At 40.0% G+C, this 117,130-nt stretch overlaps 1 protein-coding gene and 1 non-coding gene across 5 annotated transcripts; both read right to left on the bottom strand.

Annotated features, from left to right (window-relative positions):
• Nucleotides 1-5,278: 5,278 nt before the first annotated feature.
• On the bottom strand, nt 5,279-105,614 carry Pds5a (PDS5 cohesin associated factor A). Of its 4 annotated transcripts, none has more exons than XM_090343695.1 (33): nt 105,524-105,614; nt 104,396-104,573; nt 87,589-87,792; nt 84,962-85,048; nt 84,124-84,221; nt 77,546-77,672; nt 71,054-71,134; nt 67,967-68,107; nt 63,766-63,881; nt 60,927-61,021; nt 59,253-59,398; nt 54,506-54,657; nt 52,764-52,877; nt 48,499-48,580; nt 44,107-44,155; nt 42,381-42,520; nt 35,531-35,646; nt 34,442-34,547; nt 33,155-33,315; nt 31,370-31,493; nt 30,787-30,945; nt 26,606-26,674; nt 23,014-23,150; nt 20,664-20,787; nt 19,823-20,027; nt 19,497-19,611; nt 16,087-16,219; nt 15,413-15,532; nt 13,533-13,595; nt 12,182-12,327; nt 11,236-11,344; nt 9,482-9,828; nt 5,279-7,833 (listed from the first exon to the last, which is right to left on the bottom strand). In XM_090343695.1, exons 2-33 carry the CDS (start codon nt 104,531-104,533, stop codon nt 7,830-7,832), a joined length of 4,008 nt encoding a protein of 1,335 aa, XP_090199821.1. In that variant the 5' UTR covers nt 104,534-104,573; nt 105,524-105,614; the 3' UTR covers nt 5,279-7,829. The 4 variants fall into 4 exon arrangements, with proteins under 4 accessions (XP_090199821.1, XP_090199820.1, XP_090199818.1 ...); XM_090343694.1 differs by lacking the exon at nt 105,524-105,614 and adding an exon at nt 105,247-105,401; XM_090343692.1 differs by lacking the exon at nt 105,524-105,614 and having other exon boundaries at nt 104,396-104,718.
• On the bottom strand, nt 94,934-95,142 carry LOC150055844 (small nucleolar RNA U3). The gene has a single exon (XR_016537532.1). It is a non-coding gene; the product is annotated as a small nucleolar RNA U3 (small nucleolar RNA).
• Nucleotides 105,615-117,130: the final 11,516 nt, after the last annotated feature.

The raw sequence follows: 117,130 nt of genomic DNA, 5'->3' as shown, positions 1-117,130 counted from the left end.
TTTTACAGGCATCATAATAAAAGCTATTTCTTTGGGGGAAAAGAGACTTATTTAATGTAATTTAAAGACTTTTCCAATAGAAAATGAAAACTATTAAATAATATCTATTTTTTAGCTTTCAGCAATTGTGATGGTGCTTTGTAGTGGTGTCTGCTGAAAGTATACTGCCATTGTAGGGAGTCTCGTTTTAACCTCACCAAGAAAGAACCTTGCTTGTCAGCTGCTCTAGATCTCTAAACAATGTTAGCAGTGGTAAATTCTATAGGAGGGTTTATTCTGAGCCATTCACTTCCTGTAAGGGGAAAATGGGTGGGTTACCAAATTACCATTTAAGTAGGGTGGGCAGTGGGTGGATGGTTGGAAATTTGTCTTGAGAAATAAAAACTACGAAACACTTTTGTACACAACTGATTTTTTAAAAAATAAACACATTTTTAAAGATGTTGAATTTTTCCCCCTTATTGGGAATTACTAAAAAATAAATGCATGCATGTTTTCCCCTGAAAATGATTCATCTTCTTTGTGGCTATTCTTTTCTAGACAACAAATTTTACATTAAACAGGAAGTTCAAGTTAGATACCAAATTGGTGGCACATAGAAGTTTGATAACTTGTATCAGGTGTATGCTTTTCTAAGTAATCCAAACTTGACTGAGTTTCACAAAAGGCCCAGTTTTTGTTCCACTTGAGAATGCAGAGCCAGAACTATAAGGACACTCGATGCCACTAGTAAATACTTGCTCAGTACATACGTTGCAGCACACTGGGGGTCAAATGAAGTGGGAGCCAGGCATTCATTAGCCTTCCACTAGTGTCTCATGCTTCAATGCTATTTAGGAGCTTCAGACCTGCAAGATCATGTTTCAAGGCCAGGCTCTATAGGGAAGTCTGAGAGACTCCACTTGAATGGGGTAGTGCCAACCTGTGATCCTGAGCCCATCTCTGGCTAAAGTGCCACCTAGCTCAATCAAGACATGGTTGTGATGTGCTTAGTACCCCAGCTACAGGGTGGGTGCAGTGCTGGTGGTGTGTGCTTGCTGTTAAGAGCGACGTGAGCAGCAGCTGTGGTGCCACAGCAGACCAGCCTGAGGAAAACCCTACCCCTCAAGGGGAAGAATGGGATTGGAAGCAAACAGTTCCCCTATCCCCATTATTCTCCAAATGTTTAAGGCAATGGGAGAACTGCAGGCAACACTATCCATCTTTCAACTGGCTAGGTTTTTTTTTTGTGATCATGATTATCCAGCTATCGTTGACTTGGATCTCACTCTAAGGTCTCACAACCTAAAAACCCATTATCACGTAGTAATGGGTTTTTAGGTTGTGAGACTTAGATATGACAATCCAAGTTCAACGTTAGCCCTGGCAAATAATGATCACCAAAAACAAATGCCAGTGAAAGTGCTGAGCTAGAGAAGTTCTTCAGCAAATGGAAAATAAAATTATTTTAATTCTCCAACAGAAGAGCAAATGTGGATACTGAGCAGAGTGATGTATTTTGCCTGTGTGTGAAAACTGCAGCAAAAAAATCTACAAAATAAACAGATTTTTGCTGAGCACCACGGCTCACACCTGTAATCCTACCTACTTGGGAGGCTAAGATATGAGGATCACAGTTCAAAGCCATCTTGGGCACTAAAGATCATGAGACTTATTTACAATTAATCACTAGAAAACAGGAAGTAGGACTGTGGCTCTAGGGGTAGGGCAGTAGCTTTGAGCTGAGGAGCACAGGGACAGTGTCCAGGCCCAGAGCTCAAGCCATGACTCACCCCAATATTTTTTTCAATGCTGCATCTAGGTTTTACTGATGAAGCTATAAGATACTACAGTACAAAATAGCCATTAATCTACAGGCACAGACTGGATCTCATTTTCATCTAGGAAGGCAAGCAGGATTAGGCCTAGTTAGTACTTAGAAGGGGAGATACCTAGTGCCTGTGAAGACTGGATGCAAAAAATGGAAATGTCTTTAAAAAGCTTTAGGAAAATATCCAGGTCCTGAGTTCAAGCCCTAGGAACAGGAAAATACCTGATATCCACCTAAGATCGGAAAGAAAGGCTTTTGAGAAATATAGTCAGTTGGCTGGCTAGTCAAGTATAATTACCTTCAGCCACCAGAAGAACAGAAAAATACATGTAAAAATGTTCCCTTTCCAAAGAGGTCCTCAGATCTCATGAATTCAAGGACATGTCCAAAGAAGCTTCACAAAGTCTAATGGGACTTGCACATGCAAGCTGACTGCATCTTTTTGCACAACTTCCTTTTTTTTTTTTTCTATGTATGTGGTACCGAGGAATTGAACCTGGGTCTTTGTGTATGGAGCCAAACACTCTACCACTAGGACAAACTCCTGGCCCCCTACTTGAGTCTTTTTGTCACACATACTTTTGAACCTCAATTGAGGTGCTGAATTAATCATGCCTGAAGCAACTGCACCAAATCGACTGGAACAATGTATAGAGCTGCAGTGCTGAGGTACTGCAGCGTGGAGCACGGAGAAAGTTGCTCAGGTACTGCTGCTAGATGCACACACTGCACATACACTGGATCATCAATACATGCAGCAGATTTCACTTAAGACAGGATTTGTCATAGTCATCTCTGAGGTGGTAAGTTTGAACTCCCTAAAGCTCCTCCAAAGTGCTGAAATGCCAAATTTATTTAAAAGTGTTGGATATATATTTTTAGTAACAGCCATCTGGCTTTAAGAAGAGGAATGTATACATCGTGGGTGGAAAAAAATTCATTAGAATACCTTTTCTGCATATTTCAAGAATACTTTTAGCAAAAATGATGGTAGTGGATTAGCAATTTTAGTCCCAAATATAGATGGCACTTGGAATTTACTGTGTTTATTTCTTGGGTCATGGGACTTGAACTCTGGGCTTTGGGTGCTGTCCCTGACCTCTTTGGCTCAACCTACTGCTCTAACCACTTTAACCATAGTCCCACTTCGGGTTTCCTGATAGTTAATTGGAGATATGGGTCTCACGGACTTCTGTGCCTTGGCCGGCTTTGAACTTTCATCCTTCTGAGTAGCTGGGATTACAGGTGTGAGCCATCCAGCATCCTGCAGCAACCTGTAAAGCATGGTTCATATATTTTTTCTTTAAATCAATTTCATGCCCCTTTTTATTTGGCCAGTCTTGGGGCTTAAATCAGGGCCTGAGCACTTTTCTTGAGTTTTCTCAAGGCTAGCACTCTTAACACTTTAACCACAGCACCACTAATGACCTCTTTTGTGTATGTGGTACCGAGAAATCAAACCCAGGGTTTTCATGCACGCTAGGCAAGCATTCTACCACTAGGCCATACTCCTGGCTTGTTTATATAATTACCAGCTCAATGAAATCCATTAGAAAAGGCTCTCATATCTTTGGACAACTGGGTGGAAAATAGAACGATCAACAAAATCTGACTTATCACACATACTGGTCTGAGCACACTGAGAATTATTCTCAGCACTGCAAAAGAAAATGGGGAAATAAAGGCAGTGTCTTCTGAAAGGCAATGGAACTATTTTTTTTTTTTTTTGGCCAGTCCTGGGCTTGAGCTCAGGGCCTGAGCACTGTCCTTTGACTTTCTCAAGGCTAGAGCTCTACCACTTGAGCCTCAGCACCATTTCCGGCTTTTTGTCTATGTATGTGGTACCAAGGAATCGAACCCGGGTCTTCGTGCATGCTAGGCAAGCACTTTAACCACTAGACCAAACTCCTGGCCCGGCAATGGAACTATTAAAAAAAAAAAAAAACTTGATCTAAATTTTATTGTCATTTCATCAGTATGGAATAATATTCGCCCTGCCCCGATTATTTTGCATTCAAAAATTGAGAAATTGCAGGCACCTTAATCGTAGCTACTCATTAGACTGAGACCTGAGATTGATGTTTGAAGCTAGCCTGAGGCAGCAAGTTCATGAGAATCTTGGTCTTCAATTACCCAGCAAAAAGATGAAGTGCTAGCTTTGGGGGGGGGGGAGGGGAAAGGCAAGCAAATAAAAAAGCACCACAAAGACAAGAAAGTCCCCTAAAACATTCATGCCCAAGGAACTGGCATGACATTTTCACATGCGGAAAAGTAACATTCAGCCCAGCGGGGTGGCTCATACCTGTAATCCTAACTACTTAGGAGCCTGAGATCTAGGTTGAAAACCAGCCTGGACACTATAGTCCTTGAGACTCTGACCTCCAATTAACCACCAGAAATCCAGAAGTAGCTCTGTGACACCAGGGGTAGACCGGTAGCCCTGAGGTGAAGTGCTCAGGGACAGCGCCCAGGGCCCAGAGTTCAAGACCCCATGACGACAAAAATGGAAAAAAGAAAAGTACCTACCATTTAACCCAGGATTCCGTGCCCAGTGAGAAAAACTATCAAACATATTAGTAAAATAAGACATTTTCAGAGGGAACAATCTCAGAAGCCCTAGTACTGAAAATAGTTCTGAAGTGGCATGATGGCTCATGTGACGTACACAGGACTTCCTCTCTTACACCTAACATCGGCTCTAGTTTCTAGACATAGTACATCAGTTTCACTATTACAAAATAATGGACAGAAAACCAACTTTGTGGCCAGGCATGGTGGCTCACACCTGCAATCCTAGCTACTCTCAGGAGGCTGAGATCTGAGGATTGCAGTTCAGAGCCAACCCAGGCACTAAAGAACCTGAGACTCTTATCTCCAATTAATCACTGAAAAGTCAAGGAAGTCACAGGAAGTGGGGTTGTAGTTCAAGGAGTAGGACAACAGCCTTGAGTGTGAAGAGTTCAGGCACAATTCCCAGGCCCACGACTGAGAAAAAGAAAAATAGTTTCTTTAAAAAAAGAAACAACTTGTACATCTTCAGTAAAGGCACCCCTCCCCCCATGCAGTCAGTCTAATAGTTGGTGGAGCCCACGTTTCTGGATAAGCCTACTTACAGAACTGAGCATGGGGCACCTGTCACCTCTTGTTCCGGTACCTAGAATTCTGGATATGTTTAGGTGATCTCTCAAGGTTGTGAACTAATACACGAATGTCCACCGTGTGTGATAAAGTATGAATGCTTTTATGTTCACAGGTTAAGGAACAAGTTTTCCTAATATGTATCAGAATTAAGTGTCCATTATTTCATTCTATCACTATAAGCCAGATCAGAGTACGTAGACAGAAGTTTAAAATTCACATGTGATTTGTTCTTAGGATATGCGACTCCAGAAACCAAACAGACAATATACAAAGAAATCTCACCGGCTTTTGATGTAGGTGGTATGTGAAATATTGAGGGCTCCACACTTCTATACAATGCTGCATTTCTTGGTTTTATTTGAAACAGTGCATAATTTTTTTTTATCATCTTATGGTAGAATTTTACACTTGTCATTTACACAAATTACAAGGTTCTGCTTCAAGTCTTTAAAAAATTCTAAAAATTCAGCCCATATGCAGCACAAGAATATGCAAAACTACTTTACATTATACACACTTTTTATCAAAGGAGATACAAAATTCTGGCTTGTAGTTTTAGACAAATACAAGAAGCTTTAAACTAGACACAAAGGGTTAACATTATTCTCAAATATAAGTCTGCACTTTTGTGTGGTTTTCTCTGAGATGTGAATACCAGATTTCTGAGATTTTATACTTTCCCTTTCAAAGGCAAACAGACAAGCTCCCTGCCAATCCCTGTGAATTAACTTCACAATTCATTTTACTTTCCTTGACCATAATACAAGTTACTTGTGTCATTTTACAAGGACCACCATCATCCTTCCCCTGCCAAAAATCTGAAAAGCCATAGACAGACAGGAATGGCTGTTAGACGTCGTTTGGAGGGACGGTTGCCTTGGAAGCCTTTTTCTCTTAACTACTTACCTAGCATCATAGAACACAAGGTCATGAGTGCCAACACATTTTTGGTTGGCCTAAGAATCAAGCTGGGGATTGCTGCCAGGACTTCATATCTATGCATAGATTATATTCTTCATCAGTATTTTTAAAGGGTGATGAAAAGACAGTAAGAACAGGAGGCTTTACTTTGCCCTTTTGAAATGTACTGTTTTCAGTCATTGGTATTGATTGTTCCTAAAAGATCTTAGTTCAGTATGGATATATGTGTGTACTTAAAATGACCCACCTCAGTCAGTTCTCACCCAGCCCTCTATTATCTATGAGCATGGCAGTGAGTGACACTGAGAAGAAGCATCTTTATTTCCTTGGCTCCACAAGAGGCAGGGAAACAGTAAACCTCGCAGAGATTTGGAAGGGAATAGGAGAGTGGGGAGTGGCGGGAGACATAACTGAACACGAGAAAGGATGAATTTCAACTTCCCTCTGAATCAACTCTGTACGTACCATGATGATTTTGTAAGTTAACAAATCTCAGCGGGGCTGTGGCGCGTCATGACTCTGCAAATCTGCAGCAGTCTGTGACACACTTATCTCCAATTCACCACCAGAAAAACAGACGTGGCTTAAAAAGCATTAACTTGGAGTAAAAAAGCCTATGGACAGTGCCCAGGGCCTGAGTTCAAGCTCACAAGTGACCCAAAAAGAACAACCAAGAAGTCAAGTTCAGTCACTATTTGATACATAGCTAATGTAAGAGTTGGCTATAATCGTTTTTTATGCTTATTTCAGCCCTTTCACATTAAAAACTGACAAGGATAATATGACAGAAAGACTGCCACGTAACATCTAGAAGCATTTATTTTATGCCAACAAAAACTTTAAATATGATTGTGTGTACACAAAAGGTGCACACGTTATCTATGCTGGACAATGGCAAGGAACACAGTATATGGATTCGATAGCTCTGTATAAGGTAGGTAAATTGAGCCCAGACCAGACAGAAATGGACACTTACTTCCCAACAACGCATGCCGAAGGCTGACAGCAATCCTAACTCCTCCCACTTCCTTACAAAGCTGCCAACATCCAACTATGTGGAAAAAAAAAAAAACAAAAAAACAACTTTTTTTTTAACATCAGTAATAAAAATATGGTGACAAACATTATAAAATCAAATTCTGAGCAGTCTTTACTCCTTTAAACATCCAAATAGTCCAAGAAAGGAGTAAAAACCACTTTAAAGTGATAGGATTTATGAAACAATATGTACATTTATTGCAAATTATATTAAACTAAAATGGAGGGGAAAAATACGAACTGTTTGCTATTTGCAAATCAATAATAATTTTAATTTCTCACTCTGATAAAAATCAGAAAGCAACATTTATAAAATTGCCATAATATCACTTTTCATATCAGGGAACTGAAATCTGTACATCTCATTTTTGCAGAAAAGTAGACAGGCAGAAAGAATCATACATAAAATTTTCCCAAAAGGAAAACAAAAAAAATGTCATGTAATCTTTTTTCTTCTAAAAAAAAATTCAGTAGACTTCAATTTTTCTCTTGGGTAACATGGGAAATCCTGGCTCTAGAATGAATATTCAGTGTCAGTGTAAAGATACCTTGTTATTATACTTTTAAAAAAAATGCAGCATGGAAATGAATGGTATATTATGCATTTAAACTCCAGATATGCAGGAACTGGAACTGAGTGTTAAGCAATTTGCTTAATTATTGACTTTTCATAGGAAAAGTCTGGGGAAGGGAAACAGTTGCTTTAGCTTCTCTCTTTCAAGTTTCTGCTGTACACTTCCATCAAAGGACTCTGGTCATTTAAAAAGGAAGTCATAGTTTCAGTTTTCAAGGCAGAAAGTGTGTTTTGAAGTGAACTTCGTTTTCTGCTCAGGGACATTTTTGAATCCATGATTTTGCAGAAGCTGGAACCTGCTTCTGTTTGGCCTTCATTCCCACCCTCTGCAATTGAGTTTTCTTTTTACCTTGAGAACAGAAAAACACAAGAATTAGAAAAGATAAAAATGACAAGTAGCCCGTAGCTCAAGCCTACAATTTTAGCTACTCAAGAGGCTGAGATCTAAGGATCACAGTTTGGAGTCAGCAGGAAAGTCTGTGAGACACTTATGAAACAGTATGTGAGAGGGTATGTGAGAAAATGCTGGGAGCAGTGCTATGGATCAAGTAGTAAAACACTAGCCTTGAGCACAAAAAATGTCAGAGACAGCACCCAAGCCCTAGGTTCAAACCCCAGGACCAGGAAAACAACAGCAGCAATAAATAGGCACAAGCCAAATTAAATGCTTCACTACCTATACAGGCTTAAGCATTTCTCCTTCCCCTGACCAGGGACTTATTTTTTAAGAAATCATTCCCCAAGCTATATATGGACAAAACATAAATGAAGTTTTATTTTCGACTCCAATGTTCTTATATTGATAAGTTATTTATTTGAAATCATTGTGATTTATTAATATGAAAAATTATAATTCTAAACAGTACACAAAATGAATGTATAATTAACAAAATGAGCTCTTTCCTTCAAAGCTAACATCCAACCACTTCATCTTCAGTGCAACTTCTAGCCTTTTCTGTGTATGTGGTACCAAGGAATCGAAAATGGGTCTTCGTACATATTAGGCAAGCACTCTGACACTAGGCCAAACTCCCAGTCCCAACTTAAGACCTTATTTCCAATTAATCACTAGCAAATGGGAAGTGGGACTGTGGCTCAAAGATAGAGTAGTAGCCTTGAGCTGAAGCTCTCAGGGACAGTGTCCAGGGCCAGATTTCAAGCCCCATGCCCTGTAGGGGGAAAAAAAAAAAGAAAAGAAGGGGGAAAAAAAGAAAGAAAGAAAGAAAGAAAGAAAGAAAGAAAGAAAGAAAGAAAGAAAGAAAGGAAGGAAGGAAGGAAGGAAGGAAGGAAGGAAGGAAGGAAGGAAGGAAGGAAGGAAGGAAGGAAAGAAAGAAAGAAAGAAAAGTGAGAAGCAATGCTGTGGCTCAAGTGGCAAAGCCCTGGGAAAGTGTCCAAGGACAGTATCCAGGACATGCATTCAAGCCGCAAGACTGGCAAAAGAAAAGAACAAAACCAAACAAAACCAACAAACTGTGTCATAATAAAAATTAAATGAAGGGACTGGGAGTTTTGCCTAGTGCTAGAGTGCTTGCCTAGCATGCATGAAGACCCAAGTTCGATTCCTCAGTCTCACATACATAGAAAAAAGCCAGAAGTGGTGCTGTGGCTCAAATGGTAGAGCTCTGACTTTGAGAAAGTCCAAGGACAGTGCTCATGCCCTGAGCTGAAGCCCAGGACTGGCAAAAGAAAAAAAAATTAAATGAAGGGGCCAGGAACATGGCCTAATGGTCCTACCATACAAAGAAAAAAGCCAGAAGTGGTGCTGTGTCTCAGATGGTAGAACTCTAGCCTTGAGGAAAGCTCAAAGACAGGGCTCAGGCCCTGAGCTCAAGCCCAAAAAATGAAAGAAAAGAGAAAAGAAAAGAAAAGAGAAATTCAAATCCATGTCTTAAAAGTGGAGGTTATGAATGAGAACTAAAAGCTGGTTTTACTCTGATGAGGTGTTTTGGGGGAATGACAATTTAAATTCTAAGTTCAGAAAGGATGGTGTGCATTACCGCTGTAAGTCAATTTGTCTCTCTGTTGGTGTTGCCTTTTTGGCCACATCTTGCAGCTTGGGCACTTTGGCATTTCCTGCTTCCCCAGGGCTATCATGAGTTATAATAATTCTTTTTCTTCCTTTGCTAATGGGTTTGCTTATGTCATCATTTTTGGTTACAGTGCCCTGAGATTCAGACTTGGGTCGACGTCCTCTCCTGGGTTTGGAAGGGGCAGGAGGTCCTGAGTCGTCTACTTTTTCATCTGATTTTTGTTGGACATTTTCTGTACCAGCTGCTGTTACTGTTTTTTTCTTTCCTCGATCACCACTGATATTGCCTGGGGTGGCTGGATCAGAATTCATTTCCTGGAAGAGCATAAAAACAACTTTAAATACAAATTCCTTAATATCAGTAATCTGCTTTTTTTTTTTTAAAGAGCATTATGAAAGTTTAAAAAGAGTTACAGTTCCTGAATTTCTAATTAATTGCATATATTGTTAGAATGGGATTTTTTTTTAATTGTCAGGGTAATATATAAATGGGGTTACAGTTATATTCGTCAGGTGAGAAAAGGATAATTTTATCAGGAGGCTGAAATTGGGGGATTGAGGTTCAAAGCCAGCCCTTACCTCCAATTTTATAAAAAAAAAGCCCGGGGACTGGTACTTGTGCTGGTACACACACACACACACACACACGCATGCACACGCACATACATACAGTCTGAACTGCACTCCTCAGATCTCAGATTCCTGAGTAGCTGGGATTATAGGCATGACTCACTGTGCCCAGCCTAACCATTTGTTGCTGTTGGTGGTGGTGGTGGTCATGGGGCCTGAACTCTGGACCTGGTTGCTGTCACCACTTTTATCCACATAACGATTTTAAAAATAGGAATAAAGCCAAACTTTATGTAGCTCACACTTGTAATTCTAGCTCTTTAGGAGGCTGAGATCTCAGGATCTCTGTGAAGCCAGTGTGGGCAGGAAAGGCCTTGAGACTCCTATTTCTAAATACCAGCAAAAACGCTGGAAGTGGAACTCTGTATCTCAAACTTGCAGAACACTAGTTTGAGAGCAAAAAAAAAAAAAGGCTCAGGGATGGAACCTGGCCCTCAATTCAATCCCCAGACCCAGCACAGTTAAAAAAAAAAAAAAGCAACAAAGTAAACAAACAAAAAACATGTAAATAAACAAAGAACAGCAGAGGTAAACAATGCTGCAATCCTAGCTATTGCAGAGTCTTAGATCTGTGGACTGCAGTTCAAAGACAGGTGACACAGGGAAGTGAGTCAGATAGCTATCTCCAATTGCCCATCAAAATGTCTGCAGTGGAGGTGCGCCTCAAATGGCAGAGTGCTAGTCTTGAGCAAAAAAGCTGAAGAACAGCACCTAGACCCTAAACTGAAGCCCCAATAGTGGACGCATATATAAATAAGCCCAGTGCTACGTACAAAAGCTTAAAGTCAAAGAAGTATATGTTCCAGGAAGGAAAATGAAATTTGGGGAAACCATAAAATTTCTAACTGGTTCTTTTTTTTTCTTTTTGCCAGTCCTGGGCTTGAGCTCAGGGCCTGAGCACTGTCTTTGGATTTTCTCAAGACTAGAGCTCTAACACTTGAACCACAGCATCACTTCTGGCTTCCCCCCGCATGAATGTGGTACCCAGGAATCGAACCCGGGTCTTGTTAAATTTTAAAAGGCTCTGCATAGGATCTGAGTATGCAAGGATCTGGATTTGAATAGGAGCACTTCAATTGAATAGATATTTACCTTACTTTTAACAGGGTCAATATTCTTTACAGGAGCAACAGATATAATTCTCACAGGATTTTCCTCATTCTCACTAACTCCAGTTTCTGCTGCCTCTGAATTCTGTTCCCTGATGAGTGATAGAAAACAAACAAAACAAATTTCTTCATCTCATGACACCAACAGAATGTTCACTCTTTAATGTGACAGTGCGTAAAATTACCAGAGGAAAGAACTATCAAAAAACAAAGTAAGCCAGGCACAGTGGCTCACACCTGTAATCCTAGCTATTCAGGAGGCTGAGATCTGAGGATCTCAGTTCAAAGCCAGGTAGGGCTTATCTCATCTCCAGTTAACCACTAGAAAACAGAAGTGGTGCTGTGGCTCCAAGGGTAAGGCAGTAGTCTTGAGCTGAACAGCTCAGGGAAAGCAATCAGGCCCAGAGTTCAAGCCCCAAAATCGACTCCCCCCACCCCCCTGCAAAAAAAAAAAAATCCTTTTAAACATTACTGCTTAGTCTGTCCTTAAAACTGGATGGTTAAGAATTAAATCTTGGTGCCACAAACATAGAAAAAGCTGGAGATGGTGATGTGGCTCAAGTGGTAGAGCTCTAGCCTTGAGAAAACCGAAAGACACTGCCCAGTCCCTGAGCAAGACCCAGGACTGGCAAAAAATTTAAATAAACAAAAGAAAAATAAAAATCTTTCTGGGTGGAGTGGCTCACGCCTGTAATCCTAGCTAGTCAGGAGGCTAAGACCTAAGGATCCCAGTTCAAAGCCAGCCTGGGCACTAAAGAATGTGAGACTCTATCTCCAACTAATCACTAGAAAACTTGAAGTGGGGCTGTGGCTCAAAGGGTAGGGCAGAAGTCTTGAGCTGAAAAGCTCAGGGACAGCGCCAAGGCCCAGAGTTCAAGCCCCAAGACCAACAAGACAAAAGAAACAGAAACAAACAGAAAACAACTTGCCTTGAACGATTTCCAGGTGAAGCATTCATTTCTGAGTTGACATTAATATTGCTTCCAGTCTCAGTACCACTGCTTCTCACATAAGGCTTCCTTCCCGTTGCAGACAACGGTTTGTTCACAGTACCCAGTACTCCAGTTGGCTTTGGCTGAAAATCACACACATGCACACATGAAAGAACAACATGAAAACTTATGAGAATAAATAGGAGATCTTTATTAGTATATACTAAAAGACTGTTATTAATTATGTAGAAAAGTGTTTGGCGGCCTAAAAAAGGGTAAAATTATAAGCATTGTCATGTCTAATAATGAGTACGGTTATTTTATTTCTTAAAAACATAGCCTTCAAACATACTGATATACATAATGTGTTTGTACAGAACCACTAATTGTAATATAATACTCCTTTAAAAACTATATTCCTGGGCTGGGAGTCTGGTCTAGTGGTAGAATGCTTGCCTAGCAAGCACAAAGACCTGGGTTCAATTCCTCAGTACCACATACATAGAAGAAATGCCAAAAGTGGTACCAGAAGTGGTACTATGGTTCAAGTGATAGAGCTCTACCCTTGAGAAAACTCAAGGACAAAGCTCAGGTCCTGAGCCCAAGCCCAGGACTGGTTTAAAAAAAAAAAAATATACACACACACACACACACACACACACACACACACACACACATTGTGTCAGGTTTCAATCACATTCAATTAAAAAAATATTACTTCCATTAAAAAAATTTTATTGCTGTATTTCACACACCTTCATTCTTTTATTTCTTCTGCCTGTCTTGGAGCTTGGACTCGAGTCCTGAACACCTTGTTTGGGCTTTCCTCAAGGCTAGCTCTACCACTTAAGCCACAGGCACAGCTTTCTCTGTGTATGTGGTACTGAGGAATCAGACACAGGGCTTCATGCATGCTAGGTAAGCACTCTTCCACTAGGTCACACTCCTGGCCCCTTTAGTCTTTTTCTTAAGTAATTTGTGAACTGTAAATAAATTTTTAGCTATCAACTCTTTTTTTCCTGGCCAGTCCCAGGGCTTAAACTCAGGGCCTGGGAACTGTCTGTGGGCTTTTTCAAGCTAGTGCTCTACCATTTGAGCCACAGCACCACTTTTGGCTTTTTCTGTGTATGTGGTACTGAGGAATCAAACACAGGGCTTCATACATGCTAGGTGAGTATTTTCCCAGGCCTCTAGATAACAACTTTGAAGAGAACAAACATTCTGTAGAATAGCTCATGAAAGATAAATGCATTAACATAAATGCAATTCAAATTCAGAATGCAATCAATAATAGCTACTTATTAAAAAAAAGTACATGAAAATCCCCAGAATGCCCAATATATAATACCTTTCCGGTTAACAGAAGTACTCTTGTCTCTTCTGAAATATAACTCTTGTCATTACAGAAGTCCTATTAGAAAAAACAAAGTGAATACATATTTTTATTTTTTCAACATGGCCTTTTAGTCATTGCATCTTGCAACCACTATATTCGTAAATAGTGTGTATACATATACATATCAGTAAATATCTATGCAATGTAAAAAGCAAATTTCTCCAACTGTGTATATGTATTAAGAAGGATTGATCCCATGGTCTTACCCTTCACTAGACAAAGGCCCTACCACTGAGTTGAATTTTAAATAAAACACACTATTTTTATTTGTTTTAATATATATAGACAGAACACCAATATGGTCATTAAGTTATTTTTAATTCTATTTTTGGAGATGGAGGGGTGGTGGCTCAAATGATCAAGTGCCAGTCAATGAGAAAAAACAAATAACATTACATGCAGTCTTCATCTTGGAAAAAAACAGAATAATTCTGGGACTTAAAGAGTTGCCAAAATGGCACCATGCATGTACTAGGCATTTAGTATTCATTAAGGAAAATCACACTGGATTTCAAAAGAATTATTGTTAAAAAAAGGATCTGAGCACAGTGGCTCATACCTATAATCCTAGCTACTTGGGATACTGAGATCTGAGGATCTCCGGTCAAAGTCAGCCAGGGCACTAAAGAACATGGGAAGTGGGGCTGTTGCTCAAGGGGTAGGGCGGTAGCCTTAAGCTGAAGAGCTCAGGGACACACAGACCAGGCCCACGATTCAAGCCCCATGACCGCACCCCCTACCCAAAAAAAAAAAAAAAAAACCCACAAAAAAAAAACAACAGATATGTCAAGGGTACGGTGGCTCACGCCTATAATCCTAGCTACTCAAGAGGCTGAACTGAGGACAGGGAGTTTGGCCTAGTGGTTAAAGTGCTTGCCTAGCATGCATGAAGACCCGGGTTCGATTCCTCGGTACCACATACATAGAAAAAAGCTGGAAGTGGTGCTGAGGCTAAAGTGGTAGAGCTCTAGCCTTGAGAAAGTCCAAGGACAGTGCTCAGGCCCTGAGCTCAAGCCCAGGACTGGCAAAAAAAAAAAAAAGAGGCTGAACTGAGATCTGAGGATCCCGGTTCAAGGCTAGTCTGGGCACTAAAGACTGAGACAGAGCCTAGGCCCAGAGATCAAGTTCCATGACCCACATTAAAAAAAAAAAAAAGAACATCTGTCAACTTAAGCAAAAATACTTTGAACCAAGTGCATGCAGTGGCTCACACCTGTAATCCTAGCTACTCAGGAGGATGAGATCTGAGGATCATGTTCCTAAGCCAACCCAGGTACAAAAGTCCCTAAGACTCCTCTCTTCAAAGAACCACCAGATAACAGGATGTAGAACTGTGGCTGCAGGGGTTGGGGGAATCCTTGAGCTGAAGAGCTCAGGAACAGCACCCAGAGTTCAAGCCCAAGACCTACCACCCCCCCCCAAAATCACTTTCATAGATGGGGGAGGGGAAAACAGAAAAAGTGAAGGCAGGGGTAACACTGTCCAAAAGACAAATGTACACATTACTTGAAATGTGAAATAGTAATCCTCTGTACAACATCTTAATAATAGTAAAATCACATTTTTGGGGGGGGCGGGGGGTGTCACGGGGGTTGAACTTGGCCTGGGTGTTGTCCCTGAGCTCTTCAGCTCAAGGCTACCACCCTACCCTGAGAACCAAGCCCCACTGCCCGCTTTTCTAGAGGTTGACTGGAGGTAAGAGTCTCAGGTCCTTTTGTGTCCAGGGCTGGCTTTGAACCTTGATCCTCAGATCTCAGCCTCGTGAGTAGCTAGGATTACAGATGTGAGCCACCTGGTCTGGATTAAAATTACATATTTAAAAAAAAAATTACCTTTTCAGGTTGTGTGAAAAATTTCATTGGAAGGACTGGTTCTTTTGGTGAATCTGCATTGCACAAAGCACTTTTACTATTTATAACACAGAGAGCCACATCACATACTGTATAAAGTTTCTAGAAAGAAAAAAAAAAGATTACATACATCTATAAAACTTTCATGACTGAAATACTCACAATGACCAATTCCATAAAATGTATAGAGAAGCTATGTGGTCATGTACTCCTTCCACATCCCCCATTCCCCATTTGTGTTCAGCATTGCTTCTTCTTAGGAACTGAACACAAATTTCCAGATTGCATGAGAAAGAACAAGCAATCCAACAAAGTCCCTATTAGTACTCTCAGTAGATAGAGTATCTAAGACAGAATTGGAACATTTTGTCAGTTCTTATTCTCCGGCATTGCAAAAGAGTTCATGGTTTTGCTTTCCATTGTACTGCTGGGGACTCAAACCCAGGGCCTTGATTATGGTAGGAAAATTCTTTACAATATTTTCCCAGCCATGCCTTTTGCAGTCTCTGAAAACAATAAAATTCATGTGACGAAATGAAATAAACACAGAATATATTTATTTTTAGAAACATTCTGCAGTTTATCTTATACCTCAGGGGAAAAATAATGGTTAGTACGTTTTTCTATATTAATGATTTAATATCTTTTTTCCTTACTTCATTTGTTTTGGATTCATCTGGAGACTGAGCATCTCTGGTTAACTTGATATTTTCTGCCATTTTCTTCATAAATGCATGGCTATTGTTTTCATTCTTTGTCATTAAAACTTCAAGCATGAACCATAGGCACCTAAATAGTAAAACATATTACATAGAATAAAGTAAAATGGTTTGCTTAATGAAATAAATGCCTTATTAGGCAATTCTGTTATCTGAATATATGAAATGCTAAATTCAATGCTATAGAAGAATGCTATAATGAAAACTAGAAAAACTTAAAGAAAGAAACTAAACAATATAGCCAAAAATGGAAAGACCTCTTTCCAAGCTCATGGATTAGCAGAACTGACATCATGAAAACAGCCCTACTGCTCACCTGGTTCCAACAACAACAAATTGTCAGTCGTGGGGCTGGAACTCAGGGCCTCACTGCTGTCCCTGAGCTTTTCTGCTCAAGGCTAACATTTAAGAGACACAACTCCACTTCTGATTTTCTGGTAGTTAATTGGAGCTAAGTGTTACTTTCCTCCCTGGGCTGGCTTTGAACCTTGACCCTCCTGAGTAGTAAGGATTAGAGGTATGAGCCATCAATGACCAGCTACACCAAGTGATTTTTGACAAAGGATTAATTTTTTTGACTTTTTTTTGGGGGGGGGGGGTGTCTGTTGGTTAGAAGGCTTAAACTCAGGGCCTGGGCACTGTCTCTGAGCTTTTTTTTTTGGCCAGTCCTGGGCTAAAGCTCAGGGCCTGAGCACTGTCCTTGGCTTTTTCTCAAGGCTAGAGCTCTATCACTTGAGTCTCAGCACCACTTCTGGCTTTTTCTAAGTATGTAGTACCAAGGAATCGAACTCGGGTCTTCGTGCATGCTAGGCAAGCTACTCTACCACTAGGCCAAACTCCCGGCCCCTCTCTGAGCTTTTTTACTCAAGGACAGTACCCAGAAATTGACTTCAATCCCTAAAACTTATACACAAAACAAGTAGACTCTGGACTGGGAATGTGGCTTCATGGTAGAATACTTGCCTAACATGTATGAAGCCCTGGGTTCTATTACTCAGTAGTACATCAATAGAATAAGCTGGAAGTGAACTGTGGCTAGCATGAGCAAAAGAAGCTCAGGGCCAGTGCCCAGGCCTTGAGTTCAAGCAGAGAATTGGCAAAGGAAAGGGAAAGGGAAACGGAAAGGGAAAGGGAAAGGGAAAGGGAAAGAGGGAAAGGGAAAGGGGGAAAGGAAAAGGGAAAGGGAAAGGGAGAAAGGGAAAGGGAAAGGGAAAAAGGGAAAGGGAAAAAGGGAAAGGAAGGGAAGAAGGCAGGCAGGCAGGCAAGCAAGGAAGGAAGGAAGGAAGGGAGGAAGGGAGGAAGGAAGGAAGGAAGGAAGGAAGGAAGGAAGGAAGGAAGGAAGGAAGGAAGGAAGGAAGGAAGGAAGGCAGGCAGGCAGGCAGGCAGGCAGGCAGGCAGGCAGGCAGGCAGGCAGGCAGGCAGGCAGGCAGGGAGTTTGGCCTAGTGGTAGAGTGCTTGCCTACCATGCACGAAGACCCAGGTTTAATTCCTCAGTACCACATACACAGAAAAAAGCCGGAAGTGGTGCTGAGGCTCATGTGGTAGAGTGTTAGCCTTGAGAAAGTACAAGGACAGTGCGCAGGCCCTCAGCCCAAGCCCAGGACTGGCAATCCCTCTGTACCCCGCCCTATCGATAAAATAAAATAAATTTAAAAAAAAAAGGAGATGTCATGTATTTAAAGGGTAATATCATGGGGGTGGGGGTGGGGGGGTAATGGGTACCAAGACATGTGAAAGGGTATCAATGTATGTGAATTAATGCACCTTCTATCTGGCAAATATCATGTAACCCTTTTAATAATTTTAATAAAAAATTAAAAAAAAATAAAGGGTAATATCATTGGGATGACATGTTGAGCCATGGAAAAATGAGAAGTCCTCAAAATGGAAGGATCTCATGGTTGCATGCTTATAAGTAATGCAGGAATATGTACAACATTGTTTACATTAAGATTTTGACAAGTTTATCTGCTAAATCCATAGGACATTAATGAATGTTGAGTTTTAAAATGTCTCGGATTGGAAAAAAGTATAATATTTTCAATATAATCTGACAATACCAATTTGAGAGCAAAATATCAATGAAGATAATAAATACCATTTTACCATGTAATATATAATCAGCCTTTTAATCTTTCATTCTGTATCACATACAAAGCTGTAGCTTAATAAATGAGATACTTGTTTGATATCTGTAGACTAGTCATAGAATACTTTACTATGGGTTCATATTTTTTTTAATGTTTATTTTTTGCTAGCACTGGGGAATGAACAAAAGGTTCTCATGGTAGGCAATTACTATTTGAGCCATGTACTTAAAACTTTTACTTAAGTTGATTTGGGATAGGGTCTCATATTTACTCTAGGGCTGCCTGAACTATAATGCTCCTATTTCTGCTTCCTGTACAGCTGGGATGACAGGAATGTACTATCATGCATATTAATTGGCATGGACTTACAAACTCTTTATGCAGGCTGGATTCAAACTGCATTCCTCCTATTTTTGCCACATGAGTGCTAAGATCATAGAATTGGTATACCTGGCACTGGGATTATCTTTTGGGGATGAATGTAAAGATTAGTTTAAAAGAGATTGTTTTTGCTGTGGTGTTGGGGATAGAACCAACACGTTAACTACAACACTAGGCAAATATATCACTACTAAACTCTATCACCAACTTAAGTAGAGACATTTGTTTTCTTTTTTCTTCTTTCTGCCAGTGATGGTGTTTGAACTCTGGGACTCATTACTGTCCTTGAGCATTCTCAAGGCTAGAACTCTACCACGTAAGCCACAGCACCATTTCTGGCTTTTTCTATGTATGTAGCACCGAGGAATTGAACCAGGGCCTTTGTGAACATTAGGCAAGCACTTTACCACTAGGCCAAACTCCCAGAAAGTAAAACATTTCTAAATTACAGAATTGAAGCTCATCTCAATAAAAAGACTAAAAATAAACAAATAAAAACTATTACTATATATAAACACTAAGTCAAGCCTAACACATTTCAATAGCATAAAAGCTAAGTAACTAAGATACTAGAAAACAAATAGAAAGAGATGATCAAATGGAAACAAATAAAACCAAAAAAGGCAATAAAAACTCCAACAAAAGTAGTACAAACCCTCAGCCTAATTTTAATTATGTTCTAAAATCTAAGTGCCAATAATTGTATGTAGAGAGTCCCTTCTTGAATACTTGTTTGTTAAGCATGTCATTTGAAATAAGATGTAAAAATCAATGCTAATAAATTTTTAAATAAAAAACCAACAAAAACTGTAACAAGAAAACTTAACATCTTCTAAAAAATAACTCATGGAATTCCTGAAAAGCAACATTACTTACTCTTTGATATCACGAAGTTGATCGACATCTTGTGATCTTGTAAAGTCTGGATCATGTGCGAGCAGGTGAATCATGTATGGAACTACATATTCAGGCAACAGTGATAATAATTTCTCTAAAGTGAAAACATCGATATCACTATTAACTTTAATAGCTTATATCTATATATATCTATATACCTTGTTTGAGTTTTAGTCATTTTAGTTTCCATTTTCTCCTTGCCTGTATAAATTTTATAGTTAATATGAACTGATAATTAGAAGCTCTCCCTCATATCAATAAATTGACAAGATGTAAGTGTACACTGCCAAGTGTAAGTTACTTACCAGTAGCCATAGGGTTTTGTTTAATATATTCCCTGCGTATACTAATGTTTTTCAGTAAACACTGTCGTGCATGTGCTCGTCTCTCCTTCACAGGATCTTTGGCACACAAGGCAAAGATGGCCATGTACTCCAATGGGAGCAGTAACTTTACAAGTGCCTTGTGTAACTTCTGGGCAAATATCTGCCTTACTTGGTAACATTCGTCCTATAACAGCACAAAAACAACATAGGGAAAATTGGGTAATCTTTACTAAAAAGAGGGTACTTTAAGAAATTTTAATACATATATTGCCTTTACATGTTACTATAATTATACTGATGGAACTGGAGATATTTAAATAGGTAGACGCAACCTCTTTAGTATATACACATCCATACATGAATCTGTTCTCAGGGGGCAGGTGGGATGCTGCACAGCTACAATTCAAGCTATTTACTAGGGAAGTGAGGAAAGTCACTGCCCAACACAAGCCCAGGCAGATGCCTAAGAACCAGAGAAACCAAGCAAAGAAGGAAACCGGGTACTGGTTGCTCACACCTGTAATCCTAGCTACCCAGGAGGCTAAGAGCTGAAAATTGTGGTTCAAAGCCAGCGTGGGCAGAAAATACTTATACCTATATCCAACTAACCACTAAAAAGCCAAAAGTACAGATATGGATCAAGTGGTAGCGTGTATGCATGTCAATTCATGCTCACATTCACAAAGAGAAAGTAGGGCTGGGAATGTTCAAGGGTAGAGGGCCTGAGTTTAACATCTCAGTTTAAAAATCTATATCCATAAAAAGTAAATAATTTTATCTTTGAAGATAAGAATTTTATTAAAATAAGATTATTACTTACATTAATGACCAGTGCACATAGCTGAAATTGTTCTGGGGTAATAATTTCATGGTAACAAGGCTCTTGGGCAAGCTTCATTATGGCACTACCAGCAGCTAATCGCAAGCGAGACATATCAGATTTACTATAAATAAACAAAAAAGAAATAAACATCTCCTATAACCATAATTACTCATAAAAAGCGTTGTTTTCAGTATAAGATCCTTACGGGATGATTTATGATGAATATACTAACTTGGGAACCCTACCTGGGTTCATAATCTCAAGGAAAGAGGCTCAAATCAGTCTGCCCCATTGCTAACAAGTTTGTCTGCATTTATCCTACTCATGCTCTACGTTAGTTCCTTTTTTTCCACAAAATACGTTAGTGTACTCTAACAACTACCTTCATGAAAACCTATGGGGAAAAAAATTATATCAAGGTTTGTTGGGAGCCAGAGTGGAATCAAACTGTACCTTGATTTGCATCAGACAATGGCTTTATTGTCTTATTGTTTTCTGGCCTTATTCTGTTTAAATGACCTGAGATTTACCATATGAATGTAACACCTGGAAGTTCCCTGGGTCTCAAGAAGGGAAGAAGCTGGAGTGGAAAATAAACGGGGCAGTCTTTACCTGGACTGCAGACATCCCGGACCCGGTGTGTCTGTCTCTCTTCTATTTCTTCCTAGTCCTTACCCCCTATTTCAGGAACCCCAATCTGTGAACCCTGGTTTGCTGCCGGCTGGCCCCGGGAAAGGTTTATTGCCTTGGCCTGATGATCATATATTCCTTGTAGAAATCTTGATTTAAAAAACCCACAGGACTGGGGAGTGTGGCCTAGTGGCAGAGTGCTTGCCTAGCATGCATGAAGCCCTAGGTTCTATTCCTTGGTACTACATACATAGAAAAAGCCAGAAGTGGTGCTGTGGCCCAAGTTGTAGCCTTGAGAAAGCCCAAGGTCAGTACCCAGGCCCTGAGCCCAAGTCACAGGACTGGCAAAACATAAAATAACTCACAGAATTAGAATCATAAATAGCTTCAAGTGTTTCCTGCTTTAAAAATGTATATGCATTTATCCTAATGCAATAAGAATCTAGCTTAATTCTATATAGATCTGATAAAATGGCAGGGAGGCATGTAGGAGGGAAGAAATATCAGGCAAACACTTGAAAGGCTTAGGTTGTATAAAGTGCATATACTGATTCTGAACTTGTTTTTCAAGTAAACTGATAACATCTAGTGTTCAGTGTATTATGGAATGGATTAATGTGTTACTGATTAGTAAGAGCTAATGGCTAGGCTTTTTCAATATATTACATATTTATACCATATATAAACTTGTTACCTCTAACTCTAATGATCACTCTTCATAAAAGGCTATCTTTACTTTATTCTTCACACAAGCAATTTTATTTGTAAAATTTTTGTAAGAACATTAAAGAAAGATCAATCTATTGTAACTGCTCATTATTCAACTCAATTATATATTCTTTTAAGGAATTTCTGTATACTGAACTCTTTAGCTCAAAGCTAACACCTTACTCTGTGAGCCAAGGCCCATTTCCCATTTTCTAGAGGTTAATTGGAGATAAGAGTCTCAGGTCCTTTTGTGCCTAGGCTGGTTTTGAACTTTGATCCTCAGATTACAAGTGTTAACCACTGAGCCTGGCTATTTTTCCCATCTTAAAAGCAACAGAAAGATAGCAATGTCACAGATTTGAAGAGTAGTCATGTATAGATCTAGAAAATAATTTCCTTTCTCCCTGCTATAAACTATCAGAAATGTTCGATTATTTCTAATGCACTTGTAAAATTACCACTCTGGTAGATTTTTGCTGAAATACGATTCTCAGCACTTTATAAAGACTAGCAATTATTTCTTCACTTAAGCCAAATGTTGAAAACTGTACCATCAGATTATACATATGACTAAACATTAGTCTAAGTTTTTAGAAGTGAAGAAAAACATATATATAGCCGCAAGTGGTGGCTTATGCCTGTAATTCTAGCTACTCAGGAGATAGATCTGAGGATCAAGGTTCAAAGCCAAGTCCATGAGACTCTTGTCTCCAATTAATCACCAGAAAACAGAAAGTGGCGCTGTGGCTTAAGGAACAGGGCAGTAGCCTTGAGCTGAAGAGCTCAGAAACAATACTCAGGACCAGAGTGCAAGTCCCCTGACTTACAAAAAAGAAAGAGAGAAAAACTACAAAAGAATGAGACATAAACCATCCCCGAACTATCTAAGATTTCACCCCAAGGTACATAATGTAATTCCCAAAATTCAGTGTTAACCAATAAAATGTTGCTAGATAAATGCTTACAAAGTTTTTGAGCTAAGGAAATGGTACAAAAAGAAAATTCTTACCTGATCCTCTTTTGCTCTGTTAGGTCACCTTCACTAACCAACATTGCTGATAATAGCCGAAGAGTTGAGTTGGCAGATTTTGACTGGTTGTTTTTCATACCCAAGAGCCATCTTACCAAAAGTTTAATTGCTTGTACCTATAAAATATTAACATGCTAAAAAAGAAAGGAACTTAAAATTCTCAATTAAAGAGAACATAGTTATGTAAGTTGATAAGCTTACTTATCCTTACCAGTAGATACCTCTTACTTGCCATTGGATTGCTCCCAAAAAGCTTTATGCCAACAGAGAAAACAGGTGAGGCATATTATTATGATTGATAACTTTCATGTAGTTGGATTCCAGAACTTGGGCTTGACACTCAAAGACTTGTCCACTTTTGTTTATTTCTTTTTTTGTTGTTGTTGATTGTAGGACTTGAACTCTGGGCCTGGGTTCTGTTCCTGAGCTCTATAGCTCAAGGCTAGCACTCTACTACTTGAGCCAGCACCACTTCTGGTGTTCTGATGGTTAATTGGAGATATGAGGCCTATGGACTTTTGTGTCCCAACTAGCTTTAAACCACCATCATCATATCTCAGCCTCCTGAGCAGCTAGAATTACAGGCATGAGCTATCGCCGCCCAGCTTATTGTTTAGTATTTGTTTTTAATTAAAAAAAAATTTTGGGGGGCCGGGAGTTTGGCCTAGTGGTAGAGTGCTTGCCTAGCATGCACAAAGACCCTGGTTCAACTCCTCAGTACCACATACATAGAAAAAAGCTGGAAGTGATGCTGAGGCTTATGTGGTAGAGCTCTAGCCTTGAGAAAGTCCAAGGACAGTGCTCAGGCCCTGAGCTAAAGCCCAGGACTGGGGGGGAAAAAATTTTTTTTTGCCAGTCTTGGGACTTGAACTCAGGGCCTGGGCATTGTCCTTGAGTTTTTGCATGGCTAGTGTCCTATCATTTGATCCACAGTACCACTTCTGGCTTTTTCTGTGTATTTGGCATCAAGGAATCCAACCCAGGGTTTCATGCATTCTAGGCAAGCACTCTACTGGTAGGCCAAACTGCGGGCTTGTTCAGTATTTTTAAATAATTTGAAAAAATATTCACATTAATAATACTTAGTATACTGATAATGAAAGACTGGAATTGAGAAAGGATCATTAACTAATACAGAAATGAACTTGGACAGGAAAATGCTTTTAATGTTCCATAGTAAAGCTGGATAATTATGATTAATTAATGGTATGAATATTTCAGTGTGGAGGGTTAGGAGTATGTGTGATGTGGTAGAGAGCTAGCTCACCAAATACGAGGGTCTAAGTTCAAACTGAGTAACAAGAAAAGAAGCTTGGCCAAGTGGTAGAGAGCTTGCCATCATTCATGAGATCTGGGTCCCATTCGTTGGTACCACATACATAGCAAAAGCTGGAAGTGGTGCTTGGCTCAAATGGTAGAGCTCTAGCCTTGAGAAAGCCCAAGGACAGTGCTTAGCCCTCAGTTCAAAACCATGAACCCTGGACTGATTTAAAAAAAAAAAAATCATTAGTACGTGGTTGCTGGTGGCTCACACCTGTAACCCTAGCTATTCTTTTTTTTTTTTTTTTTGGCCAGTCCTGGCCTTGAGCTCAGGGCATGAGCACTGTCCTTGGACTTTCTCAAGGCTAGAGCTCTACCACTTGAGCCTCAGCACCACTTCTGGCTTTTTTCTATGTATGTGGTACCCAGGAATCGAACCCGGGTCTTCATGCCTGCTAAGCAAGCACTCTACCACTAGGCCAAACTCCCAGCCCAACCCTAGCTATTCTTAAAGCTGAAATCAGAGAACTGCAGTTCAAAGCCAGGCTTAGCAGCCCAAAACAAACTTGTGATACTTTTTTTTTTTTGGTTGGTTGTGGGGCTTGAACTCTGGGCTGGGGTGCTTTCCCAGAACTCTTCAGCTCAAGCCCTAGCCCTGGAGCCTCGACACATCTTCTGGTTTTCTAGTTGTTAACTGGAGATAAGACATAGTCTTTGGTCTTGTGGCTGGCTTTGAACCCAGATCCTCAGATCCCACCCTCCGAAATAGCTAAGATTACAGGCATGAACCAACATGCCTGTTTGAGACTCTATCTCTACTTAACCGCCAGAAACCCAAAAGTGGAGCTGTGGCTCAATGTGGCTTTCGGCAGGAAAACTCTAGAATAGTTCCCACATCCTTAGTTCAAGCCCCACGATAGACATGTGGGTGGGGGGGGAGAGGGATCATAGTGCCATGGCTACCCTGGAGTGCACCCAGGTCCCTGCCCTTGTTATTAGTCTTGGGCTGCCAACCAGCTCACTTGACATAATCCAATATAACAATTTCCTGCCGTTAAGTTCTCAGCTGGGTTTGTGTGGGCCCTGTCCAAGTTCTATGACTGAGAAATTATAAGAGAAAGGATACCCTGCTGATCTATCAGTGTGCATGAAAGAGGTTTCCCCTTTATAATAAGATTTTCAAGTTCACATATTTCAAATTGGTATTTTCACAACTGTCTGTAAACTGAGATCTGAGGATCGCAGTTCAAAACCAGCCGGGTCACAAGGGCACTAAAGTCTGTGAGACTCTTATCTTCAATTAACCACCAGAAAACCGGAAGTGGCAATGTAGCTCAAGGGATAGGTAGTAGCCTTGAGCTGGAGAGCTCAGGGATAGCGCCCACGCCCAGGAGTAGGGTGATAGCCTTGAGCTGAAGAGTTCAGGGACAGCATTCAGGCCCAGAGTTTAAACCTCAAGATCTGCCCCCCCCAAAAAAACTATTTAATCAGGCATCATTGGCTAAGGCCTATAATCATAGCTGCTCAAGAAGTTGTGTCCAGAAGAACTCAAGTTTGAAGCTAGCCTGAACAGGAAAGTCTTATGACACATATGTCCAATTAACCAGTGAAATCCAGCCTGGAAGCATGGTTCATGTGATAGTTACCATTGAACAGCAAGAAAACAGAGCAAACACCTATTTTAATAGCTTTTCAATTTTTCAGGGAGGGGGCAGTGGGAGAATGGAGGTAGAAAGAGGGAGTCAGAGACAAAGAGAAAGAGGAAGAGTGAGAAAGTGGGGGGGGGATTTAATGTGACTTGAAACTCTATAACCTTTTCTGCTCAAAGCTGTTGCTATACCTCTTGAGCCATAGTTCTTCTTGTTAGTTAACTGGAGATAAGAATCTTACAGACATCTTTTTCTGGGCGGACTTCCATCAGAAATACTCAGATCTCAGCCACCAGAGTAGCTAGGATTATAAGTGTGAACCACTAGCACCCAGCTAAGCAGTATTTCTTTTTCTTTTCTTTTTTGCCAGTCCTGGGGACTGAGCTCAGGGCCTGAGCACTATCCTTGGGCTTTTATTCCTCTACCACTTGAGCAACACCACCACTTCTGGCTTTTCTATGTTTGTGGTATCGATGAATTGAACTCAGGTCTCTGTGCATGGTAGGCAAGCCCTCTAACCACTAGGTCAATCTCCCAGCCCTAAGTAGTATTTCTTCTATGAACAAAATAACCTCAATGAAAACATGCACACGGGGTGAGGGGAGAATACTACCAAAAATTCCTTTTGTGGACACAAATGTTATAGACTTTTATAAACATACCTTTGCTAGCACTTCAGGGGAAACCTCTTCATCTGGAGACCACAGTTTTCCATTCTTCTCACCTGTTGACTATTGACAAAGGAAGAAATTAACTTTTATTAAAGAACAATTTTTAAGTTTTACAATGATGAAGTCTTTGATCTGAGAAATGCATGTTTTCAGGAAACCTATAAGAGAGCTACACAGCAAAAGCATACTTTACACTCTAAAAATGTAATACGAAAGTATGGTCCATACTAAAAACAAGATTAAACATAGTTAGCAATGAGAATAAAAAAGAACATCCCAAAACTTATTGCATTTACATGGTCAATTCATTTCTAACTAGGCTCTCTTGGAACTTTGATTTTGAGGCCTCAGCTTCCTGAGTAGCTAGAATTATAGCCACTGGAGCCCAGTTTGAGAAGGCTTTATTTTTTTAATTGGTCGTGGGGCTTGAACCACTTCCAGTTTTAGTGCTTGTGCTGGCTTTCAAATGCAATTCTCAGATCTCAAGTCTAGGTATCTAGGATTACAGGCATGAAGCACCAGCACCCAGCTTTGAGAAGGCTTTAATAAGGAATCTTCAACTCAACTAAAAGTGGTTATATACTTATATAGATAGCTATCCAAAGACACACAGGTGGCAATCAACCACATGACAACGCTCCTCAACATTATTATATAGGTAATGCAAATAAAATAATATTGAGATCATACACATGCTTTATGGACTGATAGCTACTCAGTAAGGTGAGATCTGAGGAACACAGTTTGAAGATAGCCCATGAGGCCTTGAGAAGTTCAATTATCAGTCAAAAAAGCCAAAAGTGGGGCCGGGAGTTTGGCCTAGTGGTTAAAGTGCTTGCCTAGCATGGACTTTGGTACCACATACATAGAAAAAAGTCGGAAGTGGTGCTGAGGCTCACGTGGTAGAGCTCTAGCCTTCAGAAAGTCCAAGGACAGTGCTCAGGCCCTGAGCTCAAGCCCAGGACTGGCAATAAATAAACAAACAAACAAACAAACAAATAAATAAAGCCAAAAGTGGAGTGGGGCTCAACGGGTAGAGCACTAGCCTTGAATTTAGCAACCATGGCTGAGTTCAAGCCTCAATACCAGTACAAGACAAAAGGAAAAAACAAAACTAACGTATAGAATTACCATTTCATACCCACTAGCCTGAGTATTGTTATGTTGAAAAATAAGTAAAAGCAAATATGAAGACAACTTGAACCTCAAGGCACTGTTGGTGAAGATTAAATGGTACACTCACTGTGGAAAACAATCCACTGGAGCCTCAAAAAGCTTAACATACAGGCAAGGCAGATGCTGGTGGCTCGCACAGGGAATGCAAGGTACTCAGGAGGCTAAGATCTGAGTATCACTGTTCGAACCCAGAACTATCCTGGAAAATCTATGAGACTCTGATCTCCACTTAACCACCAAAAAGGTAGAAGAAGGGTTGTGACTCAAGTGTTAGAACATGAACCTTAAGCTAAGGGTCAATACCCAGGCCTTGAGTTGAAGCCTTAGTACCAGGACAACAAGTTCAACATAAAATGAGCATGTGATTCACCAATTTTACTCCGAGATACACAATCCAAACATCAGAAAGCAGGTAATAAAATGTGTCTATCAGCAGTTGGAAAAAAGTATCTATCAACAAAGGAATAAACAAAATATGGGCTATAAATAGAAAGGAACATGTTTCAGCCATGGAGGGAAGGGGGGAGATAAAACCTTGGTGAACCTGCTAAATGAAATGAAATAAAACAGATACCAAACAAGTATTACATTATGAGGTATCTAGAATCAGCCAATTAAAAACCAAACTACAAATAGGTACAATGATGGGTTATGGTAAAGAACAATGAAGGTAAGATGTTAATGAGTACAGAATCATCTATTTGAGATAATGAGAACAGGAGATGGATGGTGTTGGTGATTAGTGAACTATATAGCTAAAATGGCACAATTTATTTTATGCAATCTAAGCACAATTACAAAACATTTGCTTAATGAATATAAAGAAGCATGCAGACAGAACTACTTATATCCTATAACAGTAAAGGATAACTAGAGTAAAACAATCATGGATTTCAAAATTATTTTTAAAAAGGGGATTTAGAATGTTCTGAGCATTACACATCATATACATCTATTAAAATTTTATACTATGTATTGTTATATATTATGTACAAGTATGTGTATATCAAAAATAAAATTAGCATAAATCTTCTAAATACAAAAGATGCATTATTTAAGTATCTACCTAAAAGTCCTTAATATTAAGAGTGCAAGACAACTTAACTATATGATTAGGGAAGATTTGGAATTCTAGTAAGTTAACATAAAGTCATCTACACTGATAGACTTTCCTATTTATACATTGTTGGGTTCCAATCTAAAAAGTAAAAAGAACACGTCCACATATGCTTTGTATCTTTTGGGTCAGTTGTAGTGCTTGAACTCTGGACCTGGGGCACTGTTCCCGAGCTCTTCAACTCAAAGCTAGAGCCCTACTACTTGAGCAACAGAGCCATTGCTGGTTTTCTGCTGGTGGTTAACTAGACATAAGTCTCATAAACTTTTGTGCCTGGAGCTGACTTTGAACTGTGATCCTTAAATCTCAGCATCTTGAGTGGTTAGGAATACAGGCATGAGCCACTGGCACCTGGCACACACATATTTCAATATCTGGAACAATACATAAGACCCATGACTGACAAAAACAAAACAAATCAAACCAACAAATAAAAACCCCAAATACACAGTTAACAGTTTTCGTAACACTCATCTCTCATTTTCTTCCTTCTTCCACTGAAACAAGGCTTCAATGACTGGGTGGGCTGGCTCATATGTGAAAATGTAGCTACTTAGGAGGCTGAGATCAGAGGATGATGATTTGAAGCCAGACTGGGTAGAAAGGTCTACAAGACTTGTCTCCAATTAACCACCAAAGAAAATGCCAAAAGTGGACCTATGGCTCAAGTGGTAGAATGCTAATCTTAAGCAAAAAAGCTCAAGCATATATTCAGCCCTAAGTTCAAGCCCCAGGACTAGAACATCCATAAAACCCTTCCCCTGCCAAAACAAGGCTTCCCTATGTAGTTCTGACTGGATCCAAACTCTACATCTTATTGCTTCTATTTTCTGATAATTACAATTACAATTGTACATACTCATTTTGTTTTTGTGGAGGGGTGGTGGTGGTGGTAGTGGTGAGACTTGAACTCCAGGCCTGGGTACTGTCTCTGAACTCTAGAGCTCAAGACTAGTACTCTACCACTTTGAGTCAACCATGTCATTTTCACTGGGCACGGTGACTCATGCCTGTGATCCTAGCTACTCAGGAGGCTGAGATTTGAGAATTGCGGTTCAAAGCCAGCCTGGGCACTAAAGTTCATGAGACTTTTAACTCCAATTAACCAGCAGAAAACCGAAGTGCCACTGTGGCTCAAAGGGGTAGGGTGGTAGCCTTGAGTTGAAGAGCTCAGAGACAACCCTCAGGCCCCAATTCAAGTCCCAGGAACAACCAGAAACCAACCAAACAAACAAAGTAATTTCTAGTTTTCTAGTGGTTAACTAAAGATAATCTTATAGGGGACTTTTCTGCCAGGGCTGGCTTTAAACCATGACCCTCAAATATGAGTTTCCTAAGTAGCTAGGATTACAAGTGTGAGTCACTGGTTCCCACCTTTAAAAATCTTTCTTAAAAGGTTAGCTCTAGCAACAGATAACCCAAACCCAGAAATTCATCTGGCAATGTATTAACAAGGAGATCCAATATAGCGTAATTTAATGGAAAGGAGTAGAGGTGAAGTTACAAATAAGTGGAAAACCAATGGTTACTAAGATCAATTCCTAAAATACATCAGAATACACAGAGACTGAGAGGGGAATGCAAAAAAGTGAAGAGACTTGGCTGGGAGTTTGGCCATGGTTAAAGTGCTTGCCTACAATGCATGAAGACCTGGGTTTGATTCCTCGGTACCACATACATAGAAAAAAGCTGGAAGTGGTGCTGAGGCTCAAGTGGTAGAGCTCTAGCCTTGAGAAAGTCCAAGGACAGTGCTCAGGCCCTGAGCTCAAGCCCAGGACTGGCAAAAAAGAAAAAAAAAGTGAAGAGACTATAGGAAAAATAGAATGTTTCTGTGAAAAGGTAACTCTAAATTAGAAACTTAATTAAATAAGAAACTTACCCTGTCATTCATTAGTAGATCTTTCACAATAAAATTTGCTACTACAGATTTCATTGGAGAAGCAAACTGATCAGGTGCCAACATAGAAATGTGGCCTAGTGAAACTAATGGAGTAATTAGCTGTTCTGGTACATCAGCATTCAAACTCCTACTGAGTGGCTACAAAAGTGAAAGAAACAATTACCAATTTATTTTGTAAACATTTAGGCATTCTAAAGTAAAAATTTTTCTTAGTCCTCAAAAATGTATCGATTTATTTTAATAATCTGATAATAACTGACAAACTATATTTGGTTTTTAATTTACCTGCATATGATAAAAATAAATTAAGCAGCAATGAAAACAAGAACATTTAGTCATATCAAATGGGCATTATTTTCTGCCCATATTAAATTTGCTAAATTGGTAGATTTCTAATTCTGTGAGAACATCTTCAATGTACTAAAAAGAAACCACACATCCAAGAAATCTATATTATAGAATATGGTAACCGTTTTCAGAGATTCATCTAGATTCCATAAAACTTACATAAAGAGCTTACAAAGTAAAACCCATACAAATATATTCGATGTATTATATATACCTCGAAAATCTGTGCCAGCTGGACTTCCTTATTTGTGAATATGGCATGTATACAGTGCACAGCTTGTTTTGCTTGGTGTGGTGTACCCCTTTTTGCTTTCTGATGTAAAATGGGAATTAATGTCCTGCAAAACAAAACAAAAAGTAGTATCACAGTTGTCATTTTGTTCAGCCCATACAGTCACAACTACTATTATTCTTGTCTCCCACTTTGCATAACTGAGCATTTGTTGGTAAGAGAACTAAGTCTCCCTTATTCTATAATTTAAAGCTTGTCCGTGATATACTTTGACATTTATCTTCTAAGTAGATATTTCTATTTTCTAGCTCCTTATAGTTTCCTTTACTTCAACTTAAGTATTGGCAAAAATAAGCACACAAAGACAAATCTATGAAATTGGTGAATTGATACTAAAAGTAGCTTCAGTGTTACAGTGAGAGCAAAGACGCTTTCACCTCGACATTGACCTATTAAACTCATAGAAACAGACACATACATCTAATAGACAGACACTCATAAACACACGTGTGTAACGATAAATAACAACTTTTTAGTGACTAGTTTCTTGGCTTTTGCTATTTTTGAAATACTAGGGATTGAACTCAAGGTGCTTTGTTTTGGTAGCCCTACAGATTGAATCCAGGGCTTCAAGCATAATAAGCAAGCACTCCTACCACTATGCCAACATGTCCAGTCTTGCTTTCCGTTTTTCATAATGTATATATATAATTATTTTTATAGAATACACTTAAGTAGCACAAAAAATTTAAATGATTTTTTTTCAACAATCAACAGCAACATACAAGGCTCCAAGCTGTACATTTCAATTAAAAAATTAATGTAAGTCTGACTTGACATTTATGAAAATGCTGTAAGTTGTTTAAGTTGGAATTACAAACACATATTGTCATGCTCAAATACCCATCCTTGACCCAGGACAATCGACAGTCTCTATATACTCAGGAGAATAACACTGCTTACTAGCAATGTGCGTAACTAAACATTAAACTCTTTGTTAAATGTACATTAATCCATCCTGGCAAACCTGAAATGTTAATAACTGAGCAAACTCTATCCTTTATATCTAGAGTACTAAAATCCAAATGTGTCACCAGGACTGACACTGAGGCCTTTGGTGGTGTGTTTTTCTGTTTTCCATTAATTCCTTCTTACTCCATTCATTCCGTCCTCCCTTTTTTCTTTCTTTCTTGAATTTAGGGGCTTGAATTTAGGCCTGGGCACTATCCCTGAGTTTTTTTTTTTTCTTCTTTTCTTAAGGCTAGTGGTCTAAGTGGGTCCAGTGGTACACACCTATAATTCTAGCTACTCTGGAGGCTGAGATCTGAGTACTCCCTTAGCATGCACAAAGACCCAGTTTCAATTCCTCGGTATCACTTACACAGAAAAAAGGCAGAAGTGGTGCTGTAGCTCAAGTGGTAGAGCTCTAGCTTTGATAAAAGTTTAGGCACCATGCTGAAGCCCAGGACTGGCAAAAAAAAAAAAAAAAAAAAGTCTCAAAGACTTTAGTGCCTGGGATGGCTTTGAACCCGGATCTTCAGTTCTCAGCCCCTTGAGTATCTAGGATTACAGGCATGAGCCACCAGTGTCCGGCTTGCTTAATCTTTTAAGTTTATAACCAAGTTATGAAGAAAAAGGTACAAAAAAGTAAATGACTATTATACACAAAGTTCCTTTATATACAATCTAATGGTAATGGACTAAAGCAGGGGACAGGCAAAACAAATGAGAACATTAAAAATACATCTTCTGGGCTTCTATACTCACGATCGTATCTGGGGAAGGTCTGTTTCTATTTTGTGGCCTGTATTTCTAAAGATTTGTATTGCAGCTTCTGCTACCTTGTCATCCTCCATTCTTAGGCACTGTAACAAGGACTCATATGTCTCTGCAGAGTGGAACGAGGTAGGATGTGTGAAAGACAGAACCTGGAGAAATAGATGTAGCTTTAGGAGTATAGACAATAGTTTTAATCCATTATAAAAGAAAAACTAGGCATATTTTGATATGCAAATGTTTATTTGAAATAAAACTTTCATACTTAATGAATCTTGTGAAATATAAATAAAAAAGCTTTCATTTATTTTAATATCAAAAACAGATCTCAAGAGAAAGTTAAGCAAATTCTACCACCTGAAGGTCACTCACAGTTAACATTAACACATTAACGTTAAGTCATTATTACAAAGAGTTTTGTTTTGTTTTGCCATTCTTGGGACTGGAACTTAGGGCCTGTGCACTGTCCTTGGACACGATATGCTTAGGGCTAGTGATCTGCAACTTGAGCCACAACACCACTTCCAGTTTTTTCTGTGTATGGTGGTACCAAGGAATCGATCCCAGGAATTCAGGAATGCTAGGTGAGCACTCTACCACTGGGCTACACTCCCAGCCCTTTTTCAGTCTTTTTTCCATCTGTTCCAGGTCTGCAACTCAGCCTGGGCACTATTCCTGAGCTTCTTTGTGCTCAATAACACATCTGACCCACCACTTGTACCAATGTGCCATTTTTAGCTTTTTTCTGATACCACATACATAGAAAAGGCCAAAAGTGGTGCTGAGGCTACAGTAGTAGAGCTCTAGCGTTGAGAAAGCCCAATTACAATGCTCAGGCTCTGAGCTCAAGACAAGGACTGGGGGTGTGGGGGAGACCCCCATAAGAGACTGGAGTAGTAGTGAATGCTACATACCTCTCTAATCTGAGACACAGGAGGCTTATGCAAGAGGATAAAAAGTTCTAAGTTACTCTGGGTCATGTAGTGAGACATAATGTTTTATTACATAAATTAATATGTATCTATGATATACAAGCCCTTAGCCTAATTTTGATTATGTTCTAAAAACTAAGTGCCAGTGATTGTATATAGATTCCCTTGTCGAATATTCGTTTGTTAAACATGTCATTTGAAATACGATGTGAAAATCAATGTTAATAAATTCTTAAAAAAAAATCTTTTACCAAAACAGTTTTAAACTTTGATTCTTTTATATCCTAAAGAGAACATAAGTCAAGACTCTATGGAAATAAGCAGAGATAAAATCATTTCTAAATACCTTAAGAAGTTCAAGTCCTGAACGAATCGCAGTATCTGGACTTACACCCTCCTCTTCATCATCTGCAGTCCCCTCAATTGATTTATTCATCAATTTCACTAGTGCACTATTTTAAAAAAAGTGTAAGTTAGTAAAAGACTATGAAATTAAAAAAATAATTATAATAATCTTTTCCCCCTCTCACATGTGCCAGTACCGGGGCATTAACTCAGGGCCATGTGCTATCCCTGGATAGTGTTCTACTATCCATGAGCCACAGTTACACTTTTTACTGGTTGACTGAAATCTCAAACTTTCCTGTCTGGGCTGACTTTGAACCACAATCCTCAAATCTCAGCTTCTTCAGTAGATAGGATTATAGAAGAACTCACTGCCCCTGGGTTAAATTTTCTTTAATGAGCATATGTAGACTAGAAATACACACGATTTTTTTTTAAGGTGCTTTAAAGTCTTATACTTGATAGGTAGGCACTTGCCGTTGAGCTACTTCTCTCACTCAAGGGGCTTTAAGCTTGCTCACTCAAGGCTGGCACTATCACTTGAGCCATATTTCCTGGCTAATTGGAGGATAAGAGTCTCTTGGGCTGTCATAAAACTTCAGTCCTCAGTTTTGTCTTAGCCTCGTGAGTACTTATGATGAGCAGAATGAACCTTTGGTGTCTAGCTGTTCCAAAACGAAAATACCACAAAAGATCACAAAAAGCCATATATGGGGCCAAGAGTTTGGCCTAATGGTAGAGTGCTTGCCTAGCATGCATGAAGACTGGGTTCAATTCCTCGGTATCGCATAAATTGAAAAAAGCCAGAAGTAGTACTGTGGCTCAAGTGGCAGAGCGCAAGGCTTGAGAAAGCCCAAGGGCAGTGCTCACGCCTTGAGTACAAGCCCCAGGACTGGCAAAAAAAAAAAAAAAGCCAAATATGGTAAGATGAAAACTCTTTCAATTTCAAGACATCATGTACACTGTTACCATTATGAGAGCTTTACAGGGAATTTTTTTTAAGTTTTTTTGCAGCGTTTCAGAATTGAAATTTATAATAATGTAGGTTAAGACTAAAATCACTTTTGAGTATATTTATTTGCTCGCTTACCTTATGGCTTCTGAGTCAATGTGTACAGGTGCAATTCGTTCCAACAGAAATTTGACCATCTCTAGAAAAGGATTAGTGGGCTGCTTAGGATTTGCAAGTTTCCGAGCTATTTCTCTCTATTGAAAAAAAAAGTGTTACCATGAATATAAATTACTTTCATATTTCTCCAAATAAAATTATTGTAGGTGTAAAAATTATGAACTTAGGGCCAGGAGTGGAGCTTAGTGGTAGAGTGCTTACCTCGCATGCACAAAGCCCTAGGTCGACTCCTCAGTACCACAAACACAGAAAAAGCTGAAGAGGCTCAAGTGGCATAGCGCTAGCCTTGAGCAAAAAGTGTCCAGGGACAGTGTCCAGGCCCTGAGTTCAAGCCCCAGGACTGGTGTAAATAAATAAATAAAAGCATAAAACCTGCAGAAAATAATGCATTTTTATCTTTAGACCCACATTAGAATTTATACTTTCAGTAACTGATGACAAATCTGGACGGTAGAAAATGGAAAGAATGTGATTTAGGAGTGATTTTTGCTTTGTGTGGGGGGAGGGGTGGTAGTCCAGGGGCACAGTCTCTGAGCTCTTCAGCTCAAGGCTACCTCTCTACCCCTGGGGCTGGGAGTTGTTCCTGATCTTTTCAGTCCAAAGCCACCACCCTACCCTTGAGCCAAATCACACTTCTCAGTTTTCTATAGGTTATTTGGAGATAGAGTCTCAGGCCCTTTTGTGCCTGGGCTGACTTTGAACCTTTATTCTCAGATCTCAGACTCCTAAGAAGCTAGGATTACAGGCATGAGCCACCACACCTGGCTGATTTTTGCTCTTAACTCTTATTTCTCTTATGAAATTGCTTAGAGACCAGGAGCATTGCCTAGTGGTACAGTGCTTGCTTAGCATGCATGAAGCCCTGGGTTCAATTCTTTGGTATCACACACAAAGAGAAAGCCGGGAAGTGGTCCTGTGGTTCGAGTAGTAGAGTGCTAGCTTTCAGAAATGCCCAAGGACAGTGTCTATGCACCAAGTTCAAGGCCCAGGACTGTCCCTCCACAAAAGAAATTGCTAAGAATAACCTTTTTAGTGCACTATTTTTTAAACCAATTTTATCTTCGATGATATGTTTTCTTATTTTAAAATCTGATGAAATATTGTATTTTCTTTTAGACAACCACAATGTCACATATTTTTGGTCCTAGCTACTTAGGAGGCTAAAACAGATTTGCCTCAGTTTATGAAAAACTAACTGAGACTAACCTGGACAACAAACAAAAGGATAGGATGTTGAAAAGTTTTACATTGATACCCTTTACAGTTCTAGAGGAAATCATACAGGAATAATTGAGGTCTGCAAGCTTCTTCCTCCACAGTTTTAATTATTATTATTATTATTTTTTTTTTTTGGCCAGTCCTGGGCCATGAACTCAGGGCCTGAGCAGCGTCCTTGAACTTTCTCAAGGCTAGAGCTCTACCACTTGAGCCTCAACAAAACTTCTGGCTTTTTTTCTATGTATGCGGTACCAAGGAATTGAACCCGGGTCCTCGTGCATGCTAGGCAAGCACTCTATCACTAGGCTAAGCTCCAGGCTCCTACAGTTTTAATTATTAATAATCTGACCATTAAATTATTCCAGGATACTCAATTCATAACTGTCTCTATTCTCTAAACACTTTTTTTGCTACACTCCCAGCCCTAGTTAAGCTTTTAATATGGTTAAAAAGTAAACCATTCTTTTTATTTCTTTATATTTTTTTGCCAGTCCTGGGCTTGTATTTAGGACCTGGGCACTGTACTTGACCTTTTTTGCTCAAGGCTACCTCTCTACCTTTTGAGCCACAACACCATTTCCAACTTTTACTGTGTGTATGGTATCAAGGAATCCAACCCAGGGCTTCGTGTATGGTAGGCAAGCTCTACCACAAGGCCACATTCCCACTAAGCCATTCTTATGTCAAAATTTCAATCTTTTTAAAAGAAAGAGGGGCCAGGAACGCGGCCTAGTGGTAGAGTGCTTGTCTAGAATGCATAAAACCCTGGGTTTGATTTCTTGGTTACCACACACTCAGAAAAAGCCAGATGTAGTGTTCTGGCCCAAGGCTAGTGGTGCCTTCAGAAAGCTCAAGAACAATGCCTATTCCCTTAATTCAAGTCCCAAGACTGGCAAAAAATGAATAACTTAGTTACATAAAATAAAATAAAAAATAATCATGTCCTGTACATATTAATCCCTATCACACATTTCTTCCCTTAACCAATCAAAATAATTCCTAAGAGGAGTCAATATTAACAAGTATAACTTGTAGCTAGAATCAGTAGGTTAAGAGCACACTAATTTCTCATGAGGAATTCCCAAAGGCTTAACTTTTAGACTGAAGTATCATGTACATCATTCTCACTGAAATACAGAGCAGGGGAGACAAGTGGACGAGGGGGACGGCTGTGATCCAGTGGATCACACCTATAGTCCTAGCTGTTAAGGAGCCCGAGACCAGAGGATTGCAGTTCAACATCATCCCAGGCAAGAAACCGGGTGAGACTCCAGCTCCAATTATCTACCAAAAAACTGAAAGTTGAGCTGTAGCTCATGTGGTAGGGTGCATAATTTTTTGTGTACAAAAAAATCCTCAGGGAGGGCTGGGAGTCTGGCCTAGTAAGAGTGCTTGCCTAGCAAGGGGAGGGGAAGGTTACCCTCTCCCTTCCTCACCAGTTCACATTTGGTCTGAAAAATGAGCTGTGGTCCGGGAGTTTGGCCTAGTGGTGGAGTGCTTGCCTAGTATGCACAAAGACTTGGGTTTGATTCCTTGGTACCACATACATAAAAAATTCCAGAATAGGGGTGGGGGTGGGGGAAAGGAAATGGGGACCAAGACATGAGAAAGGGTATCAATGTATGTGAAGTAATGCACCTTCTATCTGGTGAATATAATGTAACCCTTCTATTTATTACAATAAAAAATATATGAAAAAAAAATTCCAGAAGTGGTGCTGTGGCTCAAGTGATAGAGGACTAGCCTATAGAAAGTCCAAGGACAGTGCTCAGGCCCTGAGCCCAAGCCCAGGACTGGCAAAAAAAAAAAAAAAAAAATCTAAGGAACATAGCCTAGACCCTGAGTTCAAAATCCAGAAATCGCACACAAAATCCTAGCAAGTATTCCTTCTAATCTTCTCAAGAATATTTAACTGCCCAAATCCTGAATCCCGACATCTTAACACAAATCAGAGGAATGTTACACCTGCTTATCATGTACACTTATACCATTGCTTCTGATACCAGTCATACATGCTAGAAATTCAAGTCATTCTCTATACCTGGCCTAATTCCAACTTACCCCATTAGACTCAAGTCCTGAGTTACTTATTATATAATAAGCCATTCCCTGATTAATTTTCAATCCTAACTGGAATGAATAATGTATTTTTCCATTATCAAAGCATATGCTTTTACAAGAATACTTACCACATTGTTTTTACCATCTTAACGTTTGAGCTGAGTGAGAAGCTTTATAGTAATACTGTCATCTGAAGCATAAGTTATGTAGTAAATTGTAAGCGTATTGAACATGTTGGAGAACATGTGCTCAAGCAACAAAAAGAGAATTTCAACTTCCTAAGAATTATCCCATAGGGCAGGTGTTTCTCCTGCCCCAGACAAAATGTAGTTACTGTATCCTTGGCCAGCCTCAAAATCATGTGAAGCCTCAAAAAGAATGTGAAGACCAGAAATACTGACTTACTCACTGACTGACTGGGAGTAACTAGTACAGATGAAATTCAGATTTAGGAGTACCTTCCTAAATGTTAAAGAAACATTTTAGAAAGCCTTAAAATATGGAAGGAGCCATCATAGAAAAATGAAGCAAGCACAGCTGAATCTGGCTAATATGCTGTCCTTTTTAAGAATCTGTACATGAATACATAAAACCTAAAGTCAAGAAATACAGTATTACAGACTTCTTTTGTAGTCATCATTACATACATGCACACATACCTATTGGCCTATGTCTCTATTAATACACAACAGACCTTCCTAAAAATAGCTTCCTAAAATTTTTTTAAAAACTTGTGAGGGCCAGCGAACTAGGCACAAGCCTGTTAGCCTGTCCGCCTCTGGCCCCTTGCTGGGCCTTTCTCCCCTGAACCCATATTGGGTCTTTCCCTTCACCCATTAGCCAATCAGTTCAAAGCACGACAGCTCGCTAAACCGACCAATGATTAGTCATGACCCTCTTCCTGGTTTGTATTGCTCCAATGCTTGCTGGGACCTGCCCCCTACCAAAGAATGTATTAAAGGTGCTGTAATTTTGTGCTTGTGGCCTCTGGTCTGCACTCGACTATCAGTGCGCAGAGACCCGTGCTCTTTTGTACTGATACAAAAAAACAAAGAACAGAACCTGGATTAAGAAAGGAAACCATTAGAGTCAGATTCTATAAACTCTATTACTAAGTAATGCCTATATTTTGTGAAGTGAATGGATCCATGCACTCATGTTTTTATCCTTACTCTCTTCTCTCTACTTATTAACTGTGCTGGTCCCAGGGTTTGAACTCAAGAGCTTGGGCACATGTCCTTGAGCTTTGTTGCTCAAGACTAGCAACCTGCCACTTGAGCCTCAACTCCACTTCCAACTTTTTTGGTTAACTGGAGTTAAGAATTTTATAGACTTTCCTACCCACATTGCCTTTGAACCATGATCCTCATATATTCTGGACTAGCTATGATTATAGGCATGACTCACTGGTTCTTGGCTTATATTTAGTTTTGGTGCTGGGGCTTCAACTCAGAGTCTGGGTGCTGCCCACTGAGTTTTGTGCTCAAGGCTAGCACCCTACCACTGAAGCCACACTTCTACTTCTGGCTTCTTGGTAGTTAACTGCAGATAACTGTCTCACAAACTTGCCAGAAGGCTGGCTTTGAATCACAATCCTCAGATCTTGGCCTCCTAAGTAGCTAGGTGTCGTGAGCCAAGCTTGTACATCAGAATAAAGGTATAAGAGAAAATATGTAAGTAGCCCACACGGAAAAGGAAAAACTGATGAGAGGTATTCTGGACAAAGGCATGAGGCCTTTTATCTTGCTTTATCAGACAGAGTCACACTATATAGCTTTGCTGGCCTCCAACTACTTATCTTCCTGCCTTGGGTTACAGGTATGCAACATGGCTATATTCCCCTGATTTCTAAAACCAGAAACCACTTCTTGGCACTTGTGCGATTTATACAGCAATTTCAGGGTTATTTTGGTCATAATCATCTGCTTTATATATGTAGTTTGCATTTTTTGGTCTAACAAATATCTCTTGAGTATTTTCAAGCTGTATTACTCTAGGATTCCAGCAGTAGGCAGACAAATGGAGAGGAATTGTGGGCAGTCATAATCTACAATGTACATATGTGACAATGGCACAAGGAGAATTTACAAGTAGGGATGTGGATGATGAAAGAAGTGAGTTATAAGATGCACTACACATAAAACAGACATGTTAAATTGAAATCCTTAGTATTTGAAGTATATACATGCGTTAGGAATGTGGCTTAGTGGTACGGTGCTTGACTAGCGTGCATGAAATCCTGGGTTTCATTCTTCAGTACTACATACCCAGATAAAGTAGGAAGTGGCATTGTGGCTCAAGTGGTAAAGTGCTAACCTTGAGGAAAAGAACGTCAGGGATAGTGCTCAGAGGTCCTGAGTGCAAGCCTCAGGATTGGCAAAAAAAAAAAAAGTGTATGTATACATTTATGGAAGATTTTTCTGCAGGACAACAGTCTGGAATTCAATTCAAAATTGAAGAAAGTAAAATCTTTAAGTGCTATCAGCAAAGCCTGAAGTTCAGAAATACAAGAGTACAGTCAGATGCAGTATACCTGTAATCCAAGCTCCTTGAAAGCCAAAGAAAAATTTTTGCTCCAAGGCCCACCTGGATAAAAAAGTGGCAAGGACCCTACCCTAAGAAACTAGCCAACCAGGTAGGTGGCTCACACCTGCAAGACTACTCAGGAGGCTGAGATCTTAAGATCATGGTTCAAAGCCAGCCTAAGCAGAAAAGTCTGTAGGACTCTCATTTCCAGGGGGGAGGGGGAGAGTCAAGGCATGCTATACAGCAGGCAGAGGTAGGCTAGAAATACCTTTCTTTTACTCATCTCTGTAATCCTGGTGCCAAAACAATAATATATGAATAGTATAAAGTATATACTGTATATCAATCCAAGAACAAATATTAAGAAATATAGTAGTATACATAAAACCCTAAGAGATTGTTAGCATACATAGGTGAGAAAAATAAGCTCAGAAAAAAAAATTGAGTAACTTACTAAAAGGTCACACTGGTAGTAAATGGTATAGGTGAATTCAAACCTAGGACCCTGTCTCTTAAAATGCTGAATAAATGAACAGATGAAGTTTTCTTTCTTGATAGTTTCATGGTTTTCTACAAAATAAGGAGTCCAAGAACAAAATGAGGACAAAAGTTTATATAGGAATTGGCCTTATTTGTCAGTGAAACCACATACACAAACATTTAGATAGGCAATCTGCTGACAGGGGATTATTTCATGTCATGGCAATACATAGGAGAATAAATGCATGCACAAACAGCATTTAAATAATTCTTACCATTCATTGAGTGTCCACTAAATACGAATTACTTTATCTTGTTTAATTGCTAACAATTTCTTATGATTAGGAAGTTCTCAGATCTCAAATTAGAAAGTACATAGTCAACAGTGTATACGTCAAAAGAACTAAGTTGAACATAGATATACACTAAGTAACCAATCTGAACAATTTTGTTTACACAAGCAGTGAGTGTAAAAAAGGTTTTAATGAAATATTTTATAACTGAAAGTAAAAATATCATTACTAACCACACAAACATCTGCCTGTTTGCATGAACAGGTTGGGCTGATTAGTAACTCCAATTGAGAACGCAGTTTCTCATCATCACCAAGAACCTGGTTAAATTTCTTCACAAAATCTTGTGCTTTCCCAGGGTCAGGCAAATTCTCTACAAAAATGAAGAGCAAATAAATTATTAATGGGCTAGGAGCATGACTGAGTAGTGGAGGTCTTGCTTAATATTCATGAAGCCCTAGGTTCAATTCTTCAGTATTCCAGAAAAGTCTGTAAGTGGCGCTGTGGCTCAAGTGCTCAGGCACTGAGTTTGAGCCCCAAGACTGGCTAATAAATAAATAAATAGTCATGAAAAACTACTCAATTAGCTGGGCACAGTGGCTCACGCCGGTAATCCTAGCTACTCAGGAGGCTGAGATCTGAAGATCACAGTTCAAAGCCAGCCTGGACACTATAAAGTCTATGAGACTCTTATCTCCAATTAATCAAAAGAAAACCAGAAATGGCACTGTGACTCAAGGGGTAGCTCAGGGACAATGCCCAGGCCCAGAGGTCCAAGGTCCATGACTAAAACAAACTACTCAATTAAAAGTAAGTTCCTTCAAAAGTAAAGGGGTAGACTAGTCAGTGGTCCACACCTGTAATCATAGCTTCTCAGAGGCTGAGATCTGAGGATCATTATTAGAAGCCACCCTAGACAGGAAAGGTTGTGAGGCTTTTTTTTTTTTCCTTTTTGCCAGTTCTGGGGTTTGAACTTAGGGCCTAAGCACTCTACTACTAGGCTAAAGTCCTAGCCCTTGTAAGATTTTTATCTGCAATAAAACTTTCAGAAAAAGGCAGGAGTGGAACAATAGTTCTACTGGTAGAGCACTAGCCTTGAACAAAAATAAGCTCAGGGATAGTGCCTAGAGTTTGGCTGGCAAGTCAAACGGTCCCATTATTCAAGAAATAATTGTACTTGCTAAGCACTGATGGCTCACACCTGCAATACTAGCTACTCAGGAGGCTGAAATCTAAAGACTATGGTTCAAAGCTATCCAGGGCAGAAAAATCTGTGAGAATCTTATCTCCACTAAACTACCGGAAAAACTGGAAATAAGAGTTGTAGCTCAAAGTAGTAGTGTTAGCCTTGAGCAAAAAACTCAGGAACATTGCACAGGCTGAGTACCAGCCTGCCAACTGACAGGAATAAAAAAAGGTATTCATAGCCGGGCACTGTAGCTCACGCCTATAATCCTAGCTACTCAGGAGGGCTGAGATCTGAGGATCAAGGTTCAAGGCCAGCCTGGGCACAAAAGAACCTGAGACTCATCTCCAATTAACCTCAAGAAAATGGGAAGTGGGTCTTGGCTCAAGGGTAGGGCAGTAGCCTTGAGCTGAAGAGCTCAGGGACAGTGCCCAGTCAGAGTTCAAGCCCTATGACCCACAAAAAAGGAAAAAAAAAAAAAGAACTATTCATTACTGACTTAATAGCTGGAACAAAATTACACTTTAGAAAAACAAAACTAAGCAGTTAAGAGAAAATCATACAAACTGGCGAGATTGTACTTCTTTTTTATTATCTTTCAGTAGTTGTTAAAAGGGGTCTCAATTCAACACATCAGTTTACAAGTGCAATCCTTCATCGGTGTTACTCCTTTCATCATACAGAATTTTTTTTAAATTTCAATTTCATTCACATTGGGTAAATTAGTGGGTCTAATATTCATTATATATTTAGTGGTGATCAAATATACTCACTTGCTATGGTCATCAGTTTCCCAAACATGGCAGAACAGTTAGCCTCTGACTGAAATTTAAAACAGAAACAAAATAACAGGGAGTCATATATAGTAATAATAAAAAAAAATCAATCCTCTTTACTGTGCAATGGGTCATACTTAACAATCACAATGTACCCACTAGAAAAAATGCTTGAGATATCTATACCTTAAGTTGAAAGCAAAGAACTATAGTATTGAGAAATAACAACCATTAAGACAAAATAGAGGTAAAAGAGTTGATAGTAGTAAAGCATTAAAATATAAATAAAATACCCAAATAGCTGAGTGACCATTGTCTTAGCTACTCAGATGGATAAAGGAATAGTATCATGTAAGTTCCTAAGTGTGGTATCAGCCTGGGCAGTATACGAAGAACCTTTGCCAAAAGAACTCAGAATAAGGGACCAGGCACAAGCTCCTTTTAATGAGGAGGGAGAGATTGGGATGACTGCGTCCTGAATCTACATCAGACATGATGTTAGTAAGACACCCAACTCAAATAACAAACTTGGCATGGTGGCACATAGCTGTAATCTAAGCAACATGGGAAGCATAGGTAGGAGGACCACAGCACCAAGCAGAAAGCAAATAACAGAAAACAAAAGAAAAAAAGGCAGGTGCCATTAGTTACACCTGTAATCACAGCTACTTAGAAGGCTGAGAGACTAGGATCATAGTTTGAAGCCAGTATGACAGGAAAGTAAGATAGTGAGCCTTTTATCTGCAATTAACCACCAAACAGGTAGATGTGGAGGTCTGGCTCAAGTAGTTAAAGCTCTACCCTTGGCAAAAAGGCTTAGGGATAGTGCTCAGGCCCTGAGTTCAGGCCCCCTGGAACAACATAAAAACAAAACCAAGACATTATTGAAAAAAATAGCCTCCTGGAAGCCAAAGACAAAAACTACACTATCATCTGAACAGATGCAGAAGGCCATATATAACAGACAAACAGCCAACATTATACTGAATGTTAAACCATTTCCCCTAAAAACAGGAACAAGGCAAGGGGGTCCATTCTCCACTCCACTTCAGAATAGTTCTGGAATTCCTACCTAGAGCAATAAGGCAGGGAAAAGGACATAAAAGGGTTTCATAACTTAATCCTAGCTACTCAGGAGGCTGAGATCTGAGATTCAAAGCTAGTCCGGGCACAAAAGAACACAAAGGAAGTGAGATTCTTATCTCCAATTAATCACTAGAAAAATGGAAAGTGGGGCTGTGGCTACAGAGGTAGGGTGGTAGCCTTGAGCTGAAAAGCTCAGGGACAGGGCACAGGCGCAGAGTTCAAGCCCCACAACCCACCAAAAAAACAAAACAGAAACAAAAACAAGGATTCATACAGGGAAAGAAGTCAAACCATCCTTATCTGCAGATGATGAGATCTTATCTCTAAGGACCCAAAAGATTCCACTCACAAGCTATTAGAACTGATCAACCATGTTGGCAAAGTAGCAATATATAAAATTAACCCACAAAAGTCACTAGGGTTTTCGTATGACAACAATGTACAAGCAGAAAGGGAAATCAGGAAAACAATTCCATTTGCAATAGACTCAAAACAAAAACAAAAACCTACCAACTTAGAACTAAACCTAACCAAAAATGTAAGATTTTTATAGTGAAAACTATAAAAATTTGGAGAAAGAAATCAAAGAGGACACGAGAAATTAGAAAGACTTTTTTGTTCCTTTATAGCTAGAACATTGTGAAATGGCCATATTGCCAAAAATGATGTAAAATCCATGCAATCACCATAAAACTTCCAATGACATTCTTTACCAAGATAGAGAAAGCAATTGAAAAATTCATATGGAACAAAAGATCTAGAATAGCCAAAGCAATTCTTGGTTTAAAATAAAGAATATATTTGTATTTGGTTATTTGAAATTGGATAGGGAACAGGGGAAAACAAGATGGAGGGGGTGTGGGGGGGGGGGAATGGGGACCAAGACATGTGAAAGGGTATCAATGTATGGGAATTAATGCACCATCTATCTGACAAATATCATGTAACCCTTCTATTAATTACAATAAAAAATATATGAAAAAAATAAAGAAAAAAGGTAATACCTCCCATCTGTTGATCCCCTGGCACGTGCTCGCTCTCCCCACCCCTCCCATATATACATATATATATAAAACCTTTATAATAGCAATATATTATAACAACAAAATGTAAAAACAAAGCAACAAAAACAAACAAAAAACCAACACAGGATATGGTGGTTTGAACTTGTAATCCTAGTTATTTAGTAGGCTCAGATCTGAAGATCAAGGTTCAAAGACAATCTGAGAAAGAAAGTCCAAGAGATTCTTAGCTCCAATTAAGCATTAAAAAGGCAGAAGTAGAGCCAAGAGTGTGGCCTAGTGGAAGAGTGCTTGCCTAATATGCACAAAGCCTTAGGTTGAATTCCTTGGTGTCACATATACATCAAAGGCCAGAAGTGTTGCTGTGGCTCAAGTGGTAGAGAGCTGTCATTGAGCAAAAAGCTCAGGGACAGTGCCCAAGCCTTAAGTTAAAGCCCTAAGACTGCCCCCTGCCAAAAGGGGGGGGGGGGAAACGGGTGCAGTAGCTCATGCCTATAATTCTAGCTTCTTAGGAGGCAGAGATCTGAGAATTGCAGTTCAAGGCTAGCCCAGGCACTGAAGACCATGAGGCTCTTATCTCCAATTAACCACTAGAAAACCGGAAGTGGCACTGTGACTCAAGGGGGAGGCTAGCAGCCTACAAACAAAAAAATAGAAACAGCAGAAAAGGGGCCGGGATTTTGGCCTAGTGGTAGAGTGCTTGCCTAGCATGCATGAAGACCAAGGTTCGATACCTCAATATCACATACATAGAAAAGCTTAAGGAAAGCTCAATGCGCGAGTTCAGTCCCCGGAACCAGCAAAAAAAAAAAAAAAAATAGGATAGAGGATAGTTCAAGTGGTAGAGTGAAAGAAAAAGCCAACTAAGAAAGGGAAGGTATTAGTTCAAGCCTTAGTATTAACACTTGTATGTACACACACACACACACACACACACACACACACACACACAATCTAGAGCAAAAACAAATGCAGTGGCACAGAAAAAAGATCGGAGTCCAAACACCAATTCCACAAAACAAAACGAAACAATCCCTTAGACTATTTTGCCCTTGTCAGGTACCAGTAACTAACATTTATAATCCTACCTACTCAGGAGGCTGAGACTGAGGATCACAGTTCAAAGTCAACCTGGGAAGAAAAATCTGTGGCTCAAATGATAAGAGTATCAGACTCCTTAACAAAAAAATTCAGGGATAGCAAATAGGCTCTGACTAAGCCCCAGGAATGGCATGCATGCGCACACGCACACGAAAGAGTAACTTCCCCTCCAAAAATTATTTTCCTGGTCTGGAGTGGCCTAGTGTAAGAGTGCTTGCCTAGCATGCACGAAGACCTGGGTTCGATTCCTCGGTACCACATGCATAGAAAAAAGCCAAAAGTGGTGCTGAGGCTCAAGTGGTAGCGCTCTAGTCTTGAGAAAGTCCAAGGACAGTGCTCAGGCCCTGAGCTCAAGCCCAGGATTAGCAAAAAAAAAAACTTCCTAACAATCTACACTTTGCTATGAGTTAATATTAAATTTTAGTATTTTTGATAAAAAGGTGACAATAACTCCAAAGCTGATGCCCTAAGAGTAACTTAATAAATGAGCTTTTACAGGAACACTTTAATTTCCTATCAGATCATTTACAGATAGACTTGCTCTAATATACATGGGTCATGAGAGAATTCGGTAGCATTTGTTGGCTAATAGCTACCATTCTAGCAAACTAACTCAAACTCACACTAAGGCGGCTGGGTGATGGTGACTCACACTGATAATCCTGGCTACTCAGGAGGCTAAGATCTTAAGTTAGCCTGGGCAAGAAAGACAGCAACCAAATTTGGCAAAGCACTTCTTTGTCCATTCCAGAAAATAAGCATTCTATTCATTTACAATGACAATTTAGCCTGAGCAACCACAGAAATTATGTTTAAATGACATTTGGAAAATGGGATACCCAAGGTACTTTTAACCTGTTCATTATATGGTACTATTTAAAAAAATAATATCAACACCCAAGACCCTCCAAAAAAGAAAAAACAAAAAACAAAAAAGGAGCTGGGAGTGCAGTCTAGTGGTAGAGTGCACCCAAGCATATATAAAGCCCTAAGTTTAGCTTCTTCAGTACCACATTCTCAGAAAAAGCTGGAAATGGTGTTGTGGCTCAAGTGGCCAAGCACTAGCCTTGAGCAAAAAGTGTCCAAAGACAGTAACCAGGCCTTGAGTTTGAACCCCAGGATTGGCCAAAAAGAAAAGTAAATACTATAAATAATGACTTTAAACAAACTATGAACCTACGGTAGGCTGCTTGTGCAAATCCAATAGTTCGCGTACATGACTCCGAAGCATGTTCTGACACTTCCACATTTCATTGAGAGCTCTGTAAAGTTAAAAATACATTAGTTACTCTTCTTAATGTACATATAACTTTTACATCTTTTTTTGCCAGTCCTGGCACTTGAACTCAGGGCCTGGACATTGTTCTTGAACTTTCTCAAGATTTGTCCTCTATCACTTGAGCTACAGAATCTCTACACTACAGCACCCTACATGAATACATTAAAAAAAAAAAAAAAACGGGGGAGGGGGTAGGTAATGGGGCTTGAACTCTGGGCATGGGCACTGTCCCTGAGCTCTTCTGCTCAAGGTTATCGTCCTACCCCTGGGCCTGGGAGTTGTCCCTAAGCTCTTCTGCTCAAGGCTACCAGCCTACAACTTGAGTCACAGTACCACTTGAGTTTTCTAGTGCTTAATTGGAGATAAAGAGTCTCATGGTCTTTAGTGCCAAGGCTGGCCTTGAACTACGATGCTCAGATGTCAGCCACCTGAGTAGGTAGAATTACCTGCATGAACCACAGCACCTGGCTCTAACATATAATTTTCTTTATTAAAGAACTTAACATTGATTTTTACATTATACTTCAAATACTGTATTTAACAAACAAGTATTCAAGAAGGGAATCTCCATATACAATCACTGGCACTTAGATTTTAGAACATAATTAAAATTAGACTGCAGGTTTGTATGTCATGGATACATATTAATCTATGTAATAAAACATTATGTCTATAGAGTCATAAATTTTTATGTCTATGTAGTTGTGTTTATATTTCCAATACCATGTCCATAGCATTGGGTACACAAATATTGAATCCTTGCTCTTGTACTGTTTGGATCTACTAGCCACATATTAAGGATACCATGTGCCTTTTGTTCCTTTGGTCTTGACTTGTCTCACTCAACATGATTCACTCTAGATTAATCCACTTCCCTGCAAATGCCATTATTTTATCTTGTCTGTTGGCTATGTAGAATTCCGTTGTATATACCACATTTTTTTATCTACTCATCTGCAGTAGGGCATCTGGATTGTTTCCATCACTTGGCTATTGTGAATAGTACAGAGATGAGCAGGTGTCCTTATCATATCCTGGGTTATGATGTGCAGGATAGATGCCCAGGAGTGGTATGGCAGGATGTTCAGGATAGATGCCCAGGAGAGGTATGGCGGGATTGTAGGGAAGGTCAATTTTCAGTTCATTAAGAAATCTCTACATTGCTTTCCAGAGTGGCTGAACTAGTTTACAATCCCACCAGCAGTGCAGTAGGGTTCCTTTTTCTCTACAACCCCGCCAGCATCTGTCATTGTCTGAGGTCAAAATCTTGGCCATTCTTGTAAGTTGTTTTTATTTGCATTTCCTTTATGGCATGGATGATAAGCATTTTCTTATATGCTTTTCTGCCGTTTTAACCTCTTCTTTTCGTAAGATTCTCTTTAGTTCCCTTGCCCATGTAGTGATTGGTTTATTGGGTTTGGGGGGGATTAGTTTCTTGAGTTCCCTGTAGATACTGGATATTAAGCATTTATCTGATGTATTATTGGTAAATATCTTTTCCCAGTTGGTTGGCTGTCTTTCTACTCTTGTAGCTATGCTTTTATCTATGCAGAAACTTTTTTTTTTTTTTTTTTTTTGCCAGTCCTGGGCTTGAGCTCAGGGCCTGAGCACTGTCCTTGGACTTTCTCAAGGCTAGAGCTCTACCACTTGAGCCTCAGCACCACTTCCAGCTTTTTTCTATGTATGTGGTACCGAGGAATCGAACCCGGGTCTTCATGCATGCTAGGCAAGCACTTTAACGACTAGGCCAAACTCCCGGCCCTATGCAGAAACTTTTTATTTTTAGGTAATCCCATTTATCGAGTCTCTCTCCAACCTGTTGTGACCCTGGGATTCTGTTCAAAAAGTTTTTGCCTGTGCCTATGCGTTCCAGTGTCTCTCCAACTATAACCTGTAGGAGTTTCAAGGTTTCTGGACTGACATTGAAGTCTTTGATCCATTTTGAGTTAATACTTGTGCATGGCGAAAGGCTAGGGTCAATTTTTAGTTTTCTGCATGTGGCTGCCCAGTTTTGCCAGCACCAATAACTGAACAGGCTGTGTTTGTTCCTTTGGCTTCTTTGTCAAATACAAGTTGACTATAGGTATGTGGTTTTACCTATATATAATTTTTTAAGAAACAAATTCTTAGGATTTACGACAGTTAGAAACAAATGGTAAATGCAGGGTTTTTCATAAAAAGAATTTCTTACTTTTCAGTAAATGCTGTGCTTGGAATCAAATCTCAAAGCCTCATGAATGTTAGACAAAAAGTCTACTACTGACAGTTTGCAAGGGTCAGCAAGATCTTGCCACATATATAAAAAAGGTGCTTTTGTTTTTGTTTTGTTTTTGTCGGTTGTGGGACTTGAACTCTGGGCCTGAGTGTTGTCCTTGGGCTCTTCAGCTCAAGGCTACCCTACCCCTTGAGCCACAGCACCACTTCCAGATTTCTGGTTGTTAACTGGAGATGAATCTCACTGGACTTTAGTGCAGGGGCTGGCTTGGAACTGTGATCCTCAGATCAGCCTCCTGAGTAGCTAGGATTATAGGTGTGAGCTACCACACGAGGCCCCAATTAAGGGTTTTTGTAAGTTGCTCTAAACTAAGGCAGCTACATAGTTCTAGACCAGGAAAGATAAAATGTCTAAATGTGTAGCATATATATGCCTCAAGTACAGAAAATATAGAAACCTTTGGAAGGTATAGTATATCACAGGAAAAAAAAAAGGCAAAAGGACAGACATTTGATATCAAAGGTTTAAAGCACACAAAAATAAATTATATTGGGGCCGGGAGTTTGGCCTAGTGGTTGAGTGCTTGCCTAGCATGCACGAAGACCCGGGTTTGATTCCTCGGTACCACATACGTTGAAAAAAAAAAAAAAAAAAAGGCCGGGAACTGAGGCTCAAGTGGTAGAGCTCTAGCCTTGAGAAAAGTTCAAGGACAGTGCTCAGGCCCTGAGTTCAAGCTCAGGACTGGCAAAAATAAATAAATAAATAAATTATTATTTCCATTAAGTCAAGTAATGAGTATATTTTTAAAACTGACTTTAAACAGATTTTATTTTACTCTCTTTTCTCTATAAACATAAACTTTCTTAACTTAGAGATCCCCTCCATACTTCATAGGTACAAAGAGCACTTATTTTACCTGAATAGTTAGAACAATGACCAATATTTCTTTTTGCCACAAGAGTTGGCATTATTGCTCACTTGTAAAGCTTTAAAAGAATGAAAGTTAACATCTGCTGATATGGCACATCAGGGATATAAAATTAGCTTCACAGAATTTCTGCTGAAAAGATATGATCTTAGTCAAAGATTGGGGGAGGAGGGCACATGCGTGCTACCCATTCCATAGGCTATATAAAGCCCTCAAAATTATTTGGTATATAATGGGAAAGAAAAATATGCTTGTCAGCTTATAGAGACCATTAGCCTGTACTGACAATTTGTATTATATTTATCTATATTTGCCAGTCCTGGGGCTTAAACTTAGGGCCCAGGTACTGTCTGTGAGCTTCTTTGCTCAAGGATAGCACTCTACCACTTGAACCTTGGCACCACTTCCAGCCTTTTCTATTTATGTCGTACTAAGGCAATAAATCCATGTATGCTAGGCAAAACAATCTACGACTAAGCCACATTCCCAGTACTGAAGTGTACAGCAGTCCTCTTCTGCTGTTATAAATGGCACATGGTTTTAAAAAAAAAAAAAAGTTCCTCACCATGCTCTAAGAAAAGGGAAACAATGAGAAATTCCAAATGGACAGCATATAATATGAATTAATTGCCTGTCTGCAAATTCTTCCAAAGCATGGGGAAAAAAAAAAAAAAGGATTAAACATGGCTCTAAGACTAGAGGCGATTATCAAGTATGTAACTACAGAAAAGGAAAACATAAAGAACATTGTATTTGTATTTATAGTTGCAGTATTTCTTGGGTTTTTTTTTTGCTAAGGTGTGTCAGTACATGGATAGAATTTCAGTGCTTGGCAGGCTGTTTTAACAGTATCACCAAGCCTGAGGCCAGTCTGGTTTAGCTAGAGTTTAAGGTTAGACAGGGCCATATAGCAAGACAGTATTTACATATGTAAGTAAGAAAGCAAGTAAGATTTTCTAACTTAAATACTAAAAAGCAAAATCCACTTAGGAAAATAAGTCGGCCATTTGAAGAGTAACTTACTTTACAGCATTTGGATCCAAAGAAGCATATAAATAATATAAGCATTTCATTCTTTCTTCTGTTTCCAGGTTGTGGGGAACAAGATACTGGGCAAAAATTTTCTCTACTAACAGTCTACAAAACAACAACAAAATCCCCCCGCCCCAAATATAATTATTGAAAGGCAATAGTCATTTTAACCATTTTAAGTATACCAGTACTCGTTATAAGCACATATACAATGATCAGATTCTTTAATTAGAACATTATTTTTCCTTTTTTTTTTTTTTGGGGGGGTGGTGGTCAGTCATGGGGCTTAAACTCTGGGCCTGGGTACTGTCCCTCAGCTCTTCAGCTCAAGGCTTCCACCCTACCCCCGGAGCCACAGCACCACTTCTAGTTTTCTAGTGGTTAACTGGAGATAAGAGTCTCATGGTCTCTACTGCCCGGGCTGGCCTTGAACCACTATCCTCAAATCCCAGCGTTCTGAGTAGTTAGGATTACAGGTGTGAGCTACAGTGCCTGGCTTTAATTAGAAGATGTTCAGTAGTTATTTCCAAATTAGACAATAAGTACAGTGGCTTTATTACGTTATAATCTATCATTATGGAACATTTGTTCTAGAATGGTTAAGTATTATTTTGTGTGCATTCACGCATGCATGTGTGTATGTGCTGCTCTGACAGCTTAGGAGCTGTCCTGAGCTTTTGTGTTCAAGACTACCATTCTGCCACTTTGAGTCACAGGCTCATTTCAGGCTTTTTTTGGAAGTTTATTGGAGATAAAGACTTTCCCATAGACTTTCCTGCCTGGGCTTTACTCCATGCATGATCCTCAGATCTCAGCCTCCCAAAGATTACAGGAACAATTTACCGGTGCCCAGCTCAAAAATGGTTAAGTAAACCAGGTGCTGGCGGCTCATCTCTATAATCTTACCTACTCAGGAGGCTGGGATCTGAGAATGATGGTTAGTTTATGAAAAATGTACACAATGAATTTTTCTTCTTTCCACTCAATTTCTTATCAACAGTGGAATATTTTTCTGCTTGCTTTATATCTACTATTCATTATCAAGGGAATAAGAGAACAAGAGCTTTTCATTTAACCAATGATGTGTGTGTGTGTGTGTGTGTGTGTGTGTGTGTGTGTGTATGTATGTATGTGGATATATATCCAGTGACAACTAACTTGCCTCAATTCAATGAAACACTGCAAAGTACTTTATAACCAACGGCTATTAGTATAATATAAAATAGATTCACAAAATGAAATCAGCATTCCTTCGACTGGTAGAGACTCCATTGCAAAAACAACAACTTGTCATAAATTATCAGTGTTTATTATAATATAGTGCATCATGCTTATTAATACATATGAAAATCCAGTAAGGAATATTATGTCTCTCTCCCTCTCTCACCAATCCTGGGACTTGAACTCAGAGGCTGAGACCTGTCCTTGGGACTTCTGGCTTTTTCTATGTATGTGGTACTAAGGAAACGAACCTGGATCTTCATGCATGCTAAGCAAGCACTCAATTACCACACCACAATCCGGGCCTATATTTCTCTAATATGCCTCCAAGGTCTATTTTTATTTCACTATTAGGTTACCATACAATTATGGACAGTCTTATTTAAATACAGAACATATAAATATGCAGAAATAACTTCAAATTTAGAAATAAATTATTTAAACATGGAATAGACATACTTAAAAGTAAAAAGCAGATTAGATTCCAACTTTAACCAATACATTTGACTCACTTGTCATCAATGCTGTTTTGATAATAAATATGTAAAAGTTTATCCTTGATCCAGCTGACTTTCTCTGCAGCATCCTTTCCTGCTTCACCATGAAGGCAGTATTTTTTATAAAGTTGAGCCAGACCCATCATAGCTTCTTTTCTTACTCGCCACTAGAAAACATAGCATGTATTAGACTATAACAAATCTTTGCACTAGCCTGCAAACAATGCTAAGGTTTCACCAGCTGGTACAGTTTTATGTACAAATAAATTGTAGCACAGTATTTTTGTGAGCATTTTTTTTTAATTTTTTGCCAGTTGTGGGGCTTGAACTCAGGGACTGAACACTGTCGTTGGACTTTTCTCAAGGCTAAAGCTCTACCACTTGAGCCATAGCACCACTTTCATCTTTTTTCTATGCATGTGGTAACGAGGAATTGAACCCAGGTCTTCATGCATGCTAGGCAAGCACTCTACCACTAGGCCAAACTCCGGGACTGTTATTTTACCAGTCACACTGAATCTGTTATTACTTAGAAATTCGCTTTTGTAAATACTGCTCAACTAACATATACTACCAAAATTTTACTTCTCTCAAAGCAACAGTAAATGTTACCAATTATTTTACTTGACCCACTCTAGAAATATATTGGCCAAGTTTTAGAGGTGATTAAAAAATGGTAATAACGGGGCTGGGAGTTTAACCTAGTAGTAGAGTGCTTGTCTATCATGCACAAAGATCTGGGTTTGATTCCTCAGTATCACATACATAGGAAAAAAAAAAAAAAAGCTGAGGCTCAAGTGGTAGACCTCTAGCCTTAAGAAAATCCAAGGATAGTGCTCATGCTCTGAGCTCAAGCTCAGGATTTGCAAAAAAGAGGGGGGAGGGAGAAAAGGAGGGAGGTAAAGGAAAATAACATAAAATTCACTCTGTAAACCAGGGCTAGAACATCTAGAATGGATACAGAAAATGTGGTATATATACACAATGGAATTCTACATAGCCAACAGACAAGATAAAATAATGGCATTCACAAGGAAATGGATGAATCTAGAGCGAATCACGTTGAGTGAGACAAGTCAAGACCTAAGGAACAAAAGGCACATAGTATCCTTAATATGTGGCTATTAAATCCAAAGAGTACAAGAGCAAGGACTCAATAACTGTATACCCAAAGCTATGGACATGGTAATGGAAATATAAACATACCTATACAGACATAAAAACCTACGACTCTCTAGACACGATGTTTCATTTCTTAAATTAATATGTTTCTATGACATACAAACCCTTAGCCTAATTTTGATTAAGTTCTAAATACTAAGTCCCAGTGATTGTAAATAGAGATTCCCTCCTTGAACATTTGTTTGTTAAACTTGTCATTTAAAATATGATGTAAAGGGGCCGGGAGTTTGGCCTAGTGGTAGAGTGCTTGCCTAGCACATGGTTCGATTCCTCGGTACCACATGCATAGAAAAAAAGCTGGAAGTGGTGCTGAGGCTCAAGTGGTAGAGTGCTAAGCCTTGAGAAAGTCCAAGGACAGTGCTCAAGCCCTGAGCCCAAGCTCAAGACTGGCAAAATAAATAAATAAATAAAAATAAAAAATAAAATAAAATATGATGTAAAAATCAACATTAATAAATTCTTTAAAAAATGCAAACTGACATGAAAAAAGTCATTTGGAATATGATGTAAAAATCACTGTTAATAAATTCTTTAATAAAAAAACTACAGTGAGGGTGACAATAAGATGAAAAAACATAAATTTAATAAAATGTCTGTTAGCAAAGTGGCTCCAGTGACATACTATTCAAGTTGGTATTCTCTAAATTTTCTCAATTTTTTAGTTTATTGGACAACATGGAATAAAACTGTTCATATAGTGAGATATCTTTTGATATTACATGAAACCAAAAACTAAAATCTAACAATTCCTCTCTTTACATTTAATAGAAAAAAATGAATGTCAAAATGCCTATAAATTTATCTGTATTTATTTAGCCAATATGTAGGCACCGTGCTTGAACTTTCTCAAAGCTAGTGCTCTACCACTTGAGCAACAGCACCACTTCCGACCTTTTCTGTATATGGGATACCAAGGAATCAAACCCAGGGTTTTTCAGCATGGTAGGCAAGTACTCTACCACCCTAGGCCATGCTCCAAGCCCCAAAATGCCTGTAAATCCTTTCAGACTAAAATTGATATGTAAATTTTTAGAGGGTGTTTTTATGACCATATCATGAAGTTTCACTGTAGAGATCATTTACTCGGCTTTTTTTTTTGGGGGGGGGGGGGGTGGGTATTGGGGCTTGAACTCAGCCTGAGAGCTGCCCCTGAGCTCTTCAGCTCAAGGTTAACACCCTATCCTATCCTTGAGCCAAGCCCCACTTCCTATTTTCTAGAGGTCCTTTTGTGCCTGGGCTGGCTTTGAACCTTGACCTCATATCTCAGCCTCCTGAGTAGCTAGGATTAAAGGTGTGAGCCATGATGTCCGGCTCCATTTACACAATTTTATAAAAATGAATGGCAGGGCCAGGAGTTTGACCTAGTGGTATAGTGCTTGCCTAGAATGCACGAAGCCCTAGGTTCAATTCCTCAGTACCACATACACAGAAAAAGCCAGAAGTGATGCTGTGACTCAAGATTATTAGCCATGACAAAGTCCAAGGACAGTACTCAGGCTGTGAGTTCAAGTCCCAGGACTAGCACACACACACAAATTAATGGCAGTAGTACTTTTCTAAGAGACAAATTATGTATGTAACTATTTAATTCAAGGAAGCTGGCACTTCATTTAAAAAAAAAAAAGAAAAATTCCTCAAGTTAGAATCCCTCCTAGTTGAGCAAGTTAGTGTGAACTTTTTAAAGCATCTGTCACTTCCAATTTATAAAAACAAAAATATAAGATCTCTTGCTACATTTAAACCCAACTGTTCTACTCTCTTGAAATATGCCTAAACTATACAATTCTAGAAGACAGTTACTTTTCAGCAATGCCAGATAAAATAGCACACAATAAGGCAATTGTTAAAGATGTTAGCATACGGAAATGCCTAAATCAATCAGCCTTGCACTGTCTTTTGGCTTATGGATGATACCATTATGTTTTAGCAAATGCTACTGCTGTTCTTAGCATTTTTGTTAATAATCCATGTTTCCTTTTTCTTTTTGTCAGTGATGGAGCTTGAACCTTGGGGCCTGGGAGCTGTCCCTGAGTTCTTTTTCTCAAGGCTACTGGTCTAACACTTTAAGCTACTACACTACTTCCAGTTTTCTAGTAGTTAATTGGAGATAAAAGTCTCATGGACTAGGGGTGGTGCGGGGGAGGATAATGGGTACCAAGACATATGAAAGGGTATCAATGTATGTGAATTAATGCACCTTCTATCTGGCAAATATCATGTAACCCTTTTATCAATTACAATAAAAAATATTAAAAAAAAAAAAAAAGAGTCTCATGGACTAGGGGCCACTAGAGTTTGGCTTAGTGATAGAGTACTTGTCTAACATGAACAAAGACCCAGGTTCAATTCCTGATAACACACACCGAAATAGGCAGAAGTGGTGCTATGGCTCTAGTAGTAGAGCTCTAGCCTTGAGAAAGTTGTCTCACAGACTCCTTCCTGGCTTTGAATCAATCCTCAGGTCTCAGCTTCTGAGTAGCAAGAATTAGAGGTGTGAGCCACTGGCATCCATCTTTCTATCTTGACCAAATGATGAAAATAGTGCATTGCTTTTGCTGTCCTTAGGGAAAACATGATAGAAACATCACTTTCTGAGGAATGACATGCCCAGCTAAGTAATAAGATATGAAGTAGAAGTAAATACAGGTGATCTATTGCTATCTTCGAAGTTACCATGTTTATAGAAAGATAATAAAACGTTTACCTAGTCTTTTACAAAGGAAAACTGAAAAAGGAACCTAATCTTAAAACATGAAAAGCTCCAGAATCTAAGAATTCATTCCTAAAGATGACTACAATATATATAGCATGCCATTAATCTCAGAAATCTATAGAGTGTGAGGAAGGAAGATCACAAGTTTAAGATCAATTTTGCTTACTTTAGCAAGTTCAAAAACAGTGACTCATGCCTGTAATCCTAGCTACTCAGGAGGTTGAGACCTGAGGATTGTGGTTCAAGCCAGCCTGCGTGTGAAAATTCATGAGACTCATCTCCAATTGACTACCAGAAAACTAGAAGTGGTGTCATGGCTCAAGTGGTAAAGCGTTAGCCTTGAGCTGAAGAGATCTGGGACAGTACCCAGGCCTACAGTCCAAGCCCCATGACCAGAGGGGGAGGGTGGGTGGCTGAACAAAACAATCTGTACAGTGCAGTGCTATCATGCTAAAAAAAAAAAAGACAGTAAAACATTAAAATGATAATTTGGTAATGTCAGTCATCTCATTTTTACACAGAAAAACTAATGTTAGAGAATAATGCTTCTGTGAATATATGTGTGAGTACACTGGTACTAGGGCTTATACTCAGAGTCTTACCCATCATTCTGCATTTTGCGCATGGCTAGCATTCTACCACTCAAACAATTCTACTTCTAGCTTTCTGGTGATTAATTGGAGGTAAGAGTCTCTTATTTACCTGAGCTGGATTAAAACTATGATCCTCGGATCTCAGCCACCTGAGTAGGTTTATAAGCATGAGCCACTATATTACATACGAATAATGATTTGTAATATAGAAAATAATTCATTTAACAATTTAAACACAGTAAGTTAGAGAATAATAAAATTCCTAACACTTTACCCGTTTATCCAATGTCCTTTCTCTTACAAATCCAAGTAGTTGGTCATTTACTAAAGCCAGATCTCTTTTGGCAGCTGTTATTATAGTCACAATGACATCATGACGAATAGCTTCTTCTGGATCATGTGATCTAACCTTCAAATATTCTGTAGAAAAAAATCCATTTTAGTGAAAAAGTGAAATGATACATTATTTGACTTATATAAGTTGAAACTTCTGTTACAAACTAGAAAACTTAAAAAGAAATACAGAAAAATGGTAAGTTGGATGAAAAGTGATTGATATAAAATTGAGTATAACACAGCTGTAACATATTCAACAATATATCACACAAAGTAAAAGCAAAACGAAACTTATCTGATACTATCCAATAGGTAGGTTTAAGTGGTCTAGGTTTACTGAAGAGTAAATAATTCTAGTCTAATCAAATTGTAATCACTTTCCCAGAAAATAAATCCCTTTTTTTCTTTTTGACCAGTCCTGGTGTTTAAACTGAGGGTAGTATCCCTGAGCCTCTTTGTACTCAAGAGTAGTGTTCTATCGCTTAAGCCAAAGCACCACTCCTAGATTCTTTTAAGTAGTCTGTAGTAGATAAAAATCTTACAGACTTTCCTGCTTAGCCTGGCTTCAAACCCCAATCCCTCTTAGGTAGCATGTGATTACAGGCGTGAGCCACCAGTGCCCTGCTGACAACTACTTTTTCTACTAACTGGTAGATAGGACTTGAGAATAAATTCTTGCCAAGAGGCATTCTCTACCTTCTCAAACTATGGTTTCCAGAATATTTCAAATGGACAAAATATGAAGATTCCAGGTGCAATTTTATTTTATAGATGAAATAATTTCCTGTTCCATAAAAAATAATGACTTGAAACTATGCAGTAGGGGAGCCAGTGACTCAAAGCAAAATTATAGTGTCCTAAGTTCAAGCCCCAGTACTACAACCAAAAAGGAAGAGAAGGAAAAAGGGAGTAGATACTGAAGTTATATCACAGGCACATTTAAAATTTAATTTGACAGAAGAGAGCAAGAGGAGTTACACTGTCCATAAAGATATGTTCACAAGGCCGGGAGTTTGGCTTAGTGGTAGAGTGCTTGTCTAGCATGCACCAAGACTCAGGTTCGATTCCTTGGTACCACATACATAGAAAAACTGGAAGTGGTGTTGTGGCTCAATTGGTAGAGCTCTAACCTTGAGAAAGCCCAAGGACAATACTCAGGCCCTGAGTTCATGCCCCAGGACAGGCAAAAAATAAAATAAATAAATAAATATGCACTCATCACATTACCTATATGACTATAACCCCTCTGTATATCACTTTCATAATAATAAAAAAAATTTTAAAAATTTTTAGGGTTGCATTTATACCTCAGTGGTAGTTTGTCCGGCATGTACAAACCCATGGGCTATTTTTTTTTTTTTTCCCCCGCCAGTCCTGGGCTTGAGCTCAGGGCCTGAGCACTGTCCTTGGATTTTCTCAAGGCTAGAGCCCTACCACTTGAGCCTCAGCACCACTTCTAGCTTTTTTTCTATGTATGTGATACCAAGGAATTGAACCCGGGTCTTCGTGCATGCTAGGCAAGCACTCTACCACTAGGCCAAACTCCCTGCCCCCATGGGCTATTTTTGTGATTAATATGTGTAATGAAGCTAATATGTGTAAGATAGCTTACCTGTAAGGTCCTTTGCTAAATCTGGATGATTCATTAAACAGTGACTGGCAAATTTTACACTTTCTAATCTCACAGGAACATGAATGTCGTTAAATCTATGTAGGGAAACACAGGTAATTATTCTCAAATAACATAAGCTACTAAAAAAAAAGTATTGTTTATAATGGTAGCTAATATGCTCTCTAATGGAAGAATATAAAGTACAGAAATAAAAATACACATAATTTAAAAATTGCTTCAAAAACTAAATTATCAGCTAAAACAAGTAAAAATCAGAACAGATATATTTCCAACACCAAACTACTAATTTTGTAGATCTAAAAATCTGAGACCTTTTAGTTATCCTCAAAGAAAAAACTTCAAAATACAAAATCGGTATAAAAAATGTTTGAGAGAAAAGAATCAGAAAATTTGAGAAAGAACAAATCTTAGCTGGGCCCTAGTGGCTCATGACTGTAATCCTAGCTACTCAAGAGATACAGATCTGAGAATCACTGTTTGAAACCAGCCTGGGCAGAAAAAGCCCAACAGACTCTTAATAAACTACTCAAAAAAAAAGGTCAAAAGTGAGCTGGGTTCCAGTGACTCACCCCTATAATCCTAGCTACCCAGGAGGCTGAGATCTGAAGATCTAGGTTCAAACCAGCCCAAGCATGAAAATCCCTGAAAACTCTATTTATTTTAATTTTTGGTCTGTCAGGGAGCTTGAACTCATGGTCTTTAGTGCTCACGCTGGCTCTGAACCATGATCCTCTGGTTGCAGTATCCTGTGTAGCTGGATTACAGGCATGAGCCACCACACTTGGCCATCCCTTAAACTCTTATCTCCAATTAACCAACAGAAAACAGGAAGTGGTGCTGTGGCTCAAGTGGTAAGCAATAGCCTTGATCTGAAGAGCTCTAGGTCACAGACCTTCCCCCGCCTCCGCCCCCCAAAAAAGGCAGAGGTGGTACTGTGTCTCAAGCAGCAGTGTTAACCTTGAGCAAAAAAAGCTCAGGGACAGATTCTAGGCTTGAGTTCAAGTTCTAGGGCCTACACCACCCCCCCAAAAAGGCAACCCTTATATTAAAAGGAGATCCAAGCTGGGAGTGGTGGCTCACACCTGTAATCCAAGTTACTCAGGAGGCTGAGATCTGAGGACCACGGTTCAAAGCCAGCCTGGGCACTAAAGTCCCTGAGGCTCTTATCTCCAACTAACCACCAGAAGAGCTCAGGAACAGAGTTCAAGTCCCATGACCCATCAAAAAAAAAAAAAGAGAGAGAGAGAGAGAGAGAGAGAGAGAGATCCAGAAGTTCAAAATAGACTGTTTATATTGTGTGAACTTAGCTGGGTGCTAATGACTCACACCTGTGATCCTACCTACTCAGAAGGCTGAGATATAAAGATTCTGGTTCAAAGCCAGCCCAAGCACAAAAGTCCATGAGACTCTTTTCTCCAATTAATGGCCAGAAAACCAGAAGTGGCACTGTGGCTCAAGTGGTAGAGCTGGAGCCTGGAGCTGAAGAGTTCAGGGGCAGCACCAGGACCAGAGTTCAAACTCCACAACCAGCAACAATATAGATAAATAGAGATAGAATGAGTACACTGCCTTTACCACAAAAATTTAATCTGGGCAGGACCAAATTCTAGAAAAACGCTCTTTTAAAGATCTAGTATAAAAATCCATAGGAGGCCAGGAACATAGTCTAGTGGTAGAGTGCTCGCAATATGCACGAAGCCCTGAGTTCGATTCCTCAGTACCACATACACAAAAAATGCTGAAAGTAGTGCTGTGGCTCAAGTGATAGTACACTAGCTTTGAGAAAGCTCAAGGACAATGCCCAGATCTGAGTTCAAGCCCCAGGACTGGCAAATAACAAAACCAAAATTTATAGGGCCAGGAGTGTGGCTTAATGCTAGAGTGCTGATCTACCATGCAAGAAGCCCCGGGTTCAAATCCCCAGAACCACATATATGGAAAAAGCTGGAAGTGATGCTGTGGCTCAAATGGCAGAGCACTAGCCTTGAGCAAAATGTATCCAAGGACAGTGCTCAGGCCCCAGTTCAAGCCCCAGGACTGGTATCAAAAACAACAACAAAAAGAATCCATGGGCCAGGAGTTTGGCCTAGTGGTAGAGTGCTTGTCTAGCACGCATGAAGACCCGGGTGCAATTCACATACATGGAAAAAGCTGGAAGTGGTGCTGTGGGGCAAGTGGCAGAGCTCTAGCCGTGAGAAACCCAAAGTGAGTTTTCAGTCCCTGAGTTCAAGCCCCAGAACTAGTACCCCCCCCATCAAAAAAAATCCAATTAATGGGAAACACAATATGCAATTATCTAATAATGTTAAGTCTATCAATTCAAACTTAGAGTGTACAATTTTTTTTAATGCATTTACTAATGGTAAATAATGTGTTTGGGGCTAAGGTGTAGCTCAATAGTGGATCATGTTCTGAAAAAATGTACAAAGTCATGTGTTCCATTCCAACAATATTAGGATAATAATGTGACTCCAAATGAAAGGAACTATTTTTGTTTTTTGAAGAGATCTCATAATAACCAAATAGCCCAGGTGAAGAGGTTTTATAATTCACTTATTTAGAAGGCAGAGGTCAGACAGCTGGTAAGATTCTCAGTGAATGGCTGAGTGCAGTGGCAAGTGCCTCTTATTCCAAGGTAGGGAGAAGGGCAATAGTTAGTCACAGTGGCACACCTGCCATTCCAGCATCCAAAGGAAGCATAAAGAAAGGAGCTGTACTTCAGGTCTGCATGACCAAAAAGTGAGGACATAACTAAAAAATCTGTATTTTTAATCAGAGTGGCTCCAAAATATAGAAGCCTGAATAATTGTTTTCTTACCGTCCAAGAAAACACTGCCAAAGAGGACGATTTTGTGTTGCCAAATCAGAATCTTTAGAGCCAAACAATTTTGCTAAAAGTCGAACAACAGCTAATCTTTCTTCTCCATCATTACTCTACAAAGTAAAAAGAAGATAAATGAGGCCTAATTGTATTATTCATATTATAAAAAAAGAAAAACTTTCTAAGTAAATACAACCTTGCAACTCTGGTTATAATGTTGACAATTTTAAAATACAGTGTATTTTTTTTAATTTACTATGCAGAAATTGTTTCCATGTGAGATCATCTGGTTCTTTGATCTTATGCACACGTAACTGCTTTTACTTTGTACAAACATTAAGACATTTCACTCAAGTTTAACATTTTTTTTAAAGCCTCAGAAGTGCCTTCTTTGTGCAGCAGGCAGTGCTTCAGTCTCCTAAAGCTTTAAAACAAAAATTCTGTCAAGGAGAAAACTGCAAAGAATTCCCAAAAGCAGCCTCCCCCGACCAGTCCTGGGGCTTGAACTCATGGCCTGAATGCCACCCTAAGCATTTATGCTTGAGACTAATGCCACAGATCTATTTCTGGTTTGGGGAGTGGTTAATTATACACAGGAGTTTCATGGACTTTCCTGTCCTAGCTGGCTTTGAAACACAATCCTCAGACCTTAGCTTTCTGAGTAGCTAGGATTACAGGCGTGAACCATCAGTGCCTGGCCTTAAAAAGCATACTTTATAAAAGAAAGTCTGGGGGCCGGGAGTTTGGCCTAGTGGTTAAAGTGCTTGCCTAGCATGCATGAAGACCCGGGTCGATTCCTCGGTACCACATATGTAGAAAAAAGCCGGAAGTGGTGCTGAGGCTCAAGTGATAGAGCTCTAGCCTTGAGAAAGTCCAAGGACAGTGCTCAGGCCCTGAGCTCAAGCCCAGGACTGGCCAAAAAAAAAAAAAAAAAAAAAAAAAGTAGAAAAGAAAATTCTGCCCTGAAATTTAAGCTTCAACATCTTAAGCCTTCTAAGTAACTATAATTATGGATAAGACACTGAAACCTAGTTTCTATACTACCTTTTTTTTGAGTGTGTTCCAGTCCTCCAGCTTGATCTCGAGACCTGTCCCTAACTTTTGTTTTTTGTTTTGTTTTTAATTTTTTGCCAGTCCTGGGGCTTGAACTTGGGGCCTGGGCACTGTCCTTGGACACTTTTTGCTCAAGGCTAGTACTTTTGCCACTTCCAGCCTTTTCTGTATATACAGTTCCAGGCAGGGATTCGAAACCAGAGCTTCGTGCATGCTAGCAAGCAAGCTACCACTAGGCCGTGCTCCCAGCTCCCCTAACTTTCTTTTTGATCAAGGTAATGTTCAACCACTTGAGCCACAGCTCCATTTTCACTTTTTCTTTTTATGTATTTTTAAAAAATTATTAGCTGGGCGCAGTGGCTCATGCCACATATTAGCTACTCAGGAGGCACAATCTGAGGATTGTGGTTCAAAGCCAGCCAGGACACTAAAGACCCTGAGATTCTTATCTCTGATTAATCACTTGAAATGGGCAAGTAGGGCTGTAGCTCAAGGGGTAGGACACTAGCCTAGAGCTGAAGAGCTCAGGGACAATATATGATTATATGCATATATATGTATAGAAGAGTTAGAATATATATAAGTGAGGTAATAAGTATACTTCCTTTTGGACAATGTCCATCTGTCTCTCTCTCCCTCCACATCTGGCTTTTTGGGTAGTTTAGTGGAGGTAAGAGCCTCACAGACCTTCCTACACAGGCTGGCTTGAAGCCACCATCCTCAGATCTCAGCTTCCTGAGTAGGTAGGATTATAGGCATGAGCCACCAGCGCCCAGGTTACATTTTTAAAGTTCTCATAGTAATAGCTTGAATGTATAGATTTGGAAATAAAACTGAAGAAACCACCCCAGTTATAAACTTTTCCTCTATTACTCATTTAGTACATACCAGTAACTTCAAAAGGGGTTTTCTAATTGCATTTAGTACCAAGTCTCAGTTTCTTCACTTGAAATAAAACCAGTACAAACTAGAATTTCAGTAAGGAACAAAACACAGGTGATGGCACATGTTTATAATTGTTCTAAGACAAAAATCTTTTACTAACATTCCCACACAGTAATGGTATAGTATAAAGCTTAAAGGAATAACTGAGACTGATTTAAAAAAAAAAAAAAAGCTCCTAAGCCATATAAGAAGATATTACTACTCTTTAGTCCTAGCCATTCTGCCTTCGTATAAAAACTATATGCCCAGCCAGGTACTAATAGTTCAGCTACTTGGGAGGATGAGAAAGGGAAAGATCAGGATTTGAAGTCAGTCTGTATAGAAAAGTTTAGTCAGTCTGTATAGAAAAGTTTATGAGACACTTCTTATCACACAGCTGGGTGCAGTGGCATGGGCTTGTCATCCTAAGCTATGGGGGTAGCTGACACCAGGAAGACTATGGTCACACCCTATCTGGGAAAAAAACAACAACAACAAAAAAAAAAAACAAAAAATAAAAACAGCACTAGGGGTTTTCCCCTCCACCACACCCATGTCAGAGTTAAAAACCACAGACCTATAAAAATATTTTCTTTTTTTTTGTTATTAAATTTTTTTATTGTAATTAGTAAAAGGGTTACATGATATTTGCCAGATAGAAGGTGCATTCATTCACATACATTGATACCCTTTCACTTGTCTTGGTACCCATTATAAAAATATTTTCTTAGAAACTTTTTTTGCCAGTCCTGAGTCTTGAACTCCGAGCCTGAGTACTGTCCTGGGGCTTTTTCCTCAAGAAGAGCACTCTACCACTTGAGCCACAGCACCACTTCAGGCTTTTTCTACATATGTGGTACTGAGGAATCAAACCCAGGCCTTCATACATGCTAGGCAAGCACTCTACCACACTAGGCTAAACTCCTGGCTCTCTTAAAAATTTTTCATCTGGACATTCAACAAAATATTAGATTTGTAAATTTATACATTCATCTTACTCCTCATTAAAAATTAAAACAGCTCTCCTGCAATTTTAATTACTCAGGAGGCTGAGCTCTGAGGATTGAGGTTCAAAGCCAGCCTGGGCACAAAAGCTCAAGAGACTCTTTATCTTCAATTAACTAGTAAATTAGGCTGAAAGTGAAACAGTGGTGAGTGCCCTGACCTTGCGTTCAAGTCTATACTATCAAAGTGCCATGAAGTTGTTAATTAAGGCATGCTTTGAGCCAGGTACTGGTGGCTCACATCTGTATTCCTAGTTACTCAGGAGGCTGAAAAATGAGGATCACAATTGGAAGTCAGCCCAAGAAGTCAAATTTATAAGACTCTTACCTCTAATTAGTTAACAACAACAAGAACAAAGTGGAGCTGTGGTTCAAGCGATAGTGAGAACCCTGAGAAAAAAGCTCGCCTGGGGGCCGGGAGTTTGGCCTAGTGGTAGAGTGCTTGCCTAGCATGCATAAAGACCTGGGTTCGATTCCTTGGCACCCCACATACATAGCAAAAAGCCGGAAGTGGCGCTGAGGCTCAAGTGGTAGAGCTCTAGCCTTGAGAAAGTCCAAGGACAGTGCTTACGCACTAAGTTCAAGGCCCAGGACTGGCAAAAAAAAAAAAAAAAAAAAAAGCTCAAGGACTGTGCCCAAGACAGACACAGGCATACACACACACACACACAATGGTACATTTTGGGCACCTGATTTTAAATGTTCTGTTTATTTGTTTGGTGTTAGTACTAATACTATAAAGTGTAATCTACCTCAGCTATTTTTGGTTAAAACTGGTGTGTGAGCTACATCTCCATTCCACCTTTCTGCCAGTTAATTGTAGCTAAGAGTCTCATGGACTTGTCTCCCTGAGCAGGCTTCCAACTACAATGAGCTACTCATTGTAGCTCAATTTAACATCTTTTTTATCTGTTACCAAATGTAATAGATTAGCACCATTAAATACCAACATACTGAATATTATAAATTTCAAGGATAATACTATTTTCTTATCTGTTACTTTGTCAATATATATAGCAACTGGGTATGTAATAATTCTACAGTGCAAATTCTGCTCTCACCTATAACAAGAGATGCTGTTTTATTCAACTGAATAAAAAAATCTTTGCGCTAAATGTACAGATAAACTAAACCTAAATTTTTTAGTCTTTGATAAAGTAACAAATACACATTTTTTCTTTAAAGCTTAAAAAGCTTTGAAAATTAGTCAATCTTACCTTCAATTTGAATTCAAGCTGCGGCATGACAGATAATAATAAATGAGGATCTATAGCAAAAAGTTCCTGAATCAGATCAAAAACATGTTCTGATAAATCACTCACTGATGATCTTCCCAGCACCAGGACTTGGTTGAAAAACTATAGGAAATATTAACAACAAAATTTTCTATAAACATGCATTTTAATTATATAACCAGGCAGTACATATACAACTGAAAGAAATGAAACAACAGGCATTTGGTTTTTTAATATGCAATAGGACAGCCATCTGATCGTAGAAAAGGTTAAGATTTCAAATAATAAATTTTATCATAAATTTAATAAGCATACGGTAAGATTGTGGTCTGTTATTGTTGTTAGCACTCAGAGAAAATGAACTATCTTTTGATTCACAGGACAAAAAGAAACACTGACGACAAAAAAAGCTAGCTGAGAGTTAGTGGCCTGGTTCAAGTGGTACAGTGCCTGCCCTGCAAAAACTAGGCTCTGAGTTTAATTCCCAGAACCTGTAGGTTAACAGATTAAAAAACAAAATTAGGGGCCGGGAGTTTGGCCTAGTGGTAGAGTGCTTGCCTAGCATGCACGAAGACCCGGGTTCGATTCCTCGGTACCACATACATAGAAAAAAGCCAGAAATGGTGCTGAGGCTCAAGTGGTAGAGCTCTAACTTTGAGAAAGTCCAAGGACAGTGTTCAGGCCCTGAGCTCAAGCCCATGACTGGCAAAAAATAAAAAATAAAAAACTTAAAAAAATTAAAAACTAGTTGGTAGTTTTAAAGTATTAGAAACAAACAAGAGTACAACTTAAGATATATTTCCAGCCAGACGCAGTGGCTCACACCTGTAATACTAGTTACTCAGGAGGCTGAGATCTGAGAACTGTGGTTCAAAGCCTGCCCGGACACTAAAATCGGTGAGACTCTTATTCCAATTAATCACCAGAAAACTGAAAATGGTACTGTGGCACAAGGGGTAGGGCAGTAGCCTTGAGGTGAAGAACTCAGGAACAGCGCCCAGGCCCAGAGATCAAGTCCTACTACCAACCGAAAAAGAAAAAGAAAAAGAAAAAGAAAAAGAAAAAGAAAGAAAGAAAGAAAGAGAGAGGATCTATATCCTTCCTGCCTTCCTTAATTTTAAAGTACCACCAAGGAAGTTGCATGCAAAAAAGTATGTATTCCTAGGGCCAGGAGTTTGGCCTAGTGGTAGAGTGCTTGCCTAGCATACACCAAGACGCGGGTTCAATTCCTTGGTACCACATGCATAGAAAAAAGCTGGAAGTGGTGCTGAGGCTCAAATGGTAGAGCTCTAACCTTGAGAAAGTCCAAGGACATGTGCTCAGGCCCTGAGCTAAAGCCCAAGACTGGCAAAAAAAAAAAATTCAGTAAAAAAGTATTGTATTTCTAGTATCCTAAAATATTTCATTGGAAAAACAATATAGATTAAACAAAAATAGTCAGCTGGGTGGCAGTGGCTCACAATCATCCCCCTAGCTACTCGGGAGGCTAACATCAGAGAATCTGTAGTTCAAAGCCAACCTGGGCAGACAAACTCAAAAGATTCTTATCTCTGAGTAACCAGCAAAAAGTCGTAAGTTGAAGTGAGGCCAAGATCGAGGCCCTAAAGTTCAAGCCCCAGTATGGTAAAAAGCAAATATGTTTATTTACTATTGGTTCCATGAAAAGAATAAAAATGTTATATAAAAAAACCAGCCAAACACAAATAAACACAGAATGCTACTTTCTAAAGCATATAGAATCTGGCAAATATCATGTAACCCTTTTACTAATTACAATAAAAAAAAAGAAAAAAAATAAAGCATATAGAAAAACAATTGACAAATATTTCTGAAAATTAAAAATAGTGTATTCAAAGTTGAGAAATAGTTTTCAGTGCATATTCTCTTACACTTTACAGTACTTTTTACATATTTAAAAGCTTAGTAAGCAATATCAATACTACGTCATTTAAATTAATTTTTATTATGAAGTAATAAGCATTTCAATAGTAGTTAAGTTGTACACTGACAAAGATGATTTGTTTTGATTTTTTTTTGGGGGTGCCACAGTCCTGGGCTTGAGCTCAGGGCCTGAACACTGTCCTTGGACTTTCTCAAGGTCAGAGCTCTACCACTTGAGCCTCAGCACCATTTCTAGCTTTTTTCTATGTATGTACTACTGAGGACTTGAACCTGGGTCTTCGTGCATGCTAGGCAAGTACTTTCTACCAACAGGCCAAATTCCTGGCCCAACAAAGATGATTTGTAAAAGAAAAAAAAAATTTTTTTATTTAAGATAAGTCAATAGGGAAATGGAATTTTCTGACTTTTAAAATAAAAGTCATGGCAATTCATATTACAAAATTAAAATGAAGAAATTTTACATTAGTTTATAAAAACAAGTATGAATATGAGTAACACAAGTCTGTATTAACATAGAGGAACTATGGAGTTTTACTCCTTTTCTCACAAATTATTTTTTTATTAAATATTTTTAAAAACCAAACTTGTATTGAATTAAGTTCTGTTTTCATTTTTCTATCAAGAAATGGTCATACTGTGTAGCCCAGAGTAGTCTGGAACTTGCTATGTAGCCCATAGAGGCTTCTCAAACTCACAGTACTTCTGCCTCAGCCTCCCAAAGTGCTAGGGTTACAACTGTATGCCACCATGGTTGGCTCAATGAAATTTCAAGTATTTTTATACCACATATTCAAGAAGAAATAGAAAGGTTTCAGAAAAATGGTCTAGAACACAGAGGAAACTGTGTATACATACAGAGATTCAAAGGTAAACATGTAGGAGAAATGGAAAGATTAGCTATTTGGGAAATATTAAGTACAGACAAAAAATCAAAGACCAGTTAGAGACAAACTTTTTAAAATAACAGCTATCATTTTTAAACGATTCCAATAAAGCTTATAAAATTATGCTGTTGTTTTAAAATTTTTAATCACATTCAGCCATAAAAGCTCTTTTGTATTTGCTGTAAACACAATGGTTTAGACAATAAATCTAAATGTGAATAGTTCTAATAAACATGCATTTGATTAAGAATTACAAAATTTGAAAATACATATAAATACATACATTAGCAATGCATGCCTCAATAGTCTGGACTGTCCTTTTCAACAAGACTTTTGCAAGGTCAAAGGATTGTTTATTTAAATTCTGAAAAATAATGAAGATATGGAAAATTACAAGAGAATTGCATTTATGAAACATCCTAATCACAACACTAGTCTTAAATCTACTAAAATGTGAAAAATAAAATACAAGTGAATTCAATTTAAAGCCTAACCATCTACTCCAGTCAGGGAGTCATAAATGCAGAAATTGTCAACAGAACCTCAACAAACCGCAAAGTAAAATACAATATAATAGAGATTCCCTTCTTGAATAGTTGTTGGTTAACAACATTGAAATATGATGTAAAAATCAATGTTAATAAATTCTTTAAAAAAATACAATATAAGCCGCTTGTAAGTGGAATCCTCCATTAAAATTTGCTATACTTCAAATATACATTAGACTTTTTGGCTTCGTTTATATTAACTGGTACTCTATACCGGTATCCTAAATACCAGTAGCCCATCCACTCTGTCCCATTCATTGCCCAATTTATTTTTCTTTAAGAACAGGTCTGAAAACCTTCTAAAAACATGTCTGAGGGCCGGAAGTTTGGCCTAGTGGTGGAGTGCTTGCCTAGCATGCATGAAGACCCGGGTTCGATTCCTCGGTACCAACATAAGTAGCAAAATGCCAGAAGTGGTGCTGTGGCTCAAGTGGTAGAGCTCTAGCCTTGAGAAAAAATCCAGGGACAGTGCTCAGGCCCTGAGCCCAAGCCCAGGGCTGGCAAAAAAAAAAAAAAAAAAACCATGTCTGAGAGCCTTCTAAAAAAGGTTATCGGGCCGGGAACAGTGGCTCACACCTGTAATCCTAGCTACTCAGGAGGCTGAGATCTGAGGATCGCGGTTCAAAGCCAGCTCTGGCACTAAAAAAAAAATCCATGAGACTCTATCTCCAATTAACCACCAAGAAAACTGGAAGTGGCGCTGTGGCTCAAGGGATAGGGCAGTAGCCTTGAGCTGAAGAGCTCAGGGACAATGCCCAGGCCCAGAGTCCAAGTCCCTGGACCAAGGGGGGGGGGGGGAAATGAAACAAAACAAAACAAAAAAAAGAACTGTCATTTGTTATCTGTAAATGGTGACTGCTTAAATCTCAATAAACCATAATCAATTAAAAAGTCTAAAGACCACAGCAATGACTCTACTTTTCCCCTCTTCATTCCCACTCCCTCAGTTTTAAAAATAATTTTGGCCAGTCCTGGGGCTTTAACTCAGGGCCTGAGCACTGTCTTCGGGTTTTCTCAAGGCTAGAGCCCTACCACTTCAGCCACAGCACCACTTTGGCTTTTTCTATGTACGTGGTACTGAGGAATCAAACTTGGGTCTTTGTGCATGCTAGACAAGCAGTCTACCACTAGGCCAAAGTCCTAGCCCCTTCATACATTTTTTAATTAAAAAAAAAATCTAACTTGAGGATATGGACAGAAGAGAGGAAATAAATGAAGAATGAAGAAAAGGGTGATATTGACCAAACAAGCACTGCCTCATAACAGGGTATATGGAATTAACCCCTTTGTACAACTAATTAATAATATTTTAAAATGAATATTTTGTGCATAAAAAAAGAAAAACATTCTTATTTTGAAAAACACCTAATTAATAATATTTTAAAATGAATATTTTGTGCATAAAAAAAGAAAAACATTCTTATTTTGAAAAACACCTACTAATATCTCTATACTAAAAGGTTCTGCTGGCACAGAGGCTCACACCTGTAATCCTAACTACTCAGGAGGCTGAGATCTGAGGATCACGGTTCAAAGCCAACTCGGTTCAAAGTCAGTCTGGACAATGAAGTCCTTCAGACTTTTTTTTTAATTGTTGGGATAATGTATAAAGGGGCTACAGTTACATTCGTCAGGTAGTAGGTGCATTACTTCTCACACACTGATACCCCCTCCAAGTCTCTGAGACTCTTATCTCCAATTAAATTCTAGAAAACCAGAAGTGATAACTGTGGCTCCTTGAGCTGAGGAGCTCAGGGACATCACCTAGGCCCAGAGTTCAAACTCCGCGACCCATAAAAAATAAATAAAGTTTTGCATCAAACTGTTATGGTGTTATACTCAGGGACAGGGACAGCACCCAAGCCCAGAGTCCAAGCACCATGACCAACAAAATAAGTAAGCAAACAAAGTTTTGAGCCAAACCGTTATGGTTTTATACTTCTCTCAAAAGAATGGGTATGAAACCATACAATGTAAGTAAATTATCATCAATTTGTTTATGTAAAAGGCAACATAGTAACAATTCCAGGTTTTGTGGGACACACAGGCACATAATTCTGCTGCTATATAGTATGAAACCAGTCATAAAATAAAAACAAACAGCCATGTTCTTGTACGATAACTTCCAACCTTACTTTTGGGAAAATACTCTTACGATCTCCCAATTGGGTTGGGGAGAATAAAGGGAGTAAGAAGATGAGAAAACAAGAGAAGAAAAAAAAAACAAACCAAAACCCCCAGTAAATGCCTAAAATGAGGGACCCCTATACAGATTAAGTTAAGATACATATAGTTAGAAGTGTTTCTGATCTCAGACTCTGAAATATTAACATATTTATAATTGGATACCTTTTTGGTGGGACCAGTCTAAATATGAAATTTACTTATTTCATATAAACCTTACTGTGCTGAAGATAATTTCATACAGCACTTTTAGTCCACTTACATCATAACAGCAGGTTATGATGAAGTTAGTGGCAGAATTTTCTACTTGTGGTGTCACATTGCTTTTCAAAGGGTTTAAGGTTTTACCATTTTTGTTTTGTTTTGTGGGACTTGAACTCTGGGTCCGACTCTGTTCCTGAGCTCTTCAGCTCAAGGTTACCGCCCTACCCTTGAGCCACAGCACCACTTTTATTTTACTGGTGGTTAATTGGAGATAAGAGTCTCAGAGACTGGTGGGGGTAGGGGGAGGGAAATGAGGACCAAAACATGAGAAAGGGTATCAATGTATGTGAAGTAATGCACTTTCTGTCTGGCGAATATAATGTAACCCTTCTATTAACTACAATAAAAAATACATGAAAAAAAAGTCTCAGAGACTTTAGTGCCTGGGCTGGCTTTGAACCGTGATCCTCATAGCTCAGTCAATTACAGGAATGAGCCACTGCATCTGACCCAGTTTTGGATTTTCTGAATGTTCAACCTCGATTTCTTCCTATTCAACTTTCAATAGATCTTAAGGAATAATGAAACACTTCATGGTTTTTCTTTCACATAACTAAATTGCTGGCACTGCTACCTAGCTTTGAGGACATGATTGTGTGAACAAAGAGTTAATACATAACCACTGTAAGTAACATTCTTCTGATAATGGATATGGTCATCACTGACAAGCTAGCATGTAGCATATACACTATAAACTGAAGATACATTGACCCATAAGATGGATTTACCATTGACAATGGGATAATTCATGTTGGGTGAGATGGAACAGGCAGACTTACCAAACTAATCAGAATGATATACAATTTGAACCTTATGAATTTTTTTCAAGAATTTCTCATTTAATGTTTGTAGACTGTGGCTGAGTATATATAATACAGAAAAGCATGGCAATTATTAAGAGAGGACTTACCGTATTTATATTAAGTAACTGTCAAAATTCATATATGAGCAATACCTTCCAAATCTTTAACCTAGAATTTTCTTCCATGGCCAAAAGGATAAAATAACTTAAAATTATCTTAATAGGGCCGGGAGTTTGGCCTAGTGGTTAAAGTGCTTGCCTAGCATGCATGAAGACCCGGGTTCGATTCCTCAGTACCACATACATAGAAAAAAGCCAGAAGTGGTGCCGAGACTCAAGTGGTAGAGCTCTAGCCTTGAGAAAGTCCAAGGACAGAGCTCAGGCCCTGAGCTCAAGCCCAGGACTGGCAAAAAAAAAAAAAAAAAAAAAAAAATCTCAATATTTCTTTTTCTCTCCTTTTTTTTTGTGGGTCATGGGGTTTGAACTCTGGGCCTGGGCACTTAATTGGAGATAAGAGTCTCGATGTCTTTAGCCTAGGCTGGCTTTTATCTGCGATCCTCAGATCTCCTGAGTAGCTAGGATTACAGGTGTGAGCCACCACATCCAGTTTTGTTTTGTTTTTTTTTTTAATCATTCGTGGGACTTGAACTCCTGGCCTGGGCATTGTCTCTGAACTCTTCAGCTCAAGGTTACTGCCCTACTCCTTGAGCCACAGTGCCACTTCTGGTTTTCTAGTGGTTAATTGGAGATAACAGTTTCATGGACTTTAGTGCCAGGGCTGGCTTTGAACCAAGTTTCTCAGATCTCAGCCTCCTGAGAAGCTAGGATTATAGGCATGAGTCATTGCACCTGGCTTTCTATTTTTTTTTTTTTTTAACCAGTCCTGGGCTTGAGCTCAGGGACTGAGTACTGTCCTTGGACTTTCTCAAGGTTAGAGCTCTACCACTTGAGCCTCAGCACCACTTCCAGCTTTTTTCTATGTATGTGGTACCGAGGAATCTAACCCAGGTCTTCGTGCATGCTAGGCAAGCACTCTACCACTAGGCCAAACTCCGGGCCCATCTCACTTCTTTTTTAAATGGGTGATCCTAGGGTTTGAACTTGCTAGATAAGTGCTCTACTACTATGTCACACCCTTGTCCCTTTAGCTGCTTTAGTTATTTTTCAGGTTGGGTCTTGGTTTTCTGCCTAGGATCTAAAACAATAATACTCCTCATACCTGTGACATTGCTATCCATGTGAAACTGGGATGGATCACAGGTGTATCCTACCACACTAAGCCCATTAATTGAGATAAGGGTATTTTTGCTTGTGCCAGCCTTGCACTGTGATTCCCTTAATCATTTGCTTCCCAAATAGCAGTGAAAGAAGGGACTAGGTTTGGCTGAGGTAGAGGAATTGCCAAACTCAAGGCCAAGGTCACAACTTAGTTCAGCTAGGCCCAGTGGTTCATGCCTACCATCCTAGCTACTCAAGAGGTTGTGATCCAATGATCATGGTTCAAAATCAGTCCAGGAAGAAAAGTTTCCATGAGCCTCTCCAATTAACCACCAGAAAATGGGAAATGGCACTATGGCTCAAAGGGTAAGGTGATTGCCTTAATCTGAAAAGTTCAGGGACTGTGCCCATGCCCAGAGTTCAAGCCCCACATGACTGACAAACAACAACAATAAAGGGCCGGGAGTTTGGCCTAGTGGTTAAAGTGATTGCCTAGCATGCATGAAGACCCGGGTTCGATTCCTCAGTACCACATACATAGAAAAAAGCCGGGAAGTGGTGCTGAGGCTCAAGTGGTAGAGCTCTAGCCTTGAGAAAGTCCAAGGACAGTGCTCAAGCCCTGAGCCCAAGCCCAGGACTGGCAAAAAAAAAAAACCAACAATAAAAGAAAACAGAAGTGGCACAGTGGCTCAACTGGTAGAGCACTAGCCTTGAATAAGAACTAAGGGACAACACCCAGGCCAAGGCCAAATCCTACAATCAAAGAAAAAGCAACAACAAACCTAATTTGGCCAGTAACAGTTTAAAAATATTTTTTCCAGGGCCAGGAGTTTGGTCTAGTGGTAGAGTGTTTGCCTGGTATGCACAAAGTCCTTGGTACCACATATATAGAAAAGAGCCAGAAATTGTGCTATGGCTTATGTGGTAGAGCCATAGCCTTGAGAAATCTCAAGCACAGTGCCCAGGCCCTGAGTTCAAGTCTCAGGAATGGCAAAAAATAAATAATATTCAAAAATAAAATATCTCAACTATAGAATCATTTGAATTAACAAAATGTAAGCATTTTGATATGCAAGGAATGAAAAATGAATCACATATTTCAATGACTAAGTACAATTAGAAGCACTGGGTAAGTGGCAATAGTAGGGTGGGCTTGAGTTGAAATCTACTGTGTATACAGGAAGCCACAGCCTTAAAAAGCAATGGGAATGAATGGGACAGATCTGAATCATCTTCCCTTACCGCACCCCCCAACATTAATCATATACTCTCAGTTCTGCCTCATTCTTTTCCTGAAAGTTCCTAAGAAAAAGGTACAATAAGGGTTCTTGAAAAAAGAAATTCAAACTCCCACTGTATACAGTGGTACACAGCTATAATCCCATCATTTGAGAAACTAAGGCAAGAGGACTGCCAGTTTGAGAGCAGCCTGGTCTACATAGTAAGACCCTATCTTAAAATATTAAAACAAAGAAATCCAATTTCCAATGTTCTATATCTATGTTACAAATGAGAAAAGACAATAGGTTCATGAGTGAATACAAAATACTTTTGTCCCTATAAAATAAGTACCATTTAGCTGAATGAAAATCTCATACAATATTAATGAGCACAGGTTCTAAAAACAATAGTTATAAATAATCTGGGAAACAGCAGTAGGAAAAACTAAACAGGATTGCAAAGAGCCAAAAACGAATCAATGATTTCTGTGTCTAGCGTTACCTTTAAATAATCACAAATATCTTCAAACTATACAGACCTTATGCGCAGGTATGAGGTTAATAAGAATGGAATCCAATAATTCTTGAGTAACTCCATCTCCTTCCATGATGATAGAACTCATCAAGTCTAGCATGTGCATTTGTACCTTCTTATTGTGGCTATTGCTACAAAAAGAGAAAGAAAAAGAAGAAATAATAATTAAGGTGTATAAAAAATACAAACTTCACAGTTTTACTGTTTTTATTTTTTGTGAGAGTGGGTCTAATTATGTAACCCATGCTGGTCTTAAATTTGTGATCCTCTGTCTCAGTCACCCACATGCTGGGACAACAGAAATCTACTGCTATACCATGTCAGCTATCCTTCCCAATCACACATAAAGGAGTCTTTACTTGAGAACCATGCTCACAGTATCATATTTAAGTTGTAGTCAAATGTCCTTGTTTCTAAGTTAGCACTGCAATAGCTATGAGATAGTGTTGAAAAAGTATTTCACAAAAACAAAGAGTACCTTAATTTCTGGCTTTTTCTTTTTCATTTTTTTTTTTTTTTGGGCTCAGGGCTTGAGCACTGTCCTTGGGCTTTCTCAAGGCTAGAGCTCTATCACTTGAGCCTCAGCACCACTTCCGGCTTTTTGCTATGTATGTGGGGTACTGAGGAATTGAACCCGGGTCTTCGAGCATGCTAGGCAAGCACTCTACCACTAGGCCAAACTCCCGGCCCCGCTTTTTTCATTTTTGGTACTGAGGATAGAACCCAAGACATTGCACTTGCTAGGCAAGCACTCTGCCATTGAGCTACATTCAGCCCGAGTACTTTAATTACTAACAAAGTACTTATCCTCTACAATTCATTCATCTCTACTCGCTAACATACATAAAAAAAATTAAACAATGTTTTGGGTAACTGCATGACTCAAGAGGTATGTAGAGAATATTTGCCTCAGAACTGGCGCTGGGCTCAAGGGATAGGGAGGTAACTGAGCTGAAGAGCTCAGGGACAATGCCCAGGTCCTGAGTTCAAGTCCCATAACAGGGGAAACACACACACACACACCAAAATTATCATGCTGGGCCAGGATTTTGGACTAGTGGTTGAGTGCTTGCCTAGCATGCATGAAGACCTAGGTTCAATTCCTCAGAACCACACACATAGAAAAAGCCAGAAGTGGTGCTGTGGTTCAAGTGGTAGAGCACTAGCCTTGAGAAAGCACAGGACAGTACTTAGGCCCTGAGTTCAAGCCCCAAGACTGACAGAGGGAGACAGAGAGAAGGGAGAGAGAGACACAGAGTGAGAGAGAGAGACAGAGACAGAGACAGAGACAGAGACAGAGAGAGGCACGTGCATGCCTAGCATGCATGAAGACCCAGGTTCAATTCAATTCCTTGGTACCATATACACAGAAAAAGCTGAGGCTCAAGTGGTAGAGCTCTAGCCTTGAGAAAGCCTAAGGATAGTGCTCAGGCCCTGAGTTCAAGGCCCAAAAATGGCAAAAAAAAAAAAAAAAGGAAAAATGAGAATGAGGAGGAGGAGGAAGAAGAAGAGGAGGGGTGGTGATGGTGCCTGGCACCTGTAAGGGTGGCTCAGGCCTGTAATCCTAGCTTTACTAAGGAGACTCAGATCTGAAGATCAAGGTTCAAAGCTAGCCCGGGCACAAAAGGACCTGAGACTCTTACCTTCTACCTCTAGAAAATGGGTAGTGGGGCTAGTCTTGAGCTGAAGAGCTCAGGGATAGTGCTCAGACTGAGTTCAAGGCCCAAGGCCCACCAAAAAAAAAAGGAAAAGAAAAAAAAATGGTGTCATCTATACTAATATTATTATAAATACACAACAAAGCAACAAGATTCAAATTAAGACTTAGGAAGCACAGACAACTCTTTAAAATGAACTTGATATCATGAATTGAGCTGTACGGTATTTAGTGATAAAACAAAAGGTGGTAATCCTAGCTATTTAGAAGGCTGATATCTGAGGATTTTCATTCAAATTCAGCTTGGGCAGAAAGGTCCATGAATTCTTATCATAAATTAACCACCAAAAATGTGGAAGAGAAGCTGTGACGACAGTGGTAGAGTACCAGCCTTTACAGAAAAGACACCCAAGGTCCCTGTAGTACTAGCCCTAGTATTGGTACACAAACTAATCCCATACCCACACACACAAAAAAATATATAATTTAAAAGTTGTTAAGAAAATTATACTAGCCAGGTGTCGATGGCTCAAACCTGTATTCCTAGCTACTCAGGAGGTGAGATCTGAGGATTGTAGTTCAAAGCCAGCCCAGACACTAAAGTGGGTGAGACTGTTATCTCTGATTAACCACTACTGGTAGAGTGCTGGCCTTGAGCTGAGAAGCTCAGGGACACCACCCAGGCACAGAGTTCAAGCCCTACAACTGACAAAAAAATAAGTAAGTATCACTATGAAACAATACTACAAGTCTGGGAAAGTCAATTTTCCACTTCTTCACCAAAATATCTTGTATATGCTCAAAATGCCAAGATTATGAAGAACCAACTAGAAAGTTCTAAATGGGAGATTTTCAGCCTGATAAAACAAGGAAAGGAAAAGCAAATAAAAAACCTGTACTTGACTCTCTGATCCATATATACTTGAGGCTAAGAAGATAGGAAAAAAGGCAAGAAAAAATTTTCAGATTTCAGCACTCTAAATCAGTAACTTTTCTAACAAGATATAGGAATGTTAACAGAAGCAGGACTGTAACTGAAACCAAAAACTGGGAAAACATGTGCTATGTAAGATATTAGGTATATAAGAAGGAAAAACAAAACCAAATCAAGTCAGTTGCCTGGAAAGAGCATAGATGGGATGAGCAGGAAACCATCACAGGACATCATGAGTTTCCACAGTAGAGTAAGCTTCAAAGAATCTTCAAGTGCTTAATGAACAGCTTAATGATCACACAAGGAAATTCTTGACCTTAAAAACCCACTGAATGGTGAAGAGGGCATAGTCCCTGGAACTTCAATAGAGTAATATAATTTAATATAAACCCACAAATCCCAGAAGCTTAATAAACATACACACATATTACTTATGATACATAATTACCTAAAATGAATTTAAATTATCATAAAAGTAGCTGAAGAGTGGGGGGGAAAAACATACAAAAGAGGTAAGATAAAAACAACACAGAGTCAGACACAGTGACTCACGCCTGTAATGTAATCCTACCTACTGAGGTTCAAAGTCAGCCCAGGCACAAAAGGACCAGAGACTCTAATCTCCAATTAACCCAACAAAAAGGGAAGTGGGACTTGGCTCCAGGGTAGGTCGGTAACCTTGAGCTGAAGGGCTTAGGGACAACACCCAGGCCCAGGTGTAGGGTGGTAGCCTTGAGCTGAAGAGCTCAGGGACAGTACCCAGGCCAAGTTCAAGCTCCATGACCCACAAAAAAAAGAAAAAAACAAAAACACAGAGGCTGGGAATGTGTCTTAGTGATAGTGTGCCTACCTAGAATGCATGAAGTCCTGGGTTCAGTAGTACATAAACAGAACAAGCTAGAAGTGGCACTGTGGCTCAAGTGGTATAGTCTTGAGCAAAAGAAGCTCAGTCACAATGCCCAGGCCCTGAGTTGAAGCCCCATGACTGGCAGAAAGCAAGTGAGTTCAAGACAACTGGCAACCTGGCAATATACGCACAGGAACACACACAAAAAATGAGAAAGAATTAATCACCAGCAGACTTAAACTACAGGAAATGTTAAAGGAAGTATTCCAGACTAAAAAATATACAAGATACGTGCATCTAAGTAATGGAATAAAGCATTTTGTAAATAAGATGTGTCAAATGAGTTGTTCTTTTAAAGACTATATGGGGGGGGCAGCTCATAGGCTTAAAATCAGGGCCCGAGCACTGTCCCTGAATTTTTTGTTATTGTTTGTTTTTAACTATGCTTTTCTTTTGACTTTTTTTTTTTTTGTCAGTTGTGGAGCTTGAACTCTGGGCCCGGTGGTTGTCCCTGAGCTCTTCAGCCCACGGCTACCCTCCTACTCCTGGAGCCTCAGCACCACTTCCAGTTTTCTACTGGTTACCTGTAGGTAACAGTCTCATGGACTTTAGTGCTCAAGCTGGCTTTGAACCCAGATCCTCAGATCTCAGTCTCCTGAGTAGCTAGGATTACAGGCATACCTGTCTTCTATTGTCTTTTCATTTTGGGTACTGGGGATCAAATCTAGGCTGCTAGACTTGCTAGGCAAGCACTTTGCCATTGTACTACATCCCAACCCTAATCTCTTTTTGCTCAAAGCTAGTGCTCTACTACTTTGAGCCACAGCTCCACTTTCAGTTTTTGAGCAGTTAATTGCAGATAAGAGTCTCACAGGGACTTTTCTGTCTGGGCTGACTTTCACTGTGAACCTTAGATCTCAGCCTCCTGAGTAAGCTAGGATTACAGGTGTGAACCATTGGTGTTGGCAAAAGTATTTTTGCTTACTCATACCTCATCATTAATTATTGTAGTTAATTAAATCAACACTAACAGTCTTTAGATTCAGAAAGAAAGAAAGAAAGAAAGAAAGAAAGAAAGAAAGAAAGAAAGAAAGAAAGAAAGAAAAAAAAGAAAAGAAAGGAAGGCAGGCCGGCCAAGGACTAGATGTTCACACCTGGTGAGCTGAGATTAGAAGAGCACAGTTTTGAGGCCACCTTGAGCAGAAAAAGTTCAGAAGACACCTTGGCACTTGAAAGCTGGGCAGCCTCAAATAGGGGAATTGTAACCCAATCACGCATTAGGGAAAAGAGACTCATCTCAAAAATAACCAGCATAGCCAGATGCCAATGACTCACAACCAGTAATGTTAGCCTACTCTAGAAGCTAAGATCTAAGGATTAGGTTAAAAACTAGACCAGGCAGGGAAGTATAAGAGAATTTTATCTTCAATTAACCACCAAAAAGCAGGAAGTGAAACTGTGGCTCGAAGGATAGAGTGCTAGCCTTGAGAAAAAAGAAACTCAGGGACAAGGGCTAGGATGTAGCTCAGTGGCAAAGTGCTTGCCTAGTAAGTGCAGCGTCCTGGGTTCAATCCCCAATACCAAAAAAAGAAAAGACAAGGAAAAAAAAAAGAAAAAGAAAGAAAGAAACTCAGGGACAGCACCCAGGCCCTGAATTCAAAACCCAAGACTGGCCAAAAAATAAAAAGAAAGGGGGAGGGGCTGGGAGTTTGGCCTAGTGGTTAAAGTGCTTGCTTAGCGTGCATAAAGACCCAGGTTCGACTCCTCAGTACCACATACATAGAAAAAAGCCGGAAGTGGTGCTCAGGCCCTGAGCTCAAGCCCAGGACTGGCCAAAAAAAAAAAAAAAGAAAGGGGGGAAAAAAGTGATGATTAGCTAGGTGATTGTGGCTCACGTCTATAATCCTAGCTATTCAGAAGGCTGAGATCCAAGGATCCTGGTTGAAAGCCAGCCCAGGCAGAAACTTCCTTGAGAGACTCATCTACAATTAACCACTCAAAAACTAGAAGTGACACTGGGGCTCAAAGAGGTAGAACATCAGCCTTGAGCAAAATAAAGAGCCCAGCCCTGAAATTCAAGCCCCATAAGTGACAAGAAAGGGGGGAGGGGAGAAAGCAGAAGAAGGGAGGGAGGGAGGGACCAAATTAAGAACAGGCAATTTAATATGTTATTATTCTACTATAACCAAAACAATTAACCTCTCCCTCTCTCCTTTTTTTTTTTTTTTTTTTTTGTCAGTTATAGGACTTGGAACTCTGGCCCAGGTGCTGTCCCTAAGCCCTTCAGCTCAAAGCTACCACCCGACCCCTTAAGCCATAGGGTCACTTCCCATTTTCTAGTGGTTAACTGGAGATAGGAGTCTCTCGGAACTTTAGTGTGCCAGGCTGCTTTCAAACTGTGATCCTCAAATCTCAACCTCCTGAGTAGCTAGGATTACAAGTATGAGCCACCAGCACCTGTCAATACACTTTCTTAACTATAAGAAAAATTCAAAAACATTATGTTGAGATCTTTTGTCCAGTACTTTGTTCCAAGCTAAACACTCTCATTCTGTATTACTTTCCCTATTTCTATGAAACAAAGGCTGACTTAAACAGTGTTTATGATTTTTCCCCAACTTCTAAATAGGAATGGAAGAACACTGGCTCTCCCAAGGAAAAAAACCATAGAAAATTATCAGAACAGGCAGACCAAGAGCAGCATGAGAAACACACACATGGCATGCCATGTACCGAATGTTTTCTTACACATGGAAAAAGTTATCAAAATCAATATGCTTAATAACTTGGCTATCATGTCTCTCATCACTAATGGTACAGAGATCACTTTTGATTTCCTCTCATAGTTTACTACGTCACGACTTAAAATTTTACACCATTTATGTTCCAACTGTATGTTACTGCTTCTACCAGCCAAGTTTTTTCAAAACAAGGGCTCTTCATAATACTTTTCTACTATTCCACGGGCAACCAATAATTTGTATCATAATTCCAAATCATAAAATGACAAAGATAACTTTATTTTCCTCTTTATATTACCACTTCCAATAAAAACAATCTTATAAGTCTAAAAATTCTTCAAGCACAAATTAGTGTAAGAGACTTCACAGGGGAAAAAGACAAATAATTTTGAAAGAAACTTACTTGATTACTGAGAAGAGAGTTCTAAAAAGCTGAATAAAAATTTCATTGCAATCTTCCAATTCAAAGCAGATATTATATGACTTAACCCAAGCTAAATTCTGAAAGGAATAAATAAAAATAATTAATCTCACACGCACAGAATACCAACACAAAAGTAAACCCATTAGTAAATTTAAATTTTTATTACTAGTAAATTTTAAGTTTTAGAGTTAGGACTCTGTATTAATAGAGCCTATAATGACTCAATGTATAAACTACATCTAAGAAAACATACATAGCATCCATTTTCTCAAATTTAATAATAGTACTTAAGGTTGACAGACATCATACATAAAATTCATACATAGGGGCCGGGAGTTTGGCCTAGTGGTTAAAGTGCTTGCCTAGCATGCATGAAGACCCGGGTTCAATTCCTCAGTACCACATACATAGAAAAAAGCCGGAAGTGGTGCTGAGGCTCAAGTGGTAGAGCGCTAGCCTTGAGAAAGTCCAAGGACAGTGCTCAGGCCCTGAGCTCAAGCCCAGGACTGGCAAAAAAAAAATAAATAAAATAAAATAAAATTCATACATAAACAGAATGTTAAGGAGCACTAAAAACCTATTTTACAGTAGAAAGGAATAACAAATACAATGAAAGCTGGTTTCAAAATAATCTTCTGCATCCCATTAGAATAATTTATCTTTTCAAAATATAAGGAACAAGATTTTCTTTTCCTTGTTAATATAAAATATATTTTATTAAGTGGACTTTCTCTAAAACAAAGGTTCATTTAATATTATATATAAAAATTTGCTAGTATACACAATTCACATTTATGAAATAAATTGTTGGATTTACCTCTAATAAATAAAAGTATCTATTAAATTGTGGACTCTTTGTATCCTCCAAACCTTTTAATTGTCTGGTAATAAACAAAAATATGTCCTGTTAAAAAAAATAAAATATATTAATTTAGACATACTTATTCCTTCACAACACACTAATGGTCTCTATATTCTCCATATATTTGTTACAAACAACAATAAAACCCTCCTTTAGTTGAATAATTTAAAATTATGCAAATCCATTACTCAAAATGACTGTTAAAGATAAAAACTATATATACATATATATATATATATATCCTTCAAAAGCAAAAATAAAGATGGTTAGTCATATTCATTTTTAGCTTTTCACTTTCTGAGAAGAACCCAGAATCTGTGTCTTATTCAACTGTATTACTTTTACTACAGAATTTCCACATCACACAGTATCTTTACCTTGCATGTCAAATAGCTATCTTCATTTTTTAGTATGAGTCAATTCACTATTTCCTACATATAAGTAGCAATTTTCACAAGCCAGTTTTGAATCTGATATCTACAAAGACAAATGAAACAACAGCAATCAACTAGTCCAAAAGTAATGATAGTGCTTTACTTCTCTTGCTGTTTTTGAGTCAGGGTCTTACTGTGTAGCCTAATCTGGCCTTAGTCAGTCCGCTAGCCTCAGCTAATAAAGTTTATAGGTGTAAACTACCACTACTCCAAGACTTCTCTTACTAATTGAGCTTTGTTTACAAGTTTTAACTCAAAATAGTAACAACATGCTACAATGTGAGATTTGTACTAATTCAGTTCCCCCTTATACAGATGACCAGCAGATGACTGAGACTAGACTAATGAAACCTATGATACTTTTTTGACACCATGCAGACTTACCTATGATAGTTGAATACATAAATTAGGCATAGTAAAGGATTAACATTAATAATGAAATAAAACAAAACAGTATGTTCTAGTCTCTATAAAATAGTGCAATTGGAAATTTCTTTTTTTTTTTGGTAATGGGACTTGAACTCTGGGCCTAGGTATTTTCCGAGCTCTTCAGCTCCAGGCCCTATTATTTCTTGAGCCACTTCTATTTTTTTCTAGTGGTTAATTGGAGATAAGAATCTCATGGATTTTAGTGCCTGAGCTGGCTTTGAACCATGATCCTAAGATCTCAGCCTCCACAGTGACTAGGATTACAGGTGTAAGTTACCATAACCAGCTGCAATTTGAAATTTTTTTTTTTTGGCCAGTCCTGGGCTTGAGCTCAGGGCCTGAGCACTGCCCCCTTGGATTTTTTTCTCAAGGCTAGAGCTCTACCATTTGAGCCTCAGCATCACTTCCAGCTTTTTTCTATGTATGTGGTACCTAGGAGTCGAATATGGGTCTTCATGCATGCTAGGCAAGCACTCTACCACTAGGCCAAACTCCTGGCCCCAATATGAAATTTCTTTTTTTCTTTTTTTGGGGGGGAGGGGGGGACAATCCTGGGACTTGAATTCAGGGCCTAGGCACTGTCCCTGGGCTTCTTTTCTTCTACCACTGGAGCCACAGTGCCACTTCTGGCTTTTTTTTTTGTTTATATGATACTGTGAAATTGAACCCAGGGCTTCATGTATGCTAGGCAAGCATCCTACCGCTGAGCAACATTCCTAGCCCATTTACTACTTCTTGATCATAACTGGCTACAACTAAAACTGTACAAAGCAAAACCATGGATAAGGATGAGGATGGAACCCTATAGAATTTTCCAAAAACTTGTCCTAAAGACTAAAAATTTGTAAGAATAAGCATAATTGATTTTACTATTCATAATAGCCTTTCATGTTCTGTATTATTTTTCATTTATTTTAATTTTTCATTTTATTTTTCATATTACTAAAATGAAATCAGTTCAAGGAATCAACATAAAAGAAAACTTCCATGAATATTTTGAACAAAAGCAGAATTACCAGGATAAGCATATAGTTTTGCCTGTTAAGAAACCTGTAAGGGAAGCTGGGCGCAGTGTATCATGCCTATAATCCTAGATACTCAGGAAGCTGAGATCTAAGGATCCCAGTTCAAAGCCAGCCTGGGCACTAAAGTCCATTAAAACTCTTATCTCCAATTACTCACTAGAAAATGGAAAGTGGGGCTATGGTTCAAGGGATAGGGTGGTAGCCTTGAGCTGAAGAGCTAAGGGTCAGTGCCCAAGCCCAGAGTTCAAGCCCCACGATGACCAAAAAAAAGGAAGCTGTCAGGAAATATAGCTATCTGAACCTATAAAGTATAGTATAGCAGTTTTTAAACCATCATTAATCCACTATTAATATGCAGAACATAGCCATCTAGGCTTTGTGATGGACTACTATGAAGGATAGCTTTTAAATGATCATTTTTGAAGACATGAAAATTGAATAGTTTGGAAGTGGCACTGTTCAAGTGGCTAGCCTTGAGCTGAAGAACTCAGGAACAGTGCCCAGGGTCCCCCCAACCCTGCTCCCACACCCCCCCAAAAAATCAGGAGAAATTTCTAAAACAAAACAAAAACAATGAATAGTTTCAAAACTTATAATCAAACTTACAATACAAACATATACTCATTAAGATAAACTATACAACAAGAATAATTCATTTTTTACTTTTGTAAAAGTTTGTAAGGATTATATTTACCTTAAGCTTATCATGGGAAGTATATGGAGCTTCTGGGGCATATATTCGAAATATGTCAGCCAAACAACAAGCTACAAGGAGACGTACATCTTTATTAGGGTTCCTGAGGAAGAATTCAGATGCAAGATGCAAGGCTAGTGGGAGATACTGCTGCTTTTCATCTTCTGAATCTTGATCCATATCCATAAAAGTTTTTACCACCATCTATAAAAACATACATAATAGAATGATATATAACCAACTATGGTACTTAGTAATCATTGGGAGAGCTTTAAAAAAAAAATAGTGGCTTACATCTGTAATTAGAGCTACTCAGGAGGCTGAGATCTGAGAATTGTGGGTCAAAGCCAGCCTAGGCAGGAAAATCCAAGACTCTTATGCATAGTATGTATAACACTCCTGAATTCCATTAAAATTGGATTTAAAAAAATTGTCATTATAGAGGTGATGTACAGAGGGGTTACAGTTACTTAAGTCAAACTAGATTTCTGAAGCTAGCTATTCATTTTATATTTAACCATCTACTCACTGCTGGGAATCAAACCCAGGGCCTTTTACATGCTAACCAAGTGCTCTACTGTTGAGCTACATCCCTAGCACAAACCAAAGAGTTTTAGTATTTATTTATTCATAAATTCATTCATTCATTGTCTTATTCCTCAGTAAATAAAAATAGAAAAGGCCAGAAGTGACACTGTGGTTCAAGTGGTAGAATACTACCCTTGAGCAAAAGAAGGTCAGCGACAGTGCTCAGGCCCTGAGTTCAAGCCTCAGCATTGGTAAAAACAATAACAAATATGTATTTTATTTTTCATTTGAAATGCTAGAACTTTGTGCATATTAGCATGCACTACTAAGCCACATGCCCTAAGCCTCACATATGTATTTTGAAAACTCAATAAAGGCAAATACATAAAAGAAATTTTTTTTCATTTCTTAACCCTAGGAAACAATCACTGTTCACATGTTTGTTTCTTGATGCTGACCGGTTTACTCTGCAAACACACAATTATTTATTCATATATCAAATTAGAATACAAAAGGAAAAACCAATTAAATTGGCAGCTCTCTAGCAAGAAGAAAAAAGATAAGCCACAAATTGCTAATATCAGAAATAAAATGGGGCCATATTATGTACATAAGGGAGAAATACCACTTATCTATCATGTGAAATACAACAATCTGCATATTCTTATTCTCACAAAAAGCAACTGAATATAAATGAAATTAAATTTTTTTTCCACAGTAAAACCCTCAGTAATAGAATTCACAGGCGAAAAGGTCCAAACTTCACAATAATGTATAAATAAGTATACTAGTAGCTATTCCATTTACCACATCAAAATTTCTACACATCTTTGTGTAAAAATACTGTCTCAGGTTAGTAAAAAGTAACAACTTCTAATATCCCTGAAAGTATGTTTTAAGCTTTATATATTAATCTAGTAACATTTATTTAATAGATGGTCATCTGATTGAAAAAAAGACTAATGCACAGACAACATCTGGAATTTAGGAATTCTAAGAATGAAGACAGTTGGATATAGGTAGCAGACATCTATAAATACTAGCTACTCAGGAGACTGTTATCTGAGCATCACCATTTGAAACCAATCCCAGAAACAAATCTGTAAGACTCTCATCATCAATTAACCAGCAGAAAGCTGGAGCTAGCAACATGACCCAAGTGACAGATGACCATCCATGAGTAAAAAAGCCAAGCAAGATGTGAAGCTCTGAGTTCACGCCCCCAGTACTAATAAAAAGAAAAATAAAGGGGTGAGAGCTTGGCTTAGTGGTAGAGTGCTTGCCTAGTATGCATGAAGACCTGGGTTGATTCCTTGGTACCACAAATATAGGAAAAAAAACTGGAAGTGGTGCTGAGACTCAAGTGGTAGCTCTAACCTTGAGAAAGTCCAAGGACAGTGCTCAGGCCCTGAGCTCAAGTCTAGGACTGGCAACCAGGACTGGAGAGAGAGAGAGAGAGAGAGAGAGAGAGAGAGAGAGAGAGAGAGAGAGAGAGAGAGAGAGGGAGGGAGGGAGGGAGGGAGGGAGGGAGGGAGGGAGGGAGGGAGGGAGGGGGGGGAGGGGGAGAGGGAGAGGGAGAGCGCGCGCATGCAAGCAAAAGGACAGTCCCAGGCCCCGAGTTCAAGCCCCAGGACTGCTCAAAACAGAAATAGTACTGTGGCTCAAAGTGGTAGAGTGCTAGCCTTGAGCTAAGGAGCTCAGGGAGCTGCCAAGGCCCAGAATTCAAACCCCCACAACACCAACACCAACACCAGCAAAAAGAAAAGTAATAAAAAAGCAAAACAGACATTAGAAAATAAAATAAAATCATACCAATCACAACAGTAGGACTAACAAGGTGACCTAAAATCACCCTACAAAGAATTTTTTGGGGGGAGGGGAGTGAGTCAGTTCAGGGCCTGAACATTGATTGTACTGTTCCTAATCTTGATGTGTTCAAGGCTAGTGTTCTACCACTCGAGCCACAGCTCCATTTCCAATTTTTTGGGGGTGGTTAACAGGAGTTAAGACTGTGCACAGCCTTTCCTTCCCCAAGCTGGCTTTGAACTGTGATCCTCAGATCTCAGCCTCTTGAGGATTATAAGCCTGAATCACCAGCACCCAGTTCTTTTATATATTTTGTTTTTACTTTTTACTTTATTTTTTTGGCCTGTCCTGGGAGCTTGAACTCAGGGCTGGGGCATTATCCCTGAGTCTCTTGTATTCAATTCTAGTGCTCTATCACTTGAACTACAGCATCACTTCCGGCCTTTTCTGAATATTTACTGAAGGTAAGTCTCACAGACTTTCCTGCCCAAACTGGCTTTTTGAACTGTGATCCTCAGACTTCAGCCTCCTGAGTAGCTAGGATTATGTCATGAGACACCAGTGCTCAGCTCTTTACTTTTTATAAATAGAAAACAAGATAGTGGGGTGCTGGTTGCTCATGCTTGTAATCCTAGCTACTCAGGAGGCTCAAGTCTGAGGATTGTGGTTCAAAGACATCCCTGGCACAAAAGTACATGAGTCTCGGGCCGGGAGTTTGGCCCAGTGGCAGAGTGCTTGCCTAGCATGCATGAAGACTGGGGTTCGATTCCTCAGTACCACATACATAGAAAAAAGCTGGAAGTGGTGCTGAGGCTCAAGTGGTAGAGTGCTAGCCTTGAGAAAGTCCAAGGACAGTGCTCAGGCCCTGAGCCCAAGCCCAGGACTGGCAAAAAAAAAAAAAAAAAAAAAAAAAAAAAGTACATGAGTCTCTTATCTCCAATTAACCACTAGAAAAACTGGAAGTGGCTCAAGCCCCACAACCCACAAAAAAGAAAAAGAAAGAAAGGAGTCCATGAGTCTTTTATCTCCAATTAACCACTAGAAAACTGGAAATGATGCTCTGGCTCAAGTGGTAGAGCTGAAGAGCGCCCAGAGTTTAAACCCTACGATCAAAATAAAGGGTATTCATTTGTCATCTATTACTATATAACAGTAGTATCCCACCCATTAAGTGCCTTAAGCAATAAATATCACAGATTCTGTGAATGAGGAATTGGAAGGCTGCATTGGCTGGGTGGTTTGGGCTGGGAATTTCTCCTAAGGTTGCATTCTATCATGGGTGCCATCCTGAGAATTTCACTGGGCCTGAAGGATATTTTGATGGAAGCTCAGTTACATGGGTCTAATTCAATACTAACTGTTGCAAAAATACCTCAGGCTTTCTCTATGGGTCTTTTTAGACAGCAAAATAAATGCCCTTTATGGCATTTTAGATCACCTCCAGCAGGTGATCTAAAGACAGCATGTCCTAAGTAACAATCTCTTAGTACTTAATTTCAAAAGGCACATAAAGTGACTTCTACAGCAGTCGATTTGTTGCTATTAGATTTATTCAGGTGAGAAAGGAATTGAGAACAAGATGGATTCTTAGCCTTTTGGTTAAGTTCAAGTGTGGACAGGACTACATGAGCAAGTAAACACAAGGATCATTTAGCGCTATCTTTGGCCTAACCACCATAAAGTTTCCCCTAATGTTTATACCATTGTAGCCCTCTCCCATAATGAGTCTGGGTTTGGCTCTGAGACTTGGTTTTAACCAAAGGCACAGTTCCCAGCCTAATGTAAGAGGATATTTGGTAAGTATTTACACACTGAGAATTAAATCCTTGGTATCAGAATCCAACTATCATGATCCTAGGAAACAGAGACAAAAAAAGGGGGGGGGGAGGATGAGCAGAGCCCTGAAGATGAGACATTACACAGAACAAACAGAAGAGAATGGAATGCCCTAAATAAGCACCAAACTAAACTTAGCACCAGAACATCACTATGTGGAATGGGAGGACCAGCACACAGTAAATTTACAAAAGTGTAAGATGGTTGGGAAAATTTCAGAGATACAGTTGTTTACCTAATATATACATGGTCCTACAAAATAAATGAAAAGCTATTTACTATATTTCTCTTTCTAGAATTTGAACTCAGTCCCTTCCATTTGCTAGGTAAGTGCTCTACCATGTGAGCTACACCTTCAGCCTTTTTAAATGATTCTGCCAATTACATCTGGCGTTTGTACCAGGGGAGAGGTTTCCTATGCCTCCCACATAACTGGGATTATAGATATAAACCGTCTTGCCAGCTTGTTGACTAAGGTGGGGTCCACTTCCTCAAGTAGCTAGAATAACTATAAGCCACTATGCTCCAGTTAATACGTACTTGAAAATTAGCTTCTATGGGTTTATTACCATCTAACAAACTGAATAGCAACTGCTAAAACTAAGAAATATTTATATTTCCATATCTGTACTCATTTATTTAAAACAACTGAATTAGAATAACAATATTTGGAAGTGGCACTGTGGCGCAAGAACTGAAGAGCTCAAAGAGCACTCAGGCCCAGAGCTCAAGCCCCACGACCACCACCACCACCACCAAAAAGAATAACAATAAAACCATAAACGGGGACCAGGAGTTTGGCATAGTGGTAGAGTGCTTGCCTAGCATACACAAAGACCAGGTTTGATTCATCAGTACCACATACACAGAAAAAGCCAGAAGTGGTGCTGTGGCTCAAGTGGTAGAACTCTAGCCTTGAGAAAGCCCAAGGACAGTGCTCAGATCCTGAGTTCAAGCCCCAGGACTGGCCCCCCAAAAAACAAAAACCCAAAACTGGAACTGAATGTATGGCTCAAGAGATAAAGTGTAAGCCTTGAGTGAACAAGCCAAGGGAGAACTCAAGTCCCTGAATTCAAGCCCCAGTACAAGCACAAAAAGGAGGATGAAGGGATACCTAGTCTGTAAAAATTCACTAAAAGTAACTTTTCAAACCTTTCAAAAAATAATGCATAGTCAGGCACCGATGACTCATGACTATAAATCCTAGCTACTCATGAAGCTCAGATCCAAGGACTGGGGTTCAAAACCAGCCCAGGTAGAGAGGTCTGTGAGACCTTACCTCTAATTAATCGCCAAAAACATCAAAAGCAGAGAAATATGGCTTTAGTGGTAGAGTGCTAGCCTTGAGCAAAAAAGTTTAGAGACATAGTCTAGGCCCTGAATTCAAGCCTTAGCATAGGCAAAAAAGACAAACCAAAAAAATGAGCTTTTTTTGGGGGGGGGGGCAGGGCGGGGGAGAATGGGATGGAAGGTGAAGAGGTGGGATCTTGCTATGTTCCAGAGGCTGGTTCTGAATTCCTGAGGATGGCCGAATTTTGGAGGCCGGGGAACATAGTCTAGCGGTAGAGTGCTCGCCTAGCATCCACAAAGTCCTGGGTTGTTCAATTCATGGTACCACATATACAGAAAAAGCCAGAACCTGGCCCTGTAGCTCAAGTGGCAGGGCTCTATCCTTGAGCAAAATGTATCCAAGAACAGTGCCCAGGCCCTGAATTCAAGTCCAAGGACTGGGGAGGGGGGGGACTTACGAATTTTAACAGCTATAGTCACAATACCCCCCAAATTTGAAACAGACATCTATCTATCAAAAAAAAAAAAAAAGAAAGAAAGAAAGAAAGAAAAAGTCAGGCACAGTGGCTCTGGCCTGTAATCCAAGCTACTCGGGAGGCTTGAGATCTGATGATCAAGGTTCAAAGCCAGCCAAGGAACAAAAAGACCTGAGACTCTTATCTCCAATTAACCTCTAGAAAATGGGAAGTGGGGCTTGGCTGAAGGGTAGGGTGGTATCCTTGAGCTGAAAAGCTCAGGGACAGCACCCAGGGGTAGGGCCCAGGGGTAGGGCGGTAGCCTTGAGCTGAAGAACTAGGGACATCATCCAGGTCCAGAGTTGAAGCCCCAGGACCCATTAAATAAATAAATACAAAAGAATAAAAAGGCTTGGAGTTTGGACTAGTGGTAGAGTGCTTGCCTGGCATGCACGAAGACCCCGGTTTAATTCCTTAGTACCACATACATAGAAAAAGGCAGAAGTAGTGTTGTGTGGCTCAAGTGGTAGAGCAATAGCTTTGAGGAAAAAGTGTCCAAGGACAGTGCTCAGGCCCTGAGTTCAAGCCCCAGGACCAGCAAAAAAAAAAAACAAAACAAAAAAAAAAAACACATTTAACAAAGAAAAATTACTTCTATACAGAAGAATGTCAAGCGACAATTTAATAGAGCCAAGTATATACCAAAACCTTAAGATGCTAAGGAAGGGGCCGGGAGTTTGGCCTAGTGGTTAAAGTGCTTGCCTAGCATGCACAAAGACCTGGGTTCGATTCCTTGGAACCACATATATACAAAAAAGCCAGAAGTGGTGCTGAGGCTCAAGTGGTAGAGCTCTAGCCTTGAGAAAGTCCAAGAACAGCGCTCAGGCCCTGAGCTCAAGTCCAGGACTGGCAAAAAAAAAAAAAAAAAAAGATGCTAAGGAAGGTAGTAGTTTAAAGGGGTAAGGTGTTCAAGTCCCATGACGGACAAAAAAAAAAACAACACAAAAAAAAAACTTCTAAGTTCTATGTCCTGACAGCAGTAATTAATAACATCAAGTAGGGTGATTTTAATTAATCTGATATTTTGTCATATATTTTAAGTCAGTTAATAACTTCCCAAATTTGTGCAAACTTCCCAAACACAAAGAAGTTCTTTGTAAGATCTTCCTCATGTTAGATGCCAGCCACAAATTTTCATGCAACACTGTGCTACTTTGCTTCTGTAAATCTAGGGCTTCCTACAATTCCCTCAGATTTAGTAATTTGTTAGAATGATGAGAACATACTTATAATCTGCAATTTTTGTTTTGTTTGGTGCTAGTCCTGGGTCATGAAGTCAGGGACTGGGCACATTCTCTAAGCTTTTGTGCTCAAAGTTAAGACTACCACTTGAGCCACAGCTCCACTTTCTGCTCCTCCACCCTCCTTTTATCACTCAGACTGGTCCTTTTGCTCTTGTTTGCCCCAAAGGAGAATAATGATCAATGGCAGGTAGCAGCTGCCCTAGGGCAACATCAAGAGCCAGCTTCACACTCAGGAGAGAACACTGTGCCGCCTCCTTGTGATTTCCCATACTCCACACAACAGTGGAGTTTCCTTAGTAACAAACGATAGAACTGATCCCTGAAAGCATAAACTTCCTGGTTTTTTTGCTGTTGTAGTTCAGTGGAGGAAAGAGTCTCACAGACTTTCATGCCCAGGCTTGCTTTGAGCCTCCATCCTCAGATTCTAGCCTTATGAGTAGCTAGGATAACAGGCATAAGCATCGGCTACTGTTTTTCTTATTTAAGGTGACAACTACAACAGAAAGTTGGAGATGACACCTGTAAATTTTTGCTCTACTTGTAAAATAACCATTACTTAAAGCTTTTTCTAAAAAATAAAATGAAAAGCAGTTAGTTTTGGGAGGAGCAAGGATTGGTTTTGTTGGTTCTATGGTTAAGTAGACTAAGAGTTGGAAAAATGATATTCACACAGGTAAGTATCTCCAAGTGGGAAAAGATACTTGGAGTTAATTATGCTAAGAGCTGGGAGAGCGGGGAGAGCGGAGAGAGCAAAATCAACAGTAACTGCAAGGAAATTCTCTAGAAGCAAGATGGAAAGAGGGACTAGCAAAAAGTAGACATTGGCAGAGAAGCACAAGTAAGCAAATCTTCCCTATGACAGAGAAAGAAACAAAATAGCTAGTCCCTAAAAACTCTTCATTCAGCTAATATTAAGCAAGATTCAGAAATGGAAAACAGTATTACCAACTGTATAGAGGTTATAGAGTACCATATGAATAACTATATTCTGACAAATTACATAACTTAAATGAAATGTACAAAGCCCTAGAAAGATACAGACTACCAAAACTGACTCAAGAGAAATAGTCTGAATAAGGCTAAAATAAATAAAGCTGAATTAGCAATCAAATAATATACACAAATAAAAACCCAGGCTCAAATACCATTACTGCTTAATTTTACTTGACATATAAAGAACAAAACTAGGTGGCCAGGATTGTGGCATAGTGGTAGAGTGCTTGCCTAGCATGCACAAAGCTCTGGGTTTGATTCATCAGTACCACATATACAGAAAAAGTGGAAGCTGCACTGTGGCTCAAGTGGTAGAATGCTAAACTTGAGCAAAGAAGCTCAAGGACAGTGCCCGGGACCTGAGTTCAAGCTCCAGAACTGAAAGACCAAAAAAAAAAAAAAAAAAAAAAAGAACTACACCATTTTGACTCCAGCAATAACAAAAGGAAGCTCAAATATCTCCAAGTAATTTTTTTTATGGCAGCCCTTGAACTCAGGGCCTGGGCACTATCATTGGGTTTTCTCAAAGCTAGTGCTCTACCACTTGAGCCACAACACCACTTTTGGCCTATTCTATGTATGTGATACATATAGGAATTAAACCCAGGGCTTTGTGCATGCAAGACAAGCACTCTACCACTAGGTTACACTTCCAGCCTCTCTAAGTGAATTTTATGTATGGAGTTTTGTTTGTTTTGCAAGTCCTGGGACTTCTCAGGGCCTGGCACTGTCCTTGAACACTTTTTGCTCACTTGAGCCACAGTACTACATCCAGCTTTTTCTGTGTATGTGATTCCAGGGAATGGAACCCAGGGCTTTGGGTGTGCTTTGGTGGTGCTTTTTACCTGATTTTTCAAACCAGAACTACAGACAATCAAGATAACTATTACAACATAAAACTCTTCAACAAGGCCAGAGCGTGGACTAGTGATAGGAGAGTACTCACCTAGTATGCACAATGCCCTGGGTTCAATTCCTCAGTACCACATACTCAGAAAAAACCAGAAGTGGTGCTGTGGCTCAAGTGGCAGAATACTAGCCTTGAGCAAAAAGTCTCCAAGGACTGTACTTAGGCCCTGAGTTCATAGTTCATGCCCCAGGACTGGCAAAAAAAAAAAAGGAAAGAAAAAAAGAAAGGAAGGAAGGAAGGCAGGAAGGAAGGAAGGAGAGGAAGAGGAGTTGGAGGAGGAAGGAGAGGAGGAGGAAGAATAGGAGGAGGAGGAAGAGGGACAGACTTCAACAAAATACCAGCAAACTAAACTAAGCAATAGATATAAACAATTATATACTATTACCAAGTAGAATTTATACCAGGAATACAAACTTGGTTTAATATCTGAATATTCATTAACGAATACATCTTATTAGTAGAATACAAAAGAAAAATCATGCAAATATGCTAAAACAGTATTTTACAAACCTAATATCCCTTGATTATAAAGAAAAAAAAAGTCAGATGCCATGGCTTAGAACTGCAATCCCAACTACTAAAGATTCAAGAATCCTGGTTGAAAACCCACCCAAACAGGATAGTCTCTTATCTCCAATTAACCACCAAAAGCTGGAGGTGGGGGGGGGGTGCCAGCTCTGAGCAAAATACTCAAGAAATTATGATGTTACCATTAAGAAACTACGTTCAAAGCACAAGGAATCAAGAAAGAGATTACAGAATTACTAAAAAGCATGAAGAAACATGGAAGCACTAACCCTAAGGTTCCTAAGACAGGAAAAGAAGTCAAAGTCATAAGCAAATCAGGTGGCTCTTGATAACAACAAAGTCTATGGCACAGGAGAAAATCTACAGTTCTCTTAAGTGTTAAATCTGGTCTGATTTAGTGCAACAGCGACTCCTATGTGGCAAGCTAACAGGGAAAAAATTCATTGCATTACCCCCAAACCTGTTGGCACCTTGAGAAGCAAGGTATATGAGACAAAGGTATTCTGAGCATTTCAAAACATCCACAAGAAACGAATCATAAGCCAGAGATCCCTGAGCATACCCTGCCAGAGAATATGGATGGAAGATAGCCACAAGTGGCAGTCATGGACAAAAAAGTAGAGTGAGATGCAGGCCCACTAAGGTTTAGGCAAGCAAGTAGGGGCCTCAGGCTGTGCTGTCTGTGTAGCCTGGATCAAGCCCCATCATTTGTTAGATTACTATGGCAACTGAGGGCTCTGGAATTACCCAGCCTGGGGAGCTGCTTCACTGAAGTATGGGAACTGCTGCCAAAGAGGACTAAGGACTCTGAGTCAAGGTCTCTAAGATCTCTCAATTTCTGCAACTTTTTTCCTCCCACGGGGCTGTTTGCTGATAAGTGAAGTCTAAAAGCAATGAAAGCATCAGATAGTGTCAGGTTCCTCTGACTCTCCTCACCCAGTGCAGACCTTAGTGTTGTTTGCTTCCGCTACTCTCTAACCCAATGACCCCTTAGCTTGGATATTTGATGCCTATGAATGCACAAACTGGGGGCGAGGGGATACACTCATTGGAGTATGTTGAGTTTCCCTGGATCAGATGCACCTAAGTTTACTGGGACCAGAAAAGGCAACAGGAAGGTTCTGAAGTGAATGCACTCCTGACACTGAACACATTCCCAAATCAACCCAATCTTCATCTACCCCATAATACCAATTAGTAAGGTAGGAACAGAGAAAAACTACAAGACTCTAGTTACAACCCACCATCCTTCTACCTTTCATTTCAGACGTACCAGATTCCAACAACAGAAGAACGCAAAACAAGTGTTTATTTTTTCACTATCTTTAAGTACTATCTTAAATTTATTAATATTCTTTCATATTTTTATTTTCTACCTTATCTTAGATCATTTATTTGCATATTTTTCTTTACTTTGGATTTTTTCCTTTGTTTTGTTTGGAGTCCTGGGGCTTGAACTCAGGGCCTGAGCACTGTCCTTGGACTTTTTTTTTCTCAAGGCTAGAGCTCTACCCTTGAGCCACAGCACCACTTCCAGCTTTTTTCTATGTATGTGGTGCTGAGGAATCGAACCCGGGTCTTCATGCATGCTAGGCAAGCACTTTACCACTAGGCAAAATTCTCAGCCCTAGGAGGCAATTTTTTTTGTGTGGGTCATGGGGCTTGAACTCTGGGCCTAGCTACTCAGGAGGCTGAGATCTGAGGATCAAGGTTCAAAGCCAGCCCAGGCACAAAAGGACCTGAGACTCTTATCTCCAATCAACTTCTAGAAAACAGACGTGGGACTTGGCTCTAGGGTAGGATGTTAGTCTTGAGCTGAAGAGCTCAGGGACAGCGTCCAGGCCAAATTAGAGCCTCATGACTCACAAAAAAAAAAAAAAAAAAAAAAAAGGAAAAGGGCAACAAGATTCCTCAGAAAGTTCATTAACTCTTTTTAGTGTCAGTCCTGGGCTTGAATTCAGGCCCTAAGCACTGATGCTGAACTTTTTGTGTGTGTGTGTGCCAGTCTTGGGTTTTTTGTGTGTGTGTGCCAGTCTTGGGCTTGAACTCAGGGCCTCTGCACTGTCCTTGAGCTTTCCCACGGCTAATGCTCTACCACTTGAGCCATGCTCCTGGGCCCTGTCACTGAGCTTTTGTGTTCAAGGTTAGTACTCTACTAACCTGAGCCACAGCTCCATTTTCAACTCTGTTTGGTGTTTTAATTGGCGATAAGAGTCTCACATGCTGGGCGCCTATAATCCTAGCTACTCAAAAGCTGAAATCTGAGGATGATAATTCAAAGCCTTCCCAGGCACTAAAGTCTGTGACACTCTTATCTCCAATTAACTACCAGAAAACACAAATGGCACCGTGGCTCAAGGGGTAGGGCAGTAGCCTTGAACTGAAGAGCTCAGGGACAATGACCAAAAAAAGTGTCATAGATTTTGCTGCTAGTGCTGGCTTAAGTATAAAATCCTCAGATCTCAACTTCCTTAGAGCTAGGATTATAGGTGTATACCACCAAAGCCCCGCAAGTTTTTAAACCTTTAATAACTAAGGCCAAAATATTTCAATGGGCAGAATACCTGACCAAGAATTCAAAATGATTTAAAAACAGCTGGCCTCAAAGAGAATTCAAATGAACAGCTGAGTAAAATCAAAGTCAACTCAAGGTTCAGACAGGTAATTAACAACTAAGCAAAAGAAATTAAGCAAAAAGATATTGTGAAACATACTAAAAAAACCTTGGGGAAGTTCAATGAATCAAATAAAAATTCAATGGAAATCATCATCTATGGACTATACCAAGTAGAAGAAAGAACATCAGAAAGTAAGCCAAGGTTAATGAATTACTACATTGACATAGCAATAAAGAAAAGAAAAAAAAGCAAAGGGAAGGCAGCGAACCATGAACACAATATTCAAGGTCTCTGGGACCAAGTTAAAAGATCAAACTTAAAAACCTCTGGTGTAGAAGAGATTGAGATATGACACAGAAAGACAGACACACGCATACAGACACATACATACACACAAAAAACATTTAATGAAATTATAGAAAAAACTTTCCTCCAAATATAGGGAAAGAAATGGATACCCTACTATTGGAAGTACTGAGAATCCAAATAAATATGGCCAGAAAAAAAACCATTCCATATTGTATCGTGCTTAAAATGCCAAGCTCTCAGAACAAAGATAAAATAGTGACAGCTGGGGCCAGGAGTTTGGCCTAGTGGTTAAAGTGCTTGCCTAGCATGCATGAAGACCCGGGTTCGATTCCTTGGTACCACATATAGAAAAAAAGCTGGAAGTGGTGCCGAGGCTCAAGTGGTAGAGCTCTATCCTTGAGAAAGTCCAAGGACAGTGCTCAGGCCCTGAGCTCAAGCCCGGGACTGGCAAAAAAAAAATAGTGACAGCTGAAAGGGAAAAGTACAAGCTTATTTGCAAAGGAAAACCTATCAAGAGCAACAGCAAGCCATTCCATAGAAATCTTAAAGGCCAAGAAAGCTGACTGATGTACTTCAAGTCCTGAAACAAGATTACTACATCCACCAAATTTTGCCTTAAAACAGAAGTGAAGACTTTCAAAGACAAGCATAAACTAAAGCAATTCATTACTACTAACTCATGACTGCAGAAGATTCTTGAAGAAATGCTACACACAAAGGAGTTGTATACACACTAAAAAGGAGACAGGACTGTGCTCTAGTGGTAGAATGTTTGCCTAGCATTCATGAAGCCCTGGGTTTGATTCCCTGGTACCACATACACAGAAAAAGCTGAAGTGGTACTGTGGCTCAAGAGGTAGGTAGAGAACTAGCCTTGAGAAAGCCTAAGGACAGTGTCTAGGTTCTGAGTTCAAGACCCAGGATTGGTCACCAAAAAAAAGGGGGGAGGTCTCAGGAATAAATCTCATGGGGCTTGGAGTTTGGGCTAGAGGTAGAGTGTTTGCCTAACAAGTCCGAAGTGGTGCTGAGGCTTAAGTGGTAGAGCTATAGCCTTGAGAAAGTGGAAGGACAGTGCTCAGGCCCATGACTAGCGAAAGGAAGAAAGGGAGGGAGGGAAGGAGGATAAGAACTGGGAGATATTAAGATTTGAAGTTAAGGCTTTACATGTACTTAAGTATAAGCAGGCTCTTTACCACTGGTTCCACTTAAGCCTAACTTTTTTTTTTTCCTGCCAGTCCTGGGCTTGCGCTCAGGGCCTGAGCACTGTCCCTGGACTGTCTCAAGGCTAGAGCTCTACCACTTAAGTCTCAGCAACCATTTCTGGCTTTTTATCCTATGTATGTAATACCATGGAACCCTGGTCTTTGTGCATGCCAGGCAAGCACTCTACCACTAAGCCAAACGCCCGGCCCCCGTGTGCCAGCCCTATGACTTGAATTCAGGGCCTGGTCTCTGTCCCTAAACTTCTGAGATCAAAGCCTTGCATTCTATTACTTGAGCCACAATTCCAAATAGAGACAAGAGTTTCACGGGCTTTTCTGCATGGGTTAGTTTTCAACTGTGATTCTCAGATCTCAGCCTTCTGAGTAACTAGAATTCCAGGCATGAGTCATCGATATCTGGCAGATTTTAATATTTTTCGTTAGAAAATTTAGTAAAATGTAAAGATAAATATACTACATAACAGCATTACATTCCACAGCTTTGTATTAAAGTTTTTCCAATTCTTCCTTAAAAACCTGTAACTTTAAAAGGACACCAATTAAGTATCTCAATTCATGTATAACTCATGTATAGTCTAGGGATATGACTCTGGTAGAATGCTTCTTTAGTGAGGAAATTGGTTCAATTTCAAGTTACACCAAAAAGATTTATTTTAATTAAAAGAACTAATGTCTCATTTCTGTTAGAAAAGCAACAAATGAAAACTAAACCACGGAAATACCTTATTAAGGAGCCGGGAGTTTGGCCTAATGGTAGAGTGCTTGCCTAGCATGCACAAAGACCGGGTTTGATTCCTTGGTACCACAAACAAAAAAGCCGGAAGTGGTGCTGTGGCTCAAGTGGTAGAGCTCTAGCCTTAAGAAAGCCCAAAGACAGTGCTTAGGCCCTGAGTTCAAGGCCCAGGACTGGCAAAAAAAAAAATTACCTTATCATAAACATTTACTTAGGCACTGTATTACAAACTCTTAAGAGCATTAACAGTGTCAGTTCCTATAAGTTTCACCAAGTTGATCAGATACCTTTTTGTCTCACATACCATCATCTAGTCTAATTCTAACTTTGAAACCTTTCCTTCCAATCATTCCTTCTCTATATTTCCACCATTAACATCCTATTTTAAAAGACTTTTAACATGGGGCCGGGAGTTTGGTCTAGTGGTTGAGTGCTTGCCTAGCATGCACAAAGACCCGGGTTAAATTCCTCGGTACCACATACATAGAAAAAAACCAGAAGTGGTGCTGAGGCTCAAGTGGTAGAGCTCTAGCCTTGATAAAGTCCAAGGACAGTGCTCAGGCCCTGAGCTCAAGCCCAGGACTGGCAAAAAAAAAAAAAAAAAGCAACTTTTAACTCATTCACCTGGACTAGGAATAATAATTTTTCCTAACAGCTCATTGCCTTGCTCTTTCTCTATTCTAGACTAGCCCCAGTTGTGACAACCGACAGTTTCAATGTCTGCTGAAGTGTAATGATAACCAAATGTCCCAAATTCACATTTGTTAGGAGGCACACTATAACAAGTTCCACTTCAGCCATATCTCCAGCCTAAACTCAATCATTCAGCCTAAACTCAATCATTACTTCCAGCTAATCTCATAACACTGAATCACTACTCTGAGCTAATCTCATAACAATAACAGCACTCTGGCCACAATTTATGTCCATGATGTTAGGAATGTCTGAGGATGTGTAGGAACAAGGACAAAACTCAAAGAGAAACTCAGCAAGGCAAAGTTTACTTCTGCAGAAGAGTGCACCATTAGGCAAAAATCTGGCAAGCAAATATAACACACAGACCCCTCCTTTTTTATTCCTAAGTAAACAGGCCCTGCCTCCCTGCTTAGATTGGCCAAGCTCTGGTTCACGATGGCTACTTTGAAGAGGGTAAGATATACATATATAAAATGACTACTAAAAGACTTCTAAGTAAGATTAACAGTACACAAGCAATCTCAAAGCATTGAGCATGTATTTTCTTGAGCAATCTGAGGTATGTTTAAATTGTCTTGACACAAACATTTAAGACAAAATAAACTTACATTTCAAATATTTTCACTATCCAAACTGAAATGTACTCATGGGGGGGGAGGGGGAATGGGAACCAAAACATGAGAGAGGGTATCAATGCTTGTGAAATAACACACTTTCTATGTGGTGAATATAATGTAACCCTTCTATTAATTACAATAAAAAATATATGAAAAAAAAAGAAATGTACTCATTACCTGACTTAGGAGATGGTAACACTTCTGTACAACTTTTTAATAACAATAAAATTATATACCTTTAAATCCTTCCTTATATCTTTCTTACTCATTGATATTGTCTTAGCACAATAATCAAGAACCAAGTCATCAGGCCAAAGTAGGAACTTTTAAGCAACCCACTCATAGAAAAGATAGCTTTTCTCACAATGAAACAGAAAGCAAAAACCTAACCAGTGTAACGACTACCATGTTCCTACTATATAAGCAGAGGCTTCACTGGAGTTTTTTAAAAGTCCTTGGAATATATATGCACTTATTTCATTATATTAAAACCACAATCCAACCATATGTGTATACAAATATATGTATATATGCTTCTGAATATTCAAAAATTGTGAGAAATGAGAGGGGAAAATTAAATCAGCCCCCTCAGAATCTGATAAAAGTGAAACATTCTTAAACAAAGGTATCATGCCAAATAATACAATATTCCCATGAAATAAAACTGTTGACAGAAATAAAACTTTTAAAACACTTTAGAGTTCTCGATGTTTGAAAAAAAAAAACAGTAGGAGACAAAAAGACTTCGTTTAACCTTCTCCTAATAGTTCCGTTGTTGAGGAACTTACCCAAAAATATACCTAAAACAGAAGAAATTTAGAGGGAATAGGAGAAGACAATATGATACTAATGAAGAACTAAGTAGATGGAACTTCTACTAAAGACCAGGCCCAGTGGTGAAATAACATCACTAGGGGAAAAAACGGAGACGCCAAACAACCCAACCTGGCCAGTCGCTTACCTTCAGTCGCTTGATCATTTCGTCGGTGGTGATCTTGTCAGTGATCTCCTTTACCCCTGGAGGGTAAGCGATCTTCCCATCGGCACTCACGACGCCACAGAGGGCCGTGGCAGGCTTGGGCTGCGCTGAGAAGTCCATCCTGGGGGAGAACTTTTCCTTCACAGTCCTCTACCGGCCTCTATCGGTCAGAAAACCAAAGTTCAGCGGCAAAGGGGCGACTTTGTAACCTTTTTTCTTTTTTTTTTTTTTCATTTCAAAATCTCTTAATCTGAAAAAGGTTTTCTTCCCCCACCTCCCACCCCCGCCCAACCCCACTCTCAGAGGCCGGGGACTCAGGGTTGCCTGCCACTCGGGCTCTTCTTGGGGGCCCGGACCCCGTCAGCCTCCAGCCTCCCCAACCCGAGCCAGACCTGGGCCACAGGGCTCCCCGCCGGTGGTGGTGGTGGTAGTGGCGGCAGCGGCTGCAGCAGCCGCAGCCACGGGAGGCGCCGAGCAGCCCCGGAGTTGCCCATTCCACCTTTCACAATGAAATCCACCCCTAAGCACCAAGGTCCGAAGTTTGGTGGCCTTCGGGAGACCGGTAGGGAGTCCGAGGCCTCCGCTGAGCCACAGAGAAGCCCCGAGTCCCCCGCCCAGCCGGCCGCCTCTGGGAAAGGAGAAGCAAGGCCTAGAAAGCTCGCGGCTTAGGCCGCAAAACTAGGACCCAAGCGGACCGGCACGCAGCGGCGCCTCCCGGGAACAAAACGCCCTTGCCGGGGCCGAGCCCTGGGCCGCGGCAGTGGCCGGCGCGCTCCCGCCCGGGCCCCGACCCGCTGTAACCCCCGCGCGCGGGGAAAACAAGCCGCCCTCACCCCCAGCCCCGCGCCAGGAAGCGGCCGACGCGGATCCGCACTTCACATTTTGTTCCTTCAACTTCAGCTCGGGGACCCGGGCCGATCCCCCACAACCCTCTGCTGCTCGGCGTCGTCCGGTGAGTCCGAGGCCTGAGCAGCGCCTCCGAGCAGCCCCGCCGGGGCCTAGGACCCGCGCCCCCCCCTTCCCCCGCCTCCGGTCTCCCCTTCCGTCCCCTCCCTCCCTCCCTCCAACAGCCGAGGGCGGGAGCGCGGCCGCCGCCGCCGCCGCCTTTACCTCCTCCTCATGCGGGCGGAAGGTGCATCGAGCGCCCCGGCTTCTGTCAGGTGGTTGCGCCGCCGCCCCTAGTCGGGCTACACACAAAGCGACTCCGCGGGTCCCGCCGCCGCCGCCGCTGCCGCCGCCACCCGCCCCGGAGCCGCTCTGGGGCTGGTGGTGCCGAGGAGCAGCCGCCGCGGGGGGAGTCGCGGGGCGGGCGTGCGCTGGCTGGGGAGACACTGCCGCTCTCCGTCGGGCCAAGGAAAAGCAGCCTCGGAAAAGGCTCCTCCGGGAGCGCGTGTGCGCGTGAGTCCGCCCGGAACCCCCGCAAGCCCGCCCGCGCGCCCCGCACGCACGCACCTCGCGCCGACCCGGACCCGGACACGCTTTGCAATCGCGCGCTCCCGCGCGCACGCGCGCCCCCGGCCTGCCTTTCCCTGTTCCCGAGAGCCGGCGCCTAGCGTAGCGCACACACCGGCCGGTCACGCGAGCGGCGCGAGAGCCCGCGAGAGCAACGCGCGCGCGCCTCGCTCCCGCCCCTTCCTCCGCCCGCCGAGCCTCCGCCCGCCGAGCCTCCGCCTCCCCAGGGCCCGCCGCGGCCGCGCGCGAGGCCGACAGCGCCACCACTCGGTTGGCGCCAAAAATCTGCAGCGCGGGCGCCTCTGGGAGGAGCGGACCCGAGGGGGTGAGTGGAGGAGGAACCCGAGTGGCGGGAAGCGAACCCCTTCCTGGGCGGCCTTGGGCGCCTGGGATTCAGAGCGCTCCGAGTTTTACCTTTGGCCGTGACTTTCATGGCTTTTGTAGGGTCGTCTTGAGGGATGTGGATGAAACTGGTTAATTACTCGGAGAAAAAGTACCGACCCCCCTCCAGTTCCCATCACCCTACACACACACACACACACACACGCACACACGCACGCACAGACTCACACTCTGGGACAGAGCTACAAAGTTTGCAACCTGGCACAATGTGGCTGCTCAACTCCTTCCGAGTTCTCACCTTCTGACTTCAGACTTGTAGAATTAACATTGTGAAAGCTGAAACATAGGGGCGTGGCTCAAGTGATAGAGGGCCTGCCTAGCAAGTAAAAGTCCCCAAGTTCAACACACACACGTGAAATTAGCATTCAAAAGTTTTCTTAGATCTTTGGTCTGCTGGCCTCTGAAACATTCAAGATATAGCTGCAAATCTAAATTCCCCATTTAAATCTACAGGAACAAAATTTATGATAGTGTAACCCTAAACAAAAGGATTCTACTGGGAGGAAACAGAAGACACTGTGGGAAAGGAACTGTACTCATTACCTGACTATGTAATTGTAATACCTCTAATACATCACCTTTATGACAATAGAAAAAAAAATGGTTTTTGGTCAGTCATAAGGTTCGAACTCTGGGCCTGGGCTCTAGCCCTGAGCTCTTCAGCTCAAGGCTACTGCCCTACCACTTAAGCCACAGCACCACTTCTGGTTTCCTGGTGGTTGGTTGGAGATCTGGTGGCTGGAGAGCCTCATGGACTTTCATGTGGGACTGGCTTTGAACCATGATCCTCAGATCTCAGTAAAGCATTTTTACATATTAGCTATGTACTGTAGTTCTTATGCACTTGGGAGATCTCTTTTTTTAATATTATAGATATAACAAAAATTGACCTTTTCCTTCATCCAAAGAAACAGGATTGTCAAGAAAAAGTCAGGGTTGGAGCAATTTAAGATAAATATGAAAGCAAATGATCCTCTTCAAGAGTATACATGTAAGTTCAGGATATGAATTGAAAATAGAAGGAATATAATAATATGAATAGGTCTTGAAACTAATCAGCACCATAGTTTGAAACTTTTACAGAGTTACTTAAATTACAGATGGTGAATATGCTTTGGTTTCCTTTTTCCATATTCTTCAAAAAAAAGTAAAGGTAATTCAACTCACAGAGTTGTTTTTCAGATATTACCAAGGGAGTAATCATCTTGGAATCTAACACTCCACAATTGTTAATTTGCTGGAACTCTGAATAGCAGACAAAATCCACTTAAAATAGTGCTTGCAAGCTATTAACTCTGCCCAAACTATCATTTTTAGGCACTTCTGGTCACATCTGGTGTGTCTTTATCTGATATTTAAATAAGAGAAGATCAGTGAGTTTCATTCTCAAGCTCAGTAACTTTCCCATAAATGAAATTTTGTATATTTTATATAATTTTGTACATTTTTTTTTGCCAGTCCTGGGCTTAAGCTCAGACCCTGAGCACTGTCCTTGGACTTTCTCAAGGCTAGAGCTCTACCACTTGAGCCTCAGCACCACTTCCGGCTTTTTTTTTTGTATGTATGTGGTACCAAGGAATCGAACCCAGGTCTTTGTGCATACTAGGCAAGCACTTTAACCACTAGGCAAAACTCCTGGCCCCAATTTTGTACATTTTAACTTTATACAATTTATTACTTTATTATTATATAACTTTGTAAATACTCAAAGAATAGTAAACAAGCCCTGAGTCTTCAAATATACAAATATCGAATTAGTGAGATAATCTTTAAAATTCCTGTCTTTTTTGTTTTCTTGTTGGATTATTTATCTTGAGACCGAGAATCATTATGTAACTCGGGCTGGCTTTGGACTTGAAATAAATAAATTATTACAGTTAGCCAAGTGCTGGTGGCTCATGCCTATAATCCCAGCTACTCAGGAGGGTGAGATCTGAGGGTTGCAGTTCAAAGCCAGCCTAGGCAGGATAGTTCATAAGACTCCTACTTCCAATTAATTACCAAAAGCTAAAAGTGGAGCTGTACTCAAGTAGTAGAGTACTAACCTTGAGCAAAAATGCTCAAGGACAAATATAGGCTCTGAGTTCAAACCTCAGGGCCAGCAAAAAGAAAAAAAAAAGTGGAACTCAAAACTTCAGGAAGCCAGGCTTATAGCTCAAGCCTGTAATGCTAGCTATTCAGGAAGCTGAGATCTGAGGATCTCAGTTCAAAACCAGCACAGGCAAGAAAGCCCATTAAGACTATTTTATCTCCATTAACCACCAAAAAAGGGAGCCAGAAATAGAGCTGTGACTCAAGTGGTAGAATGCTAGCCTTAAGGGAAAAAAAAAGCAACTCAGTGACAGTGCTTATTCTTTGAGGTAAAGCATAAAGCCCTAGGACAAGCACCAAATAAAACAAAATCTTCAGATAGAGGGGGATTACTATATAGCTGTATAGTCCTATGGTAATTGGGCTTGAATTCTGATTATGGTTCGAAATTATTAGACTGATTTAAGTGGAAGAATAGTAAGCTGTGACCTAGATAAACTTGAACAAATCAGTCTTTCTATGCTTCTTTTTTTTATCTGTAAATCAGATTTAATAATAGTATCTAATAGAGTTCCTGCCTAGTAAGCAGAAGGCCCTGAGTTCAAACAATAATACTTGGTACATAGTGTAGAAGTAAGGTAATTTGGCATAATACAAATGGAAAACTCCTAAGGAGAGATGGTAACAAGAAGCAAGCAAATCAGTGGAGGTGATGAAATATAATATAAGAAAAATGAGGGTTGAGAGTATGGCTTAAGGGTAGAGTGCTTGCCTAGCATGCTTGATGCTGGATTTGATTCCTCAGTACCACATAAACAGAAAAAGCTGGAAGTGGTGCTGTGTTTAAGTAGTAGAATGCTAAACTTGAACACTGAATGGCTCAGGGACAGTGAACCAGTGGCTCACACCTATAATCCTTGCTGTTGAAGAGGCTAAGATAAAGATAATGCTTCAAAGCCAGACTGGACAGGGAAATCTGTGGGACTCTTGTCTCCACAAAACCACAAGGGAAAAAAAAGGCAGCAGTGGATCCATGGCTGGAGTGGTAGAACACTAGCCTTGAGCAAAAGAAGTTAAGTTCAGGGACAGTGCCTAGGTTCTGAGTTCAAGCCCCAAGATTGACACTTCCCTTCTCCCCCCAACCAAAAACAAGTGAGAAAACAAACCAGGGAAGACTCTGAAATTTTAAGTCTCAGTAGCTAGAGCAGTAATGTTAACACTTAGATAGGAAGTACTATGCTTGGTACACAATTAGAACCCCAGTGTCTGGTGGATATCAAAGTAATTCAGCTGAGCTTGGTGGCTCAAGCTTGTAATCCTAGATACTTGAGAGGCGTAAATCAGGGAATTGTGATTTGAGGACCACCTGGGCATGAAATAAGTTTGGAAGACTCCATATCAGTCATTGGCTGGACACTGTAATACGCGCTTATCATTCCCACTCTGGAGGAAGCACAATGACTGGGTACAGTGGCACAGTTCTGCTATCTCAGAGATGCAGGGAAATACAGATAGAAGAACCGCAATCCAGACCTTCCTGGGACTAGAGCAAGTTGCTAACTAAGAAAATAGCAGAGTGGCTCAAGTGGTAGATCACTTACACACACACACACACACACACACACACGTCACAGAAGGTTAAGTCAAGCTGGACACCAGTGGCTCATGCCTGTAATCTCAGGAGGCTGAGATCTGAGGATTGTGGGTCAAAGCCAGCCCGGCCATGAAACCCCTGTGAGACTCTTATCTCCAATTAACCCCAGTAAACCAGAAGTGGACTCATCTCGAATTCACCACCAGAAAACCATAAGTGAATTCTTATCTCCAATTAACCACCAGAGTGGCACTGTTGCTCAAGTGGTAGGGTGTTGGCCTTGAGCTGAAGAACTCAGAGACAGAGCCCAGACCCGGAATTCAAGCCCCACAACAACAATAACAAAAAGATTAAGTGAACAATTATTGAGCTCCTTTATGGAGAAGATAGGATACCAGGCACTAGGAGAATATTAAACAAGAGCAACAACAACAAAAAAGGCAAATTTCTGCTTTTTTAACATGATCACAGACAGTTAAAAGGAGCAATGACATGCAATGAATTACAATTTGCAACATAAGTAAGATACATTCTATAATGGACAGGAACCACATTGTCTGGAAAAGGAATGCTCTAGGAGCTTCCAAAAGGAAAGGCTGGGCCTTGAAGGGTTGTGTGGAGATGGTAATAGCTAAAAGGTAACCAGAAAGGCATAAACAAAGACTTAAAGGTGAATAAGTTTAAATTTTTAGAGGAAAGAGTAAAGTTAAATTAATGGTTGCATAATATGTGCTTTTTTGTTTTGTGGGGTTAATTAAACCTGGGGCCTGGCACATGCTGTACAAATACTGTACCACTGAGATATACCATAGCCCAAATGTCATGAGTTTGTGAATCTTTTTTTTTTTTTTTTTGCCAGTCCTGGGCTTGAGCTCAGAGCCTGAGCACTGTCCTTGGGATTTCTCAAGGCTAGAGCTCTACCACTTGAGCCTCAGCACCACTTCTGGGTTTTTTCAATATATGTGGTACCCAGGAATCGAACCCGGGTCTTCGTGCATGCTAAGCAAGCACTCTACCACTAGGCCAAACTCCTGACCCCTGTGAATCTTTTTTCTATTCACAGTCATCCCCCCTCTAACATATACATGGGTGAGCTTATATATAATCTGTAAGAAAAACAATATCCAATACAATTCTAGGGTAAGCCCCTAGTTTTGAATTTCAACCATACTACTAATCACTTCCTGTATATAATACTACTTTCAAGTCCTATGGCATTTGTGGAACAATAATGGATAGCTACTAGCCATATGATATGCTACTTGGAAAGTACTAGTACAAGAATATTAATGGCTTTTTTTAATTATTAAAGAAAGTTTTGGCTGGGTGAGGTGGCTCACGCCTATAATCCTAGCTACTCAGGAGGCTGAGATCTGAGGATCAACGTTCAAAGCTAGCCTGGGCACACAACTCCAAGAGACTCTTACTCCAATTAACCACCAGAAAAGCGGAAGTGGCATTGTGGCTCAAGAGGTAGGGGAGTAGCCTTGAGCTGAAGAGCTTAGGAACAACGCTCAGGCTTAGAGTTCAAGTCCCACAACCAAAAAAAAAGTTTTGTTAGGCACTGGTAGCTCAAGCCTGTAATCCTAGCTACTCAAGAGGCTGATATCTGAGGATCACAGTTCAAAGCCAGCCAGGGCATAAAAGTCTGTGAGACTCTTATCTCCAATTAATAACCAGAAAACCAGAAGGAGCACTGTGACTCAAGTGGTAAAGTGCTAGCCTTGAGCTAAAGAGCTTAGGGACAGCGCCCAGGCCCAGAATTCAAGCCCCACAATTGACCCCCCCCAAAAAAAAGTTTTATGGAGGGCGCTAGTGGTCATGGTTTTAACTCTTGCTACTCAAGAGGCTGAGATCTGAGGATTGTAGTTTAAAGCCAGCACAGGAAGGAAAGTCTGTGTGTGATTCTCTTCTCCAATTAGACACCAAAAAAGCCAGAATGAGAGTTGTGGTTCAAATGATAGAGAGTCAGCCTTGAGTGAAAAAGCTGAGTCAATGTTTAGGCCCCCTACACCCCTACACCCTCTCTCTCTCTCTCTCTCTCTCTCTCTCTCTCTCTCTCTCTCTCTCTCTCTCTCACACACACACACACACACACACACACACACACACACACACACACTATGATCTACAACTAAATTGTAATTTTGTTTTCAACACATTTAGTGACCCATAAGACCCAAATAACACTCCTGATGACTCTTGAGACACATTGAGGAATGTAAAGGGAGAAGCCCTTATGTTTTTTGAGGTCCTTGTCTTCTTCAGAGAGTCCCAAGTAAGTCTTTATTAAAGGGTCAGACTGCTCTTTTTGTTTTGAAAGCTCAATATTTTGGCTTTGAAAGCCAGGGTGGACTTGTACTATAAGAAAGCATCTTTATGACCTTCTGGTGTTTGTGGTTGTGGTAGCAGATAAGTCACAGGCAAGAGTAGAAGCATAATAGAAATAGGACTTCCCCCTCCTTCTCCTTTTCCTCCTCCTCCTTGTCATCCTCCTTCTGTGCTTAGGTAGGGGAAAATCATTGGTCTGGCTAGTCAAGAGGATCTCAAAGGGCCGGGAGTTTGGCCTAGTGGTTAAAGTGCTTGCCTAGCATGCATGAAGACCTGGGTTTGATTCCTCGGAACCACATACATAGAAAAAAGCTGGAAGTGGTGCTGAGGCTCAAGTGGTAGAGCTCTATCCTTGAGAAAGTCCAAGGACAGTGCTCAGGCCCTGAGCTCAAGCCCAGGACTGGCAAAAAAAAAAAAAAAAAAAAAAAAAAAGAGGATCTCAAAGCTAAAGCCACAATTTGGGGACTTAAACACTATTAGAAGAAAGTACCACCCTAAATTAAAACTATCCCTTGCGGGCTTGTAGCTCACACTTACAATCCTAATTACCAAGGAGGCTGAGAGAATCACGGTTGAAGCCAATCTGGGCAGAAAAGTCCAAGACTTTATTTCCAAAATAACTAGTAAAAAGTAGACATGTAGGCTCAAATTGGTAGACTGCTAATCACATGAGCAAGCCAATCAATGGTGAGGGCCTGAATTCAAATTCCAATACAGGCACAAAAAATAAATAACTAAAATAAGACTAACCAATGAGGCAGACTAGACAGCACAGGTGGCTAAAGATTGATGTAACAGCAAAAGCCTTGTTACAGCAGTATATAAAGTAACTGTTCAAACAGTGATAAGGAAGATCTTGCCAGAATTGTCAGGGACCACTTGGCAGACCAAGACCTAGGAAACTATTATCTATGCTTTGCTTTTATTATAATGATATTTCTGTATTGTTAGCATTGTGGTTTTGGCTGTTCCCATCATGCATTTGATGCTTGACACAGCTGAAAACTCCATGTGAGGACAGAAAATGGGAAGAAACTTCCTTCTACATCCTAATCTTAACCTATAAATAGCTTCCCCTCCATCCAGTTTGCCTATAAAAATGCTACACCAGAAGGGGTGAGATTGTCTGAAAAGTAATGTACTTTTAACCTGACTTATGTAACTAAAGATCCTCTGTACATTACCTTTATAAAAACAATGAAATCTTTTTAAATGCCCCAGCCTTACTCTGAGAACTTCTACACTTACCCCTTGAGTATATACCTTTTTTCTATAATAAAACTTCCTCCCAATTTCTTACTTTATCTCACATTCTTTGACAGTGGCAAGAACTTGGAGGTAAAACTTTCTCTATTTCTTCCTGAAACTCCCCAGCTCTCACTGGTAGCAGCATGATTGGTGAGCCAAACAAGATAACAAGCAATTGCATTTTCATTCTATTTCTATTCCACTCTATTCTATTCTATTTGTGTGGACTTTGCTGCCCAGGCTGACTTCAAACCATGCTGAGTAGCTAGGATTAAAAATGTGAGTACCCTGAGTTGGGAGTTTGGCCTAGTGGTGGAGTACTTGCCTACCATGCACAAATAGCTGGGTTTGATTCCTCTCTAACACATACATAGAAAAGCTGGAAGTGGTGCTGGAGCTCAAGTGGCAGAGCACTAGCCTTGAGGAAAGCCCAAGGACAGTGCTCAGACCCTAAGTTCAGTTTCCACGACTGGCAAAAAATAAAATAAAATTTCAGATAAAGAATGTGAGCAACTGGCACCTGGCTTCATCCTATCTGTTTCTGAGGTGGGAGCTCCTTAATCCTTTTTTTTTTTTGTCATTCCTGGGGCTAAAACTCAGGGCCTGGGCATTGTCCTGGAGCTTCTTTTGCTTAAGGCTAGCACCAATCCTGGCTTTTTCTGTGTATGTGGTACTGAGGAATTGAACCCAGGACTTCATTTATGCTAGGCAAGCACTGTACCACTGGGTCAGGCTCCCAGTCCTTAATCCCTTCTTACTAGGTCAACTCTGCTCTCACTCTCCTTCAAGCTTTTTAGCCAAGAGGAAAATGGAGGTCGTTCTGCTTCCAACTCTGTGTTGATGTTCCATGGGTACCCATTCCTCCATTTCAAAGTATTTGATACTTGGGGGCCAGGGGTTTGGCCTAGTGGTAGAGTGCTTGCCTAGCATGCATGAAGACCTAGGTTCGATTCCTTGACACCACATATACATAGAAAAAGCCAGAAATGGTGCTGTGGCTCAAGTGGTAGAACTCTATCCTTGAGAAAGCCCCAGGACAGTGCTTAGGCCCTCAGTTCAAGGCCCAGAACTGGCAAAAAAAAAAAAAAAGTATTCAATACTTGGTTATTTGATACGACACCCAAAAGTCTTTCTCACTCTTTGCTAGCCCAATGTGACCATCCCTCCTGCATCCTGATCAGACACTTGCTGTCATTGGCACAAGTCACAATTCCTCTGCACCTAAGAATGCCTAAATGATGGGCTTCTGAGTTGCAGGCATCCATTCCCAGGGATGACATCATGTAAGTTCCTTTCTTAGGGCACTGATTTCTTTTTCTTCCTCTCTTTTTAGGTTACTGAAAGACAATAGACTAGCCTCACAGCCATGTTCCTTCCATACCTGCTAATTCTCCCTTGGGATACATAAGCCACTACTGGAGAAGTAGACATCAGTCCTTGGGGACTATCTTCATTTTCTTTTGCTTTCCAGTGTTCATGGGTGACCTGCTACCTCTTGGATATATTGGCAGCTTGGTTTCTGGTCTAGGGGGTTCCCCTTGCTCAAGCATACAAACTTGGTTCTTAGGCAGAAGAGATTCAAATTCCCTGTCTAGGTTTATGTTTCCTGTCATCTTTTCTTCACTAGTGTATTCTGATTAGCACTACTACCTGTCTTTCAACCAGACAAATGGTTGCTTTGTGTCTTTTAACTAATTTAGGCTTCTGCCATTTGTCTGACAGGAAAACTTGGGCTCTATTACTTTATAGTATTAACCGTCAAGAAAGGGACATGTGGGGCCAGAAGTTTGGCCTAGTGGTAGAGTGCTTGCCTAGCATGCACGAAGACCCGGGTTTAATTCCTCAGTACCACATACATAGAAAAAGCTGGAAGTGGTGCTGTGGCTCAAGTGGTAGAGCACTATCCTTGAGAAAGTCCAAGAACAGTGCTCAGGCCCTGAGTTCAAACCCCAGGACTAGCAAAAAAAAAAAAAAAAAGAATGAAAGGCATTGACTATATCTTGGTGCCCCCTAGAAAAAATCTTGACTAGTCTATCTGTAATTTGTAGATCAATAAGTAAAATGGAGGATTGACTATTGAGAAGAGTGCATTCATATTTAATATATTTCTATTATATGTCCATTTTGCTTTTGTTAGTCTGTATTCAACATGATTATTGACTTAATGTGATTGTTCATATATCATTTTTTTGTCTGGTAATCTGTGATGAAGGCCAAAAAATCTGATGGCTCCAGAAACAGACCTGTTAGAGATTTTATTTACTCTGAAGAAGATACATGTTCTAGGTGACTAAGATAGCATTCGCTCTATGCCATTGTTACCTTTGTTGTTGTTGTTGTTGTCAGTCATGGGGCTTGAACTCTGGGCCTGAGTGCTGTCCCTGAGCTCTTCAGTTCAAGGCTAGCGCTCTACCACTTTGAGCCACAGCGCGCCACTTCTGGTTTTCTGGTAGTTTAATAGGAGATAAGAGTTTCTTGGACTTTTCTATCAGGGTTGACTTTGAACCATAATTCTCAGGTCTTGGCCTTCTGAGTAGCTAAGCTTACAGGCATGAGCCACCTGCTCCCAGCTAAGAGAGATTTTTTGAAGGTATCCTGTCCTGCTTTCTCTTCTTGGCTACCATAATGTTAGTTGTTCTGTTCCACTATATTACCACCACAATGGGCTGAAATTGCTGAAACTGTAATCCAAAATGTTTTTTTTTTCTTTTGGAACTAGTACTAGGAGTTGAACTCAGGGACATGGGCACTACCCCTAAGCATTTTCATGGAAGGCTATCACTCTACTACTTAAGCCACAGCTCCACTGTGTGTGTGTGTGTGTGTGTGTGTGTGTGTGTGTGTGTGTGTGTGTGTGTGTGTGTGTGTGTATGGTTAATTGGAATAAGAGTCTCAGACTTCCTGCCCTAGATGACTTCAGCGCTCTGTCTTCTGAGTAGCTAGAATTGCAGGTGTGAGCCATTACCCCCTGCCCAGCTGGTAGTCAAAGTTCTTAGCTATTAACTTCCTTAATTTGTTCTCTCAGGTATTTTGGTCAAAGTAATGAGAAAAGTAACTAATACAGTCAGCAACACTTGACTCATTCCTGCATATAGTACAGCTGGTAAAAGAGTTTTTATATTTGTTTTGTATAAAGCTTTCTCTCAGTTGGGTACCTACGGCTCATACCTTTAATCCTAGCTACTCATGAGGCTGAGATCAGAGGATCATAATTCAAAGCTAATCCTGTCAGAAAAGTCCATGAGGGCTGAGAGTTTGGCCTAGTGGTAGAGTATTGCTTAGCATACATAGAGACCCAGGTTCAATTCCTCAGTACCACATACATAGAAAAGCTGAAGTGGTGCTGTGGCTCAAATGGCAGAGAGCTAGCCTTGAGGAAAAAGCCCAAGGAAATGCTCAGGCCCTGAGTTCAAGCCCCAAGGAAGGAAGGATAGGAAAGGAAAGGAAAGAGAGAAAAGTCCACGAAAATCTTGTCTCTAACCACTCCTTGAAAGCCAGACAGGGAACTGTAGCTCAAGTAGTAGAACACTAGTCTTGAACAAACGAAGCTAAGGACCAGTGCCTAGGTTTTGAATTCAAGCTCCAGCACAACACAAAATACACACAAATACCAACAACAAACCCAAAACTTTCTCCAAAAAATTTGTACTGTCTCTGAA

Source organism: Megascapheus bottae, chromosome 13 (genome assembly GCF_031878675.1).
Source record: "Megascapheus bottae isolate mThoBot1 chromosome 13, mThoBot2.hap1, whole genome shotgun sequence".
Classification (NCBI taxonomy): Eukaryota; Metazoa; Chordata; class Mammalia; order Rodentia; family Geomyidae; genus Megascapheus; species Megascapheus bottae.
This window is presented reverse-complemented; position numbering and strand designations above follow the sequence as displayed.

What these genes read in the sequence shown, in the direction of transcription:
- Pds5a (XM_090343695.1), bottom strand. Translation starts at nt 104,533, where the DNA reads ATGGACTTCTCAGCGCAGCCCAAGCCTGCCACGGCCCTCTGTGGCGTC. An exon ending in GATACTTTTATTTATTAGAG is followed by an intron (nt 84,222 to 84,961) that starts GTAAATCCAACA and finishes TATTCCTTTCAG; the next exon opens with AATTTAGCTTGGGTTAAGTC. An exon ending in TGGCAGTGTTTTCTTGGACG is followed by an intron (nt 61,022 to 63,765) that starts GTAAGAAAACAA and finishes TTCCCTACATAG; the next exon opens with ATTTAACGACATTCATGTTC.